We start from the raw sequence: 144,179 nt of genomic DNA, 5'->3' as shown, positions 1-144,179 counted from the left end.
CTGAATTAGGCCCTTAGGCTGTGTGGAGGGGGGGTTAGGCACTACCGGGGAGGGATAGGGTTAGGCTGCGGAGAAGGGAGGGTCGAATCAAATCCAGGAACTCAGTGCTGAGAGTAAATGTGCTTTTAAAATACGCACACAGTCGGCTGGTTCTGTGACATCACAACGTCACTTGCCCGCCCATCGCAATGTTTAACACTTATATTATTCTTCCATTTTGCCTATAACAATATAAAACAGACACATATACACATCCATATTGTCCATAGCTTATAGTAATAATACGCACACATTTGTTCGTTATTACCTGAAAAAAATGTAGTACAGTAATCTTCCCGGCGTCTGCGTCGCGGCAGAGAGTCTATTACTCTCCGTTGTGGAAACTGCTTATCAGTGATGGGGGTGGGAGCCCAGCAAAGTAATTTTCCAACATAATTAGGGCCCTGGAAAGAGGCCAAGCACCCGAATGTTTCAGAAACACCATTGCACTCATCTGCCACTCTTTAAAACATCCTCATTAAAATGTCACAGTTCAAAAGAGAGAGAAGGAGAGGCAGCCATTAACATCTACTTATTTCCCTCCATCTTAATTGATAAAATTTCTCTATGTGATTATTTGTGTGTAGCTGTAACTGTTCACTTAGGAGAGAACTTACATTGTAGAGATAACAGGACGCATTAGGTACACGCTAGAGTACGCTAGACGCTACAGTAGGTAAGGATCCTTCCAGCTGCAGTCAGGGCTCGGCTAAAACACAGGCCTCGTGTCAGTCATGGCCGACAGCCCCCCTCCTCCCCCAAGTCCTCATCTGTGGCCCCCGGCTCCTTCCTGCTTTATTATCAGACCTGTTTGTTATAGCTTGTAACACTTGTCTAATATGCTTGCTGGGGTGTTGTTACAGATAGGGGTCTCTATCTTTCGTTTAATGTCATACTTGCGCCCTCTCCTGAAATGGGCGGGAGATCGGGTGCTGGCCGCTACGTGCAACCTCAGACGACATGGTTCACGCTGAATAGCATCATCTTAGCTCCGTCCCCAGTAATCTTGACAGGGGTGGGGTCACGGGGCCCAAAAGCATCCGCCACACCCAATGCACTGCCTTATATGTGATGCCACACCCCACTCCGCCCCCTATATTGCATCACACCACCCTCGCATCACTGCCACTGTGCTGACCTGACTGGCTATGTGCAATGTATTAAACTGAGATTCAGAGTAATGTGGGGCCTGTTGCAGATTAGAGTGCGCATGGAGAGTGTGGCCCGTAGAGTGTATCTGGTCACCTGTCCCTGAGTTATGTAGTGACTACAAGTAGCGGCCTGTTTGCACCGCACGCCGTTATATTAATATAAATATGCCACAAACATGGAGATACCACGCCACCCCATGCTGACTGAAAATGATCGGTAAGAAACAGGCGGCTAATCTACACCCGCGCTACTGAAGTTGGCTTTATACACCGCAACAGTGCCATGACATTCCCACTAGATGGAACAGTTCCACGCACACTCATGGTCGCCGCACAGTTACCGCCCATGGGTGGTCATTCCGAGTTGATCGCTAGCTGCATTCGTTCGCTGTGCAGTGATGAGGCAAAAAAACCGGCACTTCTGCGCATGCGTATGCGGCGCAATGCGCATGCGCGACGTACTATTACAACGAACGATGTAGTTTCACACATTGTATAGCGAAGCTTTTCAGTCGCACTGCTGGCCGCAGAGTGATTGACATGAAGTGGGCGTTTCTGGGTGTCAACTGACCGTTTTTAGGGAGTGTTCGAAAAAATGCAGACGTGTTCCAGGAAAAACGCAGGCGTGGCTGGGCGAACGCAGGGCGTGTTTGTGACGTCAAAACAGGAACTGAACAGTCTGAAGTGATCGCAAGCGCTGAGTAGGTATTGAGCTACTCTAAAACCGCACAAAAAAACTTTGCCGCCGCTCTGCGATTCCCTCGTTCACACTTCTGCTAAGCTAAAATACACTCCCAGTGGGAGGCGGCATAGCGTTTGCACGGCTGCTAAAAACTGCTAGCGAGCGAACAACTCGGAATGACCACCATTACACGGAAAGAGGGGTCTGATCAGTCATCCCGCACTTCCCATGTGCGTTTGCCTGATTCAGCGCATGCACAAACGCTGGTTTCGTTTTACAGCACATTCTCAGTACGCTGCAATCCACGACACAATATATCTTACACAAAGCATATAATTCATGTGTCCATTAAAGGATCACCCATGGGGGGTCATTCCGAGTTGTTCGCTCGCAAACTGCTTTTAGCAGCTTTGCACACGCTAAGCCGCCGCCTACTGGGAGTGAATCTAAGCTTCTTAAAATTGCGAACGAAAGATTCGCAATTTTGCGATAAGACATCTCTGTGCAGCTTCTGAGTAACTCGAGACTTACTCGGCATCTGCGATCAGTTCAGTGCTTGTCGTTCCTGGTTTGATGTCACAAACACACCCAGCGTTCGCCCAGACACTCCTCCGTTTCTCCGGCCACTCCCGCGTTTTTCCCAGAAACGGTAGCGTTTTTTCACACACACCCATAAAACGGCAAGTTTCCGCCCAGAAACACCCACTTCCTGTCAATCACATTACGATCACCAGAACGAAGAAAAAAACGTGAGTAAAATTCCTAACTGCATAGCAAATTTACTTGGCGCAGTCGCAGTGCGGACATTGCGCATGTGCACTAAGCGGAAAATCGCTGCGATGCGAAGAAATTTACAGAGCGAACAACTCGGAATGACCCCCATTATTCGAACACAGTGGGGTAAATTTACTAAAGCTTCTACAAATGAAGAGCGGTGATGTTGCCCATAGCAACCAATTAGATTCTGTCTATCCTTTCTCTATTGCATCCTAGAAAATTATAGACAGAATCCGATTGGTTGCTGTGGACAACATCATCACTTTTCATTTTTAGACGTTTTAGTAAATATACCAAGTGCTTCCATTTCTTGTGCGTCTATACTGTACATATAACCAATGATTAGTACTCATGTGCCTTGTGTATATGTACAGCAGCTTTCCCTGGACATATAGGGGCAGATGTATTAAGCCTCGGAGAGAAATACAGTGGATCGAAAGAAACTACCAGCCAATCAGCTCCTAGCTCTCATTTTTTAAACAGCCTGTATGATGGCAGCGGGGAGCTGATTGGCTGGTACTTTATCACTTTCCACTTTATCGCTCTCCAAGGCTTAGTATATCTCTCCCACAGACCCTGGGAGTGAGGCAGTTGCCCCCCCCCTTCCTCCCCTCAACGGCCAGAGGGCCACCGTGTCCGTAGGGTTACAATGGAATTCTCCAACGTTCCAACTGTGCAGTATAATAAAAGAGTCTTTTAAGGTTTCAAAAAATAAACATTTTTGGGACTTTCCCCCCTCTTAAACCTTTCTAGGGTTCTATTGATTTGCTCTGTGTTTGGGCCGCTCCATTGTATTTTCAGCTGGCCACTGCTCCGGGACCCTGGAAGGTTAACAGTAGCCATCACTCGGCAACAGTCCCACCATGGCTGAAGCCGACAAATGATTCTCAGCTGTACAAAGACAGGGGGTGGGTACAGTGTGAAATTAGGAGGGAAGAGGTCAGAGGTCAGGCATTTCAAACCTGATACAAATTAAAGAAAAACAGTGAAAAAGGGAAATGCTTTCCCCAAGAACCCAACATATTCCTTCTGATTGATGATGGATGCAAGCATTAGGTTGCCTACGGGACGACGTTTGTTTGGAAAAGTAGGACCCCGTAATGGCCAGGAGTCCCGTGGAGGGAATATCAGACTTGTGAAACTTTCTAACTTGACAGGAAACTGTTTTCTTTATTTCTGCAAATTGGTGATCACGGTCTGATTGTGCGACAGATTAAGCGCCGGGCCACATGTAATGGGGATAATGAAATCATTTCTCTGGCGTTTATAGAAATTCAGACAGATTCTCTCAAGGCGTAATTTTCCTGTGATAATGGACAACTCGGTGTTGTATTACGGGACAGCGTGTTATGCAGTATTACCACCTATATTATCTTAAAGCCTTGAGTCTTATGGGAGAAAGGGAGCTATATAAATACAATTATTATTATTAATAAAGCCGCCCAACATGTTATTTACTTTATCTGCGCAGCCACCATAGTCATTGACTAGTCTGGCTGTAAACGTGTGTGCAAAAGAATGGCCATCATCCTCGGTTACTAAACATCATTATCTAAGTCATACGGTAGTAAAATATATACAACACAATAGTTAAATTGCTGATAGCCAGCAACAAAACAAATGACAAAGGTGTCAGTAACATTTACCACAAGTCCAGCATGGATGGAGTAATGGTTAGCATTATTGCCTGACAGCACTGAGGTCATGGGTTCGATTCCCACCATGGCCTTAACTGTGTGGAGTTTGTATGTTCTCCCTGTGCTTGCGTGGGTTTCCTCCCACAATCCAAAAATATACTGGTAGGTTAATTGGCTCCCAACATAATTAACCCTAGCGTGAATGTATGTGACTGTAAATTGGGAAGTTTAGGGTTAGGCTGCAGGAGGGGTGGTTTAGGGGTAGGATTTCTGACTGCCAGGATTTTGGACCCAAGCCAGCATTACATGTCTCCTATTTTGAGTTGCCTGATCCATATTTCATAAACCATGTGTGAAGATTATTTGTCAGTAAATGTTTTCATAAACTTGTCAGTAAAATGCTTTCAGGGCTAGCCACACTGCAGAAGCTTTACTACCATCTGCTGAAAACACCATTTAGAACATACTCACTGTCATACAGTAGGTCCTAATTCAGAGATGTACGTAAATCCGATGTTTACGCAAATCTCAGATGTTTTTAGATCTGTGTATGCTCAGATCTGGGGCTACGATGTCGATCGCAGTTCCCCAAATGCCACCGCATGATTTATAGTACATGCTTCTGGTGTTTGGGGGCAGTGACGAAGCAGAAACAAGCAGCTCTCCAGAAAAGGGGGGCCCCGTTTTTTGGGCGAGCTGAAGCTAGTGGCTGCGCCCTTCCCTGGCCCCAGCAGTGTGATTTAACCGGGCAACCTGAGTATTCTGAGGGTCACTAAGCTGTCCGATGGTCACGCAGTTGATCCTATGCTGCATCCTCAGAGAAGTCAGCAGTCGGTATCTTGTAACTCAGGACGCCTCCTGTGGCTTTGGCATATTTGTGCACCACCGCTGCGTGCTATTACCATCCACCTCTGAACGGTATCCATACTCCAGGTCGACACCACTTAGGTCGACACCACTTGGGTCGACACACCGTAGGTTGACACCACAAATAGGTCGACATGAACAAAAGTCGACAAGAACAAGGTCGCCATGAAAAAAGGTCGACATGAGTTTTTCACTTTTTTTCATTTTTTTTACTTTTTCATAGTTTACGATCCACGTGGAGTACGATTGGGAATAGTAACCTGTGCCGGGCGCAGCGGTAGTGGAGCGAGAAACCTTACCCGAAGCATGACGAACAAAGCGAGCCATGCGAGGGGACACGGTGCACTAATTGGGGTTCCCGGTCACATTACGAAGAAAACTACACAAAAAACCCCATTAAAAACTCATGTCGACATTTTTTCATGTTGACCTTGTTCGTGTCGACCTTTTGTCTGTGTCGACCTATTTGTGGTGTCGACCTAAATTGTGTCGACCAACTCGTGTTGACATAAGTGGTATAGACCTTGAGTCCCAGACCCCTCTGAACCAACCATTATAATTCCATAAAAGTCCATCCGACTCCCACACTAACTCACACCAACACACTGACTTGCATCAGTGCTGTGTCAGCAGAAATATATATATATATTACACCAGACTTGTATAAAAATAGTCATAAAGAGCATTTTTGTGGCCGCATAATTTTCCATACTCTCGGTACATACAGAATAGCGCTGACCAATTTTGAGAAGGATCTTCCTGGCAGCTACTAGTCAGCCTCAGACTACAGAATCATTGTTCCATTCTTACCATTGAATATATTTATACCTAATAATTAGGTCTTATCTAAAGACAGGGCAAGCAACAACGCACCCCCAGCATCCCCTCTTCAGATTCCCTACCGTTTAGGAGCTGCCCCTCCACCTCTTACTTTGAGGTTGCGGTGGGGGGGGGGGGGGGGGGGGGCACTTCCTGAAATCTAGGCTTTCCGTTACACTATGCAAGTTGACTGGTGCTAGTGCACATTGGCAAAGTGGTAAGTTCACCACTCCTGCACCCTGGGCCAGCCCACCAAACCCAGCATATGTGACGCCATGATGTCACAGAAGAGGGGGCCGTGAACAGGAAACTGAGCGCCAGACAAGCCAGGCAGCTCTGCAGACTGCGGGATGTCTAATATAGGTGTCACCAAGGAGTGATGGTGGTGCACCCTTGACTTTGCATCCTGGGCGGTGGCACCGGTTGCACACCCACTAATGGCCCTGAGTAAACCCTTCTCATTGTTCTTGCTAAGGCCGCTTCCTAAAGGCCAGCAGTCATTCATTGAGGAGGTGTGGTGGGAGGGATTGAGAATTATCTCTCATTAATAAATAAGCCATTCAATTCTTTTTTTCTTTTTTCTTTTTTCAATTATTATAGTTAGCTATTTTCTTCATCAGGCTCCATGGGATAAAATTAATAGGTGCACAGTGTGATTGGGTGACCTCAGCCTTAATCCTTGATGAAGAATAACGGTCAGAGAAAAAAACGTTGGCTGCTATCCCTAGTGATCTAATGTAACCACAGCCACAGCAAGTGAAGCAGCGCCTGCAAAAATCGGGAAATAGGGGGCAAGCAAGAGTGGCCAGAAGGGTCTGTGTAAACTGGGTGAGAGCTGGTGGCTCCTGGGAGGGGAGTGCAGGACTAAGCATAGTGAATCTGCCTGTGAGAACATCTCAAGGAACCCATAATTGAGACCATCTGAAGGAGACAGAGTGCCATGGAGTTTGAACCCACAAGAGTGGGTGTGCATAGAGAGAGCAGAGAGAGAATGTCTGCTAGTTAGAGTGCAGCTACTGTAGAACAGGGCACCAGAGAGAAGAAGGTGGCCTGCCCTGAGGAGAAAGGCTGGATTGGAGACAAAAGCTGCAGAATGGATGAGGATGTGGGAAATGTTGGAAAATGTCCTGTCAGACCTCTGAAACCAGATTGAGAGACTCCAAAAGGACCTTGTGAATACCTGTTTCAGGGGACCTTTCAAGCAAGTCCATGGTCAGAGAGTAGAAGACTTCTAACATTGTGGAATTGTGGTTGAGCATAGAGGAGTCCATGAAAGAGAAGATCTGGTCTGTAGAAGCGTCACTGTTGCATAAAATCTACTTCACCAACAACTGTGACAGATAACTGTATCTCTGTCTGCTACATTGTCAGGTGTTATACCTAAGAGAGTCCTAAACACATCTGTTCACTTACCTGAGCTCTATCTGTATAGTTCCACAGAGTCATATTATAGACTCAAACATCTATATTATATGGTGGTCTCTTGAGTGCTTTTTGTATTGTGCATTGATCTCTTGAATGTTCTGAGTATTGCATGACAGTCTATGGAATACTCTCTGTATTGTGTAATGGCCACGGTAATGATCTCTGTATTATATAGCGATATCTGGAATATTCACTGTATAGTTTATTGATCTCTTGAATGCTCTAGGTATTGTATGTTGGTGTATGTAATACTATCTGTATTGTATAATGCCCACTGTAATGATCTCTGTATTGTATATCAGTATCTGGGATGCTCTTTGTATTGTCTATTGATCTGTTGAATGTTCTATACAGTGTATGGTGATCTATAGAATACTTTCTGTATTGTATAATGGCCACTGTAATGATCTCTGCATTGTATATAAGTAACTGGAATGCTCTCTGTATTGTATACTGATGTCTTGACTGTTCTCTGTTTTGTATGGCAGTCTCTGAAATGCTCTCTATTGTATATCAGTGACTGTCATTTTTTATTATATTTTATGGTAGTCTCTGGACTGCCCTCTGTATTGTGTATCAGACTCTGGAATGTTCTCTGCATTGTATATTGGTCACTGGAATGCTGTCTGTATTGTATACTAGGGATATATTTACTAAAGTGTGGGTTTTTAGAAGTGGAGATGTTGTCCATGGCAACCAATTAGATTCTAGCTATTGTCTTCTAGAAGGTGCTAGTTAAATGATAAATAGAATCCGATTGGTTGCCATGGGCAATATTTCCACTTCTAAAACCTACCACTTCAGTAAATATACCCCTTAGTCTCTCTGCACTGCAGATCAGCCCCTAAAAAAGCTGGAAAATAACATATTTTTTTAGCTCCCAGGTATTATTGCTATTTAGGAAAACGGAAATCTGAATTGAAATCAGATATATCGCTGACTCATTTTTTCAGATATTGGAGCAGATGTATTAACCTGGAGAAGGCATAAGGAAATGATAAACCAGTGATAAGCGCAAGGTGATAAACGCACCAGCCAATCAGCTCCTAACTGTTAATTGACATATTGGAGCTGATTGGACGGTGCGTTTATCACCTTGCACTTATCACTGGTTTATCACTTCCTTATGCATGATGACTGATCACATTGCAGTGTGTGTGTTGCAAGACGGTGATTCAGAACTATACAATCCTCTTGAAATGACTGTTTACAAATAATTGCATTAACATGTGAGATCTCAAAATGGGTACAGAGACCCCTGACGATAACAATGTAAGTACAGTTTCTCATGTCGCGTTCCTCTAGGAACCTGGGGGGCCATTCAGATCTGATCGCTGATGTGCGTTTTCGCAACAGCATGCGATCAGATCCAAACTGCGCATGCGTCTGAGCCGCACTGCACCAGGCGCAACGGAGGGCTGATATGGGGATCGGCACCCTGCGACGGGATGGTGCGAAGGATCCAGTCGCACGGGCGTTCGCAAGAAGATTGACAGGAAGAGGCGGTCTGTGGGTGGCAACTGACCGTTTTCCGGGAGTGTCCGTGAAAACGCAGGCGGGCTCAGGCGTTTTGAGGGAGGGTGTCTGACGTCAGCTCCCACCCCGTTCAGGAGGATTCATTCGCAGCGGCTGAGTAAGTCCTGGGCTGCGCAGAGACTGCACAAACTGATTTTTGTGCAGCTCTGCTAACAAATCGATTGCACACTTGCACAGCGTTTTCCCCTCCCCCTGTAGGCAGTGACTATCTGATCACAGGACTGCAAAAAATGCAGCCCAGCGATCTGATCTGAATTAGGCCCCTGTTGTGAGAACATGTTTGCAATCCAGTATACCTGTATTCTTTTTGTACGAGTCCTTCATCTTAGTGAGAATTTTATAAGGTATTTATCAAACCTTCTAACAAGGTCAAGTGGAGCAGTTTCCCATAGCAACCAATCAGATTCTAGCTTTTATTGTATGGACTGTACAAAAATGATAATTACAATCTGATTGGTTGCAGTAGGCAACGCCTCCATCTGCCCTTGACCTCTAACATTAACTTTAGCCCTTGGCCTAAAACTGTACAGGGGGGTTTTATGATTGGCTGAGAGCGATTTTTACAATATATGATTTTTTTTATTTATTTTTTCATATATTGCATAGGATTATTAAATATAATAGCAGTGTACTTAGTTTACACATATATGTATTACATGTTTTATGTTTGTTTAGCATTTGCTGACGTGCAGTAATACTTCTCCTCATCCGTCACTTTTTGTCTAGTAGTAGCGTGAGAACACAAAAAAATTACTGATCAATAATACCATCAGGGACATAAGGACTTATGGCGCGGGGAGCCCCTAATATACACTTTGTTACCAGTAAAAAACAAAAGTCCCAACGCTAGGGCTGTTATAGATTAAACATATGGAGTTGTGGCCTTGTTAAAATGGCTATAATTACCCAATTAAAATTAGACGAGACCTCACCAGAGCATTGTATTTTTGCATGTGCAGACCTCAGCGGTGGTTAATATGGAGAACACAGTGCTAAGATAAACCCCAAGCCGCATTCTTCGGTAGGACTGTGAAACACTAAACCATGTGCATATGGCCCTCTAGCAATACCCAGCTCGTTCCCAGCCTGGCTTCTTCCCATCTCTCAGAGTCAGGCTTTCACCTGGGTGGGAACTCTGCAACCTGGGGCGCACCAGCTGCTGAGAAACTACTGCTCCCATCATCTGGTGGCAGCCTCCGGACCCCTAATTACTGGTCTGGGCAGATGCAAGTCACTACAGATGCATTTAATGTGGGCTTAAGTGACTGGCAAACTGCATTGGTTACAGCACAGGTTCTCAAACTCGGTCCACAGGACCCCACACAGTGCATGTTTTGCAGGTAACCCAGCAGGTGCACAGGTGTATTAATTACTCACAGACACATTTTAAAAGGTCCACAGGTGGAGCTAATTATTTCATTTGTGATTCTGTGAGGAGACCTGCAAAACATGCACTGTGTGGGGTCCCGAGGACCGAGTTTGAGAACCTATGGGTTACAGCATTCAGCTGGGTATCAATGTGACGCAGCGTACCAGGGGGTGGAACCAGTCATGTGACTTTGGCCTATTATGCCCCAGTGCCTCTGTGCCTCCAGGCAGTGCAATATCCGTTCCCTTTAAATTATCAATCTCATTAACATATACCAATTGCATCTTGGCCACTATTTAAAAATATTTGTTGGGAACACTGGGGGTAATTCCAAGTTGATCGCAGCAGGACATTTCTCTGACGTCCTAAGTGGATGCTGGGACTCCGTAAGGACCATGGGGAATAGCGGCTCCGCAGGAGACTGGGCACAACTAAAGAAAGCTTTAGGACTACCTGGTGTGCACTGGCTCCTCCCTCTATGACCCTCCTCCAGACCTCAGTTAGAATTTTGTGCCCGGCTGAGCTGGATGCACACTAGGGGCTCTCCTGAGCTCCTAGAAAAAGAAAGTTTATTTTAGGTTTTTTATTTTCAGTGAGATCTGCTGGCAACAGACTCACTGCTACGAGGGACTAAGGGGAGAGAAGCGAACCTACCTGCTTGCAGCTAGCTTGGGCTTCTAAGGCTACTGGACACCATTAGCTCCAGAGGGATCGAACACAGGGCCCGACCTCGATCGTCCGTTCCCGGAGCCGCGCCGCCGTCCCCCTTACAGAGCCAGAAGCAAGAAGAGTCCTGGAAATCGGCGGCAGAAGACTTCGGTCTTCAAACAAGGTAGCGCACAGCACTGCAGCTGAGCGCCATTGCTTCCCATGCACACCTCACACTCCGGTCACTGATGGGTGCAGGGCGCTGGGGGGGGCGCCCTGGGCTGCAATATTAAGTACCTTGGCTGGCAAAAAAACACATAATATAGTCATAGAGACTATATATGTGTAAAATACCCCTGCCAGATATACATAGAAAAAAGCGGGAGAAGTCCGCCGAAAAAGGGGCGGGGCTATCTCCCTCAGCACACTGGCGCCATTTTCCCTCACAGCTCCGCTGGAAGGATCGCTCCCAGGCTCTCCCCTGCAGTTTCCAGGCTACATTGGGTAAAAAAGAGAGGGGGGGCACTAAATTTAGGCGCAATATTGTGTATACAAGCAGCTATTGGGAAAAATCACTCAGTTATAGTGTTAATCCCTGTGTTATATAGCGCTGTTGGTGTGTGCTGGCATACTCTCTCTCTGTCTCCCCAAAGGGCTTTGTGGGGTCCTGTCCTCAGTCAGAGCATTCCCTGTGTGTGTGCGGTGTGTCGGTACGGCTGTGTCGACATGTTTGATGAGGAGGCTTATGTGGAGGCGGAGCAAGTGCCGATAAATGTGATGTCACCCCCTGCGGGGCCGACACCTGAGTGGATGGACTTGTGGAAGGAATTACGTGAAAGTGTCAGCTCCTTACATAAAAGGTTTGACGACATATCAGATGTAGGACAGCCGGCTTCTCAGCTTGTGCCTGCCCAGCTGTCTCAAAAGCCATCAGGGGCTCTTAAACGCCCGCTACCTCAGATGGCAGACACAGATGTCGACACGGATACTGAATCCAGTGTCGACGACGATGAGAAAAATGTACATTCCAATAGGGCCACACGTTACATGATTGAGGCAATGAAAAATGTGTTGCACATTTCTGATATTACCCCAGGAACCACAAAAAAAGGTATTATGTTTGGGGAGAAAAAACTACCAGTGGTTTTTCCCCCATCTGAGGAATTAAATGAGGTGTGTGAAGAAGCGTGGGCTTCCCCCGATAAGAAACTGGTAATTTCTAAAAGGTTACTAATGGCGTACCCTTTCCCGCCAGAGGATAGGTCACGTTGGGAAACATCCCCTAGGGTGGATAAAGCGCTCACACGTCTGTCAAAAAAGGTGGCACTACCGTCTCCGGACACGGCCGCCCTAAAGGAGCCTGCTGATAGGAAGCAGGAGGCTATCCTGAAGTCTGTATATACACACGCAGGTATTATACTGAGACCAGCTATTGCTTCAGCATGGATGTGCAGTGCTGCAGCTGCGTGGTCAGATTCCCTGTCGGAAAATATTGATACCCTAGACAGGGACACTATATTGCTATCCATAGAGCATATAAAAGACGCAGTCTTATACATGAGAGATGCACAGAGGGATATTTGCCGGCTGGCATCTAAAATAAGTGCAATGTCCATTTCTGCCAGGAGAGGATTATGGACTCGGCAGTGGACGGGTGATGCAGATTCTAAAAGGCACATGGAAGTTTTGCCTTATAAGGGTGAGGAGTTATTCGGGGATGGTCTCTCGGACCTCGTTTCCACAGCAACAGCTGGGAAGTCAGCATTTTTACCCCATGTTCCCTCACAGCCAAAGAAAGCACCGTATTATCAGGTACAGTCCTTTCGGCCCCATAAAGGCAAGCGGGTTAAAGGCGCGTCCTTTCTGCCCAGAGGCAGAGGTAGAGGGAAAAAGCTGCAGCATACAGCCAGTTCCCAGGAGCAAAAGTCCTCCCCCGCTTCCTCCAAGTCCACCGCATGACGCTGGGGCTCCACAGGCGGAGTCAGGTACGGTGGGGGCCCGTCTCAAAAACTTCAGCAATCAGTGGGCTCGCTCACGGGTGGATCCCTGGATCCTTCAAGTAGTATCTCAGGGGTACAAGCTGGAATTCGAGACGTCTCTCCCCCGCCGTTTCCTCAATTCTGCCTTGCCAACAACTCCCTCAGGCAGGGAGGCAGTGCTAGAGGCAATTCACAAGCTGTATTCCCAGCAGGTGATAGTCAAGGTGCCCCTCCTTCAACAAGGACGGGGTTACTATTCCACAATGTTTGTGGTACCGAAACCGGACGGTTCGGTGAGACCCATTTTAAATTTGAAATCCTTGAACACATATATAAAAAAATTCAAGTTCAAGATGGAATCGCTCAGGGCGGTTATTTCAAGCCTGGACGAGGGGGATTACATGGTATCACTGGACATCAAGGATGCTTACCTGCATGTCCCCATTTACCATCATCACCAGGAGTACCTCAGATTTGTGGTACAGGATTGTCATTATCAATTCCAGACGTTGCCGTTTGGTCTGTCCACGGCACCGAGGGTATTTACCAAGGTAATGGCCGAAATGATGATACTCCTTCGAAAAAAGGGAGTTTTAATTATCCCGTACTTGGACGATCTCCTGATAAAGGCGAGGTCCAGGGAGCAGTTGTTGGTCGGGGTAGCACTATCTCGGGAGGTGCTACAACAGCACGGTTGGATTCTAAATATTCCAAAGTCACAGCTGGTCCCTACGACACGTCTACTGTTCCTGGGGATGGTTCTGGACACAGAACAGAAAAAAGTGTTTCTCCCGGAGGAGAAAGCCAAGGAGCTGTCATCTCTAGTCAGAGGCCTTCTGAAACCAAAACAGGTGTCGGTGCATCACTGCACGCGAGTCCTGGGAAAAATGGTAGCTTCCTACGAAGCAATTCCATTCGGCAGGTTCCATGCAAGGACTTTTCGGTGGGACCTGTTGGACAAGTGGTCCGGATCGCATCTTCAGATGCATCGGCTGATAACCCTGTCTCCAAGGACCAGGGTGTCTCTGCTGTGGTGGCTGCAAAGTGCTCATCTTCAAGAGGGCCGCAGATTCGGCATACAGGACTGGGTCCTGGTGACCACGGATGCCAGCCTTCGAGGCTGGGGGGCAGTCACACAGGGAAGAAACTTCCAGGGACTATGGTCAAGTCAGGAGACTTCCCTACACATAAATATTCTGGAACTGAGGGCCATTTACAATGCCCTAAGTCAGGCAAAACCCCTGCTTCAAAACCAGCCGGTACTGATCCAGTCAGACAACATCACGGCAGTCGCCCATGTAAACCGACAGGGCGGCACAAGAAGCAGGACGGCGATGGCAGAAGCCACAAGGATTCTCCGATGGGCGGAAAATCACATGTTAGCACTGTCAGCAGTGTTCATTTCGGGAGTGGACAACTGGGAAGCAGACTTCCTCAGCAGGCACGACCTCCACCCGGGAGAGTGGGGACTTCATCCAGAAGTCTTCCAACTGATTGTAAACCGTTGGGAAAGGCCACAGGTGGACATGATGGCGTCCCGCCTCAACAAAAAGCTAGAAAGATATTGCGCCAGGTCAAGAGACCCTCAGGCGATAGCTGTGGACGCTCTAGTGACACCGTGGGTGTACCGGTCGGTTTATGTGTTCCCTCCTCTTCCTCTCATACCCAAGGTACTGAGGATAATAAGGAGAAGAGGAGTAAGAACTATACTCATTGTTCCGGATTGGCCAAGAAGAGCTTGGTACCCGGAACTTCAAGAAATGATCTCAGAGGACCCATGGCCTCTGCCGCTCAGACAGGACCTGCTGCAGCAGGGGCCCTGTCTGTTCCAAGACTTACCGCGGCTGCGTTTGACGGCATGGCAGTTGAACACTGGATCCTGAAGGAAAAGGGCATTCCGGAGGAAGTCATTCCTACGCTGATTAAAGCTAGGAAAGAAGTGACCGCAAACCATTATCACCGCATTTGGCGAAAATATGTTGCGTGGTGTGAGGCCAGGAAGGCCCCAACGGAGGAATTTCAGCTGGGCCGTTTTCTGCACTTCCTACAGTCAGGGGTGACTATGGGCCTAAAATTGGGTTCCATTAAGGTCCAGATTTCGGCTCTATCGATTTTCTTCCAGAGAGAACTGGCTTCACTACCTGAAGTTCAGACTTTTGTTAAGGGAGTGCTGCATATTCAGCCCCCTTTTGTGCCTCCAGTGGCACCTTGGGATCTCAACGTGGTGTTGGATTTCCTAAAGTCACATTGGTTTGAGCCACTTAAAACCGTGGAATTAAAATGTCTCACGTGGAAAGTGGTCATGCTGTTGGCCTTGGCTTCGGCCAGGCGTGTGTCAGAATTGGCGGCTTTGTCATGTAAAAGCCCTTATCTGATTTTCCATATGGATAGGGCAGAATTGAGGACTCGTCCCCAGTTTCTCCCTAAGGTGGTATCAGCCTTTCATTTAAACCAACCTATCGTGGTGCCTGCGGCTACTAAAGACTTGGAGGCTTCCAAGTTGTTGGACGTAGTCAGGGCCTTGAGAATTTATGTTTCCAGGACAGCTAGTGTCAGGAAAACTGACTCGTTGTTTATCCTGTATGCACCCAACAAGCTGGGTGCTCCTGCTTCAAAGCAGACTATTGCTCGCTGGATCTGTAGTACAATTCAGCTTGCACATTCTGCGGCTGGACTGCCGCATCCTAAATCAGTGAAAGCCCATTCCACGAGGAAGGTGGGCTCTTCTTGGGCGGCTGCCCGAGGGGTCTCGGCTCTACAACTTTGCCGAGCAGCTACTTGGTCGGGGTCAAACTCATTTGCTAAATTCTACAAGTTTGACACCCTGGCTGAGGAGGACCTAGAGTTTGCCCATTCGGTGCTGCAGAGTCATCCGCACTCTCCCGCCCGTTTGGGAGCTTTGGTATAATCCCCATGGTCCTTACGGAGTCCCAGCATCCACTTAGGACGTCAGAGAAAATAAGATTTTACTCACCGGTAAATCTATTTCTCGTAGTCCGTATTGGATGCTGGGCGCCCGTCCCAAGTGCGGATTGTCTGCAATACTTGTATATACCGGTAGTTATTGTTTAACTAAAGGGTTATTGTTGAGCCATCTGTTGAGAGGCTCAGTTATTGTTCATACTGTTAACTGGGTATAGTATCACGAGTTATACGGTGTGATTGGTGTGGCTGGTATGAGTCTTACCCGGGATTCAAAATCCTTCCTTATTGTGTCAGCTCTTCCGGGCACAGTATCCTAACTGAGGTCTGGAGGAGGGTCATAGAGGGAGGAGCCAGTGCACACCAGGTAGTCCTAAAGCTTTCTTTAGTTGTGCCCAGTCTCCTGCGGAGCCGCTATTCCCCATGGTCCTTACGGAGTCCCAGCATTCACTACGGACTACGAGAAATAGATTTACTGGTGAGTAAAATCTTATTTTTTTAGCAGTCGGGCAAAACCATGTGCACTGTAGGGGGGGGGGGGCAGATATAACATGTGCAGAGAGATTTAGATTTGGGTGGGTTATTTTATTTCTGTGCAGGGTAAATACTGGCTGCTTTATTTTTACACTGCAATTTAGATTGCAGATTGAACTCACCACACCCAAATCTAACTCTCTCTGCACATATTATATCTGCCCCCCCTGCAGTGCACATGGTTTTGCCCAACTGCTAAAAAATTTCCTGCTGCGATCAACTTGGAATTACCCCCACTGATCCAGCACTTCCACGCATAGGCGTAAGGATAATAACAGCACGGTTTGAAATTATCGGTTGCGGTATGATTAGGGTAGGTTTATTGTTGGATGACTGTAACATCATTGTTTAGATTAATGGAAAGGTTTGGGTTAATTTTAGGGAATTTGTCTTGCATAACTGGATGTTAGCTAATTGGATTCCTAATGGGAGATGGTTAGTAGTGAGGTTTACATAGAAAAAAGTAAAAATGCAGGTGCACACTCTAGGCACTAAGAGGTCCATTTATAAACTCGACCAAACTCGCACTGCGATAATTGAGTACATCGCATGGATGTATCAATTATCGCATGCAGGGTCAGAGCTTGCGGTCAAGCTTTGTCTCTGCGATGCCTCTTCGCAGCATCATCGGGGTATTCTTCGTAAAAAATACCCTGATGGCATGCTGCGCATGCGTCGCCGGCCGTCGCACCCCCCTGTCGCAACTACCCCGGTGCTGGATATAGAGTCACTTTACTGCATCGGGGTCACAGCGCAGCACAAGGAGGACCCGTCGCCCGGCAGCCCGCAACGGAGCAGCGGACATCGGCTCCATGGACTGGTAGGGTTTTTTTTTTACAATGTGATCGGCTTGTGTGTCCAATGGTCACACATAGCTGATCACTGGAGCCCGGTCCCCGCACAGCTTTCTCTGCCAGGGGGCAGAGAAAGCTGGGCAAAGGGTGCAGATCACAGTGCTGCCCTGTGAATTTGCCAGCCTGGGCTGGCGAAATTATCACAGGGCACGCTGCTGTATTTAAAAAAAAAAAAAAGTTTAAGCAAATTCGTCCACGTCGCATTTCCCATTATAAGTATGCGATGTGGCTTACTAAAAAATTACAATTAAAGGGTTTGGAGCAGTTTTTCATAAAAACTGCTCCAAATGCCCTTTAATGTAGTCAGGTGATACTACAATAATGTTAAAAGGGGGTGAAAACAGAAAACACCCTTTTCACATTATTTTAGTAAAAATAATGGTTAATAAATAGGCCCCTAAGAAGAACACTGGTATACAGAACAATTATAATAAACTCTACAATGTAACATGGAGTAAACTTTAGGTTCTTAGGACAATTTTTGGCCAGTAATTTGGGCCCACCTACCACACCACAGTGACCTCATTAGGTTGGTCTCTAACATCCCTAATACTGACACATAATATACATTTATCCAGGTCTTACATGTCATAGGGCCCATTGTAATATGTAGACAGCTACTAATTGAAGACACCTAAGTCCTGGTAGAAGAGTCTCCACTTTCAAGTGTACATATACATACACAATTACAGAGTAAGTAGTGGGGAGGGGGGGGTGTGGTGGTGTTTGGGGTCTGGACTGCACACCCTAATCTTAAACATAAGAGGTGCTAACTTGCTGAAACTTGTACTGCCAGACAGAAAAAAAGGAAAATGCAGGTGCACACTCTAAGCCAGTGGTTTCCAAGTTTTTTTTAATCACGGCGCCCTAGAATATCAGAATTTTTTTCACGGCACCCCTAGGCCAAAAATTTCTTATTAAGAAATCTAGAAAAAAATATTACATTAAGTAGATGGCGTTTATATGTCATCCTTAGGGTCAGTTGTGTGGTGAGGGACAAGATTTGCTTCTGTTTGGCCACATATTTTATGACTGGCAGCCACCAGCACTGGTTTTGCCTATTATATTGACCATGAATAATTTGAATTGGTCCTGGAGCACCAACCCAGGACACCCCTGCAAGTGTCCCGAGGTACCCCAGGGAGCCACGGCACACAGTTTGGGAACCTCTGCTCTAAGCACTAAGAGCGCTAGTAATCAGAACAATTATAATAACATGAAGTATAATTAAAGTTAAATTATGGGCAGAAATGTGGGTCCACACTCCACCTACCACGTCGCAGTGACCTCATCAGGTGGGTCCCTAACATCCCTAATAATGACATATCATAGCAATTTATCCAGGTCTTACCTATCATAGTGGCCATTCTAATATGTACACAGCAAGTGAGGTTCACCCACCCTCCCCTTCCTGGTAGCTGGTTGTGTGTGATTGGTGTGGTCGGATTTTGTGTGAGCTGACAGGCAATATTGTGTGCGGATACATGTGGTGCAGGAGGTGGATGCAGAGCACTGACCGGGAGGAGGCTAGTGTCACACCTCAACTGAGGGGGGGGGGGGGTCTATCGAGTGGCAGTGGTTCCTGCGCTACCTGGCTGCGGCATGTGTCTGGTGTCACTTGTCAGTGCAGCTGACGGACGGCTGCATTGTTGCCGCCTTTCACTCTTCAGCTCCTTTTCCAATTTATTTCAAATACTCTGACAAAGTGTTCGCCAGATACAAGTCTCTGTACATTTGTATGTTAAGTGGTTGTTAGTTCAAGTATAAGATATTATTGCCAGCGATAAAATCCTAAAATCCCCAGCCGATAGTTGGCTTAAGGATTGGAGGATTTACAAAGGAACTCCCCAATTCCGCAGGGGGCTTCTCCTTTTGAAGGAGGGCTCTGAAGAATGCGAAAACATTGGAGTATGACAAGTGTCCAGTCAATTCCAAGCCTTGACCTTGTCTGGTAATTAATTAGGTTTACAGGGAGGGAGCTGCAGTGGGGAAATCCTCAGGGCAGGAGTTCAAGTGGGAGATTAGTAAGGGCCATGCTGCAGATAGCGGATCTCGGGCCAAGTTGGGTGTACACCCGTTTATTTTTAGTGTAACAGACACAGATTGTACCATGCATGCGGTCAAAAAAGCGCATGTCACCGTCCGTACTGTATGCAGATTTGGTCGTATTTATCACTTGCGCTTCCGTACACTTGGAGAGCTGGAACGGGAAGGACGTTGCGGCTAGGGATGACCATTGACCATCGATTATTCCTAATCATCGATGGTTTATGACCGATGTCGAATGCTTTTGCCATTGATGGGAGAGAACCAGATGGCACCCCTCCATCGATGGCACAGCATAAATATATATATATATTTTTTGTTTTGTTAAGGTGACGGGACACAGAGCACAGCTCCGCCCCTGACACCTGCTAAGCCCCGCCCCCATTTTTATCGGCCCGGGGCCCAGCCAGCAGCTTTCGACGGTGGCTATTGAATGGTGCAAACCATTGATGGTTCGCCATAGATGGTTTATCACCGATGGTGTCATCAATGGCAACCATCGATGGACAGCCTACCGATGGCCATCCCTAGTGGCAGCCAAACACAGGGTGAGTACAGTACATGTGCTCGAGGGATGATTGCGGATTCACTTCTGAAGCTGTTCCTGCTTTCTTCGTAGCTCCTCCCTATATTATTATATGTATTGTATATTGGCCCTCATTCCGAGTTGTTCGCTCGCAAGGCGAATGTAGCAGAGTTACACACGCTAAGCCGCCGCCTACTGGGAGTGAATCTTAGCTTCTTAAAATTGCGACCGACGTACGCGCAATATTGCGATTACAAACGAGTTAGCAGTTTCAGAGTAGCTCCAGACTTACTCTGCCTGTGCGATCATTTCAGTGCTTGTCGTTCCTGGTTGACGTCACAAACACACCCAGCGTTCGCCCAGGCACTCCCACCGTTTCTCCGGCCACTCCTGCGTTTTTTCCGGAAACGGTAGCGTTTTCAGCCACACGCCCCTGAAACGCCGTGTTTCCGCCCAGTAACACCCATTTCCTGTCAATCACATTACGATCGCCGGAGCGAAGAAAAAGCCGTGAGTAAAAATACTTTCATCATAGTAAAGTTACTTGGCGCAGTCGCAGTGCGAACATTGCGCATGCGTACTAAGCGGATTTTCACTGCGATGCGATGAAAAATACCGAGCGAACAACTCGGAATGAGGGCCATTATGTATGAGGTCGGTGTGTTTTCCAAATGTATTTTTTACTGGTTACCTCAGGGGCGTCTCTAGAGAGGAGGGGACCCGTGTGCAGACTCCATGTGTGGGCCCCCTCCTCTCCCGTAGCCGTCACGCCGCTGCTAGCGCACTGACCACTAGAGACTCTGGCACAGTGCCAGAGTCTACAGCGCATGCGCAGGACTACGAAAAATGGCCACCGCGCCATTTTTCCGGAGTCCTGCACATGCGCTGTAGACTCTGTCACTGTGCCAGAGTCTCTAGTGGTCAGTGCGCTACGGCTACGGGAGAGGAGGGGGCCCACACACGGTCAGTGATGGACTCCGGAAAGGTAAGTATAGGAGAAATGGGTGCAGTGTGTGCGGTGTGGGCCCCCCGGGAGTCAGGGGCCGTGTGCACCGCACACACTGCACCCACTATAGAAACGCCAATGGGTTACCTTCTGTACACGGGAATGAAAGTTATATCCAGGAAGCCCTGATTATAGTAGAACCCCACTACACCAGTCTCTAACTGTGTGGAGTTTGTATATTCTCCCCATACTTGCGTGGGCATAGGGGGTAATTCAGAGTTGATCGCAGCATCAAATTTGTTAGCAATTGGGCAAAACCATGTGCACTGCAGGTGGGGCAGATGTAACATGTGCAGAGAGCGTTAGATTTGCATACCTCCCAACTGTCCCGATTTTGGCGGGACAGTCCCGTGTTTCACGGTCTGTCCCGCTGTCCCACCCGCGGGTCGCAGTGTCCCGTGGGTGGGGGGACAGTTGGGAGATACCCCCCTGTCACTCGCTGCTCTGAGGAGAGCAGCGGTGAATAGATGCTGTGTGCATGCGCACAGCGTCTATTCACGGCAGAAAGGGACAGGTTGCATGACCAGCAGCTCTCACAGCACTGTTCATGCCCCCATAATGACGAAAACGGGGGCGTGGCGTGTGATCGTGGCACTTGCCGCAAGGTCACGCCCCCTAAAAACGGGAGCGCGCCTTCGGCGCGCGTTGCTGTCCCTCCTCCGCTGAGATCAAAGTTGGTAGGTATGGATTTGGGTGGGTTATATTGTTTCTGTGCAGGGTAAATACTGGCTGCTTTATTTTTACACTGCAATTTAGATTTCAGTTTGAACACACCCCACCCAAATCCAACTCTCTCTGCACATGTTACTTCTGCCCCCCCCTGCAGTGCACATGGTTTTGCCCAACTGCTAACAAATTTTCTGCTGCGATCAACTTTGAATTACCCCCATACTCCGGTTTCCTCCCACAATCCAAAAATATACTGGTAGGTTAATTGGCTCCCAACAAGAATGAACCCTAGTGTGAATGTGTGTGTACATGTGGTAGGGAATATAGATTGTAGAAGAGAGTATTGACTGCATAGGAGAGAAAAGAGTTAAACATCTGGGGAGGGGTGGACCTAGCTGTAAGGAAAGTACAGCCTTCTTTAAGGGGAGGGCTTGATATATATAGGGAAGGCGAAGCCATCTTAAGTCTCTTGGTGATTTGGTTTTGGTGAGTGCTGCAGTGCAAGCAAAACTTTTGTTTTTTCCTTGGGCTTTTGCTGTACACATAGTGTATTCACGTGACCATCTGTGGTGATTCTCCTCTCCAGAGAACCCCTCACTATTTATACCCTCTCCCCTGGTTTGTCTACCTGCTAACATGTCTGCTAGGCCCCGGCGCGTGCTAAGGGCCCCGGCTCGGTACAGCGGCTCGGACGTCCGAGCGGGCCCTGAGGCGGCGGTGGGCGGCCTGAGGGACGGGGCTCCGTCCCCTAGGGCCTCTACACTCACGGCCGCAGGCAGCGCGGACGGGGTCCGGGCGGGCTCGCCGCCGGGGGCCGGGTTGGGCACTTCGGCCGGACGAGGACGGCGTGGGGGACCAGTGGTCCTTTCAGGCCACCCGAGGATCAGCGGGCGGCGGCCGTCCCCTCCGGGGGCCGCCGTTCCCGGGATCAGGTCGGGCGCCCGCGGGCGCGCTGCGGTGAGCGCCCAGGAGCGGCAGACAGTAACTCTCCTTCCTCGCCGCGGCCGAGTGTTCGTGCCGGGCGGGGGGAGAGGACAGGTGCGGGAGCAGGCGGTCGCCGCGCGGGGCCTATGCAGGAGCCTCGCGCGGCGGCCGAGGAGGAGGATCAATGCGGGAGACCGTTGGCGGGAGGACGTGGGACGCGCGCCCGAGGCACGCGCGCGCCCACGCTCGTTCCGGACGCCGCGGGCCGCGCACGTGCGCGCGCAGCGGGGCCAACTCCGCACAGATCACCCGCTTCTTCTCCCCGGATGCCGGTAGACGGCAGGGGGAGTGAACACATGAGGGGGGTGCAGCGTATGCCTCGAGTAGGCAGCGCTGGGCGCATGGAGAGGGCAGTAGGAGGAGGGGGTACAGCATCAGCGGCAAGGGATGGCCGGGGCCAGCGGGCGGGTGCGCCCTCCGCGGGCCAGGTGACACGCGGGGGAGCACGCGCGGGGGGGCAGCAGGTCCCCATGAATACCGCGGGGCACAGCGGGTCCCGCGGCAGGAAGGGAGACAGGGAATGGGTCAGCGGCCGCAGGGCCGCGGCACGGGCCGCTGAGCCCGACAGTGGGTCCTCCACAGGACCAGGGGATTTTTCTGCTTCCCCGGAGAGGGAAGAAGTGGGCTCGGAATTTGAGAGTGGTAGGGCTGTCCGGGGTGCACTTGCCTTCGGTTTAGAGCACGAGGAGCAGGGTCCCCGGGGCGCGTCAGGCGGTCGGTGGGCGCGGGCTCGCGCCCAACCAAGGACCGGCCGTCCATCGGGCGGCGTTTCCGCGGGTCGCGCCGCACGGGTTCCTCCTGGGGCCATGGCGTCGGCGCTGGCCACGGTGGTGGAGGCTCTGGGGCCGTTAGCAGCAGTGGCCTCCCCTAGGGCAAGGACGGATGTTGGCCAGTCTGCGGGACGCAGGGGGTCTGGCGATCGAAGGGCATCAGCGGCGCAGCGAGTAGCACGAGCCTGCCGAGAGCTGGGGGCCGCCGCGGCGGAGCTGGAGCTAGGGCCAGAACGGGAGCAGCGGGGGCGCACAGTCACTGCGCATTCCGCACGGGGTGCCCGGCGTGCGCCGCAAGCGCGGGCCGGGCCCTCTTCTGTTTTGTCTTCCACAGAGGGCCGAAGTGAAAGAGATTGGGCAGATTTCGTGGCGGACGATGATTGGACGGAAGAAAACGAAGGATCCGGGTCGGAGAGGTCGATGGCATCCGGTGAGTTGGTACAGTCTATATCAGTTTCCACCACGAGCTCGAGTTCGCGAAGCTCTTCGTCCTCCTCGTCCTCCTCTTCTTTAGCGTCGCAGGCGTCCGACGCGGATAGTACTGCTAGGGCAAGGAGGGAGGCCGAGAAACTTGCCAAAAGAGCGGCAAAGCAGCAGAAGAGGCGCAAGCGACGCAGGCGAATGAGTGTGGAAGAGCATAGGGCAAAGAAGCGGCGCGATCTGCCGGGGGTAGTGCGCTGCGAGTACACCGCAGTTATGAGGGGGCTGCGAGACAGCTGCCGCAAGAAGATACGTAGGGGTGACTTCGTGGACTTATTCGTCTTGACTAGGGCCATGAAGAGGGACTACAAAGCGGCGGCCGCTAAGACGGGCATGGGGACAGAAGCTTTCCGGTCTTTTGATAATTGGCTGGCCGGTTTCTGGGTGTTTGCGGCATGCTATTTGGAGGATAGGCCGGAAGAACACATGAATATTATCCGGTACCTGCATCTCGTGCATGACATGCAGCGCACGTCCGCGGGCTCGGAATGGCGGCAGTATGACCAAGAGTTTCGGGAGAAACAGGATGGGCTGCGGGTCATGGATTTTGGTTTCAAAGATGTGGAGGTCTGGCTCAAAGTGACCCGGGCATCACAACAAGAGGCGGAACCCCAGAAACAGGGAACAGGTGTGCGTCGTGCGGGGTCATCAGCCCAGGGGGCGGTCGCGGACGGAAGAATTGCCAGGACAGGCGGATTGGCCGCTCGCGGGGGCGGGCGGTCTGCTCCTCGGGGGAAATGCTTCGCTTTTAACAGCGGAACATGTTCCTATGGCAAGCAGTGTCGGTTTCGTCACTCCTGCCAGCATTGTGGAGGAGCCCACCCAGCCTCCTCTTGTTTCAAAGGGGGGCGACAGGGAAACAGGGGAAAGCAGGCTTACTCGAAGCAGGCCGCGAGCGGGACCGCTCAGCAGAGCCCCAACGCCAGTTAAGTTGGAAACGATGGGCAAATGGTTGGATATGTATCCAAATAGAACGGATGCGAAGTTTTTGTTAGATGGTTTTAAGTTTGGTTTTCGCTTGCCTGTTGCAAGCGAGGTGTCAGTGCGGGCACAGAGAAACCTCCAGTCTGCACGGGCCTTGCCGACTGTCCTGCGGGGGAAAGTGGATAAGGAGGTCAGGTTGGGCAGGATGGAGGGGCCTTTTAGATCACCCCCGGTGGATGACTTGGTCATCTCCCCGGTCGGGGTGGTTCCGAAGAAGACCCCGGGCGCTTTTCGGCTCATACAGCATCTTTCTTACCCGCCAGGGGCATCGGTCAACGACGCAATACCACCGGCTTATTGCTCGGTGGTGTATCAGTCATTTGACGAGGCGCTTGAGATGGTCCGCAGCTACGGGAGCGGGGCCCTCATGGCTAAGATCGATGTTGAGTCAGCCTTTAGATTATTGCCATTGCATCCTGACTCATTCCGTTTCATGGGTTTCCGGATTGGGACGGAGTATTTCATCGACAAATGTCTGCCGATGGGATGTTCCGTTTCATGCTCATTTTTCGAGCGCTTTAGCACTTTTCTTCATTGGTGTGTGGAGTCGACGTCAGGCGGCCACGGGGTTGCACATTACCTCGACGATTTCCTATGCGCGGGTCCGGCGAACGACACAAGGTGCGCCGATTTGCTGTTTAGCACCCAGGCTCTCTTTTACCACTTCGGTGTTCCTGTAGCCGGGGACAAAACGGAGGGTCCGGACTCCTGCTTATCGTTCTTGGGGATTGAAATTGACACAGTGGCGGGGGAGTGTCGCTTGCCTCAGGACAAAGTGTCGAAGCTCCGCGAAACCATTTGCCGGTTCAAAGGCTCGCGTAAGGTCACGCTGCGTCAGGCGCAGTCCTTGCTGGGCATGCTTAACTTTGCTTGTCGGGTAATTCCGATGGGCAGGGTTTTCTGCCGGAAGCTCGAAAGGGCAACGGCGGGGTGTGCCAGGTCTCATCATTTCGTTCGATTGTCCTCTGAATTAAAAAGGGATCTGGACGTATGGGCTTCGTTCCTGGAGGATTTCAACGGGGTGAGCATATGGCAAGCGCCAGCCGTAGACAGCGACCGGTTGCAGCTGTTTACCGATGCCGCAGGTGCCTATGGATTTGGTTGTTTTTTGGAGGGATCGTGGTGTGTGGCATCTTGGCCGGAAAGCTGGCATAGTGAGGGTCTTACAAGAGATCTGTTGCTACTGGAGCTTTTTCCCATTATGGTAGCTTTGGAGGTTTGGGGCGACCGGTTGGCTAATCGCAGCATAGTGTTTAGATGCGACAATCTAGGCGTAGTGCATGCGATTAATAACCAGAGGGCGAAATCGCTAGTGGTTCTGAGGGTGCTCGGGCAGTTGCTTTTGACATGCTTGCGTAGGAATCTATGGTTCCGGGCGCAGCACGTTCCCGGTTTGGAAAACGAAATCGCAGATGCATTGTCGCGGGGGCAGTGGGAGAGGTTTTGGGTTTTGGCACCCGAGGCCGAAGAGCAGGGTTTTCACTGTCCTGGTTATGTTTGGCAGGTGATCGGGCCGGACTGGAAGGTCTAGCGTTGCGGTCAGTAGCGCCGGCCACGCTCAAGGCGTACGGACAAGCGTGGAACGAGTGGGAGGAGTTTGTCCAGGGTCGTCAGCATCAAGGTAAGAGCAAGCATCGGCTGATGCTTTCTTTTATGTGGCAGCTCTACGTTTCCGGTAGGTCACGAGCGGTGGTGTCCCGGTACTTGGCTTTTCGAGTTTCTGAGTTGGTAGCGCCTTCCAAGAGGTCGGAATCGCGCATGCTGGTCGGCGACGTGGTAGTGGGTGAGAGGTCCTTGCTGTGCAGATTGCGGCGCTCCAAGACGGATCAAGTGGGGAGAGGGCGCTGGGTTACGATGGTTCCAGCGCTAGCAGAAAGCGTTTGCCCAGTGGGTCTGGCCATGCAATATGTGGTAGTGCGACCCGCTAAGGAAGGGTCATGGCTATTGCATTATGACGGGCTGCCAGTCACAAAATACCAGTTCCGGTGGATGCTGGGTCGCTGTCTGACGGGCTTGGGCCTCTCACCTGCTGCTTTCGGTACCCATTCCTTTCGGATAGGCGCGGCGACGTCGGCAGCTGCGGCGGGTTTCTCCAGAACTGAGATCCAGGCGGTGGGGCGATGGAAGTCGTCCAGTTACAGGCGATATATTCGCCCCGTCACGTGAGAGGGCGCCCGGCGCTTGGGGCATTGTTAATTGCAATTTGTTATGCTGTTTCAGTTCTGTGTTTTATGGAGTTGTGCGTTTGTTAATGTTTGTTCCCCCTTTTTATCCTACTCAGGGATTAGCTACTCGCCGTTGCCGGCATGAGTCGGCAGCGGGGGTCTGGAGTTATTTTGCGATTTTTTGCCTGACTTGACGGACTGAATTCTAATCTATAATTCGGCTAATTTGGTCTAATCAGAGTCCCTCAGCAGGTCTTTACGTTTCACCTCCAGCTGAGTTATTACATGTGTTTCCCATTTTATACCCCCCCCCCCTCCCCCTGTTTTTATTTCGTTTAATTTTATTTGATCTTCCCCCTTTGTGTCTTTAATTGCACTTCTAAATTGGCAACGAAGCATGGTGCAGTCTGCTAGGCCGTGACTGCTGCAATAGCGAGTCCTAAAGTTTTCTTTTTTGGCAGATCCTTCAGTATAAACAATGAATAAGCCTCTTAGTAATCTATTCTACCCCTCTTTTTCCCTTCAGGATGGTTTGAAGACAATTTGACCATTTGGGTGGTTGGCCACTCTTACATTTACTGGGCGGCCAGGTTTGTGTCCTCGGAAGGGTCTCAGGCATTGTTTGGAATACAGGGTGTCAGATGGCTTGGCTGGCGCGGAATGATGTGGGGTGAGCTGAAGAGTAGGTTAGTGAGTCAGGCCAGCAAGCATGGAGTCCCTAAAGTTTTGGTTGTCCATCTAGGTGGCAACGACTTGGGGAAGAGGACATCCTTGGAGCTGCGGTGGGCCATGATACAGGATCTGGCAAGTGTGACCGCGCAATGGGCCAATTGTGTGTTGGTTTTTTCCATGATGGTGCCGAGATTGTGTTGGAGGGGTGTGGCGGATGGTCGCCAGATTGATGAGGCCCGGAAAAAGGTGAACGGAGCAGTGGCAAAGTGGGTGCTGTCCCACGGTGGGAGGGTGGTTCGCCACCCGAGGATACGGTTCAGAGACAGCCACCTTTTCCGGCGCGATGGAGTACATCTATCCGATGAGGGGATGATGTTTTTTCTGGAGGATCTGGGTTTCGCTTTGCAGGAGTTAGGGTAGGTTTATGGTGGCGGTGCGAAAGACTGTGGGGATGAGTCTTTCGCTGTTGGCGGAAAAGAACGGCAGTTTCGTATGGTAGAGAAAACTGTAGTGTTTTACAGTTGGTTGTGGTTTAGGTGCACTCACCTCCATCGACTTATGGCCGCTTGACCACCCGTCCGGGAAGGCAGCGGCAGGGCACCCAGGAGCGGTGGGTAGTCACTGTGGGGGTTGAGTTGTCACCTATTACCGGTTTATGGTAAGCTTTTAGTAAATTTATAGGGTTGAGTTATTTAAGTTTAATTTAGATTAAGTGAGCCGTTCTTTTGGGCCGCCACCATATGCCAGCTGGAGCGGCATATTAAATTAATCTCTTTATTACAGGTTTCCTAATGGTTAGGGACAAATAAATAGCTAGCAATTTTCTGCCAAAATCAAGTCTCAGTGTCGTTATTTCTGGTTATGGTTATGAATGCTTTACTTTCAAAGAAAGGGGTCCACCAAATATCACTAAGATGTTTAGAAGAGAGTATTGACTGCATAGGAGAGAAAAGAGTTAAACATCTGGGGAGGGGTGGACCTATCTGTAAGGAAAGTACAGCCTTCTTTAAGGGGAGGGCTTGATATATATAGGGAAGGCGAAGCCATCTTAAGTCTCTTGGTGATTTGGTTTCCCACCCTCCCGCCCTGGTAGTTGGAAATTGTGGCACGTGGTGCTTTGGCTCTAAGTTGTTGGCTGTTTTCGTTGGCTATTTATTGGCGGAAAAGAACGGCAGTTTCGTATGGTAGAGAAAACTGTAGTGTTTTACAGTTGGTTGTGGTTTAGGTGCACTCACCTCCATCGACTTATGGCCGCTTGACCACCCGTCCGGGAAGGCAGCGGCAGGGCACCCAGGAGCGGTGGGTAGTCACTGTGGGGGTTAAGTTGTCACCTATTACCGGTTTATGGTAAGCTTTTAGTAAATTTATAGGGTTGAGTTATTTAAGTTTAATTTAGATTAAGTGAGCCGTTCTTTTGGGCCGCCACCATATGCCAGCTGGAGCGGCATATTAAATTAATCTCTTTATTACAGGTTTCCTAATGGTTAGGGACAAATAAATAGCTAGCAATTTTCTGCCAAAATCAAGTCTCAGTGTCGTTATTTCTGGTTATGGTTATGAATGCTTTACTTTCAAAGAAAGGGGTCCACCAAATATCACTAAGATGTTTAAGCTCCACTGGGGCAGGGACTGATGTGAATGGCCAAATATTCTCTGTAAAGCGCTGCGGAATATAAATAACTGGTACTAATAATAATAAATAAAATAAATCCAATGTGGTGACAAAAGTAAAAAAAAAACACCAATCAGATTGTAAGTAGTTTGCGCCTTTTCTGCACTGATTTTAACAAAAATGCCCCAGAGAGAGATTTATCAAAGCTTAAAGATAAAGTACCAGCCAATCAGCTCCTGTCATGTTACAGGCTGTGTTTGAAAAATGACAGTTAGGAACTGATTGGCTGGTACTTTATCGCTCTCCCCTTTATCTCTCTCTGGGGTATATTTTTCCTCTAGGCAGTAGTAGTTTGGCCTAGGCCTCTGGCGCTACGGAGTGCAGCCGTGTTGGCAAACAACCAATAGCGTCTCCTAATTTATACGTGCAGAATATCCCCCTTGCTCTCGTTATTGCCCAAGGGAAACTTTTGATGTGCTCAGAATTCCCGAGCGCTGAGATTCCCCACAGAGAGTGCCATGTGGCAGGAACTGTCAGTAGACGCCATTAGCCGATAACACAACAGCAGCCATGCGCGGCCTCGGGTGCGAGAGGAGCACAATTAGCTGGGGACATTAATCACTTTGGCAAAGATTGAGGTGCAATTAGAAAATGGGGAGCTAGGAGTCAGGCCAGAGGTAATTATGCGTCTCAGATTCCTGCCACACAACGCCTCAGCTTCAGCGCTTAATTACGCTTTATGCAGACTTTAGCGAGAACCAGGCGATTCCGAGGACAGCCTCCTGTTTCTCGCCTCTTGTAGACCGTTCACTCCTAACTGTATGGCGGCAGCAGACCAGGCCGCACCTGGTGGACAGAGCGTTAGGCTGGCGTTACCTGCACAGCTCTCTGTCTCCGAACTGGTATTCTGTCCCAGTATTTCAGTACGTTATGTGACAGGAATGCACGGACCATAAATCTGATTAAACAAAGCACTTTTATTACTTTGGTTCCAGCTACTGTATAAGCAGCGCTCAGCTTTGTGTAATGTGTTTCTTGGGGTGTTTTTTGCTGCATCTCCCTGTTTGTATAGTCTGTATACTGTAGTTTATTGTATAGAAGTCTAGACTAACTGCATATTTAATGAAATGTAGAGAAAATGGGATGACCGTGGGGCTGAGAGCAATATAATCCAAGCACCAGCCTCAGAGTAATGAATTTTGGGTATATGTTGGGTGCGTGGGAGGCACCTTCCAGCTATAACCCTCAATTTCAGGTTCTTCCCAGGGGCAGTGCAAGAGAATGGGGGAATTTTCTTTCCTGTTTTTTATATCTGATGAAATAATATTTGCAATTTCTATAAGTACCAGACAACAGGTCACTTACCTGTCTCCAGTATTCTAACACGGCAGCCATTTTGTTGGTTATCGAAGTATGATACATACTTACCTACGTTGCTGCCGCGTTGTAGGTGCATGGGGGCGTGACCGGCAGCAGGATGGGTGTTCCGGGGCGTGGCCAACAGGGTAGTTAGTGGACAGTCCGAGGGCGTGGCATCCGGATCACGTCATCATGGCTCCTCCCCCTGCTATGCAGTGCCGAGTAAAGAGGCTCTGTATAGCGGGGGGCGGAGCTACGATGACGCGATTCAGCGCGAATCGCGTCATCAAACCCCCTCAGACTGCCCACTTGTTCTCTGCTGCGGGCGGCCGAGGAGGGTCGTGGAGGGGCAGCACGGAAAGCGGGAGGCTTGCCCACCTTTCCGGGGGGCCAGGAGGGCCACCCGATTTTCGGGGGCCTCCCGGCCATTCCGGGAGGGTAGGCAAGTATGGTATGATACCTATAGCCAGATTAAGGGAGGGCACAGGGTATACTGCATTCCGGGCCCCCCTCTGTCAGGAGGCCCCCCCAGCTGGAGCACATTAACATCCCTAGCTCTCCCTCTTGTGCAGCAGTAGAATTCGAGCGGGACAGTATGCAAAGCAGGCAGAGACACAGAAGCCTCAGGTTTCATGACCTACAGTACTGATGGAGCTTCCTGACCAGGAGAGAGAAAGGAGGGGAGAGAGAGCTGTAATACCACTTATAGACAGAAAAGTCTGAAAGTCCCGGCAATTACCCGAGAATTTCGACCCGGTAATTTGCAGATCAACACGGGTATTTCGTCTGTATGAAAGGGTCAACCCAGGTCGACATTTCCAGGTCTCCGACCCTGGTAAATTCCAGGGACGAAGTCCCGGGAATTTTGACCCGGGTTGACCATTTCAAACAGACGAAATACCCGTGTTGATCTGCAAATTACCAGGTGGAACTGCTTCACCCAGTAATTTAAGTTTCTGTGTGAAAGGGGTAAAAGTGATCTGGGGATCCCAGCTTCTCTTCCTCACCTGTGCTGAAATACCTTTCTGATCAATGAAGTAGTTCAACAGAGGTGACACCAATCATATCTATTAAGAAGGAATTCCAGGAGCAGAGAATTTTGTCTCCCCTGGAATGGGTCATGTTGGGAGATACAGTATGCATAATATACATCCCCCTTGCCGCGGGCCCCCTATCTTACGTTCCTCAGGTTTATTAAACAATATTTGTAGTATATTCGCCAAAAACAGACGTCTCAATAAGCTGCTGTCATGTGTTCAGCTCCCAACTGTCATGTGTTTGAAAAATGACAGTTGGGAGCTGATTGGCTGGAGCGCCATTTATCATACGCAACAAGTTTTATCACTCCTTGATAAATGGGCCGCCAACTGCCATTTTAAAGACTGGGGCAGATGTATTAACATGAAGAAGTGATAAAGCAGTGATAAGTGGAAGGTGATAATACACCAGCCAATCAGCTCCTGTCGATTTACATATTGGAGCTGATTGGCTGATGCGTTATCACCTTTCACTTATCACTGCTATATCACTTCTCCAGGCTTAATACGTCTGCCCCACTGTGCCAGAAAAATGAAAGTTACTTACAAGGTGATTTGTTGCTTTAGGCAACGTTCTCACTTTATCTCATTCTATGGAGTCTATTCATGAAGCAGTGAAGAGAGTTGAGCAGTGAACCAGTGGAGAAGTTGCCCATGGCAACCAATCAGCTGCTCTGTATCATTTTATAGTCTGCAAATTATAAATGTTACTTCAATGCTGATTGGTTCTTCTCCACTGGCTCACTTCTCCACAGTTTTCACTGCTACATAACTAGACCCCCAAGGCTTGATACACCTCCCCCCAAGTCCTTCATAGGTGGTACTGCAGCTTGAACCTACTTCATCATCCCCAAACATTACCATAATATTGTAATGTAAATAGCTGGAGAATGTCAGTGTAGTTTTACACCTCTCTCTCTGTGCCCAGCACATGAATATCTTATTTGAGAAAGGGCATTGCTGATTACTTTGTGTGTTTATGCCCCAAAGCGTACACACAAATTATTCTGTCCAACGTACTATTTTGTGGCATTAAAGAGATTTTAACATTTCTCAAAGACCGAGACGTTTTGTTTTGTTTTCTGAGAACTTTTCAGCTCAGGTTTTCCCTTTTGATATAATATTTCAGTATATCAAAGGGCGTTTTTTGGCATCGAGAGGCACGTCTCCGCTAGTTCATCCCCTTCCACGCCCTTTTGCCCTGGCGCAAGAATAAAGCCGGTCAGCGGTGGGGTTGAGCAGATGACAGTTTGAGTTCGGGGTAGTTATCATTTTCAGTTTGCCCCCGCAGTCTGATCAAGCGCTGGTTTAATACTTCTCGTTAGACTCTGTAGTTATAAATTCCTCCGTCTGACCACGGTGGTTTGGCAACACGTGGAAATTACTGGAAGGGAAAAATCACAGTCATAAATAGCCAGACGTCGTTCTGAATCATGAATTACAAATTGCGCTCGATAGAGGAGTTGTGAGTTGTCTCTTGTACTGTATCTGTTGTGTGTTGGTGGAAAAAAAAGAGTTATTAGTACACATTAGTCATTGTATGGACTGAACCAGTATTTATAAGAATGCAGCCAATCAGTTCACTAGGATACAGTGACATCACCGAAGCGTGAAGCACAAAGTGATAAGCAAGGCCTGAGAATGCAGCCAATCAGTTCACTAGGATACAGTGACATCACCGAAGCGTGAAGCACAAAGTGATAAGCAAGGCCTGAGACTGCAGCCTATCAGTTCACTAGGATACAGTGACATCACCGAAGCGTGAAGCACAAAGTGATAAGCAAGGCCTGAGAATGCAGCCTATCAGTTCACTAGGATACAGTGACATCACCGAAGCGTGAAGCACAAAGTGATAAGCAAGGCCTGAGAATGCAGCCAATCAGTTCACTAGGATACAGTGACATCATCGAAGCGTGAAGCACAAAGTGATAAGCAAGGCCTGAGAATGCAACCAATCAGTTCACTAGGATACAGTGACATCACTGAAGCGTGAAGCACAAAGTGATGAGCAAGGCCTGAGACTGCAGTCTGCCAGTTCACTAGGAAGTTGGAACCAGTGTCATAACTGAGGCATGAGGTATGCAACATCTCTATTTACTATGAACCACTTTCATGACTGAAAAATGAGGAGCACACTGATAGGCATATTCATCCCACAAAATAGCAGCCAGTGATGTCATTGCCTTCTGGAGAATTCATAGGCTGTAGTCTCTTGAATATTGGTTCAGTCCACAAAATGGCCGCCATTAGAAACAGAAGACAGAAAATAATCCCACAATGGATCTATCCAAAACCACTGACTTCCTGACCTGATTCCGTGCCGTTAATACAAGCTTGGGTGACAGCTTAAGCTCTTGCCACGTTTTCAGAACAGTGCCCACATAGGATATGATTCAGCTAAGAGACTGAGTTGTTGCAACTCAATCCATCCAAACAGCATTCCTCCAAAGCAAGAGTGTCTGTCTGTCAGTCCCTCTCTGCCTGTGAGAGAGACAGAACAGTGACCTGCTGCCGAACAGAGCCAGAGAGAATGTGTACATATGTACTGACCTATAAACTCCAATTATTTCATGTATATTTTTCGCCTCAGCAGGGGTGGATTATTCATTTTGGCTAGGGGCCCGACAATGCTGCTCTTGCCTCACAGGGTCTTAAAAATGCAGAACGGTGCATGTGCACAATCCACAGGGACTGAATTAACCTGGGGGCGGAGGGGGGAACCAGCATGGTCATACCCCCCCTTACCTGCGTGTCCCATAGTAGCTACTCACTATAGTTCCATCCTTGAAGCTATTTAAATATCAAATACCCGTTTTACGTTCCCTTTGACAGAACCTGATTGCTGCCCCGTCACTTCTTTGAAGCTTTGCAAACAGATATTTTCTTATCAAGTGTCAACAGCTATATAGACTATAAACAGAAAACATGGTGACGCATGCAAGGGATTCTGGGAAACACTTTAGATGCCAGGTGTATGCACAATGTACAGGCAATTATTAGACTTATTGATGTCATTAGAGGTAATTGCACTGGCCCGTTCTTGCATATAAACGCTTAACCATTCCCCTGTGCTCGTCAGCAGTGCTACTCTACACCCGCAGGGCTAATTGGATTTCTAAAATTGGAAATAGTTTTGAAAGTTTTGCAAAAGTGGAGGATGTGCCAAAAAAGTCCATGAACCCAGGACTTGCTGTACCCCCTACTCGTCTGTGCAATAAGGAAAACAGATGTCCAGGGAGCAGAGAGGCCTGAGATCGAAGGGCATACAGCAAACTTCCTCCTTTCCCAGAAGCCCAATCTCCGCAGAGAACTCCCCGCAGGTCTCTGAGGCTCCGGCTCGCTCTTAAAAATATCATTTTCTTGACTTTCCAACTAAATTATTATTATTATTTTTTTTTGGGCTCATCAGACTGTCCCATGTGCAAACCCCATGGTCTTCCCTGTTTAACCCTTCATTTGTGCTCCTCTCGTGGCATACTGTGAAATTGGTGTGGTATCATCCGTCATCATTCATCAATTCGACGTTCATAATCACATGGTCGTAATGTTGACATGCTTGGTATGTTGATATTGACCGTGTTGACATTTATCATGTTGACACTGCTGAAATGTTAACATGATGAGAATGTCAACATAACATCCCTGGTGGTCTGGTGGTGACTTACCTGGGACGGCGGTCAGGTTTCATCGATGTCTACTGGGTCCGACGGTCAGGTAATGATAACTTCTAGCAGATCTTGCATGAAATCTAAGTATGTCTAATCCTAACCCCTAACCCTCTCCATAGTGCCTAACCCTTCCCATAGTACCTAACCCTAACCATCCCGTCCTGCAGCCTAACCCTCACCATAGTGCCTAACCCTAACCATCCCATCCTGCAGCCTAACCCTCACCATAGTGCCCAACCCTAACCATCCCGTCCTGCAGCCTAACCCTCACCATAGTGCCTAACTCTACCAATAGTGCCTAACCCTCCCACAGCCTAACCATCCCCACAGTGCCTAACCCTAACCCTCCCCACAGTGCCTAACCCTAACCCTCTCCCCAGTGCCTAACCCTAACCCTCCCCACAGTGCCTAACCCTATCCCTCCCCACTGTGCCTAACCCTAATCTCTGCTCTTATAGACTTACCCTAACCTTCCTCCTAGTGCCCAACTCTAACCCTCCTCCTAGTTCCTAACCCTCCCCATAGTGCCTGACCCCAACATCTGCTCTCATAGACTAACCATAACCCTCCTACTAGTGCCTAACCCTAACTCTCTCCCTAGTGCCTAACCCTAACCCTTCCGTCCCACAGCCTAACCCCCCCCCTCATAGTGCCTAACCCACCCCATAGTGCCCAACCCTCCCCATAGTGTCTAACCCACCCCATAGTGCCCAACCCTCCCCATAGTGCCTAACCCACCCCATAGTGCCCAACCCTCCCCATAGTGCCTAACCCACCCCATAGTGCCCAACCCTCCCCATAGTGCCTAACCCACCCCATAGTGCCCAACCCCCCCATAGTGCCTAACCCTCCCGTCCTGCAGCCTAACCCTCCCCATAGTGCCTGACCCTAACCTCTGCTTTTATAGACTAACCCTAACCTACCTCCTAGTGCCTGAGCCTCTACATAGTGCCTAATTCTCCCCACAGTGCCTAAGCCTAACCTCTGCTCTCATAGAGTAACCCTAACCCTCCTCCTAGTGCCTAACCCTCTCCCTAGTGCCTAACCCTAACCCTCCCGTCCCGCAGCCTAAACCACCCCATAGTGCCTAACCCTCCGGACTGTCACATCATTAGGCCCCACCCCAACATGGAAAAATATCCAAGATTCACAGGTCCAGGGGATAGACGACATGGCTAAATTACGCAATTTGCATCATCGACGCAGTTGCGTTGATTTTATCCCCATCCCGCCCACTTCACTAGGAAGCGGATGGGATGCGGAAAAGCCATCTACCCTCCCGGGTCTGTGGGGGGACTACCTGAAAAATCGTGAGTCTCCTGCAGATTCCGAGGGGGTAGGCAAGTATGCGGTTAGGTAGTAATTAGTTGGTAATTTATCTCTCTCCAACCTTTGATACATCTCCCCTTAAATCTGTAATGTCTAATTTAGTTGCAACCTCTGGAATCTATGCGTTGTGTGGTTGGAGCTAAGGGTTTGTGTGGGTGTACCTGTGAATATCGCCTCACCTCTGTCTCGGGCACCGCCCCTTTCCCGACTGCTGCGCGCGGTCCTGTCGGCTACTGCTAAATATAATAGGTACTCCTAGGGAATACTGTATGGTTATGGCAGGCCAGTAAATGTAGATGTGACAGGCACGCAATGATATAAGCAGATATAACTTAAAATTTAGCACAAAACTCACTCCGGGGAATAAGATAATAGCAAATTACATCATAAAAAGATTAAAGGTAAATGGCCAGGTAGCACAGTGGTGAGTGTACAACATAACGGCATTCTTATAGGGGCGGCGATGTATCCCAGCTATAGATTAACACACAAAAAGAAAAAAATCAGCCCACGACCAGTCTGGGGGAATGAAATGGGAAAGGCGCTGGATCGGACAGCACACAATTCATTTTTCCATCAACATATCAATTTAAATGCCCCGGGGGAGGGGGGGGGGGGGGGGGGGAGGTCGTGAATAGAGTGCGGATAATACGATTTAGCTGGGGTCCCGGCTCCCCAAGCTGTAAACATAGGAAATCTGCAATAAGAAGGATTACTGCCCTAAAGACAAATTAACCCTGTAACCTCGTCCAGCGCCCAGTGACACAGAGGAGGTGAAAGGGCGGGGGAACTCATTAACCTTGACTGTGCTCAGGAGATGTTTAAGGCGTGAGTTACATTGGTGGCTGCTGAGGGAACGGTTACATCTAGACGGATCCCACCTGCCCAGACTCAGCGCCAGGGATTTTACTGCCCGCTCCTAACCACTTGGGCTGTAGACAGGGCGACACAAATAGCAGCCTTATAAAGAGCAAAAGCAATAATGCATAGCATTTTAGATTTTTAATTAAATAAACGTTATCTGTTAAAAAAAAAAAATGAACATTAAAAAAAGCAGATAATTTCAGCGGTTGCCCATAGCAACTAATCAGACTGTAGCTCTCGTGTTAGAGAGTGTGCTAGATAAATGAAATACATTTACCACACTTAGGTAGACAGTGTCTAGGTTGATCAGTATTGGTCGACAGTAACTAGGTCGACAGGGATTCTAGTTCGACATGTTCTATGTCAAAAGGTCAAAAGGTCGACATGGGTTTTTTTAAAAATGTTGGTGTTGTTTTCTCCGTACAGTGAGCGGGAACCCCAGTTAGTGCACTGTGTCACTTCACATGGCTCGCGTTACTATTCCCAATCGTAGTCTGCGTAGATCGTTAAGTATGAAAAAGTTTAAAAAAAGAAAACAATTGTGAAAAACTCATGTCGACCTTTTGACCTGTCGACCTAGAAACCCTGTCGACCTAGAAACCCTGTCGACCTAGTTACTGTTGACCAATAGTGGTTGACCCAGACATTGTCAACCTAAGTGTGGTTGACCTAGAGACCGGATAGCATTAGAATATCATACATCTCCCTTATACCACTAAACAGGCCCCTCTGTCTTAGAATAAGGATAAAAAAAAAAAAATCACATGACTATTAGCCCGCCCACAGACCACGCCCTGGCAACCTAACTACTGAGCTCAGGGCCCCGCCTTCCTTCAGGTTATCCGATTTCTCTAACGTCCTAGTGGATGCTGGGGACTCCGTCAGGACCATGGGGATTAGCGGCTCCGCAGGAGACAGGGCACAAAAAGTAAGCTTTTAGAATCACATGGTGTGTACTGGCTCCTCCCCCTATGACCCTCCTCCAAGCCTCAGTTAGGTTTTTGTGCCCGTCCGAGCAGGGTGCAATCTAGGTGGCTCTCTTAAAGAGTTGCTTAGAAAAAGTTTTTAGGTTCTTTATTTTCAGTGAGTCCTGCTGGCAACAGGCTCACTGCTACGAGGGACTTAGGGGAGAGAAGTGAACTCACCTGCGTGCAGGATGGATTGGCTTCTTAGGCTACTGGACACCATTAGCTCCAGAGGGAGTCGGAACACAGGTCTCGCCCTGGGGTTCGTCCCGGAGCCGCGCCGCCGACCCCCCTTGCAGATGCTGAAGATTGAAGAGGTCCGGAACCAGGCGGCAGAAGACTTTCAGTCTTCATCAGGTAGCGCACAGCACTGCAGCTGTGCGCCATTGTTGTCAGCACACTTCACACAGCGGTCACGGAGGGTGCAGGGCGCGGGGGGGGGCGCCCTGGGCAGCAATGTATAATACCTGTATGGCGAAAAATACATCACATATAGCCCTTGAGGCTATATGGATGTATTTAACCCCTGCCAGATATCACAAACTCCGGAGAAGAAGCCCGCCGAAAAGGGGGCGGGGCCTATTCTCTTCAGCACACAGCGCCATTTTCCCTCACAGAAATGCTGGTGGGAAGGCTCCCATGCTCTCCCCTGCACTGCACTACAGAAACAGGGTTAAAACAGAGAGGGGGGGCACTGATTTGGCGATATGAATATATATTAAATGCTATAAGGGAGGAACACTTATATAAAGGTTGTCCCTGTATAATTATAGCGTTTTGGTGTGTGCTGGCAAACTCTCCCTCTGTCTCCCCAAAGGGCTAGTGGGTCCTGTCCTCTATCAGAGCATTCCCTATGTGTGTGCTGTATGTCGGTACGTGTGTGTCGACATGTATGAGGAAAATGTTGGTGAGGAGGCGGAGCAAATTGCCTGTAATGGTGATGTCACTCTCTAGGGAGTCGACACCGGAATGGATGGCTTATTTATGGAATTACGTGATAATGTCAACACGCTGCAAGCCGGTTGACGAAATGAGACGGCCGGCGATCAAATTAGTACCTGTCCAGGCGTCTCAAACACCGTCAGGGGCTGTAAAACGCCCATTTACCTCAGTCGGTCGACACAGACCCAGACACGGACACTGATTTCAGTGTCGACGGTGAAGAAACAAACGTATTTTCCTTTAGGGCCACACGTTAAGGGCAATGAAGGAGGTGTTACATATTTCTGATACTACAAGTACCACAAAAAAGGGTATTATGTGGGATGTGAAAAAACTACCTGTAGTTTTTCCTGAATCAGATAAATTAAATGAAGTGTGTGATGATGCGTGGGTTTCCCCCGATAGAAAATTATTGGCGGTATACCCTTTCCCGCCAGAAGTTAGGGCGCGTTGGGAAACACCCCTTAGGGTGGATAAGGCGCTCACATGCTTATCAGAACAAGTGGCGGTACCATCTACAGATAGGGCCGTACTTAAGGAGCCAGCTGATAGGAGGCTGGAAAATATCCTAAAAAGTATACACACACATGCTGGTGTTATACTGCGACCAGCGATCGCCTCAGCCTGGATGTGCAGAGCTGAGGTGGCTTGGTCGGATTCCCTGACTAAAAATATTGATACCCTTGACAGGGACAGTATTTTATTGACTATAGAGCATTTAAAGGATGCATTTCTATATATGCGAGATGCGCAGAGGGATATTTGCACTCTGGCATCAAGAGTAAATGCGATGTCCATATCTACAAGAAGATGTTTATGGACACGACAGTGGTCAGGTGATGCAGATTCCAAACGGCACAAAGATGTATTGCCGTATAAAGGGGAGGAGTTATTTGGGGTCGGTCCATGGGACCTGGTGGCCACGGCAACTGCTGGAAAATCCACCGGTTTTTACCCTAAGTCACATCTCTGCAGAAAAAGACACCGTCTTTTCAGCCTCAGTCCTTTCGTCCCTATAAGAGTCATATCTGCCCAGGGATAGAGGAAAGGGAAGAAGACTGCAGCAGGCAGCCCATTCCCAGGAACAGAAGCCCTCCACCGCTTCTACCAAGTTCTCAGCATGACGCTAGGACCGTACAGGACCCCTGGATCCTACAAGTAGTATCCAAGGGGTACAGATTGGAATGTCGAGACGTTTCCCCCTCGCAGGTTCCTGTAGTCTGCTGTACCAATGTCTCCCTCCGACAGGGAGGCAGTATTGAAAACAATTCACAAGCTGTATTCCCAGCAGGTGATAATAAAATTACCCCTCCTACAACAGGGAAAGGGGTATTATTCCACACTATATTGTGGTACTGAAGCCAGAAGGCTAGGTGAGACCTATTCTAAATCTGAAATATTTGAACACTTACAAAGGTTCAAATCCAGATGGAGTCACTCAGAGCAGTGATAGCGAACCGGGAAGAAGGGGACTATATGGTGTCCCGGGACATCAGGGATGCTTACCTCCATGTCCCAAAATTTGCCTTTCTCACCAAGGGTATCTCAGGTTCGTGGTACAGAACTGTCACTATCAGTTTCAGACGATGCCGTTGGATTGTCCAAGGCACCCCGGGTCCTTACCAAGGTAATGACCGAAATGAGGATTCGTCTTCAAAGAAAATGGACGACCTCCTGATAAGAACAAGGTCCAGAGAACAGTTGGAGGTCGGAGTAGCACTATCTCAAGTAGTTCTACGACAACACGGGTGGATTCTAAATATTCCAAAACCGCAGTTGTTCCGACGACACGTCTGCTGGTCCTAGGGATGATTCTGGACACAGTCCAGAAAAAGGTGTTTCTCCCAGAGGAGAAAGCCAGGGAGTTATCCGAGCTAATCGGGATCCTCCTAAAACCAGGAAAAGTGTCAGTGCATCATTGCACAAGAGTCCTGGTAAAAATGGTGGCTTATTACGAAGCGATTCCATTCGGCAGATTTCACGCAAGAACTCTTCAGTGGGATCTGCTGGACAAATGGTCCGGATCGCATCTTCAGATGCATCAGCGGATAACCCTATATCCAAGGACAAGGGTGTCTCTCCTGTGGTGATTACAGAGTGCTCATCTTCTAGAGGGCCGTAGATTCGGCATTCAGGATTGGATGCTGGTGACCACGGAGGCCAGCCTGAGAGGCTGGGGAGCAGTCACACAGGGAAAAAATTTCCAGGGAGTGTGATCAAGTCTGGAGAATTCTCTCCACATAAATATACTGGACCTAAGAGCAAATTTATAATGCTCTAAACTTAGCAAGACCTCTGCTTCAAGGTCAGCCGGTATTGATCCAGTGGGATAACATCACGGCAGTCGCCCACGTAAACAGAAAGGGCGGCACAAGAAGCAGGAGGGCAGTGGCAAAACTGCAAGGATTTTTCGCTAGGCGGAAAATCATGTGATAGCACTGTCAGCAGTGTTCATTCCGGGAGTGGACGACTGGGAAGCAGACTTCCTCAGCAGGCACGACCTCCACCCGGGAGAGTGGGAACTTCATAGGGAAGTTTTTCCGCATGATTGTGAACCGTTGGGAAAGACCAAAGGTGGACATGATGGCATCCCGCCCGAACAAAAAACGGGACAGGTATTGCGCCAGGTCACGAGACCTTCAGGCGATAGCTGTGGATGTCCTGGTAACACCGTAGGTGTAACAGTCGGTGTATGTGTTCCCTCCTCTGCTTTTCATAACCAAGGTATTGAGAATTATAAGACGTAGAGGAGTAAGAACTATACTCGTGGCTCCTGATTGGCCAAGAGGGACTTGGTACCCGGAACTTCAAGAGATGCTCATAGAGGACTAATGGCCTCAGGAGCTAAGAAGGGACTTGCTTCAGCAAGTACCATGTCTGTTCCAAGACTTACCGCGGCTGCGTTTGACGGCATGGCGGTTGAACGCCGGATTCTAAGGGAAAAGGCATTCCGGAAGAGGTCATACCTACCCTGGTCAAAGCCAGGAAGGAGGTGACCGCACAACGTTATCACCACATGTGGTGAAAATATGTTGCGTGGGGAGGCCAGGAAGGCCCCACGAAGAAATTTCAACTAGGTCGATTTCTGCACTTCCTGAAAACAGGAGTGTCTATGAGCCTCAAATTGGGGTCCATTAAGGTTCAAGTTTCGGCCCTGTAGATTTTCTTCCAGAAAGAATTGGCTTCAGTTCCTGAAGTCCAGACATTTGTCAAGGGAGTATTGCATATACAGCCCCTTTTGTGCCTCCAGTGGCACCGTGGGATCTCAAAGTAGTGTTGGGATTCCTCAAATCATATTGGTTTGAACCGCTCAAATCTGTGGATTTGAAATATCTCACATGGAAAGTGACCATGCTGTTGGCCCTGGCCTCGGCCAGGCGATTGTCAGAATTGGCGGCTTTGTCTTACAAAAGCCCATATTTGATTTTCCATTCGGACGGGGCAGAACTGGGACTCGTCCCCAGTTTCTTCCTAAGGTGGTGTCAGCGTTTCACCTGAAACAACCTATTGTGGTGCCTGCGGCTACTAGGGACTTGGAGGACTCCAAGTTGCTAGACGTTGTCAGGGCCCTGAAAATATATATATATATATATATATATATATATATATATATATATATATAATTCCAGGACGGCTGGAGTCAGAAAGTCTGACTTGCTGTTTATATTGTATGCACCCAAAAAGCTGGGTGCTCCTGCTTCTAAGCAGACTATTGCTCGTTGGATTTGTAGTACAATTCAACTTGCACATTCTGTGGCAGGCCTGCCACAGCCAAAATCTGTAAATGCCCATTCCACAAGGAAGGTGGGCTCATCTTGGGCGGCTGCCCGAGGGGTCTCGGCTTTACAACTTTGCCGAGCAGCTACGTGGTCAGGCGGGAACACGTTTGTAAAATTCTACAAATTTGATACCCTGGCTGAGGAGGACCTGGAGTTCTCTCATTCGGTGCTGCAGAGTCATCCGCACTCTCCCGCCCGTTTGGGAGCTTTGGTATAATCCCCATGGTCCTGACAGAGTCCCCAGCATCCACTAGGACGTTAGAGAAAATAAGATTTTACTTACCGATAAATCTATTTCTCATAGTCCGTAGTGGATGCTGGGCGCCCATCCCAAGTGCGGATTGTCTGCATTACTTGTACATAATTATTGTTACAAAAATCGGGTTATTATTGTTGTGGGCCATCTTTTCAGAGGCTCCTTCGTTGTTATCATACTGTTAACTGGGTTCAAATCACAGGTTGTACGGTGTGATTGGTGTGGCTGGTATGAGTCTTACCCGGGATTCAAGATCCTTCCTTATTGTGTACGCTCGTCCGGGCACAGTACCTAACTGAGGCTTGGAGGAGGGTCATAGGGGGAGGAGCCAGTACACACCATGTGATCCTAAAAGCTTACTTTTTGTGCCCTGTCTCCTGCGGAGCCGCTAATCCCCATGGTCCTGACGGAGTCCCCAGCATCCACTACGGACTATGAGAAATAGATTTATCGGTAAGTAAAATCTTATTTTTTTAATTAAACTTTACATATATAGCGCCAACGTATTACATAGTGCTGTAAAGATAATCTTTCATCCTATTATTAATTAAATATTTAATAAAATAGTTTATATATATATATATATATATATGTATATATAAAATTAAAATAAGTAACTATTTTTTTTAATCAATTTTCTTGTTTTTTTGCTGTTGAAACTGCATCTGGCATCACACAGGAGAGAGATAAAAAAATATGTTGGGGTCTATTTACTAAGCCTTGGAAAGGGATAAAGTACCAACCAAGCAGCTCCTAACTGTCATTTTTCAAACACAGCCTGTAGCATGACTGTTATGAGCTGATTGGCTGGTACCTTATCTCCATCTACTTTATCTTTCTCCAAGGTTTAGTACATCTCCCCCACAGTGCGGCGACAGAAGTTTTTCTATTGCTTCAGTAAGCAACGGTACAGAGGCCGTCATTCCGAGTTGATCGCAGCCAGCAACTTTTTGCTGCTGCTGCGATCAACTAATCTCCGCCTATGGGGGAGTGTATTTTAGCATAGCAGGGCTGCGATCGCTTGTGCAGCCCTGCTAAGCTAAAAAAGTTTCCTGCAGCACAAGACCAGCCCTGGACATACTTTACCCTGTGCGACAGATCCAGCGATGATGGGCTCGGCTTTGACGTCAGACATGCGTCCTCCGTTCGCCTGGACACGCCTGTGTTTTCCTTACCACTCCCCGAAAACGGCTCCAAACGGTGAGTTGCCACCCCCGAATGCCTTCCTGCAGTCAATCTTCTTGCAGTCGACGCTGCGACCGCTTTCTTCGTAGTCAGCGTCGTTGCCCGGCGTCGACCGTCGCCGGGCAATGTCGCACGTGCGCATGACGGCCCCCGCGCGTGCGCATGACGGCCCCCGCGCGTGCGCAGTAGTGACCCGGTCGCAGCTGTGCGAACGAAAGCACGCTACGATCAGGTCAGAATAACCCCCAGAATCCCTTCTGTTGCCACGTTATGTTACGCACATCCTATAGTGACAGAATATATGCAAAAGTTTTAGCGGAGTAAGGAGGACATTTACTAAGCAGTGATAAGAGCGAAGAGGTGAGCCAGTGAAGAAGTTGCCCCATCAACTAATCAGCAGCTCTGTATCATTTTATAGTATGCAAATTATAGATGTTACTTCAGTGCTGATTGGTTGCCATGGGCAACTTCTCCACTGGCTCACTTCTCCACTCTTATCACTGCTTAGTAAATGTCCCCTTTAGTTACCAGTAATGATGTTTAAATGAGGTCTTATCATAGGGAATAACTTGGACATCAGACACCTAGAAGAAGCTGCATGAAAATGATGTAGTGGTGATTAAGAGGTGTACGCTAATTGCACAGATGCTCCGTCTTTATACGCATCGGCTGTGCGATAATATGCTAATGCACAAGAGGAATCTTATGTAATTAGACGCCCACTGCTGGCTTCTGTGGTCCGCTGCTGCTTCTGAAGATACAGCATCAGATCCTCTGCGTGAACCTCGGACATCTCAGTATCAGCTTACTCGGGATGTCCGGTTAAATCGCGCTGCTTTAGCCAATGAAGCTGCATCTAGGGACGCAGCATCCACTGGCTGTGACACGCCCCCTTTTTCTGCAACACTGAACATCGCCGCCCCCGAAACACCCGCACTATGTCAGTCATTCTGCAGCGTTTGGGGCACTGCGAGTGACATCGCATGATCATCCCCAGGTCATTAAACATTGACCGACCACCGAGCCGCGTATAGTCTTAAATTGCTGTCGGTGTGCATTGTACAGAGGGCACCGAACAGTGGGTAGGTCAACACACATTAGGTCGACACCTAAGTTCTGTCGACCCAGAGTCCGGATACCCCGAACAATGATCAGCAGATTTTCCCAGCAGTTCTAGCGACTCCCTACGGGTATTTTGCAGAGAACACAAGGGGTTACCTGACTTAGGACATGACAGGATATTGTGGCCCCTGCATAATACGAGTCTTATCCCCTGGCCTGGTATTTACCTTCAGCGCACAGAAATGGAGAACACTGATTACCTCTAGATTCCAAAAATGAGCTGCCCGACGGAGTTCGCTCCCCTGATGGCGCCCGTAGTGGGAGCGAGGTTGAGGCCTGGACCCAGTCTTGGGATGCTCAGACTGGGATGCTGGGGGTTAAACTTTTTGTATGTTTGCGTATGTTAGGGCCGGAAGAGGGGGAGACTGAGGGGTGTTAAAACGCGAGCCCCAATAAGCAGTGGAGGATCGACTGTCACAAAGACAGAGGTTTGTTTTGGCACAAAGGCAAAGACTCAGCAGCTGGGTTTGATTATGTCAAAGGAAATTAGTTTTTAAGAACAAATTTTGGAGTTGGCCATAAATCAGCCCTCAGTGAAAGGATTCCGGAAAAATATTGACACAAGAACAATGATATCTGGATTTTCATATTCATCTATGCCCATATTCATATTATATATATATATATATATGTATATATATATATATATATATATATATATATATATATATATATAAATAAAAAGATAATTAGGGGCGCCTCATAGTGCATAAAAACCTTTTATGTTTTATTTATACATATATTAACCCCTATAAATACAATTCCCCACCAGGTGATTCCAGTACCAGCAGAAAGGTTTGAAACGTGAGTCACCGCATTTGATAAACCCGTCCATTGACTCCTGATGTCCTGAAGCGTATTGCTGGAGCTGCTGCTATCTGTCTGCAGTCAGGCGGGTAGTATAATTCCCATCTCGGCACCACAGGCTGATCTCCACTCTCCGGATAACCAGGAAGGCAGAGAGTGCTGGTGAAGACGTTACCAAACGCGTTTCATCAAGGACTTCATCAGAGGACTCTTTATATACCTACATACTATTTATGTACACGTTTTTACTTTTGTAACAGATAACTTTGTTACTTTGATCCTAAAATCTTCTTATGGCCACCATAGATCTGCGCCCGGCTCCATTTCCTCGATCCACCGGGATCACTATTCCGCCGACCGGATCCGCTGATCGGCGGACAGCAATGATCGGCGATCTGTCGGGGAATCAGGTATAATAAACAAGTTAAAAATCCCCGATTTGCTGATCCCGACCTTTTTCAGTCGGGATCAGAAAATTGGAATTTTTAAACATGTTTAATATTTCTGATTCGCCAACGTGGCTGACGGTCTATCACACACAATCCTCAGCTGATTGGGCGAGACACACCCTTCCACACAGGTTACATCCAATGGGAGGCTCTGCCCTTTGGCTGCTGTGAGTTCCCAGAGCAGGATTAACAATTGGGCTGATGGAGCTGCAGCTCCAGGTCCCCACCCCAAAATAGGCCCCCTGCATCTGCAGCAACACACCCTCCAACAATTTACACATAAAAATCGGTACACATTTGAAAAGGTGGGGGTGTCCCCGCTCCTTTTGCAATACTTCCAATGGAAGTTTGGAAAGCCAAAAATCGGTACAGACCCTAAAAAAAAGCTCCTGTACCTGCCGGGAAAGGTGCAGCTGGAGGGTATGCCACTGCATCTGCAGCAAGTCTCTGCGCTGGAGATAGGGAAAACAAAAAGTCCTTTTACTGCAGCGTCCTATGTCCTGCTGCCAGTCCGCCTGCCCCCTCCGGCATCAACAATCCCCACTCCCTAGCCGCAGCGCAGGTGGAACAAAAGCTGCTGCGGCCACCGGCATAGATGTGTATGAAAACGGCGCAGCGGAAGGCTTTCATAGCCCTCCCTGCGCCTCCTCTGCGCGTGATGTCGCAGAAGTGCCTCCCAGCCACAGCTGCGCCCAGATCCCCAGAGGCCCTGACTCCGCAACACAGCACCTGGGCTGCCGGCCTGGAAGCCCCGAGATGGATAATGTAACGGATAGAGTGGGTGATATCGTGGAGGGTAATGTCTGGGCGCTGAATCAATGTAAAAGGTGACAGTGCTGTGCAGTGCAGTGGGTGTGCAGTGTCACTGACACTGCACAGCACTCTCACCTTTTACATTTATTCAGTGAGTCAGTCAGTTCTGCCAGCCAGTCACTATTGTTAGCGCTGGTGTCCCAACGCGCCGCATTACAGGGAAGTAGACGCACTAAATAAACTACAGCTCCCAGCAGCCTTTAGCATTCTGGCCCTTAGGGCTGCTGGGAGCTGTAGTTTATTGAGTGCATCTTCCTTCCTGTAATGCGGTGCGTTGGGACACTGGCGCTAACAATAGTGACTGGCTGCTGTGCGAGTCTCCGGGAGAGCCACTGCCAAAGGGAGGACAGCAGCTTAGCTGCTTCCAGGAGGAGAAGCAGGAGAAGCATTACCCGCCCCTCCCCCACTCGCAGTACCTCCGGGCCCCATCCTCAGCACCCCCACACACTCCCTCCCCCACCCACGGTGGCACCGGACCCCCTCCCCCACCCGCAGTGGCTCCGGACCCCCTCCTCCACCTGCAACGCACCCTCCCCTCCCCCCCACCGCATCCGCCCCTCCCCCACTCGTGGCACCCCCACAACCGTTCCTCTCCCACCTGCGGTGGCTCCGGACCCCACCTGCGGCACCGACGCACCCGCCCCTCCACCAACAACACCACCGCTCCAGCCCCTCCCCCACCCGCGGCACCCACGCACCCGCCCCCCCTCACCCACAACAACACCGTTCCAGCCCCTCCCCCACCCGCGACACACCCGCAACCACCCCTCCCTCACTGCGGAACCCCCGGACCCCCTCTCTTATCCGCGTCTCCCCCGCACCCACCACTCCCCCAACCACAGCACCTACTAGCTGATTCATCAGGCCCTGCGTGCGCTGTTCCCGCTGTAGCAATGGGCTACGACCCTTAACCATCACACGCCCTTTGTACGTGCAATATTTAACCACTCACACAATTATGATTGGAGGTAATACTTCATATAATACAAATATTGCACGCCACAAGGGCGTGCAAGGATTAGGACCTGTTGTAAGGACCCCGTAGGTCCTTACAACAGTGTGAAGAGTGCCCGTAGGGCGCGATGAATCACCTAGTATATATATATATATATATATATATATATATATATACAGTATATTTAATTTTTGTTTGTTTGTTTTTGTTTTATGAAAGCCTTCAACGCCAGAGACGGTTCTTGGTGCCTATTTATCGCAATCTACATTTTGTGGTTGTGATCATTTTATACTCCTAAATTTGCATTGTAATTTTTTTTATTTTCCACGGGAATATGATTATAGGGGGTCATTCCGAGTTGTTCGCTTGTTGACGATTTTCGCAACAGAGCGATTAAGGCAAAAATGCGCATGTGCATGGTACGCAGTGCGCATGCAGTAAGTATTTTAGCACAAAACTTAGTAGATTTACTCACGTCCGAACGAAGAAATTTCATAGTTGAAGTGATCGGAGTGTGATTGACAGGAAGTCTGTGTTTCTGGGCGGAAACTGGCCGTTTTCTGGGAGTGTGCGGAAAAACGCAGGCGTGCCAGGAAAAAACGCAGGAGTGTCTGGAGAAACGGGGGAGTGGCTGGCTGAATGCAGGGCGTTTGTGACGTCAAACCAGGAACGAAACAGACTGAGCTGATCGCAATCTGTGAGTAGGTCTGGAGCTACTCAGAAACTGCTAAGAATTTTCTATTCGCAATTCTGCTAATCTTTCGTTCGCTATTCTGCTAAGCTAAGATACACTCCCAGAGGGCGGCGGCCTAGCGTGTGCAATGCTGCTAAAATCTGCTAGCGAGCGAACAACTCGGAATGACCCCCATAAGCTCTTGCTGGGAGACATGCTCCATTAAGAGCCAATCCCAGCCAAGAGCTGGAGACAGAGTGATAGCCTACGGGGGGGGGGGGGCTGCTTTGCTGTCAGGAATGGGGGAACGACGACAGATATGTGCTGCGATCCCTCCTTCTTAAATCCTGGGAATTCATAATATTTGCAGGTACCCCCTGAAAACAGGTGTTTTTTGGTGATATCCTGCAATTGTTTAATGAATACGCACGCTAAGGTTTCTGTTTGCAAAAACAGTCCCCCAAAAATAAACTGGACTCAATGGGGTCAATTTACTACAGGGGGAGTTTTTTTTTTAGAACTGGTGATGTTGCTCATAGCAACCAATCAGACTCTACTGAGAGTTGGTGTTCCGACCATGCTTCTGCGGAACTTGACTCTGCCCTGATCTCAGGACCAGCTGCTTCTCCCCTGTGCAGCTGTACGTGGCTTACTCACGAGTTAGAAGCCCCAAGCATCTTTTTGTGTTACTCCCTGAAGGAAAAACTGCAAATATTGTTTACAAAGAAATGTTGCGATCAATGTGTACAATATAAAGTATACATCACAATATTAGATGGCACTACTGTCCTGTAAAATTAGTTCCGCTGAGCAATAACAGACATCCCAGCGAGCGAAGCCACCGGCATATGCTAGTATATAATAAATACTGATAGTGCATGCATGATTATGTACCAGATTGATAACAGCTGTGCACTGTAATGAATACACCATAGTCCTGGGAATGCAGTATAATGCAGCATATGTACAATAATTAAGCAAATGATGGTGATCCTGTCTATATATATATATATATATATATATATATATATATTAGAGGTGAGAGGGTTCGGTTTTACTCGGTTTTACTCGGTTCTCAAAACAGCATCTTATTGGCTCACGGATGTCTCGTGATTTGAATAGCCAATAAGATGCCGATTTGAGAACTGAGTAAAACCGAATAAAACCAAACCCGCTCATCTCTAATATATATATATATATATATATATATATATATACCACAGTAATACTCTGTACATGTGGAGACAGGGTTGTGTTGTGACCACCCTCTGAATGGTGGGACGGCAACTCTTGGTGTAGTTTCTACAGAAGGATCCTAGCACTCACGTTCATTGATAGTCCTGCTCCACCAGGAAACCGACCCTCTAATAGAGTTTAAGTGTATAATCTGAGTGCACAGTCTGGAACCTGACCCCTAAAGGAGAGGATGGGGCACTCGGGAATTGGGGCCTCCGGGGACTCTCCTCCCCCAGTTCGACCCTGTACCCTTAAGCCTGTTAGTAGGTCACACAGGGCTAGGGAGGGCCATTGAGGGATAACCTCAATGGTGTAAACCATCTAGAAGGGATCCAGCGATGGTTTTACCCATCGACGGTCATCCCTGCATTACTGTGCAATCAGTGGCGGTTCTTGCCACGGGCAAGCAGGACTTTTGCCCGGGGCGCCGCCTTCCGGAGGGCGCTGGCGCCATCCGGAGGGCGCCGCACCGTGGCAAGATCCGCCACTGCTGCCCGCTGTGTCCCCCGTCCGCCTCCGCTGCCGTCCCCGTCCTCGGCGCCTCCTGTGAAGGGAACTAGACGCTATGCGTCTAGTTTCCCTTCGTGGAGAGTAACTGCTGAGCGGTGCGCGATGACGTCATCGCGCACCGCACAGCAAAGGTCCTCTCCACGAACGGAACTAGACGCATAGCGTCTAGTTTCTCTTCGTGGAGAGGACCTTTTGCTGTGCGGTGCGCGATGACGTCATCGCGCACCGCTCAGCATTCAAGCGGCGCTTTCAATGTACAGGGGGCGTGACTCACCACGCCCCCTGTATTAGGCCACGCCCCTTTCCTGCCCGGGGCGCTCTGCGCCCTTGAACCGGCCCTGTGTGCAATGAAATGCGGGCCAATCAGAGCCTGGGGTGTAGCTTTGCAGGTGTCAGGGGGCGGGGCTGAGCTCCGTGCCCTGACACTTTGAGGGGAAAAAAACAAAAACAATTCAGTAGCACTGAACCATCGATGGCGGGAAACCATCCGGTTCTCTCCCACTGATGGTAAAAGCATTCTACATCGGCCATAGACCAACGATTATTTCGAATCATTGATGGTCGATGGCCATCCCTACACAGGGCCCACCCGAGCAGAGTAATTTCCCATTGGGTACTTGTCATGCTATTCTTATGTCACAGACTGAGGGCCTGATGCACTGTTACTGAAAATGCGGCAAAAAATGCAGTTTTCAGAGATTTGCCCGCATTCCCAATATGTACCAAGATCTGGAATGCGATCACATTCCAAAGCTTGGAACTGGTAGGCAACGAAAGAAATAAAGTGGAGATAGTAAACCAATCAACCAATCAGCTCCTAACTGTCATTTTTCCAGCACAGCCTGTAACATGGCAGTTACAAGACGGTCGGTTGGTGTTTTATCTCTCTCCAAGGTTTGGTACATCTCACACGGCTTGGACCCCGGACACTGAAGTGTCAGCAGCCGGTCACACTTGTAATAAGCCCCGGCCGGCGCTCTGACCTTCTCTCACTGACCCAGGGAATTCGGGGTGTTGTCTGATATAACCCCTATGGGAATGTCTACCTCACAGCACAATGCTAGCGGCCCTTATCTGCTGTTGTTTGCCGCTCTGCTGTGTTTAATATGAATAGTGTGATCTTCCCCTGATTATCTCAGTATATTTCCTCGTCCTGAGTGCCGGAGCAGGCTTCCCTGGAACACACACTGCACTGCCCTGAGTTTCCTTCCTCAGACACAGGCCGGGATATGGTGCTGATTGTATTCATATCAGTATTTTCAAATGTCCTTCCGCTCCTAAAAAAAGCTGCATCGGCAAACTCCGGTCCCACGGCATCCCACAAATAGTCCTCGGCGCCCCTCAATGACCTGCGCTGGTGTGCCAGGATGAGAGCTGCAGTGGTACACGGTAAGCAGATATAATTAGGATACAGCAAGAGATAGGCCATCTCCCGGTACAGATATACCTATCTCTATCACAGAGGACAGGCTGCATCCTGCGACACTGTTGTTATTAGCCTGGAAATCACGGAAGCATTTGACAAGCACCAGCTACGGCTACAGTACAAGTCTATGAAATGACAGATCATGAAACGTCTCCCTTTGGGATAGGTGTACTTTGGCTTAGAGAGTGATAAAGTGGAGAGATGTACCAGCCAATCAGCTCCTGGCTGCCATGTTGCAGGTTGTGTTTGAAAAAATGACAGCTAGGAGCTGATTGGCTGGTACTTTATCACTCTACAAAGCTTAATACATCTGCCCCTTTACTTGAGGACTATATGCCCTGGTGTCACGCCACCCCACAGGTGCCACTTACCTGTATGTGATCGACCGCGGCATCCCAATATTGAGAATCCCGACAGCGGACGCGGGTAAGTAGTTTACCCCTCCCCTAACCTTCCAGGGTGTGTTGGCTACGGCTAACCCTCCCCACCCAGGCCCTAACCCCCACCCTGATACTGACCACCGTATTTCCAACCACCAGGATGCCAAACGCATCCCACGGCCCTGTACAATGCCCATGTTGCAGGATCATCTTCAGCTTGGCTACTGACATGGCTGCCCAAACTGACAACATCCGGATGCCCTGCGCCAATTGGATCATTAGCTGGCATAGCCGTGGCACAGGGTCCGCAGGCGGTGTAATCAGAAAGTCAGCACATGGTGCCGAATTCAGGCGTTACAAATCTATTTCGTGAATCACCAATTAAACAATTAACAGCGTCAAGAAAAAAGTCACACAATTCATTTTCAGGCGGATGGAAATATAAGATAATTTGCCGGCAATCGATGATTATATTTTCAATGTCACAAAACAGATGGGTTTCATTTTCATTTAATTAACATGTTTGTATAGGTGTAAAGCAAGCGGCTCACCTGCGTCTCATATCACTCCCTCCTGTATCTCACACAAACGGAGATGTATATTCTGCACGCCACAAAAATAATTCCTCCAGCAGCAGCAGAAGCAGCCTGGCGGTCCCTGTTCCCTGGTTACTCTACTCCATCCGCACTAATGGCGTGAGAGGGAGGGCACGTTCCAGGGCGTAAGGTACAAGCCGCCAGGTGCTGAGAGAGCGCACAGGTCACAGTGTGCATTCCTGTGATCGTGCGCAGTAATGGCTGACAGCAATAAAATGTACACGTGTGTTAAAATAAACAGCAATTATTACTTACAGTCTTGGGAATGCTAATTGGGTCAGCACGTTGGCCATAGCAACCGAGTATTATGCTTCTTGTATAATAAGGCGTTCTGTTACTTGACTGTTTAGTTGATATCCACCTCAAATGTCGCTGCCTACCGCCTTGGTCACATTTAGGCGGCGTTGTCCATTCTGTCACCACAAGCATTTCATGATCATTAGCCTGCGGCGGCGCCTAATTCTAGAACATGCTGGAGAAATGGCGGGAAATAATCATACTAGTACAGACGTGTGAGGGAACAGGGTGTCTCGCTGGGTGGTGACCTGTGACGGCGGTCGTCTAGGGCATCAATGCTCAGGGGGCACCTAAAATACTGTGAGGGAGATTTAGGACAAATAAGGACAAGCGAGGTGTTGCCCATAGCAACCAATCAGAATGAACTAGATAAATGATAGCTAGGATCTGATTGGTTGCTATGGACAACATTTCCTCTATAGAAGGTTTGAAAATCCGCTCATGTATAGGGCCTGATTCAGTTGCGGACGCTATTGGCATTGCTGAGGCGTCTCTTGCGCTTATGTGATCCTTATTGAATTAGGCCCAAAGTGGGCACTACCGGGTCACTCTTGAGGGGTCAGGGCCCATATGAAACATTTATATGTGCGAGCTAGAAAGTCAGCAAGTATGATTAGTAGCCCATAGACTACTACAGGGTAGCAGTGTTTCCGAAACACGGTCTCCATGCAACCCAACAGTCCAGGTTTAAGGGATATCCTTGTCTGTACACAGATGGTATAATCAAACTGACTGAGGTACTAATTAATTCACCTCTGCCTAAGCATGGATAGCCTTAAGACCTGGACTGTTGGGGTGCTTTGAGGACTGTGTTTGGGAACCACTGGTGTAACGCTATCTGGAGATGGTGTTATTTTATCAGGGACCTTGGTAAGTCTGGCAGCTTTGCAGGCACCATAGACAGCTTAGCTGCAGTCCCTCCATCATACATTTGGAGAACACTGAGGATGCGGATGGGATAAAATCGACCCAATCCGCACTGCGATAAGTGATTACATCGCACGGATGTATCAATTATCACATGAAGGAAGAGAGCGTACAAGAAAACTTTGTCTCTGCAATGCCACTTGGCAGTATCATCGGGGTATTTTTCGGAAAAAAATACCCAGAGTTTGTGCTGCGCATGCTTCGCCAACATCGCCGCTAGTGCCACCGCCAGGTCGACCCCCCCACCGTCGCAACTAACACCCCACTCCACGAAACCCCCACCACGATCATACTCTGCCTAGGGGCAGAGAAAGCTGTGTAACAGTACAGGATCCGCAGTGAGCCCTCTGATAACGCTATCTCAGGACAGCGTTATTATCACAGGCTCTCAACGATAGTAAATCTGCTCAGAACGCATTTCCCATTATAAGTATGGGAAATGCAGTCTTCAATATTCAGAGTTGTTAGCACACAAAAAAAGTTAGCAATTGGGCAAAACCATGTGCATTGCAGGTGGGGCAGATGTAACATGTGCAGAGAGAGGTAGATTTGGGTGGGTTATATTGTTTCTGTGCAGGGTAAATACTGGCTGCTTTATTTTTACACTGCATTTTAGATTTCAGTTTGACCCCCCCCCCCCATCTAACTATCTCTGCACATGTTACATCTGCCCCACCTGCAGTGCACATGGGTTTGCCCTTTGGTGTGCTTTTTTGGTTTGTTAACAACTCTGAATAACCCCCTTGGTTACTAAAAAAAAATTATTAAAGGGTTTGGAGAAGTTTTTCACGAAAACTGTTCCAAAATCCCTTTAATACATTCCAGTGATATTAAAATAATGTGAAAAGTAAAAAAAAAAAAAAGTTAATAAATCTGCCCCTTATACAGGTATCTCCCAAAACGTTTGTTTTCAGGGAATATCCAGCATATATTATTTGGTAAATAGGCCCCAAGGAGTGACACTGTAAGCAAAAAAATAAGGCTTTAGGGCAGCACGGATGGTGTAATGGTTAGCATTACTGCCGCACAGCACTGAGGTCATGGGTTTGATTCCCACCATGGTCTGTGTGGAGTTTATATATTCTCCCTGTACTTGCATGGGTTTCCTACCACAATCCAAAAATATACTGGTAGGTTAATTGGCTCCCAGGAAAATGAACCCTAGCGTGTATATGAAAAAGGGAATATAGGGGGTAATTCCGAGTTGATCGCTCACTAGCTGCTTTTAGCAGTCGTGCAAATGCATAGTCGCCGCCCACGGGGGAGTGTATTTTCGCTTTGCAAGTGTGCAAACGCCTTTGCAGCCGAGCGCAGCAAAAACATTTTGTGCAGTTTCAGAGTAGCTCTCGACTTACTGAGCCCTTGCGATCACTTCAGTCTTTTTGTGCCGGAATTGACGTCAGAAACCCGCCCTGAAAACGCCCGAACACGCCTGCGTTTTCCCAAACACTCCCAGAAAACGGTCAGTTGACACCCGTAAACGCCCTCTTTCTGTCAATCCCCTTGCATTCAGCTGTGCGAATGGAATCTTCGTTAAGTCCTTCGCCCAGCACCGATCCTCTATGTACCCGTACGACGCGCCTGCGCATTGCGTTGCATACGCATGCGCAGTTTTGCCATTTTTTTTAACCTGATCGCTGCGCTGCGAAAATCGGCAGCCAGCAATCAACTCGGAATGACCCCCTTCGATTGTAAGCTCCACTGGGGCAGGGACTGCTGTGAATGGCCAAATATTCTCTGTAAAGCGCTGCGGAATATGTGTGCGCTATATAAATAACTGGTAATAAATAAATAAGGTTTTCTTCATTGTAACGTAGCTGGCAAACGTTTTGTAAAGTCGGCAGGAGTCTCCGCGGATCACTGTGTGGAGTAAGAGGCATCGCAACTGTTCTACAAGTGACTGTCAATTGAAGGAAACTGGTTCAGCTGATTAACTGGAAAAAAAAACACGCTGTACTTGTGACCCATAATTCTAAGTGATCCCTTTCACACTCAGAGGCCTGCCGTGCTTTGAAGTGAGATGACTCTGATATCTACAGATATAACCTGTAATAATAAATAGAGGTTGTATCTCAGCCTGGCACGCTGCCCCTTCGCGCTGCGCTGTCACTGGTCAGGCTGGGAACGCACAGAGCACCCAGCAGAAAAGAGGAAGGTGCAGGCAGGAAGAGGGCCCTCCTGCAGATAATGATAGTGGCCCGGTGTGAATTCATTTCCTCCTCAGCAGATGGGCAGTAGATTTTTTTTTTTCTTTTCTTGCACGATCTTATCACTGAGGATGAGTCTCCACTTGCTCTCACTTCCCTTCAGGCCTCCGATTCTCGCAGCCCCTCCCCGCACCGGCCATTTCCGGAGCTGGCCGTAGAGAAAGAGCCGTAGGGCCAAGTGTGTTTGGACCACAAATGTATAGTCTCGTGTCTCCTGCCCACGCCCACTGGTGCTAAACTTAGCCGAGTGTTTTTCTGTATAAAAAGAACATCTGACTGTATGACGGGAAGCTGAATATAACCGAGTTAAAGGAGAATCATACCTGAGAAAAATAAGTGCTGTGTTCTTCCAGTTTTTTACAATAATTCAGAATAGGGGGCGCTATTGCACAGTAAGGACGTGGTATTTTATTTCAGGATTATGTATCACTTATAGCTATTTTTGGTGGGATTGCTCTATTCTTAGAATCGATGGTGTAGACTGCACATTCGCGTGCATTTTTGTGCAGCCCAGTTCCCACCCCGAAAAAACGCCCATTTCACGGAAAGACAAAGGTGGTCATTCCGAGTTGATCCCTCGCTAGTTGTTTTTAGCAGCCGTGCAAACGCTATGCCGCCGCCCACTGGGAGTGTATTTTAGCTTAGCAGAAGTGCGAACGAAAGGATCGCAGAGCGGCTACAAAGTTTTTTTGTGCAGTTTTAGAGTAGCTCAAAACCTACTCAGCGCTTGCTATCACTTCAGACTGTTTAGTTCCTGTTTTGACGCCACAAACACGCCCTGCGTTCACCCAGCCACGCCTGCGTTTTTCCTGGCACGCCTGCGTTTTTCCAAACACTCCCTGAAAACGGTCAGTTGCCACCCAGTAACGCCCACTTCATGTCAATCACTCTGCGGCCAGCAGTGCGACTGAAAAGCTTCGCTAGACCCTGTGTAAAACTACATCGTTCGTTGTAATAGTACATTGCGTGTGCGCATTGCGCCGCATACGCATGTGCAGAAGTGCCGTTTTTTTGCCCCATCGCTGCACAGCGAACGAATGCAGCTAGCGATCAACTCGGAATGACCACCAAGGGTCTTTATTTATTCTGAGTCACGCGCAAAGGGTGATGTTCACGCAATTCAGCAATTTTTTTGCAACTGCTGCATGCACAAAGGCGCTGCTGCAATCGGGAAAGGCAGTATCGGAGAGGTGGCGGGAAAGGGATGAACGTTCCTGGGCGGTGACTAGGTGGGGCTAGTAATGCACGCAAACATGGTCCGTTCAGTGGGCGTGTTATGGAAGTGTCTCTGGGGTGCCAATGTAACTGTTTGCTTTCCCAGATGCACAGCCGCAGGCACAGGATGCCAGGGTCAGACGGAGACGCTGTACCTGCCACAGGACTAGGGCAATCCTCAATGGTGCGACCAAGATGTCCTACAGGGACATGCCAATCTATGTATATATATACTGTGTATATATATATATATATGCATAATTTAAAATGACAGTAGGAACCTCGTGCAGAGATGAGATAAAGACCCCGCAATTCACGGGTCTGCTGTGAGGGGCAGACCTAAAAGGATGCGATTCGCGCCATTTAGCCCCGCCCCTCCGTACAGTGCCGGAATTCCCCTGGTAATCACCCTCTCCTGCCCGCTTCGCAAGGAAGTGTGTGGAATGCGGGAGAGCCACCTACTCTCCCAGGGGTTCAGGGGACTACCTGAAAAATCGTGAGTCTCCCGCAACTGGCAGGAAACTAGGCAGGTACCATTAAGATGCCAAAAATAAATGGATAATCTTTTGTGGTTAAATCGTATGTTTTTATATAAAGTGCTTACCGTGTACAGTCTGCAGGGAATCCATATCTGCCCCGGAGAGCTTACAGTCTAGTTTAGTAAAAGGAATGGTACTGCATGTTCTGGGATGACAGTCTAATAACAAGACGTCAGCCGGCTGTTTCCTCTGAGGTCATTAGTCAGAGGTAAAGTCACCGCTTTGTGTAACATAAACAACAATAATTTTGGGGTCACGGTGTAAAACGTTTAATTCAATTTCCTTGAAGTGATGTAAGGCAGACATATAGCACACTAGGGTGAAACTGGCTACTGGGAGACATCAGTGGGGCGAGATATGCCCCATCGGGCGCCTTGATGGTCTGTTAACACCCATGTGAAAACAAACTCATTCCGCATCCAGCGGGGTTATTATTGGCTGTCAGCGGCCGCTGGTGGAGTCTGCAGCAACTCTGAGCACAATTACTAATGAAGAATAAACGGAAATGAAACAAACCACTGAAACAGCTTCCACTCCGCTGTCAGACATCTGAGATTAAAGACAAACAGAGTAAGAAGCGAGTCTCAGACTTCATGCAGAGCGGCGGAGGGATTTAGGGTTTCCTTAGGGTCCAGGCAGGCTAGGTACACTCTGGGAGCAATTGCAATAGCGGGCCAGAAATTTACAGAGAGGCAGCACAATTACTTATGAAAAAACAAAGACTTTAATGGGGGGAAGCTAAATATATCCTCCTTTTTCCCCCCCACGTTATTACGTTTGAAAACGCACATATTACCTAGACTGGGCCATCTACCCTGACACGGTGGCTAACGCCTCAGATTATTGGAAGTTTGTTTTTAAACAGTTTTAATGAGTCATTTGCAGAAATGTACAATCCCAGACCAGCGAAGCTTCCGGGAGACTGGTACAGACTAACAGAGGCCCATGCCCTCAGCAGCCTGAAGTTGGCCTTCAATACTCATTAGAATCACTGGTAGAAAAAATTAGAATGTAGTTGTAATGGCAGAAATGAAAAAATCTGCAAGTCATATCTGTAACTTCAAAGTGTAATTTTCTATCACTTTTTTGTTTGTTTGTTTGTTTGTTTGTTTGTTTGTTTGTTTGTTTGTGAGGGCAGGATTTACTAAAAGAAAAATGTGTTAAAATCCCCATTTTGGGGATTAAACGTTCCCTGAAAACTCACCTCTTCAGACAAGCCTATCAAATTCCAGACCCACCCACATAACCTTCAGTGCTTCCCTATCTAATTACATCCTCTGTAGAGTATTCATAACATCACATATCTTGTCTTTCTTTACTCTCACACCCTCCTGACACTTGGCCAATATTGCTGGGTGATCATATCATACAACCCATTAAGAACCTAGCAATCTGGTGGACCATTATGCAATAGATAGCATCTATCCTTGTGTATCTATGCCTATTTCCCTATAGCATACCTCCCAACCAGGGCCGGTTCTGGGGCTCTGTGCGCCCCGGGCGGCAATAGGGTACGTGGCTTCGTACAGGGGGCGTGGTCATTTACGCCCCCTGTACAGACTGAAAGATGTGCGGTGCGCGATTACGTCATCGCGCACCGCACAGCAAAGGTCCTCTCAACGAAGGGAAACTAGACGCGTAGCATCTAGTTCCCTTCGTGGAAAGGACCTTTGGTGTGCGGTGCGCGATAACGTCATCGCGCACCGCACAGTAAAGGACCTCTACACGAAGGGAAACTAGACGCGTACGCGTCTAGTTTCCCTTCACAGCGGTAGCGGCGGGCAGCGGGGGGCACAGCAGCAGCGGATCTTGCCCTGGTGCGGCGCCCTCCGGAAGGCGGCGCCCCGGGCAAAATTCCTGCTTGCCCGTGGCAAGATCCGCTACTGCTCCCAACTTTTGGGTGTAAGCAGGCGGGACTCTGAAATGGGGCGTGGCCTCGCTCTCGAGTAGGCGTGGCCTAGCCAAACGGCCCAGTTTTTTGCTTTTGGGGGCATGCCCATCGCTCCCCGAGCAGCCGGGCAGCCCCCGCTCCCCTCCTAGCTCTGAATACATGCCGTGCGCGTGCGCACAGCATGTATTCAGTGATCACCGGCTGCTTTGCAGAGCAGAGCAGCGGGTGATCAAAGCCTCCCCCCAACTGCCCCCCCACCCGTGGGACACTGCTGCCCGCGGGTGGGACAGCGGGACAGGGTCCGAATATCGGGACTGTCCCGCTGAAAGCAGGACAGTTGGGAGGTATGCCTATAGATTGTAAGCTTGCGAGCAGGGCCTTCCTACCTCTATGTCTGTCTGTTTTTACCCAGTTTTGTTCTATTACTGTTGTTCCCCAGTTTTGTTCTATTACTTTTGTTCCCCAGTTTTGTTCTATTACTGTTGTTGTAATTGTAAAGCACAACGGAATATGCTGCGCTATATAGGAAACTGTTAATAATAATAATAATTGAATAACCCTATTGAGTGCTTTGTACAGTAGGTGTTTGGTCTGAGACAAACTGTTTGTTAAACGGAAACAGCTGCCAAATCCGAGGAAAACATGGGGATATAATTTATTACAGCGCTCTAGTTTCTAGTATGGGCAGTACGGATGGTGTAATGGTTAGCACTGAGGTCAGGGGTTCGATTCCCACCATGCCCCTATGTGTGGAGTTTGTATTTTCTCCCAGTGCTTGCGTGGGTTTCCTGTGAGTGCTCCGGTTTCCTCCAACACTCCAAAAATATATTGGTGGGTTAATTGGCTCCCAACAACAACAAAAAATAACCGTAGTGTGAATGTGTGTGCGTGTGATAGGGAATATAGAGTGTAAGCTCCACTGGGGCAGGGACTGATGTGAATGGTCAAATACTCTCTGTAAAGCGCTGCGGTATATGTGTGCGTTATATAAATGACTGGTAATAATAGTATCACTGTGTTAATGTAACTAGATTATAATAACACAAACATTACTATATAACATTACTAATTACTATCGTATTAGGATAAGTCGGTGGGATTCAGACGCGTTCGCCCAATCATAAGAGTCCAATGATCGTTACCATTATCAGTACTTATTGGAGTGAAATACCCACAAAGATCCGCCTCCCAATAGGCAGACGTCAGTAAATGTCAACGCTCTGCCACAGCCCATTGTGCAACCTCCCATGCGTTCAGCCTGTAATATGGGTTGTCTGATCCAATTGTCAGGAGAATTTTATTTGCCGATCTAAAGTTCCATCCGTACAAAATGATGGTTGTTCAGGAACGCGACCAGGGAAACCGAATGGCAGGTTGGGGGGATATCCTTCACAATGTTCCTGCAAACAAAGGGGGACATTTACTAAGCAGTGATAAGTGTGGAGAAGTGAGCCAGTGGAGAAGTTGCCCATGGCAACCAATCAGCACAGAAGTAACATCTATAATTTGCATAATATAAAATGATACAGAGTTGCTGATTAATGAACTGAAGGCCGCTATATGCCAAAAAATTGCAGCAATATTGCTGGAAATGACCCGCCGGGTTATGCGAAACTTCAGAAATCGACTACAAATGTGTATTGCGAATGAAGACCGCCATCTGGACGATATCAAATTCAAAACCAAATGAAAAGAAATTATATTCCATGCACTATGGGGGTCATTCCGAGATGATCGTAGCTGTGCTAAATTTAACACAGTTACGATCATTCACACTGACATGCGGGGGGACGCCCAGCACAGGGCTATCCCGCCCCACATGTCCGTACCGCCCCCCCTTCCCCTCCACAGAAGTGCTTTTGCACTTCAAGAGTAGCTCCCGACCAGCGCAGCTTTAGCTTGCTGGCCGGGAGCTACTCATCGCTCCCCGGCCCGCAGCGGCTGCGTGTGATGTCACGCAGCCGCTGCGGCCTGCCCCCCCATTCGATCCGGACCGCGCCCACGAAGCGGTGGCAAAACGCCGCCGTTTCACCCTCCCTCCGCCCAGTGACCGCCTCTGCCTGTCAATCAGCCTTCGGCCGTCTGGCATGCACAGGCGCACTGCGGCGCCGATGCATGCGCAGTTCTGACTCGATCGCACCGCTGCGATAAACTGCAGCGTGCGATCGGGTCAGAATGACCCCCTATGTACTAACATTTTGAATAGCATTTACTATGCTTTTTTGTTATCCTATTAAAATCTGGGAGGCTTTTCTTTTTGTGCCGCACCCTGTACTAAAAAGGAACAGACTTTTTAAAAAAAAAAAAACAATGTGAAGCATCAGATCTGCTCTGCGTAACATTAAGTTAATCATCAACTGTTGCTCACTAGATGCTGACATATTTTGTATAAAAATCATATCTGAGGTCACCGATCAATAAATAAACTGTACTTTCAGCAACGATGTATCTCACCACAGGCTCCTCTTCCCCTTATATATCCCTTTAAGCTAAGTAAAGATTTCACGATCCCAACATATTTTTTTTCGTACGTCTGCACTTATGTTGTCTCCCTTATACTGTATATGTCTCTATTTTTTTGCATGCCCCATTTTTCCACCCTCGTCCATCACTGCAAAGCACTGTTGTGCCTTACAAATAGCGGCAATAAATAATACATTATCATATACAGCCCGTGTGTGTGAATCATGTGTAACACTTAGTGTTACAGTAACAATAAACTGACGCAGAGCTATTTAGAATGTGTATTAGGTGCAGTGACTCCTGTCCGGACAGTATCTTCCTGAGTTCTATAGAGTGTTACATACAATGGATTTGGGAGATGCAAGGGATACGCTGGCTGTTATCCTCACCACATATCTTAATAGGATGCTGACAGATATATAAGTGAGACCAACACACTAGGGGTGTGTTATTATAACCAGCCTCCCCTGCAGGAAACCCTTTCTTACTAATGCTGACTGCACACCCATTAAGCCACTGATACATCAGTTGCTCGTCTCAAAGTCCGTCACTCTGAGCTTAATATTTCATGTGGTCTGAAAAAATAAGATTTTACTTACCGATAAATCTATTTCTCGTAGTCCGTAGTGGATGCTGGGGACTCCGTCAGGACCATGGGGATTAGCGGCTCCGCAGGAGACAGGGCACAAAAATAAAGCTTTAGGATCAGGTGGTGTGCACTGGCTCCTCCCCCTATGACCCTCCTCCAAGCCTCAGTTAGGATACTGTGCCCGGACGAGCGTACACAATAAGGAAGGATTTTGAATCCCGGGTAAGACTCAAACCAGCCACACCAATCACACCGTACAACTTGTGATCTGAACCCAGTTAACAGTATGACAAACGTAGGAGCCTCTGAACAGACGGCTCACAACAATAACAACCCGATTTTTTTGTAACAATAACTATGTACAAGTATTGCAGACAATCCGCACTTGGGATGGGCGCCCAGCATCCACTACGGACTACGAGAAATAGATTTATCGGTAAGTAAAATCTTATTTTCTCTGACGTCCTAGTGGATGCTGGGGACTCCGTCAGGACCATGGGGATTATACCAAAGCTCCCAAACGGGCGGGAGAGTGCCGATGACTCTGCAGCACCGAATAAGAGAACTCCAGGTCCTCTTTAGCCAGGGTATCAAATTTGTAGAATTTTACAAACGTGTTCTCCCCCGACCACGTAGCTGCTCGGCAGAGTTGTAATGCCGAGACCCCTCGGGCAGCCGCCCAGGATGAGCCCACCTTCCTTGTGGAATGGGCCTTGATAGATTTAGACTGTGGCAGGCCTGCCACAGAATGTGCAAGTTGAATTGTGCTACAAATCCAACGAGCAATCGTCTGCTTAGAAGCAGGAGCACCCAGCTTGTTGGGTGCATACAGTATAAACAGCGAGTCAGATTTTCTGACTCCAGCCGTCCTTGAAATATATATTTTCAATGCCCTGACAACGTCCAGCAACTTGGAATCCTCCAAATCGCTAGTAGCCGCAGGCACCACAATAGGCTGGTTCAGGTGAAACGCTGACACCACCTTAGGCAGAAAATGAGGACGCGTCCGCAGTTCTGCCCTGTCCGAATGGAAAATCAGATAAGGGCTTTTATACGATAAAGCCGCCAATTCTGACACTCTCCTGGCTGAAGCCAGGGCCAGTAGCATGGTTACTTTCCATGTAAGATATTTCAAATCCACCGATTTGAGTGGCTCAAACCAATGGGATTTGAGAAAATCCAAAACTACATTAAGGTCCCACGGAGCCACTGGGGGCACAACCGGGGGCTGTATATGTAGTACTCCTTTTACAAAAGTCTGGACTTCAGGAACTGAAGCCAATTCTTTCTGGAAGAAAATTGACAGGGCCGAAATTTGAACCTTAATGGACCCCAATTTGAGGCCCATAGACAATCCTGTTTGCAGGAAATGTAGGAATCGACCCAATTGAAATTCCTCCGTGGGGGCCTTCCTGGCCTCACACCACGCAACATATTTTCTCCAAATGCGGTGATAATGTTGTGCAGTCACCTCCTTCCTGGCTTTTACCAGTGTAGGAATGACCTCTTCCGGAATGCCTTTTTCCCTTAGAATTCGGCGTTCAACCGCCATGCCATCAAACGCAGCCGCGGTAAGTCTTGGAATAGACACGGTCGCTGCTGAAGCAGGTCCTATCTTAGAGGTAGAGGCCACGGATCTTCCGTGAGCATCTCCTGAAGTTCCGGGTACCAAGTTCTTCTTGGCCAATCCGGAGCCACGAGTATCGTTCTTACTCCCCTTTGCCGTATAATTCTCAGTACTTTTGGTATGAGAGGCAGAGGAGGAAACACATACACTGACTGGAACACCCACGGTGTTACCAGAGCGTCCACAGCTATTGCCTGAGGGTCTCTTGACCTGGCGCAATACCTGTCCAGTTTTTTGTTGAGGCGAGACGCCATCATGTCCACCTTTGGTTTTTCCCAACGGTTCACAATCATGTGGAAAACTTCTGGATGAAGTCCCCACTCTCCCGGGTGTAGATCGTGTCTGCTGAGGAAGTCTGCTTCCCAGTTGTCCACTCCCGGAATGAACACTGCTGAAAGTGCTATCACATGATCTTCCGCCCAGCGAAGAATCCTTGCAGCTTCTGCCATTGCTCTCCTGCTTCTTGTGCCGCCCTGTCTGTTTACGTGGGCGACTGCCGTGATGTTGTCCGACTGGATCAACACCGGCTGACCCTGAAGCAGGGGTTTTGCCAGGCTTAGAGCATTGTAAATCGCTCTTAGCTCCAGTATATTTATGTGAAGAGACATCTCCAGGCTTGACCATACTCCCTGGAAGTTTCTTCCCTGTGTGACCGCTCCCCAGCCTCTCAGACTGGCATCCGTGGTCACCAGGACCCAGTCCTGTATGCCGAATCTGCGGCCCTCTAACAGATGAGCACTTTGCAACCACCACAGAAGAGACACTCTTGTCCGTGGCGATAAGGTTATCCGCTGATGCATCTGCAGATGTGATCCGGACCATTTGTCCAGCAGATCCCACTGAAAAGTTCTTGCGTGGAATCTGCCGAATGGAATCGCTTCGTAAGAAGCCACCATCTTTCCCAGGACTCTTGTGCATTGATGCACAGACACTTTCCCTGGTTTTAGGAGGTTCCTGACAAGTTCGGATAACTCCCTGGCTTTCTCCTCCGGAAGAAACACCTTTTTCTGAACCGTGTTCAGAATCATTCCCAGGAACAGCAGACGTGTCGTCGGGGTCAATTGAGATTTTGGAAAATTCAGAATCCACCCGTGCTGTTGCAGCACTACTTGGGTTAGTGCTACTACGTCCCCCAGCTGTTCCCTGGACCTTGCCCTTATCAGGAGATCGTCCAAGTAAGGGATAATTAATACGCCTTTTCTTCGCAGAAGAAACATCATTTCGGCCATTACCTTGGTAAAGACCCGAGGTGCCGTGGACAATCCAAACGGCAGCGTCTGAAACTGATAATGACAGTTTTGCACCACGAACCTGAGGTACCCTTGATGTGAAGGGCAAATTGGGACATGCAGGTAAGCATCCTTGATGTCCAGGGACACCATAAAGTCCCCTTCTTCCAGATTCGCTATCACTGCTCTGAGTGACTCCATCTTGAACTTGAATTTTTGTATGTACAGGTTCAAAGATTTCAGATTTAGAATAGGTCTTACCGAGCCGTCCGGCTTCGGTACCACAAATAGTGTGGAATAATACCCCTTTCCCTGTTGTAGGAGGGGTACCTTGACTATCACCTGCTGAGAATACAGCTTGTGAATGGCTTCCAATACCGTCGCCCTGTCTGAGGGAGACGTTGGCAGAGCAGACTTTAGGAACCGGCGAGGGGGAGACTTCTCGAATTCTAACCTGTAACCCTGAGATACTATCTGCAGGATCCAGGGGTCCACCTGTGAGTGAGCCCACTGTGCACTGAAATTCTTGAGTCGACCCCCCACCGCCCCTGAGTCCGCTTGTAAAGCCCCAACGTCATGCTGAGGGCTTTGCAGAAGCCGGGGGGGGCTTCTACTCCTGGGAAGAAGCTGCTTGGTGCACTCTCTTACCCTTTCCTTTGCCTCGGGGCAAATATGACTGTCCTTTCGCCCGCTTGTTCCTATAGGAACGAAAGGACTGCGGTTGAAAAGACGGTGTCTTTTTCTGTTGGGAGGGGACCTGAGGTAAAAAGGTGGATTTCCCGGCTGTTGCCGTGGCCACCAAATCTGATAGACCGACCCCAAATAATTCCTCCCCCTTATACGGCAATACTTCCATATGCCGTTTGGAATCCGCATCACCTGACCATTGTCGCGTCCATAAACTTCTTCTGGCAGATATGGACATCGCACTTACTCTCGATGCCAGAGTGCAAATATCCCTCTGAGCATCTCGCATATAAAGAAAAGCATCCTTTAATTGCTCTAAAGTCAATAAAATACTGTCCCTATCTAGGGTATCAATATTTTCAGTCAGGGAATCCGACCAAACCACCCCAGCACTGCACATCCATGCAGAGGCGATGGCTGGTCGCAGTATAACACCAGTATGAGTGTATATACTTTTCAGGGTAGTTTCCAGCCTCCTATCCGCTGGATCCTTGAGGGCGGCCGTTTCAGGAGACGGTAACGCCACTTGTTTAGATAAGCGTGTGAGCGCCTTATCCACCCTAGGGGGTGTTTCCCAGCGCGCCCTAACCTCTGGCGGGAAAGGATATAATGCCAATAACTTCTTTGAAATTAGCAGTTTTCTATCGGGGTTAACCCACGCTCCATCACACACTTCATTCAATTCGTCTGATTCAGGAAAAACTACAGGTAGTTTTTTCAGACCCCACATAATACCCGTTTTTGTGGTACATGCAGTATCAGAGATATGCAAAGCCTCCTTCATTGCCGTGATCATATAACGTGTGGCCCTACTGGAAAATACGTTTGTTTCTTCACCGTCGACACTAGATTCGGTGTCCGTGTCTGGGTCTGTGTCGACCGACTGAGGTAAAGGGCGTTTTACAGCCCCTGACGGTGTCTGAGACGCCTGTACAGGTACTAACTGGTTTGCCGGCCGTCTCATGTCGTCAACTGATTTTTGTAATGTGCTGACATTATCACGTAATTCCATAAACAAAGCCATCCATTCCGGTGTCGACTCCCTAGGGGGTGACATCACCATTACCGGCAATTGCTCCGCCTCCACACCAACATCGTCCTCATACATGTCGACACACACGTACCGACACACAGCAGACACACAGGGAATGCTCTTATCGAAGACAGGACCCCACTAGCCCTTTGGGGAGACAGAGGGAGAGTTTGCCAGCACACACCCAAGCGCTATAAATATATAGGAACAACCCTATAGAAGTGTTGTCTCCCTTATAGCAGCTTAATATATATCAAAAAACGCCAAAAAAGTGCCCCCTCCTCTCTGTTTTACCCTGTTTCTGTAGTGCAGTGCAGGGGAGAGTCCTGGGAGCCTTCCTCGCAGCGGAGCTGAGCAGGAAAATGGCGCTGTGTGCTGAGGAGATAGGCCCCGCCCCCTATTTCGGCGGGCTCTTCTCCGGAGTTTGTGAGACCTGGCAGGGGTTAAATACATCCATATAGCCCCAGGGGCTATATGTGATGTATTTTTTTAGCCAGAACAAGGTATTCTCATTGCTGCCCAGGGCGCCCCCTGCAGCGCCCTGCACCCTCCGTGACCGTTGGTGTGAAGTGTGTGACAACAATGGCGCACAGCTGCAGTGCTGTGCGCTACCTCATGAAGACTGAAAAGTCTTCTGCCGCCGGTTTCTGGACCTCTTCACTTTTCGGCATCTGCAAGGGGGTCGGCGGCGCGGCTCCGGGACCGGACTCCATGGCTGGGCCTGTGTTCGATCCCTCTGGAGCTAATGGTGTCCAGTAGCCTAAGAAGCCAATCCATCCTGCACGCAGGTGAGTTCACTTCTTCTCCCCTAAGTCCCTCGATGCAGTGAGCCTGTTGCCAGCAGGACTCACTGTAAAATAAAAAACCTAAAAACTTTTTCTAAGCAGCTCTTTAGGAGAGCCACCTAGATTGCACCCTGCTCGGACGGGCACAAAAACCTAACTGAGGCTTGGAGGAGGGTCATAGGGGGAGGAGCCAGTGCACACCACCTGATCCTAAAGCTTTATTTTTGTGCCCTGTCTCCTGCGGAGCCGCTAATCCCCATGGTCCTGACGGAGTCCCCAGCATCCACTAGGACGTCAGAGAAATATATACTGTGCGGATCAACACATTAATGGGTACTTTTATCAAACCAGGCACTCCCACCTGTGGATAGAGGCTTATCCAATGAATTAGGGGCTACAGCTGGCGAAAGCACCACTATTTTGGTTGGTGTTAAGGCTCATCGGGTACACCCGCGACCACCCACCCCTCTGATTACACTTACCTGCAGCCAGTAGCGGTGCTACAGAAGGGCAGCTGGTCCTTGGACCCCCAGTGCTGTAAAGTGAGATACCATTTCACAGCATCACTTTACTGCATCAGGGGTCACAACAGGAGCACAGCGATCCGATGACCGACCCTCACCGGATCACCGGTCCCTGGGTGCGGGTAAGTATTTTTATTTTTTTTACACAGTGATCAGCCTGTGTGTCCATCAAACACACATGGCTGATCACAGGGGCCAGCAGGCAGAGAAGGTTGTGCAGGAGTCAGGGAACCAGGGGATAAACCTGAATAATGCTATCTCAAGATAACGTTATTATCACAGGGCTCCCTCCGGTGTTTTTTAATTTTTTTAAATTTTTTTAAAGTAAATTCATGCAGATCACATTATAAGTGTGGGAAATGTGATCTGGAATGCAAATGTAATGGCTTGGAAGAGAATTTGGCTAATTGTCCTCCAATTGCCCATGAGTTCAGTCTGGTTATACTAAAATAACGTGAAAAGTGTATAAAAACATCCTTTTCTCACATTATTTTACTAAAGATAATTTTGATAAATGTGCCCGTAAGTATTTTGCTTTTAGGTACAGCACATGTGTAAGGCAGCGCAGTGTACACAGCACAAATGGCATAGGTCTTATTTCGGGATCCGGTCTGAAGATCGACAGTGTCTAGGTCGACAATGTTTAGGTCGACCACTATAGGTCGACAGTCACTAGGTCGACATGGATGGAAGGTCGACAGGGTTTCTAGGTCGACAGGTCTAAAGGTCGACATGAGTTTTTCACATTTTTTTTTCTTTTTTTGGATTTTTTCATACTTAACGATCCACGTGGACTACGATTGGAACGGTAAAGTGTGCCGAGCGAAGCGAAGGCACCATGCCGAAGCATGGCGAGCGAAGCGAGCCATGCGAGGGGACGCGGTGCACTAATTTGGGATCCCGGTCACTCTACGAAGAAAACGACACACAAAAAAAAAAATCCTCATGTCGACCTTTAGACCTGTCGACCTAGCACATGTCGACCTAGAAACCCTGTCGACCTTCCATCCATGTCGACCTAGTGACTGTCGACCTATAGTGGTCGACCTAAACATTGTCGACCTAGATACTGTCGATAAAACGAACCACACCCCTTATTTCCTGGGTGTGCCGTATACATTTGTTATGTAAGATTTAGCAATCCTTATCCAAAGTGTAAGTGTAACATTCATTATTTAAACTTTAACACACCTTGTCAAAGTTTAACACTCCTTATCGGTACATGTCACACTTGCTAATCTACACGTGTAACCATTAAGCATTAACACCTTCCATAAATGTAGGTCCTCGTATTACAAGATAACAAAGTCAGCAGCGAACTGGTATTGTAACTTCGGAAATAAAGATTCCGGAGGAGGAGGGCAGTTGTTTGTTTCATTGATGGAACCTGTGTACTGTAGTTTTAACAATATGAAATTGAGGGACTTTAACCTTGTCCCCCCCCCCCCCCCCCCCCCCCCGTATGTGTTTATCTAATGTGAATACTGAGGGATAACTGTATACATATATACATATTATGGAACACTACCTAGTTTTGATGAAGGTGCTCAGGTGCTAGAAGGACTGCTGGCAGAACACAGCATGAGTACAGTTTCATTATTTGCTTTCTCTTCCCCATAATCAGAAGTAGGCCGGTCATGTTTGGGCAATTTGCGACTCGTGGTGAAACTACAGTACAAAATACTTACCTACTCTCCCGGAAGTTGTGGGAGACTCACAATTTTTCAGGTAGCCCCCTGGACGAGTTGGTGGTTTTCCCGCATTTCGCCCACTTCCTGTTGAAGTGGGCAGGATGAGAACATTATACAGGGAACAGACTCTCTCCTACCTGGTTTTGCAGCTTTCGCTACCTGTTGATGTCTTCAACTCAGTTGTTGCTTACCCCGGTTTCAGAATGTTGGGGCCCTAGTTGGAAAGGGATAGCGTTGTCAGCTTTTTCAGGGCGGCTGCATCCACAATTTAATTGATCAGGCTGTAATCGCAATTTCATCGTGATCGCAGTGGGTGGGTAGTGTTCTGCATGCTGGGCGGTTCAAAGGATTGCAAAATCTGCTAAAAAGCAGAATTTGCAATCCTTACTAAATAACCCTATAGACTGCTTTTCCAATAGTGAAAGACTAGGAATGGGAGGGATTTATCAGCCCAGTGCCCCGGAGAGAGTCCAGCCACCATGAGGCAGAGTAGTATAGAATATCCATCTGTGGGGTAAAATGCACGCAAGGCAAAGCCAAAATAAGAGAAAATGTAAGTCCGCTGCAAAAACGTTCTTGTCCGACATTATGCAACTATTAGGGAAACAGAGCGATTGCATATGAGTGGAGAGGGTTAAGCCTCAAGCCTAGGGAGGGGGTATCTTGTGGGACACCTTGTCCTCTGATTGCTAGAGATGCGTAATTAATGTGATATGTGAGGCTTTTCATGTCTCCGAGTATTTATTTATATTATTATTGTTTAATCAATGATGTGTTGTAATGTTTGCAGTTGATTTTGAATGAAATTGACAAAAACTGACTTTCTTTAGTTTAGACTTTAAAAATAGGGCAGAGTCAGCATCGGTTTTCAAAATCGTCCAAAAATCTAATTTTAGTTAATTTTATTTATTTATTAACAGTTTCTTATATAGCGCAGCAAATTCCGTTGCGCTTTACAATTTGAAATAACAATAACAAACTGGGTGATAACAGTCAGAGGTAGGAAGGCCCTGCTCGCAAGCTTACAATATGGCATGTTGTCCCGGAAACACCATGTCGATCAGTTTTAGATTGATCTTTAAACTGATTTTGAGTGAATTTACCCCCCCCCCCCCCCTCCCCGGTGTCACCGACCAAAGTGCTGCCTCTGATTACCAGAGCAATCCAAGATTGGCCCCATGTGGGGACTGCTTTCTTCCGAAAAGCAGCTGTCCTGGCAGTCCCTCACACTGGGCACTGGGCAGTGCTAGCGTGTGCATGTGAGCTGAGGGCTCCAATAGCAAGAGCAGTGCTCCAGGAACCAATGTCTTCTGCAGGTGTTTGCTGAATATTAGGTGGCCCCATTGGGTTCCTCATTATCAAAGGGCACAGGGTCATCACTAGGGGTGTGCTATTTGAGCCATTGCACAGTGCGCAGGGGTCTGTGCATTGGTGTATCTGTAATAGGTGCCAGGTGTGTGGTGCACATGATCCCCTGGGTCATATAATTATACTTACCTCTCCAGAGTACTGCATCAGCAGGCGCTGCAGACAGAAATAGGCCACCCTATTACTCCACTGAAGGGGCCCAGTTTCCGCATGTGTAACAGGCCCATTAGTGAAGACTAGGCCCCTTATACAAGAAAGAGCATCTCTCAGTGACCAGTAATATAAAATATAAAAATGTATGACGCCACATGAAATAAAGTCAATCTGTCCTGTCCTCAGGGGCGAAATATGGTATTGCTGGGCCCCATAGCAAAAATTGGGGGCCTGCACAATGCATACTCAGATGAGGTCCTCATCCCTGCAGAATGGGGGCCTCAGAATTGTGGATCGCCAATCGCCCTTCGTTGCCGCACTTCTAACATAGAAATCATTTCAAACTTTTGCCAAGACCATAATCCAGAGTAAACTCTGTATGCTGTACTTGTCCATATAACCTAAAATAGTAACAACATGTACAATAACATCCACCCACACCTTAATAGCTGAAATAGAAATATTAATTGATTTCCCGCTGGGCACTGACCTGGTCACTGGAAATAAATACTGCTTGTTATCCTCCTAATTCACTTGTCAGTCCTTCATCACCCGCACAAGGTTTGACTCTTGAAGGAAAGATAGAAAGGCTCATTTCTAAATGAGGTGGCTTCTGCTGTTACTTTATTCCGCAGAAGACAACAGCTATAAAGGGAAGAATTGAAGACAGTTTTCTGATTTTCTGCTTGATTTCCCTGACAAGTTTTTGGGCGGATATCAGCCTAGATTAATAATTATGCTGGTGCGTTTTCTCTTCTCTCTCTTCATTTTCAGTGGCACTAATTGTCGTCGAGGCCAATCAGGGAGTGTAATTACAACCCGAGTGGAAAAGAAGAGGTAATTTCGATATTGGAAGCGCAGGCTGGAAATAAAAGGAGGAAATTAAAAATGGAAACAGATTCTGAGGAACAGAAACCAGAAGAGCATGAAAAGTGGTCAGATCAGGGAAATAGGTACCTTTCAAAAGCGCAGAAGCCGTACGCTGACACCCATTGTGATTGGAAGGTTGACAAGTTCTCTAAAGTGCTCCCCTGGCTAGAGATGGGAAACATTTTAAAAACTAAAAAAAAAAAAAAGATTCACCTCATTCCGCCTCTGACTGAAATATGGGTAGCAGAATTTGCAGGCCTTCTCCAACAGCGCCACACGGCAGAAAGTACAAACTGTTGTCGCTACAGCTTTGTTCATTTTGCAAAATGCACGTTTTATACAGTGTGAAACGACAAAGCTAAAGTGCAACGCGAGGAGTGTATCGCCGGTACCTGCTGCAAAATTAAAGTGCAATTTTTGATTGACTCTTGTCCTGACGCAAATAAAACTTTAAGATACACCTGCACCCTATACACTTTAAGGACCAAAAAGATGTTTGTCTAAATCCATACTTTCAGGTGACTCAGTGATGACACCATTTCCTACAGAATAAAACGATCTGCATCCTCTGGATTTTTTTCTCATGGCACAAAATGGCCACCTCCACACAGTGCAAATTATAGTATTAGCATTTATTAACAGGGTAAGTAGTTAACATACCACTCGTTGGGATCTCGGCTGTCACAATACCGACGCCGGGATCCCGACTGGGGTACTATTCTGCCGCCAGAATACCGGCAAGGTAAGTGAATCCCCCTCTATGGGTGTCCATGACATCCATAAAGGGAGAATATAACCTGTGGCATACTGGCGCACGGGATGCCAATGTTGGTATCCTGGCATTTGGCATTCTGTGCGGCGGAATCACATACTGATCCCTTTCACAGCTATGTATATAGCGCACACATATTCTGCATCACTTTTCAGAGTATATTTCAGTCAGACAAACCAGTCTTTGGCCCAGTGGAGCTTATAACTGATACTGTATTTCCTGTCACATGGACACACACACACACACACACACACACACACACACACACACACACACATACACACACACACACACACACACACACACACACACACACACATACACTAGGCATAAGGAAACCGGAACACCTGGAGCAAACACAGGGAGAGAATAAAACTCCACACAGTTAGGGGGCGCAGTGCAGCAAACCTAAAAATGCGCCCGAACCTCCAAAAATTCCGTTTCTGGAGGTTTGGCCGTTTACCAAGTCCCGGAGTGCAATAGATTCCTGGGCTAGGATGCGGTGGGCAATGCCATTTTCAGATGGCATTGCCCAATAGTAGCCTATGGGCTTCTGTTGCACTTTCCCTCTGAGAAGGATCCAATCGGATCTCTCCCAGCACCCCCTACTATAGTGTGTATTGTTGTCACACAGTTGCAAAAAAGAGTACAAAATAAAAAAGATGATTATTTTAAGCTTGTGTAACCTGTGTGCGCTATATCCCTGTGCGTTTATTATTCATGTACATATAAAAGAAACCCCTTTGAATTGCCCCAGTTTGCATAGGCAAATGCAAGGGGGGTTCTGGTTACCTGGAAACCCCCTTCTGCATGGCCAGTGTCTCAAATTTTGTCCACGATAGCAATAATATATAATAGAAATGCCGCCACAACATGCAGTTTAAGGGACAGAATGGAGCTTCTGCACATATCCAGTGGTAGCAGCTTCTTCTGACAAGTTTGCTATGTGTGGATCTGAGCTCTCGATCAGTGCACTGGACCAGGGAGTAGCTACCAGGAAGAAGAGACAGGAGCCTTACCATGAGGTGGGAGAATGTGTGCCTAGAAACTAAGTACAGTTCAGTGTCACTACTGGTTCTGTTATGTTTGTGTATTTTTTTTACAGTGGGATGTTTAACCTTTTCCTGACCACTTATGTTATTTATATTAGTTCAATATGTTGTATGCAGCTTATACTATAGACATCTAGTGTTAATTATTAGTACTGTATTCCAGTGTATTAAAAGATCAGAGTCTGTATTAGGCTCTTCTACCACTCCACCAGACTCCCACACTTACTCCAATGTTCCGCAGAGCCGAAGATTGTGGATTGTATTTGGAAACTCTACTCTAGACATCCTGCATTTGCAACTGGTTTGAGTTGAGCTGCGAAGTGAAAAATAAATATTTTCTATTGTTTGTACTATTCTGGTGCGCTGCACCCCTGTGCGTTTATTATTCACGTCCATATAAAGCCCTTTGAATTGCCGCAGTTTGAGATGAGCAGCAAAGTAAAAAATAAATATATTGTTCTATTGTCTGTACTGTTCTGGCACACTTTACACCTGTACGTTTATTATTCATGTACATAGAAAATTAATTCCTTTGAATTGTTGCAGTTTGAGTTGAGTACAAAGTGAAAAACAAATATATTGTTCTATTGTTTGTACTGTTCTGGTGCACTGTACTCCATCTAATACAGTCACCGTCCAAACAATGGTGGAGGGTTATTTTAATGACAGTGTACAAACAAGCATGTTACAGAGACCATATGACTACTGGAAGAAAAAAAAAGGCAATTTTAAGTCCCTTGTACAAACTGGCTTGGCATTACTTGAGCTACCCACCCTCCAGTGTGTACTCAGAAAGAGTTTTCAGCACAATTGGGACCCTTATCAGCAATTGGCGTAGGAGGATAGTTCTCCAAAATGTGGAAAAATGTACTACAAATTCCACAAGGAAGACCTTTACCGGCAATTACGTTAAAGTACAGAGACTTCTGTATTGGTGAATTCCAGCGGGGATGAATTGATATTGTGTGAGGATGAAGTAAACACTGAGGAGGGTGAGGATGAGGATGGTAGTGATGATGACGTCTTGCCACTGCAAAGCTGTTAGCTTAGCTACCTTAAGCCCATTGATAGCTTGTTTTGTGGGGGCCCAAATAAACCAAGCACTTCAGCCACAAAAGTGTCAGTCCCTGTCACTGAAATACTTCGTTTGTTAAACTGTGCATGTCCTTTTTAATATCCAACATAAAGATGGATGGCAGGGCCCAAGGACAATTCCTTCTTGCACCACTTTTCATTTCTGCCACTGTTGTGTGGCAATGTTTCATAGATGTGCTATAAACTGCCTCGTGTTTGTGCTTCTGCTCTGTCGCTTAGTAGCCAGCTGCTTTTCACCTAAAATGGATGAAAACAATATTGTGAGCTTTGAGGTGGTCAAAATTGACTGGAAATTACTGGAAATTAATGTTATTGAGATTAATAATGCTGTAGGGGATAAAAATTATTTGATTTTAGCTCATTTTGGGGGTCATTCCGAGTTGTTCGCTCGCTAGCAGTTTTTTAGCAGCCATGCAAATGCTATGCCGCTGCCCACTGGGAGTGTATTTTAGCTTAGCAGAAGTGCAAACAAAAGGATTGCCGAGCGGCTGCAAAATAATTTTGTGCAGTTTCAGAGTAGCTCCAGACCTACTCAGCGCTTGCGATCACTTCAGACCATTCAGTTCCGGATTTGATGTCACAAACACGTCTTGCGTTTGCCCAACCACGCCTGCATTTTTCCTGGCACGCCTACGTTTTTTCGAACACTATCTGAAAACGGTCAGTTGACACCCAGAAACGCCCACTTCATGTCAATCACTCTGCGGCCAGCAGTGCGACTGAAAAGCTTCACTAGACCCTGTGTGAAACTACATCGGCTGTTTTGAAAGTACGTCGCGTGTGCGCATTGCGCTGCATACGCATGCGCAGAAGTGCTGGTTTTTGCATCATCGCTGTGCAGCGAACATTTTCAGCTAACGATCAACTCGGAATGACCCCCTTTGTCATTATTGTATCCATGGCTGTGAAAAACGTTTTGATTGGAGTGCCGCACCTGCTGTCTTCTATTTACATCTTCCTGTGATGGCACCCACATGTGTATTTCTATAAAAGGCTGTGCCAGGTCCTTTTGTATATATATATATATATATATATATATGTATATATATACCTCCTATATAATAGCCCAGATCTGTGACTTTGGGGGTCATTCCGAGTTGTTCGATCGTTATTTTTTTTAGCTATGGAGCGATTAGTCGCAAACTGCGCATGCGCAATGTACGCAGCGCGCCTGCGCCAAGTAAATTAGCTCAAAAGTTTGGTATTTTACTCACGGCGTAACGAAGTTTTTTCATCGTTCTGGTGATCGTAGTGTGATTGACAGGAAGTGGGTGTTTCTGGGTGCAAACTGACCGTTTTCTGGGAGTGTGCGGAAAAACGCAGGTGTGTCAGGGAAAAACGCGGGAGTAAAGGATTTTTAATAAAAATATACTAATAAATTAGTATATTTTTTCCGGGCGCTTTAACAGGGCTGTTTTCCTAAAGCAGCTGTTAAATCAAGGTGATAGTCAGTCACCACATAAAGAAACACAAAACAATATATAAACAGCGCTACCAGGTGCTAGTATTCAAAACATTAAGTACATTTTAATAAAGATAAATTAATATCATAAACACATATATTTAAAATCAGATGAATAAAACAAGCCTCATAAGCCAGTGATACGACCAAAAGAAATTTCCATGGACTCATGTAAAGGCCAAGTGATGGTTGAATTGTTCCAATGCTTTAGTATACCATATCCTGCATGGATGACCGTATGATAATTACCAGATCCCAAGTGGAAGATGGCAGGGTATTCCACCTAGCGCGGTGATGATGATTCTGTCCTGCGCAAATATGGATGATGGTTCTCCCTTTTTGTTGAATGTCCACATGTATGGATCGGTCTCCGGATAGATGAATGTTAGATGGGTCAGAGCTCTGAAGACCACTGTGGGTCGTCCCAAACATCTATATCCAATTTTTGGAGAGGCAATGGATGATCAGTTCCATAAACTTGGCAACTTGGCAACGTCCTGGTCATAGGCTGGCAACCTAACGCGTTTCACTGTCTGTTTGGCAGCTTTATCAAAGGTAGTGTACTGGAGGCTTACTTCCCCTTATATAGGGGATTTAATGAAGAAATAACAGCACCTGAACAAACATTAATTACATGAATTTATTTAAAACGATCTCAAATTCTCTAAGAAACAGCTGGAGAACAGACTATATAATAATCATATCTTTCAATTAAAAAACGAAATTCATAAACTACTTAAAAAGGACTTTTTCTATCCAACATATTCAAACAAACGATCATGTGATCTTAAGCACATGACCGCTCTGTCCTTTATTATTGGCTCTTATACACAACAGATCACGTCGCTATAGCAACCGTGTAGTCCCCATTCAGACTCCCGGATATCTATGCCCATATTTAGATTTCCGACTACGTAATACTTCCGGTCACGTGTTTATAATCACGTGATCGGACACGTCGCTATAGCAACTATGTGATCCTCCCAGATGTCTATACTCTTACTTAGGTTACCAATGATGTCATACTTCCGGTCACGTGTTTATGATCACGTGATCGGACCATGCTTCGTGACGTTGAAACCTTAGTAGTAAAACCTTTATTTCTGCCATGAGTCTCCAAACCACCGACATCATACCTCCGGTCACGTGGGCACAGTCACATGATCGGACGGGAGACCCGTGACGTAATTACAATCACGTGATGGAGCCACAACAAATAACAGAAGAGGTAGCCCTTTTATCCCTTATAGGACTTACAGTAATATCATCTACCTGATCATGAAACTTTCCAAATTTCTAGATTAATTATATACGGAACATAAATAATACACACATAACAACAAGCATAATATGCATATATATTTATAGATTTTCTGATCTTATAGATATGTTCTAAGGAAAATAATAAAAAATAATAATAAAAATTAAATAAAAAATAATAATAAAAAAGAAGAACTATAATGAAAATAATAATAGATAAATAGATGAGGTCTCAAGGTCAGGAAAAAACTTTCTAAGTTCTGGATATATATACAGAACATATGTAATACACAGACAGCACCAAGCACAATATGCATAAATATTTTCTGATCTTGTGAATATATTCTAAAGTAAATAATAAATAAATGAGGTCCATAAGGTGAATAATATCTTATTTTGGAACAATTTCTATCTTAGCATGAAAAAAAACCTCTTTATATATACCCATTCCAAATAGTATTAATTTCACCTGAGCATATTTATAAGAAGATTTCAATTTCTAGGTAATGACAGTGCCCCTTCCTCTTTCTTACCAGATACCTAGGATCTATCTAAATATATAACCAAACCACATTAATAAAGATGACTATAGCCCACAGATAGTGGATCATAAGACTGAATTGAGTTCCATTGCTTCGTTGAGACCATGGGGATGTAAGGAGTTAAGCTTAAATATCCAGTAAATCTTTAATAAAAATATTCTGTGATTCTCTGTGAGGTCCCCATCATTATTGAGTATCCTCTCTATTGCCTCTATTCCCAAATCATGCGGGATATTTGTGTATAGAATAGATCGCTTAAAACTATGCTGGCTCCAAGTATGTTTAGAAATGAACCTGGTTTGAGTGGGAAATCTGGGGAAGGAGGTGGTTGGCCACCAGAACTATGGGATTCTTTAAGTGTGGGGAAAACAAGATGTACTACTTGTACCCACACTATGAATCGAACAAAAATTATTACTATAGGTACAGATAAGGATATATATATCATAAAAAGTTTCATTAATTGTGATACTGATTGGGTGATTTATATGTTGCACTGTAAGTTGCAATATGAGGTATATTGGTAGGACCACACGCCCCCTAAAAATTAGATTTATGGAACATCGACGTAATGTCATCAATAAAAAACTGGATCATAGTGTATCTCGACACTTTTTCGAATGTCATCAAGGGGACCCTAGCACATTAAAAGTTACCCGGTTTAGAACAGATCATAAAAACAAAACGAGGAGGTGACAGGTTTAAAATCCTTTGTAAACAAGAGATTTACTGGATATTTAAGCTTAACTCCTTACATCCCCATGGTCTCAACGAAGCAATGGAACTCAATTCAGTCTTATGATCCACTATCTGTGGGCTATAGTCATCTTTATTAATGTGGTTTGGTTATATATTTAGATAGATCCTAGGTATCTGGTAAGAAAGAGGAAGGGGCACTGTCATTACCTAGAAATTGAAATCTTCTTATAAATATGCTCAGGTGAAATTAATACTATTTGGAATGGGTATATATAAAGAGGTTTTCATGCTAAGATAGAAATTGTTCCAAAATAAGATATTATTCACCTTATGACCTCATTTATTTATTATTTACTTTAGAATATATTCACAAGATCAGAAAATATTATGCATATTGTGCTTGGTGCTGTCTGTGTATTACATATGTTCTGTATATATATCCAGAACTTAGAAAGTTTTTTCCTGACCTTGAGACCTCATCTATTTATCTATTATTATTTTCATTATATTTCTTCTTTTTTATTATTATTTTTTATTAATTTTTTTTTTATTATTTTTTATTATTTTCCTTAGAAACATATCTATAAGATCAGAAAATCTATAAATATATATGCATATTATGCTTGTTGTTATGTGTGTATTATTTATGTTCCGTATATAATTATATCTAGAATTTGGAAAGTTTCATGATCAGGTAGATGATATTACTGTAAGTCCTATAAGGGATAAAAGGGCTACCTCTTCTGTTATTTGTTGTGGCTCCATCACGTGATTGTAATTACGTCACGGGTCTCCGTCCGATCATGTGACTGTGCCCACGTGACCGGAGGTATGATGTCGGTGGTTTGGAGACTCATGGCAGAAATAAAGGTTTTACTACTAAGGTTTCAACGTCACGAAGCATGGTCCGATCACGTGATCATAAACACGTGACCGGAAGTATGACGTCATTGGTAACCTAAGTAAGAGTATAGACATCTGGGAGGATCACATAGTTGCTATAGCGACGTGTCCGATCACGTGATTATAAACACGTGACCGGAAGTATTACGTCGTCGGAAATCTAAATATGGGCATAGATATCCGGGAGTCTGAATGGGGACTACACGGTTGCTATAGCGACGTGATCTGTTGTGTATAAGAGCCAATAATAAAGGACAGAGCGGTCATGTGCTTAAGATCACATGATCGTTTGTTTGAATATGTTGGATAGAAAAAGTCCTTTTTAAGTAGTTTATGAATTTCGTTTTTTAATTGAAAGATATGATTATTATATAGTCTGTTCTCCTGCTGTTTCTTAGAGAATTTGAGATCGTTTTAAATAAATTCATGTAATTAATGTTTGTTCAGGTGCTGGTTATTTCTTCATTAAATCCCCTATATAAGGGAAAGTAAGCCTCCAGTACACTACCTTTGATAAAGCTGCCAAACAGACAGTGAAACGCGTTAGGTTGCCAGCCTATGACCAAGACGTTGCCAAGGCCAGTGAGTTTATGGAACTGATCATCCGTTGCCTCTCCAAAAATTGGATATAGATGTTTGGGACGACCCACAGTGGTCTTCAGAGCTCTGACCCATCTAACATTCATCTATCCGGAGACCGATCCATACATGTGGACATTCAACAAAAAGGGAGAACCATCATCCATATTTGCGCAGGACAGAATCATCATCACCGCGCTAGGTGGAATACCCTGCCATCTTCCACTTGGGATCTGGTAATTATCATACGGTCATCCATGCAGGATATGGTATATTAAAGCATTGGAACAATTCAACCATCACTTGGCCTTTACATGAGTCCATGGAAATTTCTTTTGGTCGTATCACTGGCTTATGAGGCTTGTTTTATTCATCTGATTTTAAATATATGTGTTTATGATATTAATTTATCTTTATTAAAATTTACTTAATGTTTTGAATACTAGCACCTGGTAGCGCTGTTTATATATTGTTTTTTGAAAAACGCGGGAGTGTCTGGAGAAACGGGGGAGTGGCTGGGCGAACGCTGGGCGTGTGTGTGACGTCAAACCAGGAACGAAACTGACTGAACTGATCGCAGTGTAGAAGTAAGTCTCGAGCTACTCAGAAACTGCTAAGAAATTTCTATTCGCAATTCTGCTAATCTTTTGTTCGCAATTCTGCTAAGCTAAGATACACTCCCAGAGGGGCGGCAGCTTAGCGTGTGCAATGCTGCTCAGAGGCGTAACTAGGGTTTTTGGAGCCCAGGGCAAGATCAATAATGGCGCCCCCCCCCCCCCCCAAAAAAAAAAAAAAAAAACTACCAAAGGAAAGTATGTGTGCACACCATCGGTGTCACTGTATATAAAGATGTCAGGGTATGTATGTTTAGATGTAGGTGCAGTGGTCGAAGAGTGATTTTTGAAGGGGGAATGAAAAAGTGATGGTAGCAATTATGCGCGCGCCGAAGGCGCGTGCGTTCCTGAAAAGGGGCGTGGTCACTCAAAAGGGGCGTGTCCTTCAGTGTAGTAGGACCCCTTATACTATCTAGTACTGTTGCCCCTTTCACATTACAGCACACGGTATGAGCCGAAATTCACATTATAGCACACGGTATGAGCCGAAATTCACATTATAGCACACGGTATGAGCCGAAATTCACATTATAGCACACGGTATGAGCCAAAATTCACATTATAGAGTGAGGGGAGCCTACCCCCTGAATTAACAAGGCCTGCGGGCACTGTGGTGAGGGGAGTCTACAACCTTAATTGACTAACTGCAGAGTTTAGCAGCGGAAGGGTTGCAGCAGTTTCTCACCCCAAGCTGCGGCGCTTCTGCCACCTCCGAAACTCCACATCTTCAGCGCCAACCGGGATGCAGAGCACCGCACCGGGGATGCACCCTTTTCAGTGTGGTCTGCTACGCTCCGAAGGGGGTTCTTCTCTCCTGCTGCAGGATCCCGATGTGCGCCGTCCTCCCCGCTGTTACTGCAACGGTAAGCATTAGTATCGTTTACCGCAGAGGCCATTTACTGAGGCATATGTATTAAACCTTGGGCACTGAGATGCCCTTTCACCGTACAGCTGTGTGGCCGAGCCGGGCGGGGGGACAGCCAGCAGCAGCATGCCGGATATCAGCAACCGAGGGTGCGGGCTGTACATACTTGAGGCAGCTGGATATTCAACAGTGCTGAGAGCCTCTGGAGCACGCACCCCCGGAGCTGCAGTACACCGGCAGAGGACACCCATCCCCCGAACCCTGCGTAGCCCAAAGCTGGAGATCGGCAGCATGTTGAACGCGGAAGAAGCCACTTGTTGCCGGTCAACATGCTGCCGATCTCCGGCTTTGGGCTCTGCACCACTCCGCAGGTGCCTCACAACCGGCACCCTCGGCTGCTGATATCCGGCATGCTGCCCCTGCTGCTGGCTTTCCACCAGCTTGGCTCCGGATGGTGAGTGAGAAGGGCATCTCAGTGGGTGTGGTTCGTTTTACCGACAGTGTCTAGGTCTACAATGTTTAGGTCGACCACTATAGGTCGACAGTCACTAGGTCGACATGGATGGAAGGTCGACAGGGTTTCTAGGTCGACAGGTCTAAAGGTCGACATGAGGATTTTTATTTTTTTTGGTGTCGTTTTCTTCGTAAAGTGACCGGGATCCCAAATTAGTGCACCGCGTCCTCTCGCATGGCTCGCTTCGCTCGCCATGCTTCACGCATGGTGCCTTCGCTCCGCTACCCGCTTCGCTCGGCACACTTTACCGTTCCAATCGTAGTCCACGTGGATCGTTAAGTATGAAAAAAAAAATGTGAAAAACTCATGTCGACCATTAGACCTGTCGACCTAGCACATGTCGACCTAGAAACCCTGTCGACCTTCCATCCATGTCGACCTATAGTGGTCGACCTAAACATTGTCGACCTAGACACTGTCGATCTTCAGACCGGATCCCATCTCGGTGCCCTTGGTTTAATACGTATCCCTCTTCGGTAAATGGTCTCTGTGGTAAATGGTACTAATGCTTACCGTGGCGGTAAGCATTAGTACATCCCGCCCTATAGGTGTAAAGCCAATATCAAACACACACACAGACTGCCCCACCCCCTTACTTACAAACACACACACAAACACACACACACACACACACACACACACACACACACTCAGACTGTAGATTACACACACACACAGACTGGCCACCCCAAACCCCACACACCCACATTATCATACTTTCCCCTCCCGCACACACACTGGACTGCAAAAATTAACACACACTCACACTGTCCCCCCCCCACCCCACACACATATACACACACACACACACACACACACTGGACTGCAAAAATTAACCCACACACAAACTGTCCTGCACCCCCCCTTCCCCACACACACTGTCCTGCACCCCCCCTCCCCCCCCCCCCACACATTAACACACTCACACTGTCCTGCACCCACCACACACAAACAGTGGACGGGAGAAATTAACACACTCACACTGTCCTGCACCCCAACCCCCCCCCCCCCCCCCCCCATACACACACACAGACTGGAAAAATGAACACACTCACACTGTCCTGCACCAAACCCCCCCTCCCCCCGAGGCACACACACACGCTGGACTGGAAGAATGAACACACTCACACTATCCACTCCGGGGGCTGCGCCGGCGCTCAATGTCCTCATCCCTCCTCCGCAGTCCACACACACTAACCGCCCAGGCCACACTGTGTGCAGCCTGCAGTACACCGGGAAGACGCTGCAGGGACTCTCCCACCGCCCCCCGGTGTCTCCCACCGGCCCCTGTCAGCCAGCCTGGCTGCTGTGGTGGCAGCAGGCAGGGCGGGCACGGCCAGCGCCAATCCGGGGCCGGACATGTGTCTGCTGTAATGGAGAACTTCCACCGACCATCACCCCGGAGAGCAGGGGGTCCGGGAGCTCCCTGCCCAGCACACAGCGCGCTGGCCGGCTCCGGATACACGGCACTGCACCGCTCTGCCAGAGACCCTGCCCCATTCTGCCCCTGCCTCTGGGTCATACTCAGGTAGGCAAGTGCTCTGGGTGGATGTACAATCCTCAGCAGTGCTCTGAGACTGTACACGCCGAGGACCCGCTCGCTTCCTTCGCCGGCGCCGCCGAAACCCTGACGCATGGGGCGAGCGGGCCGTGCAGGTGCCGGTGGCGCCCCCCTCTGCTGGGGCTGCCACGGCGCCCAGGGCACGTGCCCTGCTCGCCCCGTACTAGATACGCCTCTGATGCTGCTAAAAGCAGCTAGCGAGCGAACTACTCGGAATCACCCCCTTTGTGCCTCATTCTCATTTGCTAATGCTGGGCGGAGTCACAACACTGTGCGGAGTTAGTCAAATGAGTCACAGATCTGGGCAAATCTATAGGAGACTAGGAGCAGAAGCAGATGGTATGGGCATGGCACAGGCAGGGGTGCATACCTCCCAGCTTTCTTCAGGCAGAAGGAGGGACACATGCGCAGCAAAAAGGGGGTGTGGCCACCAAAAAGGGGGCGTGGCTTCGTGGAAGGGCCCACGATCGTGAGCCACGCCCCCCATTTTCGTCAGTGAGGGGGCATGCCCAGCACTCTGCGAGCTGCTGGCGTGCCCCCCAGGGGTGGATTATGAGTCCTGGGGGCCCAGGGCACTTGAGACAGGGGGGCCCTATCTCATTGCTGTGCCTGCTGTGGGTTTGGGGGTGTGGCCTAATAGCGGAATGCGTGGCCATGCCCCCTTATGCAAATTCCGGGAATTGGTTTTTTTTAATGGGATTTTGGTCCCTCAGCTAGGGGTAAATCCAGAGGGGGTGGTCGCTCCCCCCTACACACCCGCACAGGCAGAAGAAAGCAGGGAGGCTGCTGCCTCCCTACAACACCACAGACCTGCCAACACACAGCACAATGCTTTTGCTGGCAGGACGGGGGAGCTTCAGAGCTGGGACAGAGCTACTCCAGCCGGGGGGCCCCATAAAACTGTACGTACCCCCTGGGTCCCCCCCTTAATCCGGCTATGCTGCCGGACCCCCCTTAATCCGTACCCCCTGATGCCCCCTCTCCCTCTGTCTCCACTAAATAGATGCTGTGCGCATGCTAAGCAGAACAGCGAGTACAGGAGCTTCCCAACTGCCCCCCCCCGCCACCGCGGGACACTGCGGCCTGCGGGTGGGACAGCGGGATACACCCAAAAAAATGGGACTGTCCCGCGAAAATTGGGACATTTGGGAGGTATGGGGGTGTGTGAGGGGTATGTCATACAGACAGACGGGCACCGGCTCACTGTGTGCTTGACCCCCCACATCGGCATACTCAGCAGGGTCTCTCTGATGCGGAGGAGCGTCACTTTCTGGCACACTCCACGCTTCTTAGCTGCAGTTTAGTGGGGCACCTGCCGCTGTGCAGGTTCCATACTGCCTCTGTTATCTCCAGCCCCGGCAACCCCACCGCTAGCTGCAGCGCTGCCACCCGCAGTGGAGTGCGCCCAGCTCATTCACACACTTTAGCTGGCGGGTAGCGCTGCAGAAATCCGAGCTGCTTGCAGGCTCTGACCCACTCCTCCCTCCAGCCGCAGCGTCTCCTGGGAGCTAACCAGTCACTCCCAGTCTCCCCTTACTACAGTGCCCGGAAGCCGTGAGGTCCGCGCCACGTGCATGCTATGACCCCCTCCTCCCTCCAGCCGCAGCGTCTCCTGGGGGCTAACCAGTCACTCCCAGTCTCCCCTTACCACAGTGCCCGGCAGCTGCGCGAGATCCGCTGTGTGTGACTGAGGAGGGGGGAGGGATGCGGGCGGGCAGAGGAAGCAGGACTCCAGCCTGAGAGAGTCAGCCATGCCAAGTCTCCACCAGCAGCAGATCCCAACAGGTTGGAGTGGAACAGCAGCAGCCAGCAGCAGTGACTCCGGTAAGACATATCTGTCTGTCACCACTGTTTTGTCCCTAATACCAATCTCTCCCATGCCCTGTGTTCTGTCATGTCCCTGTCACCCCTGGTCTTGCCCTGTCACCCCTGTCCTGGCCCTTTCACCCTTATCCTGGCCCTTTCACCCTTATCCTGGCCCTGTTACCCTTATCCTGGCCCTGTTACCCCTATCCTGGCCCTGTCACCCCTGTGCTTGCCCTGTCACCCCTGTCCTGGCCTCGTCACCCCTGTCCTGGCCCTGTCACCCCTGTCCTGGCCCTGTCACTCCTGTCCTGGCCCTGTCACCCCTGTCCTGGCCCCGTCACCCCGTCCTGGCCCTGTCACCCCTGTTCTGACCCTGTCACCCCTGTCCTGGCCCCATCACCCCTGTTCTGACCCTGTCACCCCTGTCCTGGCCCTGTTACTGCATACCCTACAACTACCTTTTTGGCAGGTACAGTACCCGCACCGCCTCCAGACCCCTCCCCAATGCACCACACCTCCGCCCCTTCCCCTCTACCACATGCAGCACCCCACCACTCCCCCACACGCTGTACCTCCAGACCCCCTCCCCCACCCGCGGCTCCCACTCCCCCGCCCCTCCACCACCCACAGCACCTCCAGACCCCCTCCACCATCCACCCCCCATATATGTCTCCCCCCCACACCTGCCCCCCCTCTACCCGCAGCATCTGCAGACCCCCTCCTCTATCCGCAGTCCCACCCCTCACCCACCCTCCCCTCCCTCACCAACGGCACCCCCACACCTGCCCCTCCACCACCCGCAACGCCTCCGGACCCCCTTCCCCATCCGCCGCACTACCCGTACCTGCCCCTCCCCCACCCGCGGAATCTCCGGACCCCCTACCCCACCCCCGGCACTCCCGCCCCTTCCCATCCCACAGCACCTCCGGAACCCTTCACCCATCCGCAACATCCCCGCACCCGCCCCACCCGTGGCACCACTGCCCCTCCCCCACCTGCAGTGCCTCCGGACCCCTCCCCCATCTGCAGCCCCCAATCTCTGCCCCTCCCCTACCTGCAGCACCTCCCGACCCTTCCCAATCCGCCCCCCCCCCGCATCTGCCCCCCTCGACCCGCAGCATCTACAGACACCCTCCCCCGACACCCTCCCCCATCCGCTACATTCTGTACATCGTGCCCTGCAGGTGCTGTTCACGCCGTCGCAAGGGGCTGCGCCTCCTTCACCATCGCACGCCCTTTCATTGTGCAATATTTAACCACTAACAAAGGAAAGCAGGTAATACTCCATATAATACAAATATTGAACCCCAGATAAGCATGAAAGGGTTAAGGTGGCGTAGCCCCTTGCGACGGTGTGAAGAGCGCCCGTAGGGCGCGATGAAGCACCCAGTATATATATATATTTATATATATATAGAGAGAGAGATATATCTATATATCTATATATCTCTATATATCTCTCTCTCTCTCTATATATATATATATATACACTGCTCAAAAAAATAAAGGGAACACTAAAATAACACATCCTAGATCTGAATGAATGAAATCACACAAAAATTGTCAATGGAAATCACATTTATTAACCCATGGAGGTCTGGATTTGGAGTCACCCTCAAAATTAAAGTGGAAAAACACACTACAGGCTGATCCAACTTTGATGTAATGTCCTTAAAACAAGTCAAAATGAGGCTCAGTAGGGTGTGTCGCCTCCTCGTGCCTGTATGACCTCCCTACAACGCCTGGGCATGCTCCTGATGAGGTGGCGGTGGTCTCCTGAGGGATCTCCTCCCAGACCTGGACTAAAGCATCCGCCAACTCCTGGACTGTCTGTGGTGCAACGTAGCGTTGGTGGATGGAGCGAGACATGATGTTCCAGATGTGCTCAATTAGATTCAGGTCTGGGGAACGGGCGGGCCAGTCCATAGCATCAATGCCTTCGTCTTGCAGGAACTGCTGACACACTCCAGCCACATGAGGTCTAGCATTGTCTTGCATTAGAGGAACCCAGGGCCAACCGCACCAGCATATGGTCTCACAAGGGGTCTGAGGATCTCATCTCGGTACCTAATTGCAGTCTGGCTACCTCTGGCGAGCACATGGAGGGCTGTGCGGCCCCCCAAAGAAATGACACCCCACACCATTACTGACCCACTGCCAAACCGGTCATGCTGGAGGATGTTGCAGGCAGCAGAACGTACTCCTTGGCGTCTCCAGACTCTGTCACGTCTGTCACATGTGCTCAGTGAGAACCTGCTTTCATCTGTGAAGAGCACAGGGCGCCAGTGGCGAATTTGCCAATCTTGGTGTTCTCTGGCAGATGCCAAACGTCCTGCACGGTGTTGGGCTGTAAGCACAACCTCCACCTGTGGACGTCGGGCTCTCATACCACCCTCATAGAGTCTGTTTCTGATCGTTTGAGTAGACACATGCTCATTTGTGGCTTGCTGGAGGTCATTTTGCAGGACTCTGGCAGTGCTCCTCCTGTTCCTCCTTGCACAAAGGCGGAGGTAGCGGTCCTGCTGCTGGGTTGTTGCCCTCCTACGGCCTCCTCCACGTCTCCTGATGTACTGGCCTGTCTCCTGGTAGCGCCTCCATGCTCTGGACACTACGCTGACAGACACAGCAAACCTTCTTGCCACAGCTCACATTGATGTGCCATCCTGGATGAGCTGCACTACCTGAGCCACTTGTGTGGGTTGTAGAGAGGTCATACAGGCACGTGGAGGCCACACACACTACTGAGCCTAATTTTGACTTGTTTTAAGGACATTACATCAAAGTTGGGTCAGCCTGTAGTGTGTTTTCCACTTTAATTTTGAGGGTGACTCCAAATCCAGACCTCCATGGGTTAATAAATTTGATTTCCATTGATCATTTTTGTGTGATTTTGTTGTCAGCACATTCAACTATGTAAAGAACAAAGTATTTAATAAGAATATTTCATTCATTCAGATATAGGATGTGTTATTTTAGTGTTCCCTTTATTTTTTTGAGCAGTGGGACAACTAATGCTGCTTTCAGATCGCAAATGCCGGATCCCACCTGGTAAGAGAAACGTGTCCTTACTGGGTGGGATCCGGCATTTGGGCTCCTTTGCTGGCTTACCGACCCGACAATATACCGGGTCGGTTGCCATAGCAGCGGGGGGGGCAGCAGCAGCGGGGGTGGAGGCGGCGCTGGGAGATGAGCTCATCTCCTGCGCCGCCTCTCCCTATGCTGTGAATGGGAGCCGTGTCGCATCGGAACGGCTCCCATTCACACTGCACCTGACCCAGTATTCAACCTGGTAATAATAACCCTTCTTTTTTACCGGGTTGAATTACCAGGTCAGACGACCCGCTATTTCTGCAAAGGAGCTTTCACATCGCACACTGACCCGTTTCGACACGGCAATATGCCGTGTCGATACCGGGTTATTTGTGCGATGTGAAAGGGGTATAAGTGCAGGGACAGGTAGGCAATTACCATTTGGCAAACCGGGACTATTAACAACAGTGTGCGGGCTACTCCTTAACAATTCACTCAAAAGAGTGTAAACATAATTTTACTAACCCCCTTTTTTTCCCTACAGGTACCGCTCTTTTTTATTTTTATGTATTTTAATTATCACCTTCAGTACTTTAATTATATTTAGCGCTTTCCATTTACTTCATTAATCTATTTTCCAAGAAAGCAGCTTTTTTATCCAAGCGCAGCAACTTAACACATTTATATATATATATATATATATATATATATATACTGTATATATCTCCTATATCATAGCCTTGTGATTCTGTGCCTGGCCTTCTAACGCTGGGCGGAGTCACAGTCACAGATCTGGGTGCTGGATGCAGGCCAGGAACAGTCCCCTCCCTCGGTCCGCCCATCCCCACCCAGTCCCCTCCCCATATCCGCCCAGTCCCCTCTTTCCCTCCTCCCTGTACACTCCCTGCACCCTGGTGACACTGCAGCTGGTGAGTCTTGCGGCTGCCGCACACTCCGTAGGAGAATGCCGTGGACGACCTCTGACAGCCGCACCCGCCCCCTCCCAACCGCGGCACCCACAACCTCCACAACATCCGCCCCCCACCCGCGGCACACGCCTCCCTGCACCCTCCCACCCGTGGCACCCAAACCTGCAGCACCACCCGTGGCACTCCCGCCCCTTCCCCACCCGTGGCACCCCGCCCCCTCCCCCACCAATAGTACCCACATCTGCAGCACCCCCCACCCGCGGCACTCCCACCCCTCCCCCACCCTCGGCACTCCCGCCCCCTCCCCCACCCGTTGCACCCACACCTGCAGCACCCACCGCCCCTCCCCCACCCCGCGGCACTCCCGCCCCTCCCCCACCCACGGCCGTAACTAGGGGGGGGGGCTAAGGGGTCACGTGCCCCGGGCGCAGGAGTTCAGGGTGCGCGGCAAAGGCTGCCTGGCTCCTACGAACGCTGCTCCTTAACTCCCATCCCCTGCGATTGCTCTCTCACCCAGTTGCTCCTCCCCACCTCCCCGCCGCGATCACCTCCTGCAGCGGCAGCCGCGTATGACACTGTTCCCGCCGCTGCTGTTCCATCTCCCTCTGCATGTGTGGCCGCCGGACTCCGGAGCCTCTCTCTGCCCTCCTGCTTGTCAGCACCTCCGTACATTCTCCGGCCCGGCTGCCTGACTCCTCCGGAGGGAAGCTGGAGAGCAAAGAGCCAGGAACAAGTGAATCGCTTCCCCCACTTTGTGCTGAGGCAAGTGGCCATTGTGAGGGGGGGTGGGCAGGAAGGGCAGTAGGCTTTACAATATATGTATATATAGTATATGTGTGTATGTGTATGTGTGTATATATATATATATATATATAACGTCCTCCAACAAGCAGCAGCACTCTGAGACTTGATTTGTCATACTATGAATCACAATAAAGTGCATTTAATAAATCATCCTGTGAGACAACGTTTCGGGGCCAATAACGCCCCTTTGTCAAGGTGTCATCACCTTGACAATGGGGCATTATTGGCCCCGAAACGTTGGCTCACAGGATGATTTATTAAATGCACTTTATTGTGATTGATTGACAAATCAAGTCTCAGAGTGCTGCTGTTTGTTTATAACTACATTTTCCAGATGGCACCTGAGCATTGCTGACTGATATAGGAGGAGTGCCGATCCTTCCACCTCGTGTGTATATATCTATATACCTATATATATATATATATATATATATATATAAAATAATTTTTACTTTTTTACATATATATGTATTTCAATTTTATTTTAATATTTTTATTCAATTTTTTTTATTTCTTTAGTATAATTATGTATATATATATATTTTTATTTTTTTTTTGGGGGGGAGGGGGGGGCGCTACATTACCGCCTTGCCCCGGGTGCCGAAAATCCTAGTTTCGGCCCTGCCACGCACACGCCCCTCCCCCACCCACGTCACTCCCTCCCCCACCCGTAGCACCCACTCCTGCAGCACCCCCCCTCCCCCACCCGCGGCACTCCCGCCACCTCCCCCACCCGCAGCACACCCCGCCTCTCCCCCACCCGCGGCACCCACCACATCTGTCCCCACCCACGGTACATGCCCCTCCCCCACCCGCCACACTCCCTCCCCCACCCGTAGCACCCACAAACCGCGGCGCACCCCACCCCTCCCCCACCCGTGACACCTCCACCACTCCCCCACCCCCATACCCACCTCTCCCCCCCCCGCTACACCCACGCACACTCCACATCACCCGCCCCTCCCCCACCCATGGCTCCCCCACCCGCGGCACCCACAGTATCCACCACATCCGCCCCCCACCCGCGGCACTCCCACCCCCTCCCCCACCCGTAGCACTCACACCCGCAGCACCCCCTGCCCCTCCCCCACCCGCGGCACTCCCACCCCTCACCCACCCACTGCACCCACCACATCCGTCCGCCACATGCTCCTCCCCCACCCGCAGCACTCCCACCCCCTCCCCCACCCGTATCACCCACAACCCGCAAAACCACCGCCCCTCCCCCACCCCCAGCACCCCCGCACCTCCCCCACCCCACCTCCATACCCACCTCTCCCCCCCTACACCCCTGCACCCTCCACCCCACCCGCAGCACCCCAGTGTTTATAAGCTGCCCTGCTACCTCTGCCACTGTGTGGATACGTGGCTCCGTTACCTTTGGCCATTGTGTGTAAAAGCGGCTCAGCCACCTATGTCCATTGTGTGTATATGCAGCTCTGATACCTGTGACCACTGTGTGTATAAGCTGCGCTGCATACACTAGCAGTATATACTACACTATGTTATTCATTGTGCCCTGCGGCCACTCTTCACGCCCTCACAAAGGGCTACGCCCCCTTGACAATCGCACGCCCTTCCCCCTTGCAATATTTATCCACTAGCATAAACTTTTTTGCAGGTAATACTCCATATAATAACAATTATAGCACAGCTGAAGCCCGTGCAGGGGTTAACAGGTCGTAGCCTCTTGCAATGGTATTTTCTGTCTAACACCTTCCCTCTCTTTATCCTCTCCCTACCACCTGCCTCTCCCTATCCGTTATCAATCGCACAGCGTGTCTGTACATTCCCTTTTTCCCCCCCTACGCCTCTCTATCTTATCTCAACCGGACACCATTTCTGTATGCCCTCTATACTGCCCTGCGTTTCTGAATCTGATATCTACCGGCCTGCGTATGTTCAAAGGCGTGCAGGGGTTAACGGGGCGTAGCCCCTAACGACGGTGTGAAGATCGCCCGTAGGGCGCGATGAATCACCTAGTATATATATATATATATATATATATATCAGAGGCGTATCTAGGGTAGGGCGAGTGGGGCACGTGCTCTGGGCGCCTTGGCAGGCCCAGGAGAGGGGGGCGGCGCCGGCGGCCAGGGCATCATGCTCCACTCGCCCCGTCAACCCTAAATGTGAGGGGAGGAGAGCACAGCGTCTCTCCCTCCCCTCACCGCCGCTGCCAGCACTAGCAGCACTGCCAGCAGCGCTGCTGTGTCCGGTCTCCGGCGTTAGCCAATCAGAGCTTGCGGACCGGCTCCTGATTGTCTGCCGGGCCGCAAGCTCTGATTGGCTAGCGAACCGGCGCCAGACAGCCGCTGGAGACCTGGAGCGGTGAGGGGAAGGAGAGGCGCTGCGCTCTCCTCCCCTCACATAACAAGCGGCCGGTGAGTGACGGGGGGGTTATTACCACTGGGGGCATAACTACTAGGGCGCTAAATGACTGGGGGCATTACTAAAGGCAACATTACTACTGGGGGCAATACGGGCATTGCATAAGGGGCACCACTACTATGGGGTCTATATAAGGGGCACTACCAGTACAGTGGACATTGCATAATGAGCGCTACAACTGTGGGCATTGTATAAGAAGCGCCACCTCACATGCACCGAAGCCGCACGCAAATGTACTTGCCCCTTCCATGGTGCCCCCCTATCATTTTCTTCTGGATCCGCCCCTGCATACATACTGTACATACATTACACACATACACAGTCACACATATATACAGTATACACAGACACTGTATATACACACACACACTCACTCTCTTTCCAGACACTTATCTAATAAAGTCTGGCTGGCCGAAGCTGTAGGAGCTCATCCTCCTGCTGCAGCATGGCCCCGTGTAGCTCCGCCCCTTACTCCCATCTAGCTCCGCCCACTTTCCCTCCCTCCCGGCCACTGAATGTCACACAGGGGAGGGGAGGGGGGAGAGGAGGTTTTGTGCTGCCGGCGCCGAGGAGGAGAGAAGGTTTTGTGCTTCCGGCGCCGCTGCATGTGTGACAGCAGCCGGCAGCAGCAGCAGGGATAGCAGCAGAAGCTCAGCACAGGGATGCAGAGCAGGGAGAACGCCTCTCCTTCCTGGTGCCTCCCTGCACTGCATCCCTTTCACTATTGTTAGCACCAGTGTCCCAACGCGCCGCATTACAGGGAAGTAGACGCACTAAATAAGCTACACCTCCCAGCAGCCCTTAGCGCCGAATCATTCCGGCCCTTAGGGCTGCTGGGAGCTGTAGTTTATTGAGTGCATCTTCTTCCCTGTAATGCGGGGCGTTGGGACACCGGCGCTAACAATAGTGACTGGCTGCTGTGCGAGTCTCCGGGAGAGCCACTGCCAAAGGGAGGACAGCAGCTTAGCTGCTGACAGGAGGAGGGGCAGGATAAGCATTACCCGCCCCTTCCCCACTCACAGTACCTCCGGCCCCATCCGTGGCACACCCACACACCCCCTCCAGTACCCGCGGTAGCTCCGGGCCCCCTCCCCCACATGCAGCAACCTTGCACCCGCCCCTCCCGCCGCACCACCGCATCCGCCCCTCCCCCACCCGGGGCACCCCCATAACTGCTCCTCCCCCACCCGCAGTGGCTCTGGACCACCACCCGTGGCACCCACGCATCCTCCCCCTCCTGTGGCACCACCGCACCAGCCCCTCCCCCACCTGCATCACCACCGCAACCGCCCCTCCCGCGGCACCCCAGGGTCCCATTCGCATCTTCCCCGCACCCGCCACTCCCCCAACCACAGCACCTACTAAGTCAGTGGTGGCCAACGCATGGCTCTTGAGACACATGCGGCTTTCTTTATTCAAATGTGGCTCCCAACACGCAGTCACGTGACCACAAGAGATCTGGAAACCGCTGCACTCCAGCCAGACATGCAGCAGCACTACATAGACTGAGAACTGAGGGAGCCAAAAACACATGGGGGAGCTGACTGGAGTGATACAGGCGGGTGCTGGCTGGAGTGACACAGGAGGGTGATGGCTGGAGTGACACAGGCGGGTGCTGGCTGGAGTGACACAGGCGGGTGCTGGCTGGAGTGACACATGGGGGAACTGAAGTGTATTATGTGAATCTGACTTTTTCAATATATATTATGCGGATCTGGCTTATCAATTATTTGATGTAGAAGTGGCTTTTTCATTGTATTTTATGTTGGATCTGGCTTTTTCAATGTGTTTTATACCAGGGGCGTGGCCTAGCAGGCACAAGGTCACACCCCATTTTTACAAGTGCGTCTTTGGCTTGAAGTCGGCTCTTTGATATACCTAACAAGATTTCTTGGCTCCTTGTCTCTGACTGGTTGGGCACCCCTGTACTAGGGGATTCACCAGGCCCTGCGTGCGCTGTTCACGCCGTCGCAAGGGGCTTCGACCCCTTAACCATTGCGCGCCCTTTGTCCGTGCAATATTTAACCACTCACACAATTATGATTGGATGTAATACGCCATATAATAAAAATATTGCATGCCACAAGGGTGTGCAAGGGTTAAGGGGGCATAGCCCCTTACAACGGTGTGAAGAGCGCGATGAATCACCTAGTTAATATATATATTTAAAAAAATATTTTATATATATATATATATATATATATATATACATATATAGCATTTGGAAAGGCTCGGCACTCACTTGTGGGTAGCAGGTACTTGCTGCGGTGCCATCCAGGGAATAAACACTCCTGTGACAGTACTTGGTAATGGCGGCACTCAGCAGACTCTTCAAAGATGTAAAAAGCCTTTTATTTTCGGTCCTACGCCGTTTCGGGGAAACCCTGTCTTCAGGGACAAACAGTACTGTTTGTCCCTGAAGACGGGGTTTCCCCGAAACGGCGTAGGACCGAAAATAAAAGGCTTTTTACATCTTTGAAGAGTCTGCTGAGTGCCGCCATTACCAAGTACTATATATATATATATATACACTGCTCATAAAAATAAAGGGAACACTAAAATAACACATCCTAGATCTGAATGAATGAAATATTCTTATTAAATACTTTGTTCTTTACATAGTTGAATGTGCTGACAACAAAATCACACAAAAATTATCAATGGAAATCAAATTTATTAACCCATGGAGGTCTGGATTTGGAGTCACCCTCAAAATGAAAGTGGAAAAACACACTACAGGCTGATCCAACTTTGATGTAATGTCCTTAAAACAAGTCAAAATGAGGCTCAGTAGTGTGTGTGGCCTCCACGTGCCTGTATGACCTCCCTACAACCCACACAAGTGGCTCAGGTAGTGCAGCTCATCCAGGATGGCACATCAATGCGAGCTGTGGCAAGAAGGTTTGCTGTGTCTGTCAGTGAAGTGTCCAGAGCATGAAGGCGCTACCAGGAGACAGGCCAGTACATCAGGAGACGTGGAGGAGGCCGTAGGAGGGCAACAACCCAGCAGCAGGACCGCTACCTCCGCCTTTGTGCAAGGAGGAACAGGAGGAGCACTGCCAGAGCCCTGCAAAGTGACCTCCAGCAAGCCACAAATGTGCATGTGTCTACTCAAACGATCAGAAACAGACTCCATGAGGGTGGTATGAGGGCCCGACGCCCACAGGTGGGGGTTGTGCTTACAGCCCAACACCCTGCAGGACGTTTGGCATTTGCCAGAGAACACCAAGATTGGCAAATTCGCCACTGGCGCCCTGTGCTCTTCACAGATGAAAGCAGGTTCTCACTGAGCACGTGTGACAGACGTGACAGAGTCTGGAGACGCCAAGGAGAACGTTCTGCTGCCTGCAACATCCTCCAGCATGACCGGTTTGGCAGTGGGTCAGTAATGGTGTGGGGTGGCATTTCTTTGGGGGGCCGCACAGCCCTCCATGTGCTCGCCAGTGGTAGCCTGACTGCCATTAGGTACCGAGATGAGATCCTCAGACCCCTTGTGAGACCATATGCTGGTGCGGTTGGCCCTGGGTTCCTCCTAATGCAAGACAATGCCAGACCTCATGTGGCTGGAATGTGTCAGCAGTCCCTGCAAGACGAAGGCATTGATGCTATGGACTGGCCCGCCCGTTCCCCAGACCTGTATCCAATTGAGCACATCTGGGACATCATGTCTCGCTCCATCCACCAACGCCACGTTGCATCACAGACTGTCCAGGAGTTGGCGGATGCTTTAGTCCAGGTCTGGGAGGAGATCCCTCAGGAGACCATCGCCACCTCATCAGGAGCATGCCCAGGCGTTGTAGGGAGGTCATACAGGCACGTGGAGGCCACACACACTACTGAGCCTCATTTTGACTTGTTTTAAGGACATTACATCAAAGTTGGATCAGCCTGTAGTGTGTTTTTCCACTTTAATTTTGAGGGTGACTCCAAATCCAGACCTCCATGGGTTAATAAATGTGATTTCCATTGACAATTTTTGTGTGATTTCATTCATTCAGATCTAGGATGTGTTATTTTAGTGTTCCCTTTATTTTTTTGAGCAGTGTATATATATATATATATATATATATATATATATATATATACATACCTCCCAACATGACCCTCTCCAGGAGGGACACAATACTCTGCTCCTGGACTTCCCTATTAATCTATGATTGCCATCACCTGTGCTGAAACACCTTTCTTATCCATTAACCTGTTCAACACAGGTGCCGGCAATCACAAATTAAGAGGGAAGTCCAGGAGCAGAGCATTGTGTCCCTCCTGGAGAGGGACATGTTGGGAGGTATGTATATATATATATATATATATATATATATATATATATATATATATATGACTCATTGGCACTACTGGACTTCCCTCTGACACTCAATGGTTAAAGTGAATGAGACTGCAATCAAGGATGAGTGATTTGCAGCATATTGATGGAGGTCCTACGGGTCAAGAAGTAAAGAGGAACAGCTGAGACGGTTACATACATAAATAAACCATTTCACACCTTAGCAGAGCGCTCTCTTTCATTAATTGCTACCTACACATATTACCATTCTGATACACGGTATGAAATTGTAGCCATCTGTCCCTTCCCTTCATATGATTGCAGTTGGGAGTGGGGAGCTGCAAGGAGAGCCCACATTTCAATCATTATTACCGACGGAGTCTGCGCTCCCCTCACTTACACATTTTCATTTGTAAAAAGTCAGACGTTTCCCCCTTCAGACTCCTATGAATCGCTCATATCTGGAAGATGTGTGTACACAGACAATTCCATGTGAAATGAGGCCCAATGTCGGCAGCGCGGCATAATATCCAGAACGCTCCCAGACATGTCACGCCGCAGAGTAAGCACAAAAGTATAGCGTTGGAAGGTCCTACTACTGCAGCCAAACTTCACGCAGCGGGGAAGACCCCACTTCACTGCAGCCGGCGCAGCACATTGGGGCACCTTTGTGCGTTACCATTAGATGAACACTGGAATGCCAATTGTTAGGGGGCACCTATAACACCAGTGATTTGAATGCCCCTGATTCAGACAGAAGCTTCATACCTGAGAAACTGTTAGCAGCTGCTCTGGGCTGGGCATGATATGTCGGCATGCAGTGTGTCGCCATTCATTATGTCAACACCATAATATCTCCATGATCAGAATGTTGACAGATGGCATGTCAATGTTCATAATGTCAACTGCGGCATAATGTCGACATTGGTAATATCGACAGTCCTATAATAACCTAAAACTAATCCTAACCCTAAATGCAGCCTAACAATAACCCTAATTGTAGCTTAACCATACTTGCAGCCTTAACTCTAGCCCTACTTGCAGCCTAACCCTACTTGCAGCCTAACCCTAATACTTGCAGCCTTACCCTAGCCCTACATGCAGCCTAACCCTAACCCTACTTGCAGTTTAACCCTAACCCTACTTGCAGCCTAACCCTAACACTACTTTCAGCCTAACCCTAACCCTACTTGCAGTTTAACTCTAAACCCACCTGCAGCCTAACCCTAGCCCTACTTGCAGCCTAAACCTAACTGCTGCTTAACCTTAACCCAACTTGCAGCCTAACCCTAATTGCTGCCTAACCCTAACACTACTTGCAGCCTAACCCTACTTGGAGCCTAACCTTGCTTGCAGCCTAACCCTAACCTTATTGCAACCTAACTCTAATTTCATCCTAACCCTAACTTTACTTGAAGCCTAACTGTAATTGAAGCCTAACCCTAGCTCTACTTGCAGCCTAACTCTAATTGCTTCCTAACCCTAACCCGACTTGCAGCCTAACCCTAGCCCTACTTGCAGCCTAACCCTAATCCTACTTGCAGTCTAACCCTAGCCCTACAAGGAGCCTAACCCTACTTGCAGCCTAACCCTAACCTGATTGCAACCTAACACTAATTGCAACCTAACCTAACTTTACTTGCAGCCTAATGCTAATTGAAGCCTATCCCTAGCCCTACTTGGCACCTAACCTTACTTGCAGCCTAATCCAAACCCTACTTGCAGCCTAATCCAAACCCTACTTGGAGCCTAATTCTAACCCTACTGGGAGCCTAACTGTAATTGTAGCCTAACCCTAACCCTAATTGTTTATGTCAGCATTGTTACTGTCAACTTTCACAATGTCAAAATTTTGACCATGTTGACATGGATGTCGACATATATATATATATACATATATGTTGACATTGTAAACACGTCGACCTTTACTACATGTCAACATCCTGAATGCCGGCATATTGACCAGTACCCAATGCTGCAACAGGTCAGTGTTACACTAGGATTGTGTAGCTTGTTATGTTCCAACACCACCCAAAAAAGTCAGGTGTGCCCCCGCCCCACCACCACCACCTTACGACTGCCAAGGTAAGAAGCAGAAGGGGTGTAAGAGCCGCCAAAGGGGTGCCCATGGCTAAGAGCGTGGTATGGAGGTCACGTGTGAATAAGATGCCTGAAACCTTGCAGCTGCATACGGGATTGCAGTCGCAGCCTCAAACACGCTCCCAAAACGGTAGCGACGCGTATGCGTTTTTTGACACCACTCCCCCATAATACATCCTCTTCGACTGCCGCCCATTATGGAATATGCGCGGTGTGACTTATACGCATGCTGCCGATAATGGCTCAACTGCGGAAAAAAAACACCTCCCGAGTGGGAATATAACCTGGGCCCAAAGCGCGACGAGCGCAGCAAGCTCGCGAGGCTGACAGTATGCCGCTGACGGTATAGTGATCCCGGCTACCGCTCTCCCATATGCATTACCCCCTGTGTTATCTGTTCTACAACGCAATCACCTGTGAGAGACCATTTGCTGCTGATGTGTCACGGAAGCTTTCCCGCGGCAGCGTCTGTAGAATGACTGGGCCCCGCCGTCTCTGCCATCCACAAATCTCCGGCAGCGAAACGGTCGACGAGGAGATACATAACACAATTTACATTTTGATTACACATTTAATCAGGCAATCATTAAGCACTTAATTTAAAAGTGTTATACACACTTATTAAATACAAATTATTAAGACACCAGCGTAATTGGTGGAAAGTCTTGGATTTTTAAATAATTCAGATCTCACGGCTGCCGGAACCTTTCCCTGTAATCAGTTTTAAGAGTAAGAATGATGCGATCGTAATGGAAATATTTATCTATCAATTTCTCTGTAAAAAAAAAAAAAAAAAAATTGCTACAACACTTGGTAAATTGCTCAGAAAAACAGGTTTATTTGCAGGTGATGTTGGCGACACGTTTGGGGGCTGCGCAGGTCCCCGCGTGTACCTGGGTGTGACTTACAAGCAGAATTGTTAATAACGTGATACAAGGTAAAGTAGATGTAAGTAAAGGTGAGGATTATGTGCCACTTATTAGCATGCCATTACCCCCACATCCACTGGAGGCGATTACTGCGACCGTGTGATATTTCTCTGCATGCTACAAGTGAGGGCTATGAAACTGCTCTTCCATAGAGGCGGACGCCAATTTTTATCATTTATAATTGGGCAGAGCCGTGGAGCTCTCCGTACACTAATTTGTAGGAACTAAGTGAGGCTCCTTCGCACACATTGGCGCTGTCACCTTCTGCCTGGCTGGGGGGAGTGAGGGAGAGATCTGTGATTTGCAAAAACGTGTCATTTCAATTCAGAGCCGGCCCTAACCAATATGATGCCCTAGGCAAGATTTTGGCTGGTGCCCCCTAGCCTTTTGTTTATGAAAATGCATCATATTATTTGCAGTACTATGTGGCTAGGATGCACAAGCAGCTTCTGCTGATTAAAATGATATGCAGCATGCCTATATTATGTGTGCGGCTGTCTCTGCATACGAAATGCTACATTACGGTGATTTCCAGGAATACACACAACGTAGCATTTCATATGCAGATACAGTCGCAGTCACACAGAATATAGGCATGCCGCATATCATTTTAATCAGCAGAAGCTGCTAGTGCCCCTAAGCATACCAAATGCCCTAGGCATTTGCCTAGTTTGCCTATGCTTAAGGCCGGCTCTGTTTCAATTCATGCAAGCGGTGCTGCATCTCTTAAAGGGTCTTATGCCAATAAACCCCAGGAATGGCCTTTGGAAGGGCGCCATCGAATAACTTGGGTGGAGATAAAGCGGACGTTGATAAAGTGTCAGCCAATCAGCTCCTAACTGTCATTTTTCAAACCCAGCCTGTAACATGACAGATAGGAGCTGATTGGCTGGCAGTTTATTTCCGTCCACTTTATCTCCATCCAAGACTTAGTAAATAGACGCCACTGATGCTAACACTAACCCTAATGTTAGCATGTTTACTGTGTCGACATGTCATACAGCAAGTCGTCATATTATCCTTGTTGACATTTATGTCGACATACATTTCAACCATGCTGATTTCATAACATTTGACATTCTGCGATCGTGTATGCAGAGAAACATGGGGGGTCATTCCGAGTTGTTCGCTCGGTAAATTTCTTCGCATCGCAGCGATTTAGTGCGCATGCGCAATGTCCGCACTGCGACTGCGCCAAGTAAATTTGCTATGCAGTTAGGAATTTTACTCACGGTTTTTTCTTCGTTCTGGTGATCGTAATGTGATTGACAGGAAGTGGGTGTTTCTGGGCGGAAACTGTCCGTTTTATGGGTGTGTGGGAAAAAACGCTACCGTTTCTGGGAAAAACGCGGGAGTGGCTGGAGAAACGGGGGAGTGTCTGGGCGAACGCTGGGTGTGTTTGTGACGTCAAACCAGGAACGACAAGCACTGAACTTATCGCAGATGCCGAGTAAGTCTCGAGCTACTCAGAAACTGCACAGAGATGTCTTATCGCAACATTGCGAATCTTTCGTTCGCAATTTTAAGAAGCTAAGATTCACTCCCAGTAGGCGGCGGCTTAGCGTGTGCAAAGCTGCTAAAAGCAGCTTGCGAGCGAACAACTCGGAATGACCCCCATGGTACCAGCATCGCTACTGCGGCGGCCAGTGTGTGCGCAGCCATTGGTCAAGCCCAGGAGTCAATGTTCCTCGTTGTTGCGTTGGTACTGCGTGTGCAGTTGCTGAGCGCTTTGCAATGGCTCCGGTGGGTGTCTATAGCCGTCTCGGGGCGGCAGCTCCACTTGCGATGTTAAGCAGTTCCGTAGCCTGAACATTTTCAGCTGCTCAGGCGTCAGTGTGCAAACATTAATTACTGTAGGCCCACAGACTGCAGTCTAGGAGAAAAGCTGGAGTACGGAATATATACCGTCAGAGGATGATTTTCCACAAGGCAACCTAGGCACCTGCCTAGGGCCCAGCAGGTCCCAAGGGGCCCCATAAAGGTATCCTGGCCGCCCAAAACGTTCCCAGAGGAGCATTGCGCGACTACTGTGTGATGTCATGACATCACATGGACCTGCCCACACTTTCAAAGTCCCTTTGATTTTTTTGATAGGATAAAAAAATGTTTGGACACACAAAATGGTTTCATCCACTGCAGTCAAGTTACTCTATGGGGGTCATTCCGAGTTGATCGCTCGCTAGCTACTGTTAGCAGCCGTGCAAATGCATTGTCGCCACCCACAGGGGAGTGTACTTTCGCTTTGCAAGTGTGCGAACGCATGTGCAGCCGAGCGGGGTGAAATTTTTTTTTGCAGTTTCTGAGTAGCTCTGGACTTACTCAGCCCTTGCGATCACTTCAGTCTTTTTGGTCCCAGAATTGATGTCAGACAGCCGCCCTGCAAACGCTTGGACACGCCTGCGTTTTCCCTACCACTCCCAGAAAACGGTCATTTGCCACCCACAAACGCCCTCTTCCTGTCAATCTCCTCGCCATCGGCTGTGCGAATGTATTCTTTGTTAAATCCATCGCCCAGCAACGATTCGCTTTGTACCCGTACAACGCACCTGCACATTGCGGTGCATACGCATGCGCAGTAGTAATCTGTTCGATGCGCTGCAAAAAATGGCAGCAAGTGTTCAACTTGGAATGACCCAGGGCGTGTTTACACAGGTATCAAGCCTACTTTCAAAAAATGTAGAGCCTGATTCAGATTCGTACGCAATGCTGATGTTCACGCATCTAAGCATTTATCGGTAGACTGTGTACGCGCCAAGGTACTTACACCGATGCCATCTGCAATCAGCAGCAAAAATATAGTGCTATGGATTTTTTGAGGGAGGAGGGTGACGGTCCCAAAGCGGTATCTTGCCTAGGGCCCCATGAGGTATAAATCCACCTCTGCATACCGATTATAGCGGACTGTGCATCATTCTTCACGATCAGGTCATCGCGCTCTCTTGATTTAAGGTCTCCAAGGGGGTGATTCAGAGCTGATCGTAGAGATCACAATCTCTGACATGCGGGGAGACGCCCAGCACAGGGATAGTCCGCCCAGCATGCCAGGCCCTGTTCCCCCCTCCCCCCACCCGCACACGTGTGAAAGCATCACACAGCGGCGATGCTTTTGCACCTGGCGAGTAGCTCCCTGCCTACGCAGGCAGCTACCCGCCATGTTTTTGTGTCACGGCCCGCCCCACAAACAGTCTGGACATGCCTGCATTGTCTGGACCGCGCCCCACCCCAACACCGCCCACACGCCCCTCAACACCGTCGACACGCCACGCGACCGGCTCTGCCTGTCAATCAGGCAGAGGCGATCGCACCAGCGAGATGCCTTCGCTTCTCGCATGTGTGCACGCACAGTGTGGCTTCTGCGCGTGCGCACACCTCACCGGACACCAGACTGCGAACGCTGCCGCTGCAGCGTTTCAGTCTAAATCACCGCCAAACTGGGCTACCTAAATAATGAAGCGTGAGACATTTTGTCCCCTGTCCACGTTTTTTTGGAAAAAAATAATTTTTGCGCAGACACTGCCGAGCGCGTGATCGACCTGACGTCACCTTTCAAAAGCTCCAGAGGTCTTTTAGTAAAACCAGGGCAGTGCTCATTTAGATTATTCATTTAGGTATAAATTGCAGAACAGACATTAGTGGTCATTCCGAGTTGATCGCTAGCTGCATTCGTTCGCTGTGCAGCAATGAGGCAAAAAACGGCACTTCTGCGCATGCGGCGCAATGCGCACGCACAACTTACTATTACAACGAACGATGTAGTTTCACACAGGGTCTAGCGAAGCTTTTCAGTCGCACTGCTGGCCGCAGAGTGATTGACATGAAGTGGGCGTTTCTGGGTGTCAACTGCCCGCTTTCAGGGAGTTTCCGAAAAAACGCAGGTGTGACAGGAAAAACGCAGGCGTGGCTGGGTGAATGCAGGGCGTGTTCGTGACGTCAAAACAGGAACTGAACAGTCTGAAGTCATCGCAAGCGCTGAGTAGGTTTTGAGCTACTCTAAAACTGCACAAAAAAACTTTGCCGCCGCACTGCGATCCTTTCATTCGCACTTCTGCTAAGCTAAAATACATTCCCAGTGGGCGGCGGCATAGCGTTTGCACGGCTGCTAAAAAATGCTAGCGAGCGAACAACTCAGAATGACCACCTTTATCTCTTTCCAAACATTGATACATATGCCCCTTATACTTTTCGAGAAAACGAGATTTGTCTTATGTAGTTCTGTGAACAGGAGGTGCACCTTCTCTTCTGTGAGACAAAGGAATGTTTGATGATGATCCCCAGTTAATGTTTATATAACGGAATGTGAGCGTTTAACGCGTAGAGGTAGATTCAATCAGCCGCGCGTTTACTGCGCGGGGAAATGACCTAATAATTGAATAGCTTTGGGCGTTAAACGCTAATTAAGTGTAGAGGGATTAACTTCGTACCTTCCTTACTGCTGACGAAGCGTTAATCTTGTTTATTCCGACAACTGATATAGCAGCCAGGCACTGAGGGAATGTATACATTTGTAGGAACGTGTAAACTGCGTCTGTACAATTAATAACTCAATTTGAGAATATGCTAGACGACAGGCTGAGGCTGGAATGACAGTGGGTCTAATTCAGACCTGAGCGCTCGCTAGGGGTTTATTTTGCACTGCTGCGATCAGATAGTCGCCGCCCATAGGGGAGTGTATTGTTGCTTTGCAAGTGTGCGATCGCATGTGTAGCAGAGCTGTACAAACAGATCTTGTGCAGTCTCTGAGTTGCCCAGAACTTACTCAGCCGCTGCGATCACATCAGCCTGTCCGGTGCCGGAATTGGCGTCAGACACCCGCCCTGCAAACACATGGACATGCCTGTGTTTTTCCAACCACTCCCTGAAAACGGTCAGTTACCACCAACAAACGTCCTCTTCCTGTCAATCTCCTTGCGATCGGCCGTGCGAATGGATTCTTCGTACAATCCAAAGGCCAGCAACGATCCGCTTTGTACCCGTACGATGCACCTGCGCATTGCGGTGCATACGCATGCGCAGTTCTGACCTGATCGCAGCACAATGAAAAATCCTAGCGTGCGATCGGGTCTGAATGACCCCCAATATGTTTTCATCGTTGTCTTACATCTTCGCACAAATATCTGGGTCTCAGGGACACTTTCAATGGGCCTAATTCAGACCTGATCGTACCCCTGCAAAAATTTTCAGGGCTACGATCAGGCACACTGACATGCGGGGGGACGCCCAGCACAGGGCTAGTGTGCCCCGAATGTCAGGGCCCCCCCCCCTTCCCTCGCAGAAGTACAAAAGCATCGCACAGCGGCGATGCTTTTGCATTTCAGGAGTAGCTCCCGGCCAGCGCAGCTTTTGCGTGCTGGCAGGGATCTACTCGTCGCCACCCGGGTCGCAGACGCAGCCGCTGCGGCCAGCCCCCGTACAGTATGGCCACGCCTGCGACGGCCGGACCGCGCCCAAAAAACGGCGGCCCGATGCCACTGGCCCGCCCCCTCCCGCCCAGCGACCACCTCTGCCTGTCAATCAGGCAGACAGAGGCGATCGCTAGGCAACAACAGCCGTCGGCTGTCAGCCATGGGCCGGCGTACTGTGGCGCCAGCGCATGCGCACTTCTGACCTAATCACTGCGCTGCGATGAATGGCAGTGTGTGATCAGGTCAGAATGACCCCCCATGTTTGATAGACACCTGATTTTTGGATTACCAAGGTTATTTCATTATACCAGGGTATTTAAAGAACACGGAAGTTGTATGTGTATCTTATGTGTTACAGTAGACGTTGAGTGACAGCCCGTATGCCACAGTACGCCATCCAGGAACGTGCAGGCTGCAGAAATATGCAAATACAAATACGGACAGCAGTAGCGCTGGGACACCTACTTTCTGAGATTGTGGACTGTCCAATTGCATCGGTGGTTCTGAACACTCCACCATCTTTGCATCATCACAACCTGGGCCGTAACTAGGGTGCTGCGACATGTGTCCCCACACAGGGCACCAGAAGGCAGGGGGTGCTGTTCTGCAGCACCTGTCAGTCTTCTGTTTTAATCAGTATTACCTGCAACTTCCTCCTCTTTTATCCACGGCATCACCTGACTGCCCCCATCTCCCCTCCCCACGTCCCTAAGCACCCACAGTCACACACTCCTTTATTTCAAAATACTCTCGTACTTCCCTGACATTAGCAAATAGCTCCATGAGTAAGATGTCTGACTGCAATATGGAAGGTTATGGGTTTGAATCACGAGTATGACAGTATTTTGAAATGTGTGATTTAAAATAAAGGATAATGTAGCTAAATGACAAAGAGCTTTCCAATGAAGTGCACAAATGGTGGTATCACAGGATTGGTGTACAAATCCAATTTCTTGGGAGTGCTCTGTAAGTATAGGTGATTTATAAACATATCTATCTATCTATCTATCTATCTATCTATCTATCTATCTATCTATCTATCTATCTATCTATGTGTGTGTATATATCATACCTCCCAACTGTCCCGATTTTCACGGGACAGTCAAGTTTTTTGGGGACTGTCCCGCTGTCCCACCCGCGGACCACAGTGTCCCGCGGTTGGGGGGGGGGGCAGTTGGGAGGCTCTGTCTCTCGCTGCCCTGCTCAGTGACGAAAACGGGGGGCGTGGCGCACGGTCGCAGCACTCCCGCGAAGCCATGCCCCCTTTCTGATAAGCCATGCCCCTTTCGGAAATATATATATATATATATATATATATATATATATATAGTCAGGGGAACACATGCGCTGTGGGGGTTTCTGGAGTTTTTGCACATGCGCAGTGCCAACAAGTGGCGCAACTGTACAAGCGAAGCATCGGCGCTGCATCCACCTTTGAATGACGTTGGACTAGATAAGTGACATGATGCTGAAAAAACACTGAGAAAATGCATGCTACACAGACAACCGTACATCTCGCATTCATTAGCAGGAACTGATAAATAACTATAATTCCTAGTCAGCGCCCCCTAATGGCCAGTTTACAATGAACAAAAATTCTAAAACACTCGCTTGGCTGTGCCGGGAACATACACAAAAAAAATGTTAGTTAATTGTTTCTTGAATTGGGAAAATTCTGTTTTATTTATAAACCGGATAGGTTTTCCCATATACTATTGCAGTAATATACCCGTAACATATCTTATTTCACTGCTTTGGGTTTTATGTTACAGATGGATGTGTGATCAATCAGTTTGCATGACCACAGCAAAGTTAGATGTTGAATTGTTATTATGCAATAACAGACGAGGGTGAACGGAGATCTGAATTAAGGTGGACGACACATGCGTTTGAGGAGCCGGTTAGTCTTGTTGGTCAGCACAACCAGTGGGGTGTAACAGTAGTAAAGTCTCCCAGCTCTTTCATCAGATAATGCGTCTGCCTTGCCAGAGAAGTCTCTGCCGCTATATGGGGCTAATTCAGACCTGATCGCTAGGCTGCGTTTTCGTACAGCGAGCGATCAGGTCTAAACTGCCCATGCGTATGCACCGCAAATGCGCAGGCGCGTCGCACGGGTACAAAGCGGATCGCCGCTCAGTGATGGGTTTGTGCGAAGAATCCATTCGCACGGGTGTTTGCAAGGAGATGGACAGGAAGAGGGCGTTTGTGGGTGGCAACTGACCGTTTTCTGGGAGTGGTTGGGAAAACGCAGGCGTGTCACACTCCCCTATGGGCGGCGACTATGCGAACGCAGGACTGCAAAAAAAACCTAGAGAGCGAGCAGGTCTGAATTAGCCCCTATAAGTAAACACTTCCCTAAAATATAACGCTCTACTCTTTATTCATATTTAAACCTGTTTACTACACGGGAAAGACAAAAATACTTCTCGACAATGGGGGTTTATTCAGGTTTGTTGGCAAACCAAAAAAGCACTCTAATGGGCAAAACCATGTGCACTGTAGGTGGGGTAGATGTAACATGGGTTATATTGTTTCTGTGCAGGGTAAATACTGGCTGCTTTATTTTTACACTGCGATTCAGATTTCAGTTTGAACACACCCCACCCAAATCTAACTCTCTCTGCACATGTTACATCTGCCCCACCTGCAGTGCAGCAGGGTTTTTTTGGTTTGCTAACAAACGTGAATAAGGCCCAATGCTTTAGATCAGACCCTGTTAAATTAAAGGTGTAGGGAATCCACATTGTAAGATATCCTAGTCAGCCCCTCAATGAGAAACCTTACAGGAACATTTTATATGGGAAACCCATTTCTAAGTGCTTTACGATCATTGTAATTACAGCAAACACACGGAAGTGACTCATATAATAAACACAGCACTAATGTCTCCTCACTCTTATAATTCACAAAAGGCATAATTGAGGTAAACCGGTGAGTAGTTTTAGAGAAGAATTGAAAAGTAGAAATTAATGAAGGATCTGGTCCTAAAGTGGTTATATGATGGACTTCAAGTCATTTTTTTTTTATGTCTTCACCCTGCGGAGTTTTTTAACGTCAGAATCGTGTCACCATAATCTGACCCGTGGGACATAGTGACACAAGAAAGAGCGGAGAGATCCAGGAGGGTGACCTACTCAGGAGTACTGGATCTCAGGCGTTCCATTAGGGTATTTCCGTAATCAGTACACTTTACAATTTACATAAATTGGATACAAATTGGCCCTGGCCCTAGATGGCCAAACTTCGACTCAAATCCAGCTGCAAATGCCCTCTCTTGGGTAAAACGCCGCACCCTTCACTGTCTGTGAGTTTGGACCCTTAGCGGAAGCCCAGGAGGGCCAGTCCACCCTCAAGAGATACGGCTCTGCTTTCCTGAGGGTCTTTTCTGAGAGTGCACTAGGCCACATGTATACCCAGAAGGGCATTGTCAAGGCCCCCCTCCGGGTCCCAAAGATGACAGAACCCATGAAGGCCTGGGTAGTCCAGACCCCTGGGCACATCCTGGTCTAACTGGAGATCCAGGGATCTAGGTTTGCCAGTCTCTGTATTATACCACATGGAGGTGCATCTTTTAAAATGATAGGTATAGGCTGATTGATTGGCTGATATGGGCAAATGTATTCACTTCTCCAATCTTTAAAAAGGCTTGATACATCTTCCCCTTTAGAGGGCTCCTCCATATAAGGATGGAGATTCTGAAAAGGCAGACATAGAGAACAAGATAAAATGGCTGCCGCCTGGACTGGAATCAACATACTGTGTACATGAGCATGACTGAGGCACTGGCCAGACGTCAAGATCAATTAGTTGACACTTTGCCTTGTCATGTTGGGTTAATAGGTCAGTCAGCTTGCTCACAGCTGCCTATTCGCTCTCTTCCCATACTTGTAATGTTTACAGGAAATTTAGATCAGTATCTCCACACAGGCCAGGCCCAGGACCTCTCTGTAAGCCTGAAAAGAGAACGTAATCCCCCTATTTCCTAACCCACAATCCCCCTCTTCCTTCATGCTCACTAATTACAGGTTCTTTCTTCCAAGCAAAACCCACAACCACGCTGCGATCAAAGCATCCACTGATGTCATCAGTCAGCCATGTTGTTCTAAATTATTCCAAAGGAATCTCAGAGCCGATTCCAAGATGAGGCAGATTGACCATCTCTAATCTCTATATACCCTACAATGCAGCGTCAGAAAAATAATTGGCTGTACGTGAGTTATTGGCTGCACAAAAAATAAACCCTTCATTCCTCCTAATAAATGATTGTTTAACCATGTATGCTTCTGCGATTTCCGGTGGTGAAGTATGAAAACGAGCAAAGTACTGTACTAGGATCAGTTATGCAGTCCCGCTGCTGGACTTCTACCCCGGAAGCCAAGTTTTCAGAAACCTGATGTGCCAAAAGCAACCTAATTTGCTATTTCATGCTGAATAAACCTTGGAGAGAAAAAAAATCTCATTTAATGATTGCATACTTGTGTTTGCGTTAGTTAAATGGCTTATAGCTGGTCAGAGTCATGCCTCGTCCAATTTGGAACCTGATATGCTTTACTACCCCCCTCTCTTTTATACACATACACTCACACGTAACTCTACAGTTGTGATCGCAACTTTGATTGGGCTAGGAAGAGCTCTTTAATCAGAAATCAAGCACATTGGTTTACATTCCAGCTGCTCTTAGTAAACAAAAAGTAACTGAAACACAAAATGTAGGGTCTTTGTGGGCCTCCGATGCTCCTCAGCTGTTAAGAAATTTCCATAATTTACAGTGTGTCTGTCAAAGACCTGTGCTCTGATCTGGTTTCAGATGTCCCTCAGAGTCCTTGGCTCTGGTTAAAGTATACTTGGAAAAACAGCAGCACTAGTCTTGGTGGAAAACTGAAAGACCTACTGCATAGACTCCAGTCTTCCTGTCCTCCAGGGAGGCTTCATGCCCTAATCCAAGATGGCCGTTGATCTCTCTTCTGAGCATGTACAGTGGCCATCTTGGCTTTACTGTGTAGGGTAACATAATGGGAGACAGAAGAATCCTACTTAGCTACTAGGAGAAACCTGGTTATTACTTTATATAGAGCTGTTCCAGCATCTCTGCACCGCAACCTGCTTGCAGCATACACTCAGCAGCTGGTGAGCTGTATGAAACCCCACTCCGCTCAAGCTCTGCTCCATCACTAGTGTGCATGTAACAGTGAGTACGGCTGTACCTGCTGTCTATCAGTAAACCAATACCACTGGTTAACTAACTGGGCTGTTCATAGTTTGAGTCATCTGCTGCAGTGTACCTATATAACTCTGCAATATCATGTAAGACACCAGTAATCCAGAAAGTGTTCTTCGAGAGATGGTATCGGGGTCCCGACACCTGTTAAGTAAGTACCCTAACCCTAATCCCCAACTCCCCTAACCCTCCCTACAAGCAGCCTGAGTCTAACCCCCCAACCCCCCCCCCCCCCCCACACAGCCTAATCCTAACCCTCCCTGGTGGTTCCTAACTATAACCCCCCCCTCCTTGCAGCCTAAACCTAACCCTCCCACTCCCGCAGCCTAACCATCCCCGGTGGGGACTAACCCTAACCCCCTCCCCGCAACCTAACCCTCCCCCCCTGCATTTATGGTCAATGTAATAGGCAAAACCAGAGCTGGTAGCTTCCAATCATTACAAATGTGGACAAACAGAAGTAAATCTGCCCCTCACTACACAACTGAACCTAAGGACGACCTATAAACACAATTTACTTCATTTAATAGTTCTTTCTAAACGTTTCAATAAGAAACTTTTGGCCTAAAAAAAAAAAAAATCACGATACTCCAGGGCGCTGTGATTCAGAAAAGTTTGGGAACCACTGGTAAGAATATTTCAAAAACCTCTCCTGCAGTCCTTACCTCTGGGTCACTGTGGTCAGTGTCCATCTTTTAATTTTCCACTTGTGTTGACAGCGTCTTAGGCGACCTCTTTGGCTGCCTTGTTGCGTCACTTGAACCCATCTGCCATGTTCATCACAGTAGGTGTCCTTCAAAGTCCCATATGTTCCAGATAGTTGCGTTTGCTTACAGGTTGTCAGATCCTCCCAAATCCAAGCTCAAGAAGCTCATTAATCAATAATCGCATACTCGCGATATTAGCGCCCAGAACCACAGTGCAGAATGCAGTTATAATGGCAGGATGTATCGTTCCACACTCACAGGGCATGATATGTAATGTTGGAGAAATTTATTTTCTTGCTCATGCCACGGGGCAGTTGATAATCAGCTTTCCCAGGAGTAGGAAAGACAACACCATCACAGATGACCGATGCGCCAAAAGATTACACTGCATGGTTCCATCCCAGCTGTGTTACTGCGCATGCGTACAAGAAGAAACAGAAGGAGCAATGTGTATACAGATGGTGGATTGGCAGAGCTAACGTACACACCAGTGGAATCTGACCTGACGCAAGACAAGTCCAGTGTAGCTTAACCAGGCTGTGGGGTTTATTGGGTAAATGGTAGCACAGCCGTACTCAGGGGGTCATTCCGACCTGATGGCACGCTGATGTTTTTCGTAGCGCAGCGATCAGGTCACTACCGCGCATGCGTATGTACCGCAATTCGCAGGCACGACGTACGAGTACAAAGCGGATCGTTGCTGTGCGATGGATTTAACGAAGAATCCATTCACACGGCCGATCGCAAGGAGATTGACAGGAAGAGGGCGTTTGTGGGTAGCAACTGACCGTTTTCTGGGAGTGCCGTGGAAAACGCAGACGTGTTCAGGTGTTTGCAGAGCGGGTGTCTGACATCAATTCTGGGACCGGACAGGCTGAAGTGATCCAGACCTACTCAGAAACTGCACAAAAACTTTTTGCACAAGCTCCCCTGCACAAGCGATCGCACACTTGCTATGCTAAAATACACTCCTCCATAGGCGGCGACTATCTGATCGCAGTGCTACATAAAAAGCTACCCTGTGATCAACTCGGAATGACCCCCTCAGTGTATACACTGGAGATCACCAGGGTGTGGATCGTTGGGTCGACAGTGACTAGGTCTAAAGTCATTAGGTCGACCACCATTGGTCAACAGTGACTAGGTCTACAGCCATTAGGTAGACCACCATTGGTCAACAGTGACTAGGTCTACAGCCATTAGGTAGACCACCATTGGTCAACAGTGACTAGGTCTACAGCCATTAGGTCGACCACCATTGGTCAACAGTGACTAGGTCTACAGCCTTGACCACCATTGGTCGACAGTGACTAGGTCTACAGCCATTAGGTCGACCACCATTGGTCGACAGTGACTAGGTCTACAGCCATTAGGTCGACCACCATTGGTCAACAGTGACTAGGTCTACAGCCATTAGGTCGACCACCATTGGTCGACAGTGACTAGGTCTACAGCCATTAGGTCGACCACCATTGGTCAACAGTGACTAGGTCTACAGCTATTAGGTCGACCACCATTGGTCAACAGTGACTAGGTCGACATGAGGTTTTTAAAAAAAAAATTGTGATGTTTTCTCCGTAACGTGACCGGGAACCCCAACTAGTGCACCGTGTCCCCTTGCATGGCTCGCGCGGGCAAAGCTATTCCCAATCATAGTCTGTGTGGATCGTATAGTATGAAAAAGTTAAAAAAAATAGAATTTTTTTTTTTAAAACTCATGTCGACCTTTTCATGTGTAGAGTTGCCATGTCTACCTAATGGCCACGTTGACCTAATGCATGTCGACCAATAGTGGTCGACCGAATGAGTTTCGACCTAAGTGTTGTCAACCTAAAGACCGGATACCGATCACCAGACGGTGACAGCCTCTAGCATGCGGTAGTGGCGCAGGTGCCGGAACAGCGGTCATTGCGGGTAATAGCGTCCCGGTCTCAGGAGTAAAGGAGGAGACGTCCATCTCCCACTATGTCACTCATACGCAGTAACAAGATGGCACAGTGTGTGCGCAGTAGTAGCCTAGATGGTGTAACCGAATATGGCTCTAAGGGGCTCATTTATCAACGAGTGATAAAACTCGCTGTGAATGATGCAACTTGAAAATAAGAATTTACTTACCGATAATTCTATTTCTCGGAGTCCGTAGTGGATGCTGGGGTTCCTGAAAGGACCATGGGGAATAGCGGCTCCGCAGGAGACAGGGCACAAAAAGTAAAGCTTTAGGATCAGGTGGTGTGCACTGGCTCCTCCCCCTATGACCCTCCTCCAAGCCAGTTAGGTACTGTGCCCGGACGAGCGTACACAATAAGGGAGGAATTTTGAATCCCGGGTAAGACTCATACCAGCCACACCAATCACACCGTACAACTTGTGATCTAAACCCAGTTAACAGTATGATAACAGCGGAGCCTCTGAAAAGATGGCTCACAACAATAATAACCCGATTTTTGTAACTATGTACAAGTATTGCAGATAATCCGCACTTGGGATGGGCGCCCAGCATCCACTACGGACTCCGAGAAATAGAATTATCGGTAAGTAAATTCTTATTTTCTCTATCGTCCTAGTGGATGCTGGGGTTCCTGAAAGGACCATGGGGATTATACCAAAGCTCCCAAACGGGCGGGAGAGTGCGGATGACTCTGCAGCACCGAATGAGAGAACTCCAGGTCCTCTTTTGCCAGGATATCAAATTTGTAGAATTTTACAAACGTGTTCTCCCCTGACCACGTAGCTGCTCGGCAGAGTTGTAATGCCGAGACCTCTCGGGCAGCCGCCCAAGATGAGCCCACCTTCCTTGTGGAATGGGCCTTAACCGATTTAGACTGTGGCAGGCCTGCCTCAGAATGTGCAAGTTGAATTGTGTTACAAATCCAACGAGCAATCGACTGCTTAGAAGCAGGCGCACCCAACTTGTTGGGTGCATACAGTATAAACAGCGAGTCAGATTTTCTGACTCCAGCTGTCCTTGAACATATTTTCAGGGCCCTGACAACTTCTAGCAACTTGGAGTCCTCCAAGTCCCTAGTAGGTGCAAGGCACCACAATAAGCTGGTTCAGGTGAAACACTGACACCACCTTAGGGAGAGAACTGGGGACGAGTCCGCAGCTCTGCCCTGTCCGAATGGACAAACAGATATGGGCTTTTTTGAGAAAAAACCACCAATTTGACACTCGCCTGGTCCAGGCCAGGGCCAAGAGCATGGTCACTTTTTATGTGAGATGCTTCAAATCCACATATTTGACTGGTTTTAAACCAATGTGATTTGAGGAATCCCAGAACTACGTTGAGATCCCACAGTGCCACTGGAGGCACAAAAAAGGGGTTTGTATATGCAATACTCCCTTGACAAACTTCTGGACTTCAGGAACTGAAGCCAATTCTTTCTGGAAGAAAATTTACAGGGCCGAATTTGAACCTTAATGGACCCCAATTTGAGGCCCATAGACACTCCTGTTTGCAGGAAATGCAGGAAACGACCGAGTTGAAATTTCTTTGTGGGGCCTTCCTGGCCTCACACCACGCAACATATTTTCGCCACACGTGGTGATAATGTTGTGCGGTCACCTCCTTTCTGGCTTTGACCAGGGTAGGAATGACCTCTTCCGGAATGCCTTTTTTTCCCTTAGGATCCGGCTTTCCATCGCCATGCCGACAAACGCAGCTGCGGTAAGTCTTGGAACAGACATGGTACTTGCTGAAGCAAGTCCCTTCTTAGCGGCAGAGGCCATAAGACCTCTGTAAGCATCTCTTGAAGTTCCGGGTACCAAGTCCTTCTTGGCCAATCCGGAGCCATGAGTATAGTTCTTACTCCTCTACGTCTTATAATTCTCAGCACCTTAGGTATGAGAAGCAGAGGAGGGAACACATACACCGACTGGTACACCCACGGTGTTACCAGAACGTCCACATCTATTGCCTGAGGGTCTCTTGACCTGGCGCAATACCTGTCCCGTTTTTTTTTTTTTTTTTTGGACGGGACGCCATCATGTCCACCTTTGGTATTTCCCAACGGTTTACAATCATGTGGAAAAAACTTCTCAATGAAGTTTCCACTCTCCCGGGTGGAGGTCGTGCTGAGGAAGTCTGCTTCCCAGTTTCCATTCCCGGGATGAAAAACTGCTGACAGTGTTATCACATGATTTTCCGCCCAGCGAAAAGTCCTTGCAGTTTCTGCCATTGCCCTCCTGCTTCTTGTGTCGCCCTGTCTGTTTACGTGGGCGACTGCCGTGATGTTTTTTTTTTCCCACTGGATCAATACCGGCTGACCTTGAAGCAGAGGTCTTGCTAAGCTTAGAGCATTATAAATTTACCCTTAGCTCCAGTATATTTATGTGGAGAAAAGTCTCCATACTTGATCACACTCCCTGGAAATTTTTCCCTTGTGTGACTGCTCCCCAGCCTCTCAGGCTGGGCTCCGTGGTTACCAGCATCCAATCCTGAATGCCGAATCTGCGGCCCTCTAGAAGATGAGCACTCTATAACCACCACAGGAGAGACACCCTTGTCCTTGGATATTGGGTTATCCGCTGATGCATCTGAAGATGCGATCCGGACCATTTGTCCAGCAGATCCCACTGAAAAGTTCTTACGTGAAATCTGCCGAATGGAATTGCTTCGTAGGAAGCCACCATTTTTACCAGGACCCTTGTGCAATGATGCACTGTTTTTAGGAGGTTCCTGACTTGCTCGGATAACTCCCTGGCTTTCTCTTCCGGGAGAAACACCTTTTTCTGGACTGTGTCCAGAATCATCCCTAGGCACAGCAGACGTGTCGTCGGGATCAGCTGCGATTTTGGAATATTTAGAATCCACCCGTGCTGATTGTAGCAGTATCCGAGATAGTGCTACTCCGACCTCCAACTGTTCCCTGGACTATGCCCCTATCAGGAGATCGTCCAAGTAAGGGATAATTAAGACGCCTTTTCTTCGAAGAAGAATCATCAATTCGGCCATTACCTTGGTAAAGACCCCGGGGTGCCGTGGACAATCCAAACGGCAGCGTCTGAAACTGATAGTGACAGTTCTGCACCACGAACCTGAGGTACCCTTAGTGAGAAGGGCAAATTTGGGACATAGAGGTAAGCATCCCTGATGTCCCGGGACACTATATAGTCCCCTTCTTCCTGGTTCGTTATCACTGCTCTGAGTGACTTCATCTTAATTTGAACCTTTGTAAGTGTTCAAAAAAATTTTTTAGAATAAGTCTCACCTAGCCTTCTGGCTTCAGTACCACAATATAGTGTGGAATAATACCCCTTTTCTGTAGTAGGAGGGGTAATTTAATTATCACCTGCTGGGAATACAGCTTGTGAATTTTTTCCCATACTACCTCCTTGTCGGAGGGAGACTTGGTAAAGCAGACTTCAGGAGCCTGCGAAGGGGAAACGTCTCGACATTCCCATCTGTACCCCCGGGATACTACTTGTAGGATCCAGGGGTCCTGTACGGTCTCAGCGCCATGCTGAGAACTTGTCAGACGCGGTGGAACGCTTCTGTTCCTGGGAATGGGCTGCCTGCTGCAGTCTTCTTCCCTTTCCTCTATCCCTGGGCAGATATGATCTTATAGGGACGAGAGGACTGAGGCTGAAAAGACGGTGTCTTTTTCTGCAGAGATGTGACTTAGGGTAAAAAACGGTGGATTTTCCAGCAGTTGCCGTGACCACCAGGTCCGATGGACCGACCCCAAACAAGTCCTCTTCCTTTATACGGCCATACTGTGCCGTTTGGAATCTGCATCACCTGACCACTGTCGTGTCCATAACATCTTCTGGCAGTTATGGACATCGCGTTTATTCATGATGCCAGAGTGCAAATATCCCTCTGTGCATCTCGCATATATAGAAATGCTCTATAGTCAATAAAATACTGTCCCTGTCAAGGGTATCAATATTTTCAGTCAGGGAATCCGACCAAGCCACCCTAGCTCTGCACATCCAGGCTGAGGCGATCGCTGGCCGCAGTATAACACCAGTATGTGTGTATATACTTTTTATTATATTTTCCAGCCTTGTCAGCTGGTCCTTGAGGACGGCCCTATCTATAGACGGTACCGCCACTTGTTTTGATAAGCGTGTGAGCGCCTTATCCACCTTAAGGGGTGTTTCCCAACGCGCCCTAACTTCTGGCGGGAAAGGGTATACCGCCCATAATTTTCTATCGGGGGGAACCCACGCATCATCACACACTTTATTTAATTTATCTGATTCAGGAAAAACTATGGTAGTTTTTTCACATCCCACATAATACCCTCTTTTGTGGTACTTGTAGTATCAGAAATACGTAACACCTCCTTCATTGCCTTTAACGTGTGGCCCTAATAAGGAATACGTTTGTTTATTCACCGTCGACACTGGATTCAGTGTCCCTGTCTGTGTCTGTGTCGACCGACTAAAGTAAACGGGCGTTTTAAAACCCTTGACGGTGTTTTTGAGACGTCTGGACCGTACTAATTGTTTGTCGGCCGTCTCATGTCGTCAACCGACTTTGCAGCGTGTTGACATTATCACGTAATTTCCTAAATAAGCCATCCATTCCGGTGTCGACTCCCTAGAGAGTGACATCACCATTACAGGCAATTGCTCCGCCTCCTCACCAACATCGTCCTCCTACCTGTCGACACACACGTACCGACACACAGCACACACACAGGGAATGCTCTGATAGAGGACAGGACCCACTAGCCCTTTGGAGAGACAGAGGGAGAGTTTGCCAGCACACACCAAAAACGCTATAATTATATAGGGACAACCTTATATAAGTGTTTTCCCTTATAGCATCTTAATATATATATAAGCATATCGCCAAATTAGTGCCCCCCCTCTCTGTTTTAACCCTGTTTCTGTAGTGCAGTGCAGGGGAGAGCCTGGGAGCCTTCCCTCCAGCCTTTCTGTGAGGGAAAATGGCGCTGTGTGCTGAGGAGATAGGCCCCGCCCCTTTTTCGGCGGCCTCGTCTCCCGCTCTTAACGGATTCTGGCAGGGGTTAAATATCTCCATATAGCCTCCGGAGGCTATATGTGAGGTATTTTTAGCCAAAATAGGTATTCATTTGCCTCCCAGGGCGCCCCCCTCCCAGCGCCCTGCACCCTCAATGACTGCCGTGTGAAGTGTGCTGAGAGGAAAATGGCGCACAGCTGCAGTGCTGTGCGCTACCTTTAGAAGACTGAGGAGTCTTCTGCCGCCGATTCTGGACCTCTTCTTACTTCAGCATCTGCAAGGGGGCCGGCGGCAAGGCTCCGGTGACCATCCAGGCTGTACCTGTGATCGTCCCTCTGGAGCTGATGTCCAGTAGCCAAGAAGCCAATCCATCCTGCACGCAGGTGAGTTCACTTCTTCTCCCCTAAGTCCCTCGTTGCAGTGATCCTGTTGCCAGCAGGACTCACTGTAAAATAAAAAACCTAAGCTAAACTTTCCTAAGCAGCTCTTTAGGAGAGCCACCTAGATTGCACCCTTCTCGGCCGGGCACAAAAATCTAACTGGCTTGGAGGAGGGTCATAGGGGGAGGAGCCAGTGCACACCACCTGATCCTAAAGCTTTACTTTTTGTGCCCTGTCTCCTGCGGAGCCGCTATTCCCCATGGTCCTTTCAGGAACCCCAGCATCCACTAGGACGATAGAGAAAATGCGTATGATAAATGGTGCTCCAGCCAATCAGCTCACAACTGCCATGTGTTTAAAAAATGACAATTGGGAGCTGATTGGCTGAAGCGCCATTTATCATATGCAACGAGTTTTATCACTCACAGCGAGTTTTATCATTCATTGATAAATGGACCCCTAAGTGTCCTAAACCTATTTCTCTGGGAACATAGGCCCTCATTCCGAGTTGATCGCTCGCTAGCAGTTTTTAGCAGCCGTGCAAACGCTAGGCCGCCGCCCTCTGGGAGTGTATCTTAGCTTAGTAGAAGTGCGAACGAAAGGATCGCAGAGCGGCTACAAAAAATATTGTGCAGTTTCAGAGTAGCTTCAGACCTACTCCTAGCTTGCGATCACTTCAGACTGTTCAGTTCCTGTCTTGACGTCACAAACACGCCCTGCGTTCGCCCAGCCACGCCTGCATTTTTCCTGGCACGCCTGCGTTTTTTCAAACACTCCCTGAAAACTGTCAGTTGACACCCAGAAACGCCCACTTCATGTCAATCACTCTGCGGCCAGCAGTGCGACTGAAAAACTTCGCTATTTTTCGTTGTAATAGTACGACGCACGTGCACATTGCGCCGCATACGCATGTGCAGAAATGCCGTTTCTTTGCCTGAACGCAGCGCAGCGAACGAAATCTGCTAGCGAACAACTCGGAATGACCCCCATATAGCATTAGGATGTATTAGATGAGGTTTAATGCATCAGCCCGTCTATAAAAGTTCAGCTCTGCAAGACACAGACATCTTTCTGCATATGGTACATCTCCCCGACGGAGCCCCTCTCTCCGCCAAAAAAGCTTTTTCCTTTCCACTCTCCTACAGAGAGATTGTTCTGGTGTATTTGTATTGCAGCCGCCTCTGTCTCACTCTCCTGTTTTTTGGGGAAAGTGATGTTGCTTTAACAGCTTCTAAGGTCACTAATTGCACTGAACTGTTCCACTTGTGACTTGAGCGGTTGAGACATAAAGTGGAGAGCGAGATTAAAGGCACCATTTTACGGTGTGATCTTGTGTTACATTGTATTACTTTTATGATGGGAGGGGAGGTAAGAAGTGAATTAATCTGTCAGCGCATTGAGCCAGGAACCAGCGGAAGTGGAAAAAAATACGCGCAGAGCTCTTGTCCCTGATCATTGACCCTTCAAATGCGCAGACACTTATCAGACAAATTATGTAAGTGCGTTTAGGATGCAGCGTTGGACAGAAGTAGGGTCCTCCGAAGTGTCGGCTAAGACAGGGAAGGGTTTATTCCATGCAATGCAGATCAGTAATCAGGGCGCTTTTACACCAGCTAAGGCATCTGTCTGTCTATCTATCTATCTATCTATCTATCTATCTATCTATCTATCTATCTATCTATCTATCTATCATACCTATTACCTATCTATCTATCTATCTATCTATCATACCTATTATCTATCTATCATACCTATTATCTATCTATCTATCTATCTATCATCTATCTATCATACCTATTATCTATCTATCTATCTATCTATCTATCTATCATACCTATTATCTATCTATCATACCTATTATCTATCTATCTATCTATCATCTATCTATCATACCTATTATCTATCTATCTATCTATCTATCTATCTATCTATCTATCTATCTATCTATCTATCTATCATACCTATTATCTATCTATCTATCTATCTATCTATCTATCTATCTATCTATCTATCTATCTATCTATCTATCTAACCTATTATCTATCTATCTATCTATCTATCTATCTATTATACCTATTATCTGTCTATCTATCATACCTATTATCTATCTATCTATCTATCTATCTTCTATCTATCTATCTATCTATCTATCTATCTATCTATCTATCTATCTATCTATCATATCTATCTATCTATCTATCTATCTATCTATCTATCTATCATACCTATTATCTATCTATCTATCTATCTATCTATCTTACATACATATTATCTATCTATCTATCTATCTATCTATCATCTATTTATCTGTCATCTATCTATCTATCTATCTATCTATCTATCTATCTATCTATCTATCTATCTATCTATCTATCTATCATCTATCGTACCTATTATTTATCTATATCTATCTAACTATCATACATAATACTATCTATCTATCTATCTATCTATCTATCTATCTATCTATCTATCTATCTATCATACATACATATTATCTATCTATCTATCTATCTATCTATCTATCTATCTATCTATCTATCATCTATTTATCTGTCATCTATCTATCTATCTATCTATCTATCTATATATCTATCTATCTATCTATCTATCATCTATCTATCATACCTATTATTTCTCTATATCTATCTAACTATCATACATAATACTATCTATCTATCTATCTATCTATCTATCTATCTATCTATCTATCTATCTATCTATCTATCTATCTATCTATCATACATACATATTATCTATCTATCTATCTATCTATCTATCTATCTATCTATCTATCTATCTATCTATCTATCTATCTATCTATCTATCTATCTATCCTATAGATTGTAAGCTTGCGAGCAGGGCTTCCTACCTCTATGTTGGTCTGTTTTTACCCAGTTTTGTTCTATTACTGTTGTTCTAAAGCGCAACAGAATATGCTGCACTATATAAGAAACTGTTAATATCTATCTATCTATCTATCTATCTATCTATCTATCTATCTATCTATCATATATATTATCTATCAATCTAATTATCTATCTATTATACCTATTATCCATCTATCTGTCTTATATCATGCTTTTCTACTTTGGGGAGGTTTTGTTTGGGGCGTGGGGCTGTCTCATCGCTAATGTCATCCCCACCCCCATAGTAATTCACTCCCCTGAAAAAAATAACTATATACCCTCATATTTTAGCGATCCGGTATATATTTTTGGGGGTATTTATTATTGCAGACATGCCAGGACACGGGGTCCATTTGTCTGTCTATCTATGTTAGTTATGCTTGAATACTCGTATGAAAAAAATACGTTCTAACCGTTCTTCACACGGGAGTTTCTGATTTGCACGGGTTGGTAAATCTATAGAGATGTAAATTTGAGACGTTTTCATGTAAGTAAATATTAATCCATGGTTCTTGGCGTTACCCGCGCAGCACCCGCAGCAGATACGGTAAAAAGTGACAGGACCACCTGTAGTTTATTAAATTCTACACACTGGAGGTGCAATCCAAATTTTGATCCGATTGTCGGTTTGGGCGTTATCGTTCACACAACGCAAGTTACGCATCGGTAATGATGTCATTATGTCACCCCCTTTTCATCCCCTTAGGGGGGGGTTTATCAAAATTCTAATTACATATTTTTCCTATTTCCCACCTGAAGAATACATATGTTACATTTCATCTTCCTAACATATCGGGAAGTAAGAGAATTAGTGATGAGTCAGTTAGTGAGGGTTTCACAGATAGATAGATAGATAGATAGATAGATAGATAGATAGATAGATAGACAGATAGATATATGTATATATGTTTCCTTTGGGAAGCATGGCAATAGCCCTTTTGATTTCAATGAGAGGAATCGGATTTAAAAGAGTAGGACAGTAATAAACAACCCCCCTCCCCCCACACAGGATCTACCTATCGCTGGGAGTAACTCCTTTCACGTGTAGGGCATAGCACAGCAAGTCCTATTGCTCTAACTACTAGATTATTTCAGCCTAATAATAATAACAACGTGTATTCCCTTTCCTAAAGTTGTATCAATCCTTTTTGATAAAAAAAATCTCATTCTAATTACCAATCTGCAATAGTTGGCTGAGTTCCAAATAGTCCGCCGAGCAGCCATCTTGTAGTGTGTGCAAATGTCAACATTCTCCTAGCCAGCCATTTTGTCCTGTGATGCTATATCCCCAGCCGCCTAGCCCTAAGCCTGAAGCAAAAATAAGATGTGTTATTTTTTATTCGAGTGCAAGAATGTCACGGTATCAAGCTATGTAATATATTAAGGATAAAAAAATAAAGCGCCAAAGCATGGCGAGCCAATTTACATGGCTCAGACATATAATCTTCATCATCTTTAAATTGATTTGTGTACACATGTGGACCACTGAGGTGATTATCACAGAGAGAGAGAAAAATACGGTTTAATAACGGCATCTCGGTTATTAGTAGAGACTTAAAGGACGAGCCTGGCTCTTCCTGGCACAGAGAATGCCCATCAGCGGCTGAAGGAACAACGCCCGTCCTCCCATGGCCCCACGCTTGCCTGGGCTAGTTACAGCCAACTCAGGCTAAATTCTCTCCCGTCTCCTGACAAGCTTCAAATCCCGCTCTGTCAGATCCCTGTCATTAGAGCCTAGGCAAAACGAGCAGGAAATTACCTCAAATTATATCCATGTCAATTCGTCGGCCTATTGTCAAAGCGTATTATTTGCTCAGCCAGCGAAAGTGTCCACGAAACACTAAGGATTCATTATCTGTGCAACCGCACTCTCCATTAAAGGAACATTTTAAATGTGTTCAAATAAAAGGCACTTGTGAGTTATGTCAGCGCTGCGTGTGTAAATGTGTCGGCGTCCCCGGCTCTGCCCGTACAGATGGCTTACCAGCGCTCTGTAAAATGGCTTCTCCTTATTGCGGCGGAGGGGCGGAGGGGTTAGTAAATGCAGCTGGTAGTAATGAGTTTAAATTGAAATTACATGGAGATTTCACTCTTAAATGGTTAAGATAATAAGAGGGATTTAAACACCGGAGTTTAAGTGCCTCATTTAAGCTTGCTGTAGATTCTGTTAAAGAGAAGGCAAAGTGGGGGGGAGATGATGGCGCGGAGGGAGGGGGGGCTGGTGATGGAGAGAAGGGAGAGGTAGAACGAGGGGCTGAAGGAGCAGGAGAGAGAGGAAGATAATGGGATAAAAGGGATCGATAACACGAGACTTAGGGGGTCTGTCATTAGGCCTCAATCGCATTGTCCAAACGTACACCATGGAAATTGCCGCTGAAGTGAATGCAGAACCGGCACTATAATTCCAGCTTCTGAAATGCAGAAGAAGAAAAACCTGTGAGGACAAAGAATAACCCACAAATAACTATAAACACTCACTTGAGGAGTCATATAGACGTTTATGTATACACTAGGTGCTTCATCGCGCCCTACGGGCGCTCTTCACACCGTCGCAAGGGGCTTAACCCTTGCATGCCTTTCTGGGGTTCAATATTTGTATTATATAAAGTATTACCTGCATTCCTTTGTTAGTGGTTAAATATTGCACAATGAAAGGGCGTGCGATGGTGAAGGAGGCGCAGCCCCTTGCGACGGCGTGAACAGCACCTGCAGGCCACGATGTACAGAATGTAGCGGGTGCGAGGGGGACTGCGGATGGTGTCTGTAGATGCTGCAGGTGGATGGGGGGCAGAAGTGGGGGTGGGGCCCGGATGGGGAAGAGTCGGGAGGTGCTGCGGGTGGGGGAGGGGCAGAGGAGTGGGGGATGCAGATTGGGGAGGGGTCCGGAGGCACTGCAGGTGGGGGGAGGGGCAGGGGTGCCTTGGGTGGGAAAGGGGCAGGTGTGGGGATGTTGTGGATGGGTGAAGGGTTCCGGAGGTGCTGTGGGATGGGAAGGGTGCCGGGGGGTGGGGTAGGGGTCCGCAGGCGCCATGGGTAGGGGAGGGGCAGGTACGGGAGGTGCGGCGCATAGGGAAGGCGGTCCGGAGGTGCTGCTGGTGGTGGAGGGGCAGGTGCGGTGGTGCCATTGGTGGGGGAGGGGTTGGTGAGGGGGGGACCACGAATGGAGGAGGGTGTCTGCAGATGCTGCGGGTGGAGGGGGGCAGGTGTGGGGGGAGACATAAAGGGGGTGGATGGTGGAGGGGGCCTGGAGGTGCTGTGGGTGGTGAAGGGGCGGAGGAGTGGGAGCCGCGGGTGGTGTAGGGGGTCTGGAGGCACAGCGTGTGGGGGAGGGGTGGATGGGGAGGTGTGGTGCATTGGGGCGAGGTCTGGAGGCGCTGCGGGTACTGTACTTGCCAAAAAGGTAGTTGGAGGGTATGCAGTAACAGGGCCAGGACAGGGGTGACAGGGTCAGAACAGGGTTGACGGGGCCAGGACAGGGGTGACAGGGTCAGAAAAGGGGTGACGGGGCCAGGACAGGGGCGACGGGGCCAGGACAGAAATGACAGGGACAGGATAGGGGTGACAGGCCAGGGTAGGGGTGGCAGGAACAGGACAGGGGTGACAGGGCCAGTATAGGGTTGACAGGGCAAGCACAGGGGTAACAGGGCCAGGATAGGGGTAACAGGGCCAGCATAAGGGTAACGGGGCCAGCATAAGGGTGACAGGGCCAGCATAAGGGTGACAGGGCCAGGATAAGGGTGACAGGGCCAGGATAAGGGTGGCAGGGCAAGGCCAGGGGTGACAGGGACATGACAGAACACAGGGCACGGGAGAGATTGGTATTAGGGACAAAACAGTGGTGACAGACAAATGTGTCTTACCGGAGTCACTGCTTCTGGCTGCTGCTGTTCCACTCCAACCTGTTGGGATCTGCTGCTGGTGGAGACTTGGCATGGCTGACTCTCTTAGGCTGGAGTCCTGCTTCCTCTGCCCGTCCGCATCCCTCCCCCCCTCCTCAGTCACACACCGCAGACCTCGCGCAGCTGCCGGGCACTGTGGTAAGGGGAGACTGGGAGTGACTGGTTAGCCCCCAGGAGATGCTGCGGCTGGAGGGAGGAGGGGGTCGGAGCCTGCAAGCAGCTCGGACTTCTGCAGCGTTACCCGTCGGCTAAAGTGTGTGAAGGAGCTGGGCGCACCTCACTGTGGGTGGCAGCGCTGCAGCTAGCGGTGGGGTTGCCAGGGCTGGAGATAACAGAGGCAGTACGGAACCTGCACAGCGGCAGGTGCCCCACAAAACTGCAGCTAAGAAGCGTGGAGTGTGCCAGAAAGTGACGCTCCTCCGCGCCAGAGAGGGGGGGGGGGGTCAAGCACACAGTGAGCCGGTGCCCGTCTGTCTGTACGGCATACCCCCTCACACACCCCCATACCTCCCAAATGTCCCGATTTTCGCGGGACAGTCCCACTTTTTTGGGTCTGTCCCGCTGTCCCACCCGCGGGTCGCAGTGTCCCGCGGTATCGGGGGGGTCAGTTGGAAAGCTCCTGTACTCGCTGTTCTGCTTAGCAGAGCAGCGGTGAATAGTGGAGACAGAGGGAGAGGGGGCATCAGGGGGTATGGATTAAGGGGGGGTTCCAGCAGCAGAGCCGGATTAAGGGGGGGGGGGGGCAGGGGGTACGTACCGTTGGCCCCACAGTTTTAGGGGGCCCCCGGCTCGAGTAGCTCTGTCCCAGCTCAGAAGCCCCAACCCCCCCCCCCCCCCCCCGTCCTGCCAGCAACAACGGCAGCATTGTGCTACTGTCAGCCAGGGGCGCTGGAATGTTTTTAGGTTGGGGGGGGCGTAGAAAAAAATTATTTTGGCGCCCCCTGGTGCCGGTCTCCTCTACCTTTTTAGCCCCCCACCGATGTGCGGATGAGAGCTTTGTGGATGAGAGCTTACCGGCAGATCCACGCGGGCGGCATCTCCTTTAAAAACAGCCTGCTACCGCAGGGTGCTGTGTCCTCCTATCTTCGTTGTGTCCTAGCCGCCGCCGGCTGTCTCTCCTTCACAGATGCATTACTGGGAGGAGGCGTGGCCAGGCTGGTACATCCCGGGACCATAGCCACGCCTCCTCCCAGTAATGCAACTGTGAAGGAAAGACAGCCGGCGGTGACAATTTCTATTGCCCAGGGATCCACCTGTGAGTGAACCCAGATGTGGCTGAAAATTCGAAGACGTGCCCCCACTGGGGCGGACTCCCTTAGCGGAGCCCCAGCGTCATGCGGTGGATTTTGTAGAGGCCGGGGAGGACTTCTGTTCCTGGAAACTAGCTGTGTTGTGCAGCTTTTTCCCTCAGCCCTTACCTCTGGTAAGAAAGGACGAACCTCGTACTCTGTTGTTTCTTTGTGACCGAAAGGACTGCATTTGATAATGTGGTGCTTTCTTAGGCTGTGAAGGAATATAAGGCAAAACATTTGATTTACCAGCTGTAGCTGTGGAGACCAGGTCCGAGAGACCTTCCCCAAACAATTCCTCACCCTTGTAAGGTAAAACCTCCATATGCCTCTTTGAGTCGGCATCACCTGTCCATTGCCAGGTCCATAGGACTCATCTAGCAGAAATCGACATAGCGTTGATTCTAGAACCCAGTAGACCAATGTCTCTTTGAGCATCTCTCATATATAAGACAGCATCTTTTATATGTCCTAGGGTCAATAAGATGGTATCCTTATCCAGGGTTTCAATCTCCGCTGATAAGGTATCTGTCCACGCTGCTACAGCGCTACACACCCAAGCCGATGCAATAGCCGGTCTGAGTAAGGTACCCGAATGTGTGTAAATGGACTTCAAGATAACCTCCTGCTTGCGATCAGCAGGATCCCTGAGAGTAGCCGTATCTTGGGATGGCAGCGCTACCTTTTTGGATAAGCGTGTAAACGCTTTGTCCACCCTAGGGGAGGATTCCCACCGTATCCTGTCCGTTGGCGGGAAAGGATTCACCATAAAAATCCTTTTGGGAATCTGCAGTTTTTTGTCTGGAGATTCCCAATCTTTTTCACATAACTCGTTCAGCTAATGTGAGGGAGGAAAGGTTACCTCAGGTTTCTTTCCCTTATACATGTGTACCGTGTTAGGGACAGGGGGTTCCTCTGTGATATGCAAAACATCTTTTATTGCAATAATCATATATCGAATACATTTAGCCACTTTTGGCTGTAACTTTGCATCATCGTAGTCGACACTGGAGTCAGAATCCGTGTCGGTATTTGTGTCTACTATTTGGGATAGTGGGCGCTTTTGAGACCCCGAAGGTCCCTGCGACATAGGGACAGACATGGGTTGACTCCCTGGCTGATCCCTAGCTTCCGCTTTGTCTAATCTCTTGTGCAATAAATTTACATTAGCACTTAAAACATTCCACATATCCATCCAGTCAGGTGTCGGCGTTGTCGACGGAGACACCACATTCATTTCCTCCTCCTCCTCCTCCCCCCTAGGAAAGCCTTCTACCTCAGACATGTCGACACACGCGTACCGACACACCACACACTCAGGGAATCCTCTTATCTGAAGACAGTTCCCCCACAAGGCCCTTTGGAGAGACAGAGAGAGAGTATGCCAGCACACACCCAGCGCTATATGACCCAGGAAAAAACACACACAATATGTTTACCTAGATAGCGCTGTATGTATTTTGCGCCAAATATGTGCCTCCCCCCACTTCTTTAAAACCCTCTTTCACCGTGGATAAGCAGGGCAGAGTCCGGGGAGCTTGCTCTCTGCGCTGTGCTGTGGAGAAAATGGCGCTGGTGAGTGCTGAGGAAGAAGCCCCGCCCCCTCGGCGGCGGGCTTCTGTCCCGCTCAAATATCTAAAAAACCTGGCTGGGGCTCTTTATATATACAGTGCCCAGCTGTATATATATACTTTTGCCATAAAACGAGGTTTATTGCTGCCCAGGGCGCCCCCCCCTGCGCCCTGCACCCTTACAGTGACTGCCGTGTGTGTTGTGTATGGGAGCAATGGCGCACAGCGTTACTGCTGTGCGTTACCTCAGTGAAGATCTGAAGTCTTCTGCCGCCTCTGAAGTCTTCTTTCTTCTCATACTCACCCGGCTTCTATCTTCCGGCTCTGCGAGGAGGACGGCCGCGCGGCTCTGGGACGGGCGGCGAGGGTGAGACCTGCGTACCGATCCCTCTGGAGCTAATGGTGACCAGTAGCCTAAGAAACAGAGCCTAACATTAAAGTAGGTCTGTTTCTCTCCCCTCAGTCCCTCGATGCAGGGAGTCTGTTGCCAGCAGGCTCCCTGAAAATAAAAAACCTAACAAAAATACTTTCCTTCAGGAAACTCAGGAGAGCTCCCTGTAATGCACCCAGTCTCCTCTGGGCACAGTAGTAAACTGAGGTCTGGAGGAGGGGCATAGAGGGAGGAGCCAGTGCACACCCATACCTAAAGTCTTTCTTAAAGTGCCCATGTCTCCTGCGGAGCCCGTCTATCCCCATGGTCCTTACGGAGTCCCTAGCATCCTCTAGGACGTAAGAGAAATAGAGCCAAATAATAGTACCAATTCACATTACCCTGTACAGTAGTGTCCGTTAGTCACATTACACCGCACAGAAGTTTCCGTTATTCACATTACACTGCACAGTAGTACCCTTATACACGTTACACCACACAGGAGAGCCACTTATACAAGTTATGCCAGATTAAAAGCTTCTTATACACGTTACGCCACAATAGAGCACCTTATACATGTTATGCCAGGTAGAGCTGCTTATACACTTATGCCAGGTAGAGTCCCTTATACACGTTATCCAGCCAGAGCCCATTATACACATTTGCCAGGTACAGCCCATTATACACATTATAGGGGTCATTCAGACCCCGCCGCAAAAGCGGCCCGCAGCGCAGTTTGTTGGTGGCAGCAAACTGCGCATGCGCAGTGGGCGTGAGGCCATACACATTGTGGTCGCTTCTCCGATGGATGCAACCACAATGTGAGTGACAGGTGACAGCGTAGCGGGATTAAGGCAGGGTGGTGACGGAAAAACGGGGGCAGGCCGGGACCATTTTTGGGGCGGCTGCATGACGTCACACACAGATGCTCCCCCAATAAAAAAGTCTGCTGACCGCCTGACAGCGCAGCTAGCCAACACAACCTTAGATCAGATGTGTCCGCAATCTAATTGCGGATGCATCGGGAGGCGGCCTTGCCCTGTGCTGGGCGGCCCTCAGCATGTGCAGGGATGAATGCAGATCTGGCTGCGTATGCAGCAATCTGCTTTCATCTCTGAATAACCCCCTATGCCAAGTACAGCCCTCGTTCCCTCCACAGTGCGGCCCCAGTACCTGCAGGAGGTCCCGGCTCAGGCGCTGACTCTCCGCTCTCTTCTCCGCCTCCGGTGTCTCGCAGGCTCCGTTACTCCAGCAGCAGCGGCTCCATCCTATGTCGTCAGTGACAGCGAGAGGAGGGGGGGGTGAAGCAGGTACTAATTACCCAGACCTGGGACTGATAGAGGGGTCTGCCGGGGGCCCTGGTGCACTGCACTCCCACCCCTCTCCCTCCTTACTGGGCAGCAGCACAAGCTCTCATGTTGGCAGCACAGCACATGCTGCAGTGTGCTGTGCTGCAGTCAGGCAGATAGGCTGCTGTTCTTTCTCAGCCCCTGCCTTTTCCTGTATAGGTGGGGGGGTGATCACACTGATCACATTCCCCCCCTCGAATTGACCCTGGCTGAGGGGCTGAGCCAGGGCTGGGGACTCAGTCAGGGGTCAGGCACTGCACAGATTCCCCCACCACCACCACTTTTTCCATAAAGGGGCGTGGCCACGCCTCCCGCGATTAGGCCACGCCCCCAAAACGTCGCGGCAGCAGGGGAAGTCGGCGGCAGCAGCATAGCAGTGTGTGGGCAGAGGCCGCACACTGGGGGAGTGAGCGGCGCTACACGGGGCCAGCGCTGCCACTAGTTGTCATCCAGTTTGACAGGCGCAGCAGCAGGGTAGCAAAGCAGGGAGAGCGCCTCCCTGCTTTGTATGCCCTTGCTGAGCGAGCAGCGCCGGCTCCCCTGCGCCTCTGTCATATTTGGGGGGGGCAAGCTGCCCCCTTGCCCCCCCTATTCCGACGCCCCTGCTGTCAGCACACGCTGCTGCGTGTTGGCAGGTCTGTGGTGTTGCAGGGAGGCAGCGGTCTCCCTGCTTTCTTCTGCCTGTGCGGGTGTGTAGGCGGGAGCGACCACCTCCTCTGGATTTACCCCTAGCTGAGGGGCCAAAATTCCATTATTATTTTTTTTACCGGAATTTGCGTAAGGGGGCGTGGCCTCGCGTCCCGCGATTAGGCTACGCCCCCAACCCACAGCAGGCACAGCAATGAGATAGGGCTCCCCTGTCTCAAGTGCCCTGGCCCCCCCGGACTCATAATCAGCCCCTGGGGGCATGCCAGCAGCTCACAGAGCACTGGGCATGCCCCCTCATTGACGAAAACGGGGCCCTCCCATGAAGCCACGCCCCCTTTTCGCCGAGTGTGTGTCCCTCCTTCTGTCTGAAGAAAGCTCCTGCAAAAAGCTGGGAGGTATGCACCCCTGCCTGTGCCATGCCCATACTATCTGCTTCTGCTCCTAGTCTCCTGTAGATTTGGCCAGATTTGTGACTCATTTGACTAACTCCGCCCACTGTTGTGACTCCGCCCAGCGTTAGCAACTGAATCACAAAGTCACAGATCTGGGCTATTATATAGGAGATGGGACGGTGGGCCTAATTCAGACCTGAATGCTGTTGTGCGAATTCGCAAGGTGGCCCGATTATCGATCGACTGCGCAATTGTACGGATCGTAATGCGCAGGAGCGAGGTCAAACTGCAAAAGAAACCACGTCTTTTTTGATGGCTAGGCGAACGCAGGCTGACTGACAGGAAGCGGGCGTTTGTGGGGGGTAACTGGACGATTTCTGGGAGTGTCAGGAAAGACGCAGGCGTTCCCAAGCGTATTCAAGGCGTGTGTGTGACATCAGCTCCGGCCCAATGAGCCTGTTTGTATCGCACTGTAGGAGTAGGTCCTGGGCTACACACAGACTGGAATAATCATTCGGTGGTGAGTGAGTTGCGGATGGATTTACAGCTGTCCGGCGTTTGCAAAGCTTTTCGCACTGTGTACGCAGACTTGCACGGGCAGATTATCACTCTGTCCGGGCGGCGACTATCCGATTGTAAACCTCTGCAAATTCACAGAGGAACAATGAAGTCTGAATTAGGCCCAATGTTCCAAAAAAACATAAGTTAACATACAGATGCGCCCGCACACACCTGTCCTCTAATTGCAGCAAATAGCTCTTATTGGCACACCACACACTTTGCAACTGAGCCCGCGTTGTGCGTCCCGCCACACAGTATTGCACTGAATAGGCGTCTTACACGCATCACTGATGCAACACAATGACAAATTTTAAGTCACCAGGACACTATGGGGTATCGACTTGTCGGATCATTTTGGGGTATATTGAATAGGCTTCTGACCTAAAAAAGTCAAAAACTGACGTCTTTCCGACAGATGGCAGCTTCAGACTTCAATTGAATATACCCCTATAAATTACTTTGGATGCAGCTACAATGCAAATTAGACGCTAAATTCAGATATAAGAACGATAGTCTGGGAATCGCACCATATGGCGCAAAAAGGATTATGTGGAAACGTGTGTGTACTGTATATATATATATATATATATATATACAGGTTGAGTATCCAATATTCAAATATTCCGAAATACAGAATTTTTTGAGTGAGAGTGAGATAGTGAAACCTTTGTTTTCTGATGGCTTTGTTTTATACAAAAAATTATTAAAAATATTATATTAAATGACCTTCAGGCTGTGTATAAGGTGTATATGAAACATAAATGCATTCTGTGCTTAGATTTAGGTCCCATCGCCATGATATCTCGTTATGGTATGCAATTATTCCAAAATACGGAAAAATCCAATATCCAAAATACTTCTGGTCCCAAGCATTTTGGATAAGGGATACTCAACCTTTATAATATATATATATATATATATATATATATATATAATACCTTGGAGAGGGCGGCACTCAAAGACTTGATAAGCAGATGTGAATAGAAAAACCCAGCAGGGCAACCTTTATTGTGACGTTTCGGGGACTAGCCCCTTCCTCAGACAACTGAGGAAGGGGCTAGTCCCCGAAACGTCACAATAAAGGTTGCCCTGCGGGGTTTTTCTATTCACATCTGCTTATCAAGTCTTTGAGTGCCGCCCTCTCCAAGGTATTATATGCTGTCCAGAAGCTTCAGGCCCTGAAGGGAAGGCACCAGAGCAGGATTTTGCGTCAGCCCGGAGTGCCGGGGTCCCAGTGTTGTGTATATATATATATATATATATATATATAATATAATATAAAATTATTAAATAATTGAAAGAAAAATATTTTAATAATTCTATACATAGAAAATACCTTATTCTGTCTTATGTGTAGATTTGAGGCTGCCCCATTGGAGAACTAAGTTACCCCCCCTCATCCCCCTCACCTTTATTTTTACCTTCTTTTTCTTAGTATTTGCCAGGTATCGTTATTATTGGTAAAACATTTCTTCTTTTTTTTGTATTACTAGAATACGTTGCTGTTAGTCTATAGTGCTTTACGGTACGGTTTGCTCTGTGTAATACGTGTGGATTATCTGCATATCTATGATATTTTATCCTTCTCGTCTGTACAGTATGTGGATATTCTGTTCCTTATTACCAATTGTACTCTGTACATTTGTGATATGTTCAATAATAACATGTTTTAAAAATAAAATGCTTTATTCGAATAATACTATCGTGGGGACTTGGAAACTGTAAAATATTACAGCGTTACCACCATTTCCATCAGCAATGCTATACAGTGTATAGGGGGCCTATCATCATCGCTAATGGGCCCGTTAGTGATGATGATTAGTTAGTGGCCCGTTAGTGATGATGGCAACATTAGTTTCGGCATGTTTTATGTAACGTTCCCATTCATTATAAGGGGTCTGATGGGGCTGCCTAGCAAATTGAAAGTTTTGGGGTTTGCTTGCAGGAATCAATGCCATCTTCAGATGGCGTTGATTCTCGGAGCCCCGCTCCTTCCTATGAGAAGGAGGTCCAATGTTGCAAAGAGGGAATCATGCTTTCTGGCTGCCAGCCCCACAGCAGCCGCCCCCTTAGCTTTGTAAGGGGGCGGTATTTAACGAAATCCAAGAAGCATGGCTTTTTGGATCGCACATGAGTGGGCTGACGCCATCTTCAGATGGCATTAGCTGGTTACCTTCACTGGGAAAGCCCTGCTGGAGAGGGATCTTGTGATCCTTCTCCAGTGGGCTGAAGGAGATGCTGAAGTGCATTGCGTCTTCTGCACATTAGATGTTCTAGGTCAGGTTTGCCTCCTTTAATGGGAATATCAGGTCTCCTAGGCCCTAATCTTGCCTCCTAACAATTAGATAATAAGAATTTACTTACCGATAATTCTATTTCTCGTAGTCCGTAGTGGATGCTGGGAACTCCGTAAGGACCATGGGGAATAGCGGCTCCGCAGGAGACTGGGCACAAAAGTAAAGCTTTAGGACTACCTGGTGTGCACTGGCTCCTCCCCCTATGACCCTCCTCCAAGCCTCAGTTAGGATACTGTGCCCGGACGAGCGTACACAATAAGGAAGGATTTTGAATCCCGGGTAAGACTCATACCAGCCACACCAATCACACCGTATAACCTGTGATCTGAACCCAGTTAACAGCATGATAACAGAGGAGCCTCTGGAAAGATGGCTCACAACAATAATAACCCGATTTTTGTAACAATAACTATGTACAAGTATTGCAGACAATCCGCACTTGGGATGGGCGCCCAGCATCCACTACGGACTACGAGAAATAGAATTATCGGTAAGTAAATTCTTATTTTCTCTGACGTCCTAGTGGATGCTGGGAACTCCGTAAGGACCATGGGGATTATACTAAAGCTCCCAAACGGGCGGGAGAGTGCGGATGACTCTGCAGCACCGAATGAGAGAACTCCAGGTCCTCCTCAGCCAGGGTATCAAATTTGTAGAATTTAGCAAACGTGTTTGCCCCTGACCAAGTAGCTGCTCGGCAAAGTTGTAACGCCGAGACCCCTCGGGCAGCCGCCCAAGATGAGCCCACCTTCCTTGTGGAATGGGCTTTTACAGATTTTGGCTGTGGCAGGCCTGCCACAGAATGTGCAAGCTGAATTGTACTACAAATCCAACGAGCAATAGTCTGCTTAGAAGCAGGAGCACCCAGCTTGTTGGGTGCATACAGGATAAACAGCGAGTCAGATTTCCTGACTCCAGCCGTCCTGGAAACATATATTTTCAAGGCCCTGACTACGTCCAACAACTTGGAGTCCTCCAAGTCACTAGTAGCCGCAGGTACCACAATAGGTTGGTTCAGATGAAACACTGAAACCACCTTAGGGAGAAAATGAGGACGAGTCCTCAATTCCGCCCTGTCTGAATGGAAGATCAGATAAGGGCTTTTACAGGATAAAGCCCGCCAATTCTGACACGCGCCTGGCCGAGGCCAGGGCCAACAACATGACCACTTTCCATGTGAGATATTTTAACTCCACAGATTCAAGTGGTTCAAACCAATGTGACTTTAGGAACCCCAAAACTACATTGAGATCCCAAGGTGCCACTGGAGGCACAAAAGGAGGCTGTATATGCAGTACCCCTTTTACAAACGTCTGAACTTCAGGAACTGAAGCTAGTTCTTTCTGGAAGAAAATTGACAGGGCCGAAATTTGAACCTTAATGGACCCCAATTTTAGGCCCATAGACACTCCTGTTTACAGGAAATGCAGGAATCGACCTAGTTGAAATTCCTCCATCGGGGCCTTACTGGCCTCGCACCACGCAACATATTTTCGCCAAATGCGGTGATAATGCTTTGCGGTTACATCCTTCCTGGCTTGATCAGGGTAGGGATGACTTCATCCGGAATGCCTTTTTCCTTCAGGATCCGGCGTTCAACCGCCCTGCCGTCAAACGCAGCCGCGGTAAGTCTTGGAATAGACAGGGTCCTTGCTGGAGCAGGTCCCTTCTTAGAGGTAGAGGCCACGGGTCCTCCGTGAGCATCTCTTGAAGTTCCGGGTACCAAGTCCTTCTTGGCCAATCCGGAGCCACGAGTATAGTTCTTACTCCCCTCCGTCTTATAATTCTCAGTACTTTTGGTATGAGAGGAAGAGGAGGGAACACATACACTGACTGGTACACCCACGGTGTTACCAGAGCGTCCACAGCTATTGCCTGAGGGTCCCTTGACCTGGCGCAATACCTGTCCAATTTTTTGTTTAGGCGGGACGCCATCATGTCCACCTTTGGTTTTTCCCAATGGTTTACAATCATGTGGAAGACTTCTGGGTGAAGTCCCCACTCTCCCGGGTGGAGGTTGTGCCTGCTGAGGAAGTCTGCTTCCCAGTTGTCCACTCCCGGAATGAACACTGCCGACAATGCTATCACATGATTTTCCGCCCAGCGAAAAATCCTTGCAGCTTCTGCCATTGCCCTCCTGCTTCTTGTGCCGCCCTGTCTGTTTACGTGGGCGACTGCCGTGATGTTGTCCGACTGGATCAGCACCGGCTGACCTTGAAGCAGAGGTCTTGCTTGGCTTAGGGCATTGTAAATGGCCCTTAGTTCCAAAATATTTATATGAAGTGATGTCTCCAGGCTTGACCACAAGCCCTGGAAATTTCTTCCCTGTGTGACTGCTCCCCAGCCTCGCAGGCTGGCATCCGTGGTCACCAGGACCCAGTCCTGAATGCCGGATCTGCGGCCCTCTAGAAGATGAGCACTCTGCAACCACCACAGGAGAGACACCCTTGTCTTTGGTGACAGGGTTATCCGCTGATGCATCTGAAGACGCGATCCGGACCATTTGTCCAGCAGGTCCCACTGGAAAGTTCTTGCGTGGAATCTGCCGAATGGAATTGCTTCGTAGGAAGCCACCATTTTTCCCAGGACCCTTGTGCACTGATGCACTGACACTTGGCCTGGTTTTAGGAGGTTTCTGACTAGTTCGGATAACTCCCTGGCTTTCTCCTCCGGGAGAAACACCTTTTTCTGGACTGTGTCCAGGATCATCCCTAGGAATAGAAGGCGTGTCGTCGGGATCAGCTGCGATTTTGGAATATTGAGAATCCAACCGTGCTGCCGCAGCACTATCTGAGATAGTGCTACCCCGACTTCCAACTGTTCCCTGGATCTTGCCCTTATCAGGATATCGTCCAAGTAAGGGATAACTAAAACTCCCTTCTTTCGAAGGAGTATCATCATTTCGGCCCTTACCTTGGTAAAGACCCGGGGTGCCGTGGACAATCCAAACGGCAGCGTCTGAAACTGATAGTGACAGTTCTGTACCACAAACCTGAGGTACCCTTGGTGAGAAGGGTAAATTGGGACATGTAGGTAAGCATCTTTGATGTCCAGAGAGACCATATAGTCCCCTTCTTCCAGGTTTGCAGTCACTGCTCTGAGTGACTCCATCTTGAATTTGAACCTTTGTATGTAAGTGTTCAAGGATTTTAGATTTAAAATTGGTCTCACCGAGCCGTCCGGCTTCGGTACCACAAATAGTGTGGAATAGTACCCCTTTCCCTGTTGCAGGAGGGGTACCTTGATTATCACCTGCTGGGAATACAGCTTGTGAATGGCTTGCAATACTGCCTCCCTGTCTGAGGGAGACGTCGGTAAAGCAGACTTTAGGAAACGGCGAGAGGGAGACGTCTCGAATTTCTTGAGACGGGCCCCCACCGTGCCTGAGTCCGCTTGTAAAGCCCCAGCGTCATGCTGAGGACTTTGCGGAGATGGGAGAGGGCTTTTGTTCCTGGGAACTGGCTGTTTGCTGCAGCCTTTTTCCTCTCCCTCTGCCACGGGGCAGAAATGAGGCGCCTTTTGCCCGCTTGCCCTTATGGGGCCGAAAGGACTGCGCCTGATAATACGGCGTCTTCTTAGGTTGAGAAGCTACCTGGGGTAAAAATGTGGATTTTCCAGCAGTTGCCGTGGCTACCAGGTCTGATAGACCTACCCCAAATAACTCCTCCCCCTTATAAGTCAATACTTCCATGTGCCTTTTAGAATCCGCATCACCTGACCACTGCCGCGTCCATAAACCTCTTCTTGCAGAAATGGACAGCGCGCTAACTCTTGATGCCAGTCGGCAAATATCCCTCTGTGCATCACGCATATATAGAAATGCATCCTTCAAATGCTCTATAGTCAGTAATATACTGTCCCTATCTAGGGTATCAATATTTTCAGTCAGGGAATCCGACCACGCCAGGCCCGCACTGCACATCCAGGCTGAGGTGATTGCTGGTCGCAGTATAACACCCGTGTGAGTGTATATACCTTTTAGGATATTCTCCAGCTTTCTATCGGCAGGTTCCTTTAGGGCGGCCGTATCAGGAGAGGGTAGTGCTACCTGTTTAGACAAGCGTGTGAGCGCTTTATCCACCCTAGGGGGTGTTTCCCAACGTGCCCTATCCTCTGGCGGGAAAGGGTACGATGCCAATAACCTTTTAGGAATTATCAGTTTTTTATCGGGGGAAACCCACGCCTCATCACACACTTCATTTAATTCCTCGGATACAGGAAAAACTACAGGCAGTTTTTTCTCACCAAACATAATACCCTTTTTAGTGGTACTTGTATTATCAGAGATATGCAATACATTTTTCATTGCTTCAATCATGTAACGTGTGGCCCTAGTGGAAGTCACGTTTGTCTCCTCATCATCGACACTGGAGTCAGTATCCGTGTCTGTGTCTGCCATTTGAGGTAACGGGCGTTTTAAAGCCCCTGATGGCGTTTGAGACCCCTGGACAGGCACAAGCTGAGTAGCCGGCTGTCTCATGTCGTCAACTGTCTGTCGTAAAGAGCTGACACTGTCACGCAATTCCTTCCATAAGCTCATCCACTCAGGTGTCGACTCCCTAGGGGGTGACAACTCTATAATAGGCAATTGCTCCGCCTCCATCTCATTTTCCTCCTCAAACATGTCGACACAATCGTACCGACACACCGCACACACACAGGGAATGCTCTGATAGAGGACAGGACCCCACTAGCCCTTTGGGGAGACAGAGGGAGAGTATGCCAGCACACACCAGAGCGCTATATATAGACAGGAATACCACTATAAAATGTGCTTTTCCCTTTATAGCTGCTGTTAGTATTAAAACTGCGCCAAATTAGTGCCCCCCTCTCTTTTTTACCCTTTTCTGTAGTGCAGGACTGCAGGGGAGAGTCAGGGAGACGTCCTTCCAGCGGAGCTGTGATGGAAAATGGCGCCCGTGTGCTGAGGAGATAGGCTCCGCCCCCTTCTCGGCGGCCTTTTCTCCCGCTTTTTGGTGAGTTCTGGCAGGGGTTAAAATACATCCATATAGCCCTGGGGGTTATATGTGGTGTATTTATGCCAGCCAAGGTGTTTACATTGCTGCTCAGGGCGCCCCCCCTAGCGCCCTGCACCCTCAGTGACCGAAGTGTGAAGTGTGCCTGAGTAACAATGGCGCACAGCTGCAGTGCTGTGCGCTACCTTGTTGAAGACTGATGACTTCTGCCGCCGATTTTTCCGGACCTCTTCTTGCTTCTGGCTCTGTAAGGGGGCCGGCGGCGCGGCTCTGGGACCGAGCTCCGAGGCTGGGCCTGTGTTCGGTCCCTCTGGAGCTAATGGTGTCCAGTAGCCTAAGAAGCCCAAGCTGGCTGCAAGCAGGCAGGTTCGCTTCTTCTCCCCTTAGTCCCTCGATGCAGTGAGCCTGTTGCCAGCAGGTCTCACTGAAAATAAAAAACCTAAAACTAAACTTTCACTAAGAAGCTCAGGAGAGCCCCTAGTGTGCACCCTTCTCGGCCGGGCACAAAAATCTAACTGAGGCTTGGAGGAGGGTCATAGGGGGAGGAGCCAGTGCACACCAGGTAGTCCTAAAGCTTTACTTTTGTGCCCAGTCTCCTGCGGAGCCGCTATTCCCCATGGTCCTTACGGAGTTCCCAGCATCCACTAGGACGTCAGAGAAACATGACTTTTCCAGTCTTGTAAAGGGTAAGGGCTACGATCTAGGTTAGGCTGCCATCCTAGGATAAGGTAGATTAGAAGATTTAGGATAGGAGCACCTCCTGCATTTGGGTATATCAAAATGCCCTGAAGTACAACAGACAAGGTCAGGGAGTCTACCCTTCATATTCATCCAATGAGATGACAGATATGCAGTAGACCAGATGTTCTCAAACGTGGTCCTCAAGGCACCCCAACAGTCCAGGTTTTAAAAATAACCATGGCTCAGCACAGATGGTTGGCCAAGCATGGATAAAACCTGGACCGTTGGGGTGCCTTGAGGACCGTGTTTGAGAACCTCTGCAGTAGATCATTCTTGCAGGTCAGGTGAAATACTCTTTGTGACACCTAGCATTCATAACCAGATGCCGGAATAGCTCTAGAATGAATGTAACCAGCTCCACCTGGCCAAATGTGAGGTTGTATGTTACTCATGCTTTTTATAATTGGACAGAGGGAATTCTTTACATGTCACCTCCTTTACTAAGGCCCTTGAGGTCAGTTCCACCTTCTCTAAACAATCCACTAAGTAGCTGTAGGTTGGTCTTAAACTTTATTCTCAGAGGAAGAACCCAAGTCTCTTGGTCGTCTTTAAACCCAAAACATTTTTCAAGTATTTTGACACGAATCTAAATACAGCTGTTACTTCTTCAGCGCGCATAGCAGATTCCTGCACCCACGTAATGGTTTTAACCAACATCTAGATGGGCTATTTCTTGCACGGCCCCCTGTTGTACAGAAGAAACACCACCAAAGTCACGTCTGAGGGGCTCTCTCGGTTGTCCACGTCGGCTGTGAAGAAGTTAACTTGTGATACTGTAGATGTTTTTATCTTTGATTCAAACCAGATTGTTATGACTATAAACAAACCAGGGACAGGCAGCATGCAGCTTTTAATCCTTTATTCTCTGTTTAGTGAGAATTGTAGCCTGGGGATGTGAGATTTAAAGCAGACTCATATCATTAGTCACAAAGGACAGGGAGCCGGTGTCTAACATGCACAATATTGTGTCCGAAAACATTGTAGCTCCATGGGTCTGTTCAATGGGGCTAATCTGAAGAGCAACAAAACCAAGAACAAAATTACAGACAGTTCATTAATTGTAATAGCCCAGGTAATTATTGGCATGGTATTATAACTGTTTAACACCGACCACACAAGGTATGATCTTACCAGGCAGCCCTGGGGTACTGTAGGTGGCCAAATTAGAGTAGATCCAGCCATCTGGTACTCATTGGGAAATGTATCAAGCAGTGTAAAGAGTGAAGAACATGACAAGTGTCGAAGTTGCCCATGGCAACCAGCTGGATTTGACGTAACATTTTTTATGTACATTCTGTAAAATAATAGGTGGAAGCTGATTGATTGCTATAGGCAACTGCTCCACTCTTTATACTGCTTGAAACATCTCACCCCAATCTCTTAAGGTGTCACAGGAACCTGCTAGGTCAGGCACACAAGCCAATGAACTTCTAACCGTACAAGCCATCAAGTCCATGTTGATGTGATTATAATCAGACATGCGGATCATTTTAGGAACACACATGTTCAGCTACTGGACCAATCGCAGGATTTTACTGCAGATATCCGGATATGTGTGGCCAGCATTGCAGTACAAACTAACCTGTGGTTCAAATACCCAACAGCTGCCTCTAATGTTACAGTCCAGGTAACCATGAGACCCCACAATTGTCACAGCCAGATAACCACAAGTGTGCTCTACTCTTACAGTCCACTCTACTGTAATAAATCCTGGTATCTATGAGCCTACTCCAATCTAATAGTATACACAACCATATGTTACTCTCATAGTCTAGACAATCATAGGTCCACTCCACTCTCAGGTTCTAGACAACCATAGGCCCTCTCTACTTCTACAATCTAGACAACCATGGGCTCTCTCTACTCTCACAGTTTAGACAACCATAGGCCAACTCTACTCACACAGTCTAGACATCCATAGGTCCACTCTACTCTCAGAGTCTAGACAACCATAGGCCCACTTTACTAATACAGTCTAGACAACCATAGGTCAGCTCTCTACTCAAAGTTTAGACAACCATAGGCCCACTCTCCTTTCACAGTCTAGACAACCATAGGCCCGCTTTCCTCTAACAGTCTAGACAACCGTAGGCCCACTCTCCTCTCACAGTTTAGACAACCATTGACTTACTCCCCCTCTCACAGTCTAGACAGCCATAAATCCACTCTACTCTCAGTCTAGACAACCATAGGCTCACTCTACTCACACAGTCTAGACAACCATAAGTCAGCTCTCTACTCAAAGTTTAGACAACCATAGGCCCACTCTCCTTTCACAGTCTAGACAACCATAGGTCCGCTTTCCTCAAACAGTCTAGACAACCATATGACTACTCTACTCACACAGTCTAGACATCCATAGGTCCACTCTACTCTCAGAGTCTAGACAACCATAGGCCCACTCTGCTCACAGAGTCTAGACATCCATAGGTCCACTCTACTCTCAGAGTCTAGACATCCATAGGCCCACTCTACTCACACAGTCTAGACATCCATAGGTCCACTCTACTCTCAGAGTCTAGACAACCATAGGCCCACTCTGCTCACAGAGTCTAGACATCCATAGGTCCACTCTACTCTCAGAGTCTAGACATCCATAGGCCCACTCTACTCACACAGTCTAGACATCCATAGGTCCACTCTACTCTCAGAGTCTAGACAACCATAGGCCCACTCTGCTCACAGAGTCTAGACATCCATAGGTCCACTCTACTCTCAGTGTCTAGACATACATAGTCCCACTCT

At 48.5% G+C, this 144,179-nt stretch overlaps 1 long non-coding RNA gene across 1 annotated transcript; it reads right to left on the bottom strand.

The window, feature by feature from the left end:
- Window positions 1-75,893: 75,893 nt before the first annotated feature.
- LOC134947447 (uncharacterized) lies at window positions 75,894-132,082 on the bottom strand. Its single transcript, XR_010182556.1, has 3 exons — window positions 131,644-132,082; window positions 83,263-83,432; window positions 75,894-76,755 (listed from the first exon to the last, which is right to left on the bottom strand). It is a non-coding gene; the product is annotated as an uncharacterized LOC134947447 (long non-coding RNA).
- Window positions 132,083-144,179: the final 12,097 nt, after the last annotated feature.

This window comes from Pseudophryne corroboree, chromosome 8, assembly GCF_028390025.1.
Source record: "Pseudophryne corroboree isolate aPseCor3 chromosome 8, aPseCor3.hap2, whole genome shotgun sequence".
Classification (NCBI taxonomy): Eukaryota; Metazoa; Chordata; class Amphibia; order Anura; family Myobatrachidae; genus Pseudophryne; species Pseudophryne corroboree.
Note: the sequence above shows the minus strand (reverse complement) of the source record. Positions and strands in the feature narration are given on the sequence as shown.